The 144179-nt window shown below is 39.6% G+C and overlaps 3 protein-coding genes and 1 pseudogene across 4 annotated transcripts in view; all 4 read right to left on the bottom strand.

Annotated features, from left to right (window-relative positions):
- Nucleotides 1–3624, bottom strand: part of INSL6 (insulin like 6) — a gene marked incomplete at both ends in the record, with an annotated part of 8662 nt that extends 5038 nt beyond the window's left edge. Inside the window, 1 exon segment of the mRNA XM_084237777.1 lies at nucleotides 3345–3624. Within this exon segment, the coding sequence (XP_084093903.1) occupies nucleotides 3345–3624 (280 nt within the window).
- A 4371-nt stretch (nucleotides 3625–7995) lies between these two features.
- LOC311173677 (prorelaxin-like) lies at nucleotides 7996–11555 on the bottom strand (the record flags this gene model as incomplete). The annotated part of the gene is made up of 2 exons (XM_084237776.1): nucleotides 7996–8405; nucleotides 11342–11555. 2 exons carry the CDS (start codon nucleotides 11553–11555, stop codon nucleotides 7996–7998), a joined length of 624 nt encoding a protein of 207 aa, XP_084093902.1.
- Nucleotides 11556–26704: 15149 nt separating this feature from the next.
- On the bottom strand, nucleotides 26705–28535 carry LOC311173676 (electrogenic aspartate/glutamate antiporter SLC25A12, mitochondrial-like; annotated as a pseudogene). Its single transcript has 2 exons — nucleotides 27861–28535; nucleotides 26705–27583 (listed from the first exon to the last, which is right to left on the bottom strand). The product of its transcript is annotated as an electrogenic aspartate/glutamate antiporter SLC25A12, mitochondrial-like (transcript).
- Nucleotides 28536–81139: 52604 nt separating this feature from the next.
- Nucleotides 81140–135439, bottom strand: PLGRKT (plasminogen receptor with a C-terminal lysine; the record flags this gene model as incomplete). Its single annotated transcript, XM_084236134.1, has 4 exons — nucleotides 135296–135439; nucleotides 88490–88620; nucleotides 87812–87921; nucleotides 81140–81261 (listed from the first exon to the last, which is right to left on the bottom strand). Exons 1-4 carry the CDS (start codon nucleotides 135374–135376, stop codon nucleotides 81140–81142), a joined length of 444 nt encoding a protein of 147 aa, XP_084092260.1. The 5' UTR covers nucleotides 135377–135439.
- Nucleotides 135440–144179: the final 8740 nt, after the last annotated feature.

The following is a 144179-nucleotide window of genomic DNA, read 5'->3' as shown; positions in this document are numbered from 1 at the left end:
CAAATTAAAAGCAGAGTCCTGCCTGACCCAGTTGTGACACTAATATGTGAAAACATGAATAGAGGAATGAATACCAAGTATAGAGGATATGGCCAAAGTAATTAGAATAGGGGTTATGGATTATAAAAAGCTGGTGATGAAACATTAATAGTTTTACCTGGCAGATAGCTGGCTATTCAGTCATAATGCAGAAATATGTCAATTTCATGTGTCATATTCTGGGGTTAGTCATCAAAACAGGGCTTACACTTCAGGATCCACTAACAAGCACACAGTCTCAGATTCAAGTTATGCAAGGGTGGTTTGGTCTGGAAAAAAGTGGTTTTGAGTATTGCTGTATGAAATTATCATTTTTGTGTGTGTCAGACTCAAATAGATACACTATTCATCAGAATATTAAAACTGTTAGTAAGTGATTTGATCTAACAGAGAAATATGTCCTGCTGGTATAAGAAATAAAAGTTGATCATTTTTTTGACCACATTCATATATATAAAAGAATGGCCTAATTATATAGTCTATGTTGGAATTCTAGGTTGGAAACATACTATTATTTCTAAATTATCCACTGGAAAATCCACAGGAAATTCACAGAAATTAGATGCCATCTTCCCTTACTGATTGATAAATATTTTATAATAACAAATTATATTGATAATGAGTGTTTCCTTCTTCCACAAATTTCAAAACAACTATGGCTTTATCTCCACATATTTCCACTTCAGAAAACTGTCCTTTACATAATAATGTTTTATAGGCATGGCGATTTGAAATATTGTTGGATACATTTTTATTTCCTACAAATCTTGTTTCATTGTATGTCCCTCCTCATTGGATTAATGACATTTGTTCAGGAGAGCAAGAAAAAGACCTGAAATAGAGGGGTCATTAGTCAGCTCTGAGTTTTAAAGTTGACTTTCGTATTATTGAAAAAATAGTCTCCAGAGAAGGCATTGTTGAGAAAATGAATTTCAAGTTCTTTTACAATAAACTCAGGCTTGGATCGCTGAAGGTAAAATTTTGACAATATATAAATAGGCAGAGAGAGCACAGTAGTTGATGTAAGAGAAATGCTCACCCAACATGCAGTAGTGGCAGTTGTGGACAAAAAGAGTAAGGAGAGATGGGTTAATTACCCATAAAGCATCATCAAACCACCAGCAACCTGGGAGCTTATGGAAATTCTGTCAGGCCCCATCCCTGAGTCAGAATGTGTGCATTAACAGTATTCCCCAGTGATCCATAAATGCATGAAAATTGTGAGAATCACTGAACTAAAAACAAGTGGAAGACTTGGGGAGAGACACTCCCTCCATTGTAATAGCAGGATAAAGCAAGTTATATGTAGGTAGGTTTGATGGTAGAAAATTATCAAGATTCAGCCCGGTGGCTCCACTGTGCCTGTATTTAGATATTTCGTGCCCTTAGCATTAAGTTCTAAGTTCCAGCCATGGATTCATTTAAAAAGAAGTTAAGGAGTGCCTACACTGTACTAGGCCTGGTTTTAGTTTGTTTCAGTCATCTATGTTAGAGCCTCTTTTTTGGCATAGGCTACTCCTTTCCTTAATTTCAGAAACCTTGACTTTTGCGAAAGTTGTCCAAATCAAATCAACTAGAGTACTTTAAAAGGCATCTCAAAGAGGGCCTGCCTGGTGGCGCAGTGATTAAGCACTGGGTTGCAAAGCTGCCTGCAGCCTCTGCAGCGCTGGTTCAATCCCCGGCTACTGGAGGAGGGTCCCACATGGCGCGCAGACCTCTCCTGCCGCCTGCTGCTCCCCTCTGCAGTGTACTTTGGTCCTTCTGCCTGCTCTGCTCCCTGCTCTGGCTCTGGTGAATTCTCTCACCCTCCCGCGCTTCTGACTCTCACCCTCCAGTGCTTGTATAAATAAATAAATCTAAAAAAATTTTTTTAAAAAAGGCATTTCAAAGATACAGACAACCTATAAAACAAGCACAAATCATAGGGTAACTAACGTGTTGGTCACAAAATAAAAACATATTTGGAAGATAACCATGGAGCTGAAGCATCAATCTTCTTCCCAAAGACTGCCTAAAAGCATTAAATATAAGCACTATAGATATTAAGCACATACATTAGATAGTCCCTATCATATGGTATGATACATATACATACACTTAGATCTGGTGAATTTGGTGTAATGCTCAGTTGCTGGAAGTCTTGAAATTCTCAATAATTTTTTTTTTTAAGATTTATTTATTTTTATACAAGAACCAGGGTACAGGTCAGATGCACGGGAAGGTGAGAGGATTCACTGGAGACAGAGTGGGGAACAGAACAGGGAGACTGACGAAATACACTGCTGAGGGGAGCAGCAGGCAAGACAGGAAAGGTCTGCTTTGCCATATGAGATTCGTGCCGGGCCGCCGGGATCGAACCCGCGCTGCAGAGGCTGCGGACACCTTCACAGCTCCACTGCCTGCGCCACCAGGGAGGCCCTCTCAATAATTTTACCTTGAACCTGTAAAGTGTTAAGCAGTCTTTTAAGTGAAGCCTGACATGACAATGGACCAGGTGTTTGAGCAGAGAAAGGAAAAAATGTTTTATATTTTAGTACCTTTAGTTTCCCTTTCTTGCCTTTTGAACAGGGAGGCTGCATTTTTATTTTGCGCTGGGCCAGGCTGATCCTGTAGTCTGCCCTGATGATAGTCAAACAAGAACTATGTGTTAAATACTGTGTGTGGAGTGAGCGGCTCTGAAGGGTTAGTGATGACTTTCCAGGTAAACCATACCTAAGTTAGGCTTTGATGGACAAAATGGGGTTTGCCTCAAGGAAGGGGAAGCTAGGGGAAAAGCAGCATTTTAAAATGTGTATACCTTCATATGCACACATTTCCACAAAGTAAAAAAGAAAAGCTTCACAGAGTTTTTCAGTATCTTCAACATAGAGGTTTATGCTATTTTTAGTTTACCTGTTTATTAGGCCTAAGTCCCATTTGCTGGGGAAGCTTACCGTTGGACAGGGCAGACTTGGACACAAGAAATGTACAGAGATTGGGGCCTCCCTGTGGCGCAACGGGTTAAGACACAACCTATGAAGCTGGCCGTAGTCTCTGCAGCGCAAGTTCCATCCCTGGCCAGCCAGGGAGCAACCCTCATAGCACAGCAGACCTCTCCTGACTTGTCTGCTGCGCCCCCCAGCAGTGTACTTCAGTCAATCTGCCTGTTCTGTTCCCCACTCTGTCTCTGGTGAATCCTCTCACCCCCCCACACACACCTCTGGCCTGTACCCCAGCTCTTGTATGCATAAATAAATAAATAAATCTTTTAAAAAAGAAAGAAATGTACACAGATTAACAAACGCGCCTTTGGTTTTGATTGTTACCTGGATTTGTGCCTCTTCCCCAGGCCTGGAAAGTGGTTTGGGAGCTTTGGAACTGGTCAGGGATGAAGGCTTCAACGTTAGAGGCGTGGGAAAGTAGCCGTCTGTGAGGGGGTTCCTCCCCAAAATGGCTCCAGTTAGTATTGCCACAGAGTTTTACTATTTCTTTCAGCAGGTGCCTGCCACACAGCTTCCGGGCTTTGTCGCTGGTGCTCAGCTCAAGGGAGAACCAAAGACCCAGCAGCCCCACCCACAGAAGACTCAAGCAGAGGGGACCCCGCATCCCTGAGCTCCCCGGTCAAGGCCCTCACGCGCCCCAACTAACTGCCCCCCTACAACGTCAGCGGCGCCTGCGACCACACTCGCCCTCGAGCTGCGCCCGCCCAGGTGGTGGGCGTCCTCACGAGAACCCAAGGTGGGGCGTGTGCGGCCCGCGAACCTCGGCTTCCGGCACTCCCAGGCTTCGCGCATCACCTTAGGCTGCAGGTAGGAGGCGCTCCTTCGAATGAGTCATTTTTTTCTTGGTTGGCTTCCTTTCTGAAAGGACTCCTCAAATGAAAAGTGAGGCTCTCCATCACCGTTACAGCAACAAAAGATGTAGCTCCTGCTAGTCACATTTCCCCACTAATTGTTTTTTTGTTTGTAAAGATTTTTTTTTTATACAAGAACTGGGGTACAGGCCAGAGGCGCAGGAGGGTGAGAGGGTTCACCAGAGGCAGAGGGGGGAGCAGAACAGGCAGACTGACTGAAATACACTGCTAAGGGGAGCAGCGGGCGAGACAGGAGAGGTCTGCTGCGCCATGTGCGACTCTCCCTGGCCGGCCGGGAATCAAACCAGTGCTGCAGAGGCTGCGGACAGCTTAACAGTGTAACAGCGCTGCACTCAACCCACTGTGCCACCGGGAAAGGCCCTTCCCCACTGATTGTTGATGGGGCATGGCTTCCTCAGAGAAACCTCTTGCTTTCTTCATGGTGTTTACCTTCATAGCTTGGTTGGTTCTCACTTATTTGTGTGTTTGTCCCATAACTTCTTCCCTCAAACTCCAAGGTGTCAGAAGTCAGTGCCAATGTCTGTTCTTGCTTTTCATTAGACCTCAGGTACGCACTCGAGGTTGGAAATCAAATACTCGAAACATCTATGCCTAGAGTATGCATCTTTGAGTTTTATTTATTATTTATTTTTATTGGAGTAACATTTGTTTAAAACATTGCATATGGAGACTCTCTGGTGGCACAAGGGGTTGAGCACCACACTATGAGGCAGTCCACAGCCTCTGCAGCATGAGCTCGATCCTCAGCTGGCCAGGGAGCAACCCACATGGCGAGGCAGACCTCTCCTGTCTCGCCAGCTGCTCCCCTGGGCAGTGTATTTCAGTCGATCTGCCTGTTCTGTTCCCCACTCTGTCTCTGGTGAATCCACTCATCCCCCCGGAATCTCTGGTCTGTACCCCGGTTCTTGTATGCGTAAATAAATAAATCTTTAAAAAAAATAAAACATTGCATATGATTTAGAGGCACTGAATCACACCCTTCAGGTTTGTTGCCGCACCACACCCACCACCAAGACACCCATAGTCTTCCACCATAATCCCTTGTGCTCCCCTACCCCTGTTTTGTATTTTTCCTTCCCCCTCTGGTAACCTCAATTCTAATGTCAGATTTCCAGGGTTTATTCCTTTGTCTATATCTGACCTTTTGTTTTGTTTCTCTGTATTCCGAATGTAAGTGACTGCATCTAATATTTGTCTTTGTCCTGGGTTATTTCACTTAGCATCAGCTCCTCCAGGTCCATCCACCAATGTTATTGCAAATGGCAAGAGTTCATCTTATTTTATGTAGCTTCATAATATTCTCTTGTGTGTGTGTGTGTGTGTGTATGACATATTCCTGACCCAGTCATCTGTCTTTGGGCACTTAGGTTGTTTCTATAACTTGACTATTAAAAATAGAGTTTCAGTGAACATAGGTGTGCGATATCACTTTGAATCAGTGTTTTTGCATTCTTTGGGTAGATCTAAGGAGTGGATTGGGGGGTTCATAAGATAGATCCATTTTGAATATTTTGAGAAATCTTCATATTGTTTTCCATAGGGACTGGACCAGTGTAAATCACACCAACAGTGTACAAGTTTTCTTTTTTCTCCCCATCCTTGCCAGTACTTGTTTCTGGTCTTTTTAATATGGGCCATTCTCACTGGGGTGAGATGAGCCCACCTGGCTCATCCCAACACCTTCACAGGTATCTCTCCCCCCAGTTAGGAGTGTGCTTCTACATGAAGCAGCTCTGCCCTCTCTAGGCTGTGCTAGCACAAAAGCACAGGTGTGAAACACCAGTTCCTACCCCTAGCCATAACCTCTAAGTGTCTCTCTCCTTCTACTTTTTGTTGTACAGAGTTGAATTTCCTCAGCATCTTTTTTTAAAAAAGATTTATTTATTTATTTATAATAAATAAATACATACAAGAGCTGGGGTACAGGCCAGAGATGCAGGGGGTGGTGAAAGGATTCACCAGAGACATAGTGGGGAACAGAACAGGCAGACTGACTGAAGTACATTGCGGAGGGGAACAGCAGCGAGACAGGAGAGGTCTGCCTTGCCATGTGGGTTGCTCCTGGCCAGCCGGGGATCTAACTCGTGCTGCAGAGGCTGCGGATTGCTTCATAATGCGGTGCTGTTAAGCCCTTACACAACCAGGGAGGCTCTCCTCAGCATCTTTTCTTCTGAGGTCAGCACTGGTCTCTGATGTCCAGGAGCTGTTCTGATTTTACCCCAATTCACAGGATGGATTTATCCTAGTGCCTGTCTGGATTACTTTAGATTAACCTTCATGGAGCGAAGTAGTGAACTCTTCTGTCAGCATCTTGTATGTGAGTTTTAAAGCAAGATTCAAAGCTTCTCAGAACATTTCCATGGGAGAAATGGGTGTTAGTCTCAATCTCTAGGGTACCTGGGACGATGACCTGCCTCTTTTGGTTATAAATTGTAGCCAAACTGTGACAGGAATCCCTAAAGGTCTTGCACTCTCAAATAACAGCATTTTGCTAAATTAGGCGGGAAGGGGCAGGGAAGTGCAGTATAGTCTATACGATGGCTTTGTCATTAAATAAAATTTTATTTTATTTTATTTGTGTTGACTCGGAAGTATGAAGGATCAGCTGCAAGAGGACCATCAGGAGCCATTCAGGACTATTCAATTTCAGGATGCAAAGCTTCTGAGAGGTACTCTATGAGTTGTCAGTAACTAGATTAATTATTCTCACCTTTACCATTTTATTTTTGATTCTCCTTTCAACCTTCACACTGTCTTTTCCTCCACTTTCCACTGCCCCCAACATTGACCCGCTTCCCAGTGGCACCCATGAGAGTTGTGAAAAACCCCGGCTGGCCAGGGAGCAACCCACATGGCAAGGCAGACCTCTCCTGATTCGCCTGCTGCTTCCCTCAGCAGTGTACTTCCCTCAATCTGCCTGTTCTGTTCCCCATTCTGTCTCTGGTGAATCCTCTCACCCCTCACACCTCTGGCTTGTACCCCAGCTTTGTATGCATAAATAAATAAATCTTTAAAAAATATATAGCTTATTGTTACATGAGAGTTCTCTACAAAAAGAATCCTAGATGAAATATACTTGAATTTATATAACTCAAACTAAATAGATTAAGTGACTTATTAGTTTGCCAGCAATGAATAGTTCAAGAACACAAAAGTCTTTTAAAATCTATTAGAACAATCCACTTTGTGATTCTTTCTATATCTACTCTAACAGTTAACATCAACAACAACAACAAAATATGGCTTGATTTATATTCCTGATGTTAGATGTTGTTGAAGTTGAGTTTTTAAATTTTATTTTATTTGCTATTAACAGTTTACTTAATATTAAATCATGAAAAGGTAGTTGTGCATTCTGGCTGGAGGAAAAGCAGTGTGTGACAGAGTGGAACTTATCAAGTAGAAATCTCAAAAACAGTTATTTTTTCTTACTAATGCAAGATAGCATTTAAGCTAACTATTTTAAATATTGTCTTTTGTGTTATTTGTGTGGTTAAAATGATACAATTTTATTGTCATTTTAAGTTAACAGCATTGAAAAAGCAAAAACATAATTATCATTTTCATAAAAAAGGCAGAAGTATCTTAAGTGAGAGAATGATTATTAGCAGAAAATATAATAAAGCCAGGAAAATTTTCTTACATATTAAATAAGAAACCCAAATGCTAATATGATTTTACATATTTCCTAATATCAGTAGGATAACAGATCATCATGCATGTGTTAAGAATACATGTAGAGGGCCTCCCAGGTGGCGCAGCGGTTGAGCGCTGGGTTGCGAAGCTGCCCGCGGCCTCCGTGGCGCCGGTTCGATCCCCGGCTGCTTCCCGGCCACGGGAGGAGGGTCCCATATGGCGCGCAGACCTTCCTGCCGCCCGCTGCTCCCCTCAGCAGTGTACTTCGGTCCTTCTGCCTGCTCTGCTCCCCGCTCTGGCTCTGGTGATTCTCTCACCCTCCCGCACTTCTGACTGTACCCAGTGCATATATAAACAAAAAAACAAACAAACAAACAAATAAAAATAAATAAATAAAACATGCCTCTATTAAAAAAAAAAAAGAATACATGTAGACATTAGATGAGGAATGCATAAGTAACTTCACTTTAGCAGAATCTAGCAATCTCTCGTCTCGTACAACCTTGAATACAACACTTTTTCTTTATTTGATGAGAGTTTAGTTTCTTTTTCTGGGAATGTTTATTAAAGGCTAAGTTGTTTGATACTAAGAGATTGTCATTTTTATGGTGTTTTGCTTTACTCAGTTTCTTAAGATTGATGTTCTTAAATTCTGCGGAGTTAAGTTTTGCATCCTGTAATCCAGATCTTTTTCCAATCCGTGAAGGTTGATTCCCAGGCAGTTCTGACTTCAGATTTTCTGGCAACATAAAACCGGATTCCACCCTAATATTTAAGCCTTCTGCATTATGATTGGTGGAGGATGATGTTTCTAAGTTATAAAAAGGAATGGGGAGAGAGGAAATACTCGTGTCAGGAACATCAGTAAAACGAAAATCTGTGTAGACGAAAAAGAAAAGCATTGCCTCAACTCCGAACAGGCAGCAACAACTCTGATAGCTAAACATCCAAATCCGCTAGTGGGCAGCTGAGAGTAATCAGCACTCCTAAGTACTCTGCTTACACCCGCAGGCGCTGTCATCTTTCCTCAGTCACCTTCCTGCTTTCATCACAGCACTTAGACTTTTCCTGACTTCTCTGAAGTCATCTTGCTCATCGAAAACACTATTTTGACCATTGGTGAGTTTTTTTTTTTTTCAGTAATTTTCTTCCATTACTAAACACCTTCTGAGTTATGACAGAAATATGAAAAATTTATGAACTGTTTTGAACTCGGAACTCTCCCACGGTGACAAATTGCTGCATCAGGATAAAGTTTAAACATTAGCATTTCCAACTGCTCTGATCTATTAGACAGGGAAGAGCAGAGGCTGACATCCCTCAGACATCCATTTAGCAATTTTTCTACCTTCCTCAGAATACTTACTCCAAATTAATAGGCTTAGATAAAGAAATAGGTTAAAAGAACAGGAACCAAAATGTGACTGACTTGAAAAAGAGATTAGTATCAGTTGTGGTGCATGTGAACTAATGTACTTTGTGTGGTTTTAGTTTCATAGCAGTGGGCCAAGCGCTATGCAAGCTCTGGGTGCTCCCTAGGAAGGAAGCCTGTTCTAAACAGCATGCCAGCATGGGCAAATATGCAGGTTGTGTCCTGTGTGACATTTTTCTAAGTCTTTCAGTTCAGAGGAACATCATTGACTGCTTCCATGTCTATTTCAGTGCAATACAAGAGATATAAAGAAAAAGAAACATGCTTTTTACCTTCAAAAAACTTTCAGCCATGTAAACTCTCACAACTTCACCTATTAGTGAAGTTCACCTGTCATTAATTAGACAACCAGGGCAAATAACTGAAGTTTCTGTTTATGTTTTTTCATAGGTGTGGGGTTTTTTTGGGGTTTTTTTGTTTGTTTGTTTTTTGTTTTTAAAGATTTATTTATTTATTTATACAAGTATTGGGTACAGTCAGAAGCATGGGAGGGTGAGAGAATTCACCAGAGCCAGAGTGGGGAGCAGAGCAGGCAGAAGGACCGAAGTACTCTGCTGAGGGGAGCAGCGGGTGGCAGGAGAGGTCTGCGTGCCATGTGGGACCCTCCTCCAGTGGCCGGGGAGCAGCCGGGGATCGAACCGGCACTGCAGAGGCCGCAGGCAGCTTCGCAACCTAGCGCTCAACCGCTGCGCCACCAAGGAGTCCCCATAGATGTGTTTTTTATACCGTTTTTCCTCCTCACAATTTAAAAGCTTTTTAGCTTGAAATACTTTTCAAATTATGGAAATTTCACAAAATATGACAGAGTTCCATATATCTTATAAGAACATTCAAGGAATTTATATTCTTTTTTTTTTTTTTTTTAAATAGAGGCATTTATTTATTTATTTGTTTGTTTTGTTTATACATGCACTGTGTACAGTCAGAAGCGCGGGAGGGTGAGAGAATTCACCAGAGCCAGAGCAGGGAGCAGAGCAGGCAGAAGGACCGAAGTACACTGCTGAGGGGAGCAGCGGGCGGCAGGAGAGGTCTGCACGCCATGCGGGACCCTCCTCCGGTGGCCGGGAAGCAGCCGGGGATCGAACCGGCGCCGCAGAGGCCGCGGGCAGCTTCGCAACCCAACGCTCAACCGCTGCGCCACCGGGGAGGCCCAAGGAATTTATATTCTTAACAGAGTTTTCAGAGTCCAGCACAGCATGATTATCTATAGGAATGTCCGATTTCTAACCAATTTATCTTGTATAATTGAAAGTTGTTTAACAACTCCGCATTTCTTCCTCCTCCCAACCTCTGGTAATCACTGTTTCTTTCCTTCCTCATCAAATTTGAATATTCTAGATACTTATAAGTGCAAGCATGCAGCATCTGTCCTTCTGTGATAGGCTTTTTTCACTTAGCATACTGCTCCCCAGGGTCATCCATATGGTTAATATTTTGGGATTTCCCTTTTTTCCCCTGACTGAATAATACTCTTGAATGTGTGTGTGTGTGCATGCAAAATATTTTCTTTATCAGTGGATGGACATTTAGGCTGTTTCCACATCTTGACTATTGTGAAGACCAGTGGAGTAAGGGTGGGGTTGGCAGTATATTACAGAGACTAAATATCTTCAAGATATTATTCCAACTTTTGTGGATAAATACCCAGAGGTCAGCTTGCAGGATTACATATAATGCCATTTGATGGTTTTTTTGTTTTTGAGGTGCCTGCAAAGTTTTCCACATTGTCTATACCTGTTGTTTCCCCAGAAACAATATACAAGGGATTCAGTCTCTCTGTCTCTCTCCCTCTCCCTCTCTCTGCCCTCTTCTCCCACAAAGGAGAGTCTTTAAATCTATGGCTCTGCATATTTACTACTCAAGACCCTCTCAGGAGTTTCCAAGTTCTGCCCATGCCCATTCGTGTATGTGCATTTTTGGTAATCACTTCACGCATCACTGATTGTCTCCTGCCTCTCAAGTCCACGTGTCCTATCCGGTTGTCCCAGCAGCCAGTATGCCCACTCTCTGACCTGTGACCTTGCAGTATGCTGAGTGCACCCTGCCTCCTGTGGGTCATTGGGCAGCTTCCCTCCTCTTGCTCCCTGGTTTTCCTTGGTCCTGTCACTTTGGCTGCTATTAGGTGAAAGGTACCAGGTACATTTCAGGTGAGGCCTAGTGCGACTCCCCCAGCATTTCTTCCTTAGGCGTGAACCCTGGTGAGACCCTCACAAGAAAGGAAATTACTGAAAAGCCCAAACTCCAGAATAGCAGCAGGACAGGCTGAGTATGATGAGTCAATGAGGCCTGGAGTCAGCCCGCGCTAGCCACTTTCACATTGGTCCACAACCCTAAAGGAATCAATGGGAAGTACAGAACATGAGAAGTGAGTGATTACTCACCTGGTTGATATTTACCTGGGTGACGGTGAGGATGCTTTGACTCATTTCTGTGCCCCCTCAAATTGGCGGAGCTGCAGACCTCATTATGAAGACGTGTATATTCACGGCCACATACCTTAACAGATTTGGCCACCCTGCGACCTGGGACCTCACCGGGAAGCTGAATCAGGAGCAAACAGACTCCCAGCAGATGGTACAAGAACTGTGTCTGCATCTTGGACCTGGTGTCCCTTGCTCCACGCCACACGCTTCAGCCTTTTTCTGCAGGAAATCGCAGCTGATGTGACCAGGGGTCCTCAGCCCTGGATGCCAGGCTGCTTTACCTGCTTCCCTTAACCAGAGTTTATAGCCAGGCGTTCCACTTAGACCTTCCCCCAAAGGTGCGAGCTCCACCCTCCCCCAGTCTCCTCCCTTGTTTTTCTCTTCAGTTCTGTTTCTCCCTTTCCTCTTCCTCTTGCCTTTTTTTCTGTTCTTGGTCCTTTTCCAGTTATATTTTTCTCTCTCTTCTTATACTCAAATAATTCTGTGTACTTACAAAAGTTATTCGATCATTGAAGTCTTTCCTTTATTATAGAGGTAAGAATAACCTTCACTAATTATAGCAATAAAAATGAAATTGAAATCACCCTTATTCTCAGGACTTAGAGTTCTGCAGCATTAATACTGCTGAATGACTGTCTAATCTAGATAGTAGTACATGTTAGTGTCTGCTGATTCAATTCCAAAAACAATAATGGGTGATAGGTTGTTGATGAGAGAGACAAGTGATGATTTTTTTTAATCTATCCCAGTATAAATTATCATTTTCTATGCATCAATTTCAGCAATGTTTGAAGTTTATAAAATTTCTAAACTGAGTTTCCTTTGAGTCCTCTGGTAGAAAGTTTGTGACTGGTTCCTGAAATCAGTTTAATTTGAGATTGTATTCTATGTGTGTAGCATTCAAACACACACAAATACAAACACATACACAGAGAAACTAACCAAAAATGAAGGAAAAAAGCAGTGGAATCCCACAACTGCAGAAAAAACTTTTGGTAACACATGTTCCACAAAAATCCTACTTCTTTTACCACTGTATTCTGTTTGCCCTATTTAGTGAGAGGTAATTTTTTAATGCCTTCTATATTAGCATTTAAAACCTCAATACAGAGTGAGATTCTAAGTTCATTAAATAAACTTTTCTTGATGAATGTTAATCTTTTAAGGTCAAATAGGTTCATTTTTTCACAAATTTGTATCCTAGTATAACAGTATGTTCATAACATACTCAGGTTACCTCAGTGCCATCAGGCAAATTGGAAGAAGTTAGGGTAACTTTGAATTAAAGTGAAAATTCAGCAACTGCTTAGTTACAAAACCAGCAATATGATAAAATCATTCTAATGTCCAGATTTCTGCTAATTTCAAAAGGGTCTACTCATCATTGGTCAAATGTTAGCACTGTGGAAATACTTAATGACGAAAACACCTTCCAAAACTATGGGGGTGATCTGAGGGCATGCTTTTAGATGTGTTTTTGCTAGGGCGAGCATATTAGGAGAAACTTCATGAAGTTGAAGTTTTATGGTACTTTCGTGGGTCGACTTTCATTATAAAATAATAATTCTTATGTGAGGTTGTCCAAAGTAAATTTCTTGTTGAAAACGTGAGTTTCTAAGGACAGGTTAGTTTTTTAACTTTTGCCTGTGTGGTCTTGTATAGTCCTCATTGCCACCCAGTGAAGTGGGCATTCTTCTGCTTCACAGAGAAAGAACAAGATGTGAGTAGTCAAGTAACTTGTCCACTGCAACTTTGGTAGCACATGTGCAGATGTGACTTACCTAGTACTGCTAAGGGAACAGGCAAATCTGTACCTTTAGCTTATAGGCACACTGCAAGCATTTGATTTTCTTCAATAACAGCCTTTTCCGTTATCTGTTTATTTTTTAAAGTAACCTTTTAAAAAAGCAAAACCCAGTGTGTCATGCACATGTCAGGGAAGTGCTGGAGGTGGGATTCCTACCTATATCTATTGGATTCCAAGTCCTCTTTCTTCTCTCTCACTACATCCCTTGGATTCGGCTCCAGTTGCAATTAATCTGCATGGTGAAGGCTAATAGATAAACATTAATGTGTCTAAATGTATCTTGAGGTACAGAGCAATAAGCATGGGTGAACCTGTGCATTCACTGCCTCAGTCTCTTTTCTAGACCTTTTCTCTCCACTCTCTAGCCTATAACTTCTAGAAATTTCCTTGTCTTTGCTGTAGGGAACAGTGTCCATGCAGAACATCTCTGCCTTTATGACATAAGCACACCTATGGAGGTTTCTGGCAAAATCTTTACTTTGCTGATCCTAACACTAAGCCTTCTTCTGTCTCCTTTTCCTGCCTGAAATGTGCACTGAGCAACACGGGTGTAGCAGCCACCTAGGGACCATCATGTAGATGACACAGGAGGAAGCCTCCATGTGAGTACATCTGAGTAAAAAGGTGTGAGGAGCCTGCTGGCCTTATTCAGATGCTGAATAGGTTTGATGGTTCCTCTGCAGGCTTGTTTAAAACTACTTGTGGATTTCTATTATATACAGAGAATACAATCCTAATTGATACTGCCAGGATTCGGGAGAAAATTTAAAAGTAATCAAAGCAGCATCAGATGGGTTTGCAAGAAAAATCAAATTAATATCATGTATGTGATGGGAGTGTGTGAGTGAGAGCCATTATTGGGTCCTGCTTTCAGTGAGGAATGTGGAATTTGATTCCTAGATGAAGGGATGATATAAGGATTCTAAGGCACTGAGGAGAGAGAACAGGAACTTCATATAACAAGGAATGATTTTTTCTTTAATATGGAATAGCATAAAGTACAAAACCAAAATGCAAACAGGGAAATAGGCTTCTGTTTCAGTTAGTCTTTACAGTAACCTTTAGAATACTCAGTTGAGTCCTTTAGATCATTAACATCTTAACTTCTCTAAAAAGCCTTAAGCAAATGTCCAGCATTCCCACACTGAATTTCTTTGTTGAAGATGACTCATGAGATACCACCAGACTACCCATTCCACCCAAATGACGCCAGTGAGATATGACCTAGAGCACCCACTCCATCAGTGTGGGGTCAGCAGCGATCACTTCTTAGATTAGGGGTAGGGTGAGGCAATTAGGGGAAAGACCATCTCTGAAAATCTTGGGGTGGTCTAATTTGGGTACCTTCAGTACATGCAAGCACATGCACATATAAGCAAATATGCTAAAATTTTTATAAATCAAATAAATTAAGATTACATTTGTCAATTTCTCGTGAAAGTTTTGGGCATATTTTAGTAGCTCTGAATTATTTATTGCAAAGGTGCTTGTGTGCTTGATGCTTTACACAGATTTTATTTGTACAACTTAGAACCAGTCTTATAATAGGAAGGAGTGAATGCACATTCTAATACTTAGAGCCCAGGCTCCAAGTATTTTGTAGAGCAGAAGATGGGGGACCCTGTGCCAGGGCAGGGCCTGGGGAGCTGTTTTGTGTGTCTGGGCCAGCATCTTTGTCCGTCCGAGCTGTAAGTTTTCTGGGTACTGTCCTTGATCTTCTGGGTTGGAATCACTGTTTCATAGAACTTTTTCCCTGGTAGCAGACAATCCGCAGATCCCTCATTGAATTCCCTTGCTCAGGGCTTCTACCTGTAAAACTAACCAGTCTCTTCTGTATCCAGTTGGGGTAGGTCAATGGTTCTAAAAAGACTCACTTTTTAAAAAACATGAGACTGCTTTTTCATATTTCACCACTATTTTCTTTCCACCAGCTATATATTGGTGCAAATTGTTATTGTACTCTCTAATCTGTCAACAGCAGACAATTCTACCCAATACACATAATAATCAGTTCTGCATTGGAACTATTTTTGTTCATATATTTCTTCCAGCAACTGAAATTTGAGAGAAAATTATGGTTTTTCTGTACAGTGAAATGTTTTCCAGTGCTATTAAGAAATGAGCTACTAAGGCTTAACAGCCTGGAGGAATCTTAAAGGTATCTTACTATGTGAAAGAAGACAATTCTAAAAGACTGATGTGCTTTGTGATAAGAGTTTTAGAAAAGGCAAAACTATGGAGATAGTAAAAAGATTGATGGCTGCCAGGGATTTAGGAGGAGGGAGGATGAACATGTGCAACGTAGCGAATTTTTTAGGGCAATGAAACTGATCTAAATGATACTATAAGAATGGATACATGTCATTATACATTTTTAAAAACTCAGAATGTAAAACACCAATTGTGAGATATAATGTGATTTAGGGGCTTGGTTGAAAATGGTATGTCATGGTTGTTGTAATAGATGTACAAATGTACAAATGGTTGGGAAGGCTTGCAAGACTCAGGGTAGAGTAAGTATGCGGGAACTTTATATTTTCCACTCAAATTTACTGTAAACCTAAAATGGATCTAGAAATCAGCAAATAATTTTTTAAAATTGTGCTGTATAACACAAAGTGAATCCTAATGTACAGTATTGATCTCAGTGAATAATAATAGTATATTAATTTTAGTTCATCAATTGATGCCAATGTACCACACTGATGCAAAATGTTAAAAATAGGGGGAATTATTTTTGTGGGTGAGGGGGAAAATGGAAATCTGTACTCTATGGTACATATTATTTTAACTGAAAAATAAGGTCAAATTAATTTAAAAAATAATAAATGTTTCAGCTAAAAGACAACAAAAACACTGTTTGAATGACAGAAAATCAATGTGCCTATGCATACTGCTGGTAAGTGCTAGATCCAAATTCCTACCCTTTTCTACTGAATACCAAACACTTCTTGTCCCCATGATATCCCTGAAATTCATCCCCAGTTGGTGTTCATCTTAATGGTAAAGGATAATGAAGATTAATGTCTTTGAAGCAAACAGCAAGCATAAGCAAAGCTACAGGTTGACTGCCTCAATTTGCGTTTTAGGCCCTTCTCCTAGCCCAACTCTCTGGGCTGTAAGTGCCAGAAATAATTTCCCGTTGTCTTGTGCAGATAGCAGTGTCCATGTGACACGGTTCAGACCAGTGTGACAGAAGAACTCATGTAGAAGATTCTGACAGACTTCCCTCTTCTGATCCTGGCACTAAGCCTTCTTTCATACCTTTTTTCCCTACTGAAATATGCATTAAGACCCAGACATGCAGTGGTCATCTTGGAAACATGTGGTGGAGCGCAGGAGAAAACCTATATGCAGTCACAGTTGACTGGAAAGGTGTGGGGAGACTTCTGGTATCACTCAGATGATAAAAGCCAGATGCTTGATCTATAGGTCTCTTTGAAACCACCAATGCAGGAATATCTGTTATTTGCAGAAAACACATCTTAACTGTGAAATACAAATATTTAGTAAATGTTTTATTCCAGAAATAAGCATATAACCATCAGTTTTTCATGAGAGTTTTCGGGGTGCTTTGCTACCTTTAGAATTAGGTACATTCAAAATGTTAATTCGTGTTTATAAGTATTTGTAGCAGATGGATATATTTGAGTGTTTATAGTAGATGGATTACCACAGATTTTCTTTGTACTACTTAAAAATAGTCAGAACATAAGAAGTAGTGAATGCAGGCTGTGGGGTCAGGAGCCCTGCTTCTAGGGCTTTTGGGAAGTTGCTTATGGGGTACATGGACCAGGACAGGGTCTGGAGAGTTGCTCTCTCCTCTTTAGGCTTTAGTTCTCCTGGGTTGGAATTTCCGTTTCAAATAGCTCTCTTCCTGGCTTTGACCAGGTCTCTTGCAGCCTCTGAGTTTTGGGGTTTTTAAAAAAGAGTTTTATTTACTTATGCATACAAGAACTGGGGTGAAGGCCAGAGGTGTAGGGGTGAGAGGATTCACCAAAGACAGAGTGTGGAGCAGAACAGGCAGATCTACTGAAATACACTGCTGAGGGGAGCAGGGGTGAGACAGGAGAGGTCTGCTGCGCCATGTGGTTCACTGCCTCATTCTCTTTTCTAGGACCCTTTCTCTCCACTCTCTAGGCTGTGAATGCTAGGAATTTCCTTGTCTTTGTTGTAGGGAACCGTGTCCATGTAGAACATTTCTGCCTTTATGACATAAGCACACCTGTGGAGGTTTCTGGCAAAAATCTTTACTTTGTTGATCCAAACACTAAGCCTTCTTCTGTCTCTTTTTCCTGCCTGAAATGTGCACTGAGCACCACGGGTGCAACAGTCACCTTGGGACTGTTACGGGGCAACCCCAATATAAAACAGGTTACCTGGCTGTGGGTCCTCACCCACGCGCTTAAAAGGGACTTATTAATACTCCACTACAGGCACACACAAAAGATTAATAAAAGGTTTATTTACAAGGGAAAGGGAATTGAGGAAATGTACAACTCAGGGAGAAAATAGGGAACTAAAGTCTTTAATGCATCCTACCTGATCGGCAGATCTGGAAACCCAAAGGCACTCTCAGAGCTGGCTGAATGCTGTGAGCTGGCAGAGAGCCAAAATGGGGGAATCCCCTCCAAAGCCCACGAGTCTGGCTTTATACCAAACCTGGCTGCTTAACCCCACCCTCAGGTCCCAGCCACCTTCCTTTTGGTGGTGATGGGATTTGGAGTTCTCAGTGACTTTTGGCTTTGGTCTGGAGTGGGGGTGGAGTCCACAAAGTCTGTATGGAATTAGCTTTAGGACATCCTTTTCCCCCTAACAGGACCATCATGTAGATGACACAGGAGGAAGCCTCCATGTGAGCACACCTGAGTAGAAATGTGTGAGGAGCCTGCTGGCATCATTCAGATGCGAAACGGAGTTGATAGTTACTCTATAGGCTTGTTTAATGACACTGCTGTAGATATTCTGTTATGTATAGTGAATACTATCCTGATTGTTACTGTCAAGGCTTAAAGGTAAATTTGGAGTAACCAAAACAGTGTCAGATGCAGTAGCATGAAGAAATTAAATTAATAACATCCTCAAAGGGGAGGGTGTTTGTAACAATAATTTTCCAGATCCCACTTTTAGTCAGGAATATGAAATTTTATTCATAAACCTAGGGATGATAAAAGGGCCCCAGGTCACCATGGAGAGAGGAGGTAGACTTTATATGACAACAAGGGGATCACTTTGTCTTTAATCTGGAATGATATAAAGGGCAAAAATGAACTATATGCAAGGAAAGAGACCTTTTCCTCACTTTGTCTTTACAATAACCTTTAGAATACTCAATTAAATCCCTTAAATCATTAACATCTTAACTCCCCTAAGACATCTAAACAAACCTCCAGCATTCACCCCCAACCTTAATTTCTTTGATGATGGTGAATCATGGAATACCACCCACTACACTCATTCCTCCTCAATAGAACCAGGGAGATATGACCCAGAGTCTCCATTCCACCAGTATGGATCCAGTTTTAGAAGCAATGATCACTTCTTAGATTAGGAGAGGAAAAAAGGGTTAGGGAAAGTCAAGTGATTCTCTTTAGCAATCAAGACCTTCATTGTTTTCAGTTCAAAGTAATCTGCATGAGAGAGGAGGGCATCTTGAGGAGACTGACCCTGAAAATCTTGGGGTTGTCTAATACTCATACACAAATACACACACAGAGATTCTTTTATTAGTAGGGTAAAATTTTATATGACAAGCAAGTTGAGCATTAATTTACCAGTTTCTCATCAAAATTTTAGGCATCCTTCAGTAGCACTTGAATTAATTTCAAAAAATGAAGTAATTATTTGAGTGCTTACATTCTTGATGCTTTACCACAGATTATAATTGTACCACTTCAAAACCAGTCATATAGTAAGAATCAGTGAATTCAGACTCTGGGACAAGAAGTGCAGGCCCCAGGGATATTTTGGAGAGATGGACCAGGCATAGACTGGGGAGCTGCTTTTTGTGTTTGGGACTGCTTCTTTGTTCTGTTCAAGCCATTAGTTTCCTGTTTACTGTCCTCTTCTGGGTTGGGATATTCAGTTCACAGACTTTTATCTCAGTTAGTAGACAGCCTGCAGCTGCTTCTTGAGACCCCTTGCTCACTGCTTTTGCCTGTACCACCCTCCAGTCTCCTCTGGGTTCAAATGATTTACATGAGTAAGCCTAAGAAAATTCACTTTTTTTCAAAGCTGTGGGAATCTGTCATTTTATATTTCATCTCTATGTTCTTTCTACCAACTTTGTATCTTTGTATCTCATTGTTGTATCTGATCTGCCAATAGCAGACAACCTCTCACAACCCCTATGATAGTCAGTGCTACATTAGGTCTAGTGTTTTGTGCTTTGGGTTGTTTTTTTTTTTTTAATTTTTCCATCATTGCATTGAAACTTTCCATCACTTCATTGAAATTTCCATCAATTCTTTGGAAAGATGAGCCCTTGTATTTTTTTCAAACATCCTTATCAGAAATCATTGCTGAATCTCTAGCTCTTAGATGTTCTTGGAACCACTCTTTTGGTTACCTTTCCACTTCAGGTTTGCTTCCATGCTGCTCTGCCAGGAAGAATGAAATGAAAAGGGAAGGGAAATTGTAGTCGTCAAAATGTCCTCTTGTTAGCAAATCTTTGGAAATCTTTTAGTGAAGCTAAGAAATGATAAATAACTTCAATATTTTCTTTTCCTCAACTTTTTATTTCTGCTTCAATAATAGTATATGTGCTAAGGGAATGTTTAGAAAGATCGATGCCCCTGATGGAAACTGCTTGTGAATGGGCATCTTAGTTTTGTTCATTGTTGATCCTTGTTTGTCATGCATAAGACACTCAGAAATAGGTACCTACACAATCTAGTTTTATTCATCAACATAAAGGTTAATATATTGGGCCTAAAATTAAGACCTTGACATCTGGTGTAATTGAGAGGGAATAAATAGCTTGTCCCCAGTCTGTCCCCATGAAAAAAGTCCCCTAACCAAACTACCTTCCTATAGAGAGGAGGAGGTACTACTACTGCTAATCCTGATAAGTGCTGGGTTTCAGTTTCAGGTCAGTTCTTATTCAAATAAGCCAAATTACCCTGCCTCTCAGTCAGTAGGGTTAACTGAATCCTCTTCATTTTGTAAGACCTGACTTGCAAAACTTCTGATTGTTCAGCTCCCTTTTGGCCTTGTGTGACATGCAGTTTCCTTCCTTGGGTTGTGAGTATATGTGAATGATAAACGGCTGTCAATTTAATTTCGATGTATTTTGAAAATACAAGCACAGCAGACACTGCTCAATTTGTAAAGACACACAAACAAAAGTACATAATAAACACCCTGGAATGGTTGCCTCTGGGAGATGGAGAATGGTAGTGGACAAGGAGACACTTGAATACTAAAATGTCTAAAATACTGTGTTAAGCTCAAGAGAGCAGAAGGCTTCTCTGCCTCCTGAGTAAAACTGTTCACTTTTATATCCCAACCACCAAGAAGACTTAACATAATACACACTCAAATTTAATTGAATTTATATGGAAAGAGAGGGATCATGTCTGGCCCTGTAGTGATAATGAGATTTAAGAAAATGAATGGAGGAATGATACCAAGAATAGGGGATATGGCCAGTGCAACTGGAATGGTTGTTATGGATTGTAAAAAGATGATGATAAAAGATAAATGGTTTCACCTGAAACTGAGAACTAGGCAAATCCATATTCAGTCAGAATTCATAAATATGATGTCAGCTTTATTGTGTCATTTCTGGGCTAGGAATTGGATACAGGGCCACACCTTCAGGATCCACTAACAAGGTGTCCACAATTTCAGATGTAAGTTGTATTAGTAGCTCTGATAAAAGCCAATTTTGAGTATCACTAGTTCCAAACAGTCTTTTCCTGTGTCAGACTCATAGATCATCAGAAGAGTAACTGTTTTAAGTTTCTTGATCTAACACAGAGATGTGTCCTGCTGGTATAGTTCAGGATTGGGGAAATTTAATTACTGTTCTTCTTATACTTTCTATACCTCACCCTACTTTATATCTCTCCATACCATTCATTACAAACTGACATACTATGTATTTTAATTCTTTCTGTATTTGCTGTCTAATTCTAATACAATAAAAACTCGATGCAGGCAGGGATTTTTGTTTATATGTCTACTTTGGGTATCCCCTTGTTATTGAACAGTGCTGATTTATATAGGTTCTCAGCAATAATTTAATATTAATAATTACATTAATACTAACAACAAAGAATAAATATTAAGTATCAACATCACATAATATTTGGTAAATGAGTGAATAAATGAATAAGTGAATAAACTCACTGAGACTTAACTGCTTGTTCTTTTATATCCTGTTTCATACTTTTAAGTATAATTAGTTGCATTATACTGAATTTAAAAAGAATCATGTGATAGCTCTTCTCTGGTAGTTCTAAGATCATCCAAAGTGAAACTATTTTTGTTTCATTGTAATTATCAGTACAGTGCCTGCTAGAGTTTTCATAAATGTTTAATGAGTGAGTGAATGAATACAGTCTTAACTACTGATACTACTAGTTATTCTTATTAGCAAGATACAATGGTTTTATTTAAGTGAACAAATTATTGGAGAAATAATGATTTACTTAGAATGAATAAGATACTACTACTACTAATACATTTCTGACTTACTGTTTTCCTATCCAACCTGCCTTATTCTGTACTATTGTCATAAAATGGGAGCTGGGCAATAAATCACATTTAAGTAATTATAAAGGAAAATTCCATATATGCCAGTAAAAATATGGAATTGCTAAGAATTGTACTAGAATATTTGCTACTTATTTTAGCATTTTATGTTGATACCTTGATATGAGAATGAGCTTACCATGGCTTAATCCTCTAAAATTTTTTTTTAAAGATTTATTTATTTATACAAGCATTAGGTACAGTCAGAAGCATGGGAGGGTGAGAGAATTCACCAGAGCCAGAGTGGGAACAGAGCAGGCAGAAGGACCGAGGTATACTGCTGAGGGGAGCAGCGGGCAGCAGGAAAGGTCTGCACGTCATGTGGGACCCTCCTCCGGTGGCAGGGGAGCAGCCGGGGATTGAACCGGCGCTGCAGAGGCTGCGGGCAGCTTCACAACCCAGCGCTCAACCGCTGCGCCACTGGGGAGGCCCTAATCCTCTAAAATTTAGTTTAGCAATGAGTTGTGTGTACAATTACTTATAATAACTACAATAATTGCTTGATTAAAGTACAAGATATGTTGCCTTTTATTTCCTTTTTCATTTTATGTTGAATTTATTACCTGTCTTCCCCACAATAAACATTGGTCTTGGTGACACTTTATTCTTGATATTTACCAAGATTAACGGAATTCAATTATGCATTCTTGAATCCACACAAATAATATGCAAAGATAGGTTTTGAAGAAATGACTATAGCATGTAATCATTTGTTGAGTAACTACGAATATCAGGCATTATTGCGCATGTTGTCTTTATGTATTCTTGAATTCATACAAACAACATGTGTTCAAACATATATTTAGAAAGAAAGATAATGATAATACATCATTTATTGAGTTGTTACCTGATGTCACATATTCTCTCTCTGGAGTGCAGACTTTTCACCTCTTTTAGATAATCATAACATGTAAAAAAAAAAAAGTTATAGAAATCCAGTATCTGGTTTGGTGACAGTAACTGTATCATAATATTAAAGCAAATCTTTTGAGAACAAAATCCTGAAAGAGTTAATAACTTAAACCAGCCAAATGAAAAGCACACAAAAGCAGATGAAAACTAAGGTGATTGGCTGAGAATGGATTGAAGAATTCACTCCATTTGCTGTAAAGAAACTTAGAGGGGCCTACCCTGGTGGCGCAGCGGTTGAGCGCTGGGCTGCGAAACTGCCGAAACTGCCCGCAGCCTCTGCAGTGCGGATTTGCTCTCCGGCCACACCAGCAAGGGTCCCACTTGGCCGGCAGACCTCTACTGCCATGCCTGCTGCTCCCCTCAGCAGTATTTTGTCGGTCTGCCTGTTCTGTTCTCCACTCTGGCTCTGGTGAATTCTCTCAACCTCCCGCATTTCTGACTGTACCCAGTAATTGAATAAATAAATAATTAAATCTTTAAAAAAAAAAGAAACTTAGAGGCTGATCCCAACTACAAGACTGTGTAACTATATAAATTGCAAAAGTCTTATACTTAATATGTGTCATGAGAACATCTGGTATAAGTTAAAGGTAGACAATAATAGTACCTTCTTAAAAAGCTTTTAAAGGAATAAATGACATAAAACATTAAATGAGATGACAAATGAGAAAATACAGTGCCTGATACTTAATGGAAGTATTAAGTTCTAGTTATTTTCATCTCTGTTATATGAAAGTTAATAGTTAAAGTAATTAAAAGTAATCAACTCTCTTATTGATGTACAGGGTCTTTAATTCATAACAGAAAACTTCAGGCAGGAATGTGTGAGGAAAGAGTTTAAAAAGGAGAAAAGAACACAAGATTTAGGATGTAAGCAGAATGATTCTGAAAACAGAATAATGTTAGAAAAACAATAGGGGAAGAAAGCTTTTAGAAGAAATGAGTTATCAATGGAGTTGGTTGTCACAGAGTTGTAAAAGAGAGTTAAGGATCAAATTTTGAGATTGGAGGCCAGTGTGGAATCTAATAGGATAAATTCTAAGAGAATAGGAATCAGGTAGGGAACAGTTCTTGGTGTGTCCTAAAAGGAATGAGAGGTGAAAACTAAGAGCTAATTCTGAGAGTTTGGCAGAGGAAGGGGTTATGTATTTTTCTTTGTTTATAAAAAATATTAGCAAGAGATGAAGAGTCCCATGTAGAAGCAGAGGTTGATAGTGTAGGTCAATGTATGTAGGAAGAAATTGGCTGAAATATGACTTTTTGCCCTGTATATTTTCCATTCATGCCCTAGACCATCTCCCCACAAATTTAAACCAGTTCAGACACTTATTGTTTCCCTACCGATAGACAATTGCAGGCCGAAAATTAAAAGCTGCTTAAAGTTCCTCCCATGACCTATACATACCTGAGCAGTTAAAACTTATTCAGTGCTCCTAATGGATGAGAGAGAGAGACAGAGAGAGGAGAGAGGAAGAGAGAGAAACAAGAGAGAGCATTTAATACTACTTATTTTGGAAAGAAGTTGGAAGGCTGGAATCCTGACATGAAAGAGTACTGCTGTGCGGTGTTCAGTGTCAGCAGTACCCTGAACAGGTGAAAACCTCAGAAAGGATGGCTGTATGGTCCACATAAGAAAACAGGACCTTGAGCACAGAAACCTATGGTTAAGTTCTGCTGTCCGCAGGAAGGGAAGCAAGCCCTGAATTGAAGGAACCATGCTGACTTGTGGTAGTGGCGTCATGGTGGGAGCCATTGAAATCTATGCATCCTGGGTATTTAATACTTTGGTGTGAGAAGCTGGTTTTAAGCACATCTTTTTTTTTTTTTAAGATTTATTTATTTATTTAAAAATTTATTTATTTATTTATACAAGTACTGGGTACAGTCAGAAGCACAGGAAGGTGAGAGGATTCACCAGAGCCAGAGCAGGGAACAGAACAGGCAGACCAACGAAATACACTGCTGAGGGGAGCAGAGGGCGGCAGGAGAGGTCTGCGCGCCATGTGGGACCCTCACCCAGCGGCCGGGGATCCAACCGATATTGCAGAGGTTGCGGGCAGCTTCATAGCCCAGAGCGCTCAAACACTGCGCCACCAGGGGAGGCCCTAAAGATTTATTTATTTATGCATATAAGAACTGGGGTACAGGCCGGAGGTTTGGGGGGGATAGAGGATTCACCAGAGACAGAGTGGGGAACAGAACAGGGAGATTGACTGAAATACACTGCTGAGGGGAGCAGCGGGCGAGTCAGGAGAGGTCTGCTGCACCATATGTGTAGCTCCTTGGCCAGCTGGCCAGGAACCTAATTCATGCTGCAGTAGCTGTGGATAGCCTTATAGGTTGTGTCTTAAGCCCTTGTCCCACCAGGAGGCCCTGAAGCACATCTTAATGGGAGAGCTCCATAGGAATAATTTTTGATCTTAAATTACCAACGCAGTGACAGATTTCGATTTAGATGGATTTGTTAAAATTTAAGAAGTTGAATATTTCTTGCATACTACATACCGCCTGCAACTTCATTCCTGTTTAACATAGACACAATGTTTTAGGACTAAGAAAGCCTATGGGTCATAATTTACACAGGCAGGTACAGGGGATACATTTTGGAGGGCACTTGTTTATAAGCCTGACTTGTTTGTGCTGAAAATCTAGTCAGATGAGATGAGATCTTTTCCACTGAGGTAAACCAAGGCTTCACAGAAATTGTGCCATTTTTGAAATAAACTAATGAATAGTCTTAGTTCCCAATAAAAAAAAATATTATCTAGGTCCCTCTATTTGGTGGAAGGCCTAGTCATTATACTGGGCTTCATGTACTCATAATGTTAGGGGGAAAGGATGTCCTGAGTTAATTCTATACAGGCTTTGTGGACTCCACCCCCACTCTAGACCAAAGCCATCCAGACACTGGGAAAGACAAATCCCATCACCACTGAAGGGAAGGTTGCTGGGACCTGAGGGTTGAGTTAAGCATCCAGGTTTCGTATAAAAACCAGACACGTGGGCCTTGGGGTCTCTCTCGCTCAGGCCTCTTGGTTCACCGCTCCTGGCTCGAGGCCAGCTCTCAGGGTGCCATTTGGGATTCCAGACCGCAGGAACGAGTAGGATGCATTTAAAACTTTATCTCCCTCTTTTTCTCCCTGAGTTGTCCATTTCCTCACTTCCTCTTCCCTTGTGAATAAATCTTTTATTAACCTTTTGTGTGTGCCTGGAGTATTAAGTCCTTTTTAAGTGTGCTGTTGAGGACCCACAGTCAGGCAACCAGTTCTAAATCGAGGCTACCCTGTAACAATAATACCTGTCTATGGCTAAAGGATGTTTCCAGTCAGTGATTTTATTATTATTGTTATTTTTTAAAATTCTAATATTTATTTCTGTGATTCCTAATAAAACACTTTCAAACATTCTGTACATTTGAAGTAACTCAAAACTGCATTACAGTCTATAAATATCATTGTTGCCATGAGGTGCCAAGATGGTTCTGTACAAAGATGTACAATATGCACATGACATATTAAGTGAAGCTGGGCAAAGCAGTCTAGAACATTAGTTCATGCCAACGCTTAGAAAACATTTCAAACACATAAGACTAAAGCTTGAAACTGCCTGGTGTTTTTTTGTCACATAGTTTGACTGGTCTGCTCAGTCAGCACGATGCCGCTCAATGGATACATCATAGGGCTGCTCTCCTAACCTCTTCAGGGAGCCATTTTGCCAAAAGGCTGGGCACCCCTCTGGGAGTTTGTTCCTGAAACAGGCGCTTGTCTTGCGTAATCCGCCTGGCGCGGGCCGCCACTTCCGGGCATGTCTTGATGACGTCAGCAAGGGATGGCCTGAAAAGCGGCCTATGAGCCTGCCCTGGCTCCAGCTGTTAGGAGATGTAAACCCCCCACCCGTCCATTTTCATCAGGCAGCAGTGGTTTGCCATGAGCATAAGCAGGAAAATAGATGGCAGAGAAGGGAAGGTCTTGGAGGAAACATGCTTTGGCGCCCTCATACAGACCAAAACGGCCCAGGTCCCGCAGCACTAACCCTGGGCCCTGTGGTAATTACTCCAGCCCCCTGAAGGCGAATCTCCGGTGGCTTAGAAAAGATGACCTGAGAGCCTCCAGCACCACTTCAAGCAAGGACTTAGGAAAAAAAAAAAAGTGGAATGGAGTCATCTCTTGGTAAATTTGTCCCGGCCAAAGTCATTAACAGCTGAATGGCCTTTTCCTGAGCAACGGCTCTCAGTTGTGGTGTCACACCCTGGTGGAGTCCAAAGTAGCCCTCATAATTCACGATTTCATTAAAACAGTCAAAACTGTTTTAGTACATCGGCTCCCCACAACAGAGCTGGTATCACGCTGGTTTTGCACACAAGTCTTCACCAGATTTATGGGATATATACTTCAGTGGCTCCGTCAGCTCCAGTAATCAACCCAGGGTGAACCTGTGAGATGACTCAGCAATCTGGAGCCAGACAGGCCTGCCTAAACCGTGAGATTTCTGTCTCTGCAGGAATCTGTCTTCTGCCAAATTGTAAGGTAAGACCTCCTCAGCCAACGGGGCTGTTTTCTAAATATCTGCCAGTTAAATGCCACTATAGCATTATTTAAATCTGCAAGCTAGTATAGGGTATCAATTTCTAGTGGGATGACTTGTTCAAAGCATATGACACTCAGGGCAAATTCCTCCTTTGTCACTTCAGCATCGTTTCTTGTGCCAGTTAGAGTGCTGTATATCTTTTTTTTTTTTTTTAGATTTATTTATACAAGAACCGGGGTACAGGACAGATGTGCGGGAGGGTGAGAGGATTCACTGGAGACAGTGTGGGGAACAGAACAGGCAGAATGAGCGAAATACACTGCTGAGGGGAGCAGCGGGCGAGACAGGAGAGGTCTGCGGCTCCATGTGGGTTGCTCCGCAGCGGGTGGGGATCCAACAGGCACTGCAGAGGCTGCAGACAGCTTCACAGCTGTGCACTCAACCGCCTGAGCCACCAGGGAGGCCCTACAGTGCTGTATATCTTAATGAGTTAAAGACATTGAAGTAGGAGAAGCTAACCTGGTGTGAGATACTTCCTCCACCTACTTTAATTAAGTTCTCCTCCAGGACGGGAGTAAGCATGTTAGACCTAACGGTAACCACGATGTCCCTGAACTTAAGAAATCATGCCACTTTTGCTTTTGTCTTTCGGTGCAAAAGCTTGCTTTGCAATTCTAATTGTAACTCCTGGGGAAATGATGAAGTCTGTGTACTTAAGATGCTTCTTATGCTTCTATTATGCCCAACATGTAGTCCAATAAATTCACGGTCCCAGTTAAAAGGAATATGATGATGAGTAATAAATAACCCATCCAAAATTTCCTTGACATTTTCAAATGTCACTTCTCCATTTCTACTCTTGTCAAACAGTTGAAAAGCCACTGTAAACATGAAATATTGAGCACATAATTCAAATGCCAAACTCTTAATAGGAGCTCAACCCATCCTTGGTTTGATTGGCCACTCCTGCCAGGAGCCATACAATGTTCTGATTGCTATTTGGATCATTATACAGTCCAAGATAGTGTTAGAAAAGTCTCCTGGGGTCCTGTGGTGTGCGCCATCTACTTTAGTACTGGTATACTGCAGGAATATGTTTCTTAACTCATGAGGATTGGCTTTCTTGGTTGACTGCACCTTGACTCCCATGATGTGTTTGGAAGCCAAGAAAGAGCAAGAGCAGTCATTGTTTTAGCAGTCATCGTAAAGACAATAAACTTGGAAAGTCTCTTCAAAAATGTATTTTTAAAGCATTTTTATGGGTTGACTGACTTTAGAGAACTGTCATGTCCAATGTTATTTTACAAAGTAATTAATTATTAAAAAATAATGGATTTCCAGGTATCTCTTCATATTATGCTAAAAATCCATTCTAAGCAATGTCTTCTATTTTATATGTTTTGGGTATTAATCTTTATCTTGTTTATGATTTGGTAGTCTCAATTTTGAGTTTTTAATTCACTTTCTAAATACTGTGTTTTGATTCACAATTGTTTTAAAATTTTGGTGAAGTCTAGTATATCTATTATTTTGTTGCCTGTGTTTTTGGTGTCATATCCATGAAATCATTGCCACGTCCAATGTCATGAAGATTCTCCCTTATGTTTTGTTCTGAGAATGTCATTATTAACTCTTACATTTAGTTCTCTGATACCTTTTGTTTAAATAATTTGGTTTTGCATATTTTTTTAAAGATTTATCTTTATTTATTTGTTTGTTTATTTGTTTGTTTGTTTGTTTATTTATACAAGCACTGGGTACAGTGAGAAGCGCGGGAGGGTGAGAGAATTCACCAGAGCCAGAGCAGGGAGCAGAACAGGCAGAAGGACCGAGGTACACTGCTGAGGGGAGCAGCGGGCAGCAGGAGAGGTCTGCGCGCCATGTGGGACCCTCCTCCGGTGGCCAGGAGCAGCCGGGCATCGAACCTGCGCTGCAGAGGCTGCGGGCAGCTTCACAACCCAGCGCTCAACCGCTGCGCCACCGGGGAGGCCCTAAAGATTTATTTATTTATTTATACAAGCACTGGGTACAGTGAGAAGTGCGGGAGGGTGAGAGAATTCACCAGAGCCAGAGCGGGGAATGGAACAGGCAGACGAACGAAATACACTGCTGAGGGGAGCAGCGGGCGCGGCAGGAGAGGTCTGCGCGCCATGTGGGACCCTCGCCGGTGGCCCGGGATTGAACCGCACTGCAGCGGCTGCGCGCAGCTTGCAGCCCAGCTCTCAACTTCTGCGCCACCAGTGGAAGCCCTGGTTTTACATATTGTGTGAAGTTACATCCCAAGTCCTTCTTTTGCAGATGCCCAGTTTTCCTTCTTTTGCAGATAGATAACCAGTTTTCCCAGCATCACTTATTAACAAGATTTTCCTTTCTCTATTAAGTGGTCTTGACAAGGTTTCAAAAATCATTTGACGAAATAGACACAAGTTCTGGAATCTCTATTCTGTTCCATGCATTTATATGACTTCCTTATGCCAGTACCTCACTGTTTGATTTATAGAAAGTTTCAAAGTATGGAAGTAGAATCCTCCAACTTTGTTCTTTTTTAAAGGAAAAAAGAACTTTTTCTCTTATTTATATTTGTTCTTCTATTTCTGCAACAACAAAAAAGGCATTGTCATTTTGATAGGGATGGCATTGAACCTGTATGGCACTTTGGGTAGTATTGACCTCAGCAGCCTTTTTGATTCATGAAAACAGTTTATGTTTCCATTTATATATGCCTTTTAAAATCATTTTGTAAATGTTTTATAAGTTTATTCATGCTTTACTCTGTTTCTTTGCATTTTATTCTTTTGTAGTTTTGTAAATGGTATTGTTTTCTTCATTTCATTTATGAATACTTGATATTAATATATATAAAACACTCAATTTTTTAAGTGTTGTGTTTGTATCCTGCCACTTTACTGAAATTGTTTATTAGCCCTAAGAGGTTTTTTGTACATTCCTTAGATTTTCTATACATAAGATCATGTCTCCATCCATAGAATATTTCATATATTCTGTTCTAATTTGCATGCCACTTTTCCCCTTTATTTCTTTAATTGCTTTGGCTACTCTCTTGGATGGAAAGGGTGAAAATGGGCATCTTTGCCTTGTACGTATTCTTAGGGGATAAGCTTTTAGTTCTTCACCATTGAGAATGAGGTTAAGTGTGGGTTTTTCATAGGCAATTGATCACATTAAAGAATTCTATCCTAGTTCATTGGTTTTTTTAAATCATGAAATTGTGTCAGACTTTATCAAATTCTTTTATTATATGGTTTGCCCCATTATTCCATTGATGCGATGTATTCACGTTAATAGATTTTGTGTCTTTGCATTCTAGGGATGTCTCATTTAGTCAAGGTTTATCATCCTTTTAAAATTCTACCAAATTCAATTTGCTAGTTTTTTGTTGGGAACTTTGGCATCAACAGTCATGTGGGATATTGGTCTTAATTCCTCTCCTTTTTGGCTTTGGCATCAGGATATTATCAACCCATTGAGAAGGAGTTAGTGTTTTACCTTTATGGTTTTTTAGATGAATTTGACAAGGATTTGTTTTAATTCTCCTAGTATTTGATAAAATTCACACATAAAATCATCTTGTCTTGTACTTTCTTTGTTTCCAGGTTTTTGATTACTGATTTAATCTCCTTACCAGGAATAGAATTTTTTAGTATATGTGCTGCCGAAGCGAGCACACCAGGAATAGAATTATTTAGATTTTCTATTTATTCATAATTCATTCTTGGTAGGTAGTTTCTTTTTAGGAAGTAATCCATATGATCTATTTTTTTTAAGATTTATTTATTTATGCATATAAGAACTGAGGTACAGGCCAAAGGTGTGTGTGTGGGGGTGGTGGTGGTGAGAGGATTCACCAGAGACAGAGTGGGGAACAGAATAGGCAAATTGACTGAAATACACTGCTGAGGGGAGCAGCAGGCAAGACAGGAGAGGTCTGCTGAGCCATGTGGGTAGCTCCCTGGCCAGCTGGCCGGGGATCGAACTCATGCTGCAGAGGCTGCAGATAGCTTCACAGTGCTGTGCGTATCCCCTTGTGCCACCTGGGAGACCCATGTCTATCTATTTTGTGTACACACAATAGTTAATATTGTTCTAATAACCTTTTACTTTTTCAGTCAGTAGCGTTGTCCCCAGTTTCATTTCTGAATTTGGTTAAGTGGGAACTTCTCTCCCTCCATTAATCATCCAGCTAAATGTTTATCAAGTTTGTTCATCTATTTCTTTTTAAATTTATTTATTTTTATACAAGAGCTGGGGTACAGGCCAAAGGTGCGAGAGGATGAGAGGATTCACCAGAGACAGAGCAGGGAGCAGAACAGACAGACGACAGAAATATACTGCTGAGGGGAGCAGTGGGCACGACAGTGGGGTGTCTACCACACCATGTGGGATTCTCACTGGCCGGCCAGGATGGAACCTGCACTGCCAAGGCTATAGACAGCTTCGCAGTGCTGCGCTCAATCTGCTGCGCCACCGGGGAGGCCCAAGTTTGTTCATCTATTTAACAAAAGTGAAAATCTCCAAATTTATGATAGAGTTGTCTCTCTTTTGAATTCTGTCACTGTTTTCTTCATGTGTTTCAGAGCTCTGGAAAATGCTACATATTTGTGTATAGCTGTTATATCTTATGAATTAATAAGTCCTCTTCTTAATATATAATGTCTCTTTTGTCACAGCAGGTTTTGACTAACGTCTGTTTTATCAGATATGAATATAGAATCTCAGTCTTTTCAGTCTGTTGTTAAAAAAATTATAGATTGTGTGACATATGAAAAAAACAAACATTTCTTTCTCACAGTTCCAGAGGTTAGAAGTATGAATCAGGATGCTAGCTAGCATGGTCTGATTCTGGTGATTGGTCTTTTCTGGATTTTTGACTGTGAAATCTTCATTGTATTTATACATAATGGAAAAGATTAAGGAGCTCTGTGGTGTTTCATTTATAACAAAATTAATTCTATTCATGAGGGCTACACATCTCCTATGTAAGTCACCACACAACACCCATATTCCTTTACCATAGAACATTTCCCATTCCCCATTACCCTCCCACCCCCTGAATACACAGATCAATGGTATAAAATTGAGGGCCCAAAAATTATTCTGCCAAGGCCTGACATGTCTGCACCCCTTTAGAGTTCCTCAGTTCTGTCCCTTAGACTGTCTCACTAGTGTAGATATCTTCACATTAACTATATATCTTATTTTAAAAGGATTTCAGTGTTATTTCTACATGCTTTTGTGAAAACCAATTAGCTAACAATTTATATATATAAAGCAAATAGAAACTAACAATAGAGGTTTTAAAACTCATTGCATAATGTTGTATGTACTTCCAAAATAATTCTTAAATAGTAATTATTTCCTCTAATACTCATTTGTATACAATGTTTTGTTAGATTACTGCAAATTAATTTATAGTGAGTAGCAAGAAGAGCACATTATATTTCTGCAAATGTTAACATTACATATAATCATTTAACATTGATATTTTCATTTTCTAATTAAATTCACATATTTTCCAAATTCTTTAATATTTTTCATGTATTTATTTTTATTTTCTGTCTTTAATGTAAGCATATTATTTATTAAGAAAAAGTGAATTGATGAACAAATGCAGTGCATCTGGTCTTTTCTAATTTGTCACTTGATTCCTACACCCTGTGTTACTATTCCTATTAATATTATAAAAGAATTATGTAAAACTTACATTAAATAAAGCAATCTCTGACCAACAATGAAGAAAAGTAATGTTTTAAGTCCTATAAAGCGAAGTAAATGTACTTAGTGTATAAAATGATTTTATGTGAGGTTCATTTATATATAATGTAGGCATATGGCTTATAAAATATATTTGTAGATTGTTAAAAATTGCATGTATATTGTGCATTATATTATGAAATATAAAGCACTTAGTTATTCATAATTGAGTATGCCTTATTGAAATTCAGTAGGACTCATTATACTGATACACTAACCTATCTCTAGGAAAATTTCCATTGTTACTTAAACTTAATTTCTTTATAATTAACAATTTTTAAAAATCCATTCCAGATTTGAGGTGTGCAGCAATCTGAGGTCTGGCAGTTTAAATAGAATCCACTGCAGCTTCTAAATTCTAGAAGCAGCAAACAGGTCTTTGGTGGAGTTTTTCTGAAGATCAAACTTCCCTGACTCTTGGTCCCCTTTAGTTTCTCTAAGTGATCACGCCCTTTTCTTTCTCCCCATTTCCTTCTTTCACACATGAATTTTAAGACCCAGTTCAAAGAGGTGGGAGGCTAGTTTCTTCTCTCAATGAAGTTTACAAATAAAATTGACATTTATATAAAAGAGGAAGTTTTTGATAGCAGGGTTCACACCTACCCCTACTTGGCTTTTTTTTTTTTTTTTTTAAACAAAAGAAGAGAGTCTTTAAATCTAAGGTCCTTCAACGTTTACTGCTAGGAGTCTAGCAGAGGTCTCCGAGTTCTGCCAAATGCCTGTCTGTGTGAAACTCACTTGATAACCAGTGTACACTTCACTGCTTGCCCTAGGTAAAGTCTAAATGACCTATCCAGTTGTCCCAGAAGTCAGCTTGCCACTTATCTGGCCCTGGGAACCAATGAAGCTCCCCAAGTGCACCCAGCCTCCTGCAGGTCTTTAGGCAGCTATTCCTCATCTGAGGTTCCCCCCATTTCCTAAACCTGTCAACCTGACTGCCAGTAGGTATAGGGCACCAAATAAATTTCAGGTGAGGTTATTTGTTGTTCCTGCAGCTTTAAATTGAATTAACATTGCCTAAGTCATCTTACTGAGTCCTCTTCAGTGTCTTCTGCCATCGTCCATCAGGCCCCCTCTACATCTGCTCTGCCCTTTACCTTCCCCCCCTACCCATCTGGTAGCCTCAATTCTACATTCAGAATTTCAGGGTTTGTATTGGTTTGGATAATGTCAGGGGATAGGGAAAAATATCCCATTCCTCTGGATTCTTCTTGGACTGGTAGAGTATCCAAAACAGCATCAGATGGATTAGTAAGAAGAAATCAAGTTAATAATATATTCAGGTGGGAGTAAAATTGATTATTCAGGTCCCACTTTTATTCTGGGAGAATGGGGTTTAAATCCTAAACCAATGGATGAGGTAAGGAGGACCAAAGCCTGAAATGTGCACTGATACCCACAGAGGCAGTAACCATCTTGGGACCATCAGGTGGGGAACACAGAAGGAAACCTATATGTTAAGCACATCTGACTAGAAAGGTGTCAGGAGCCAGCTGACATCATTCAGATGTGGAATGACATTGATGCTTTCTCTACAGGCTGGTTTAGGCCACTGTTGCAGGTTGTCTGTTATTTACAGAGAACATGATTCAAAATGACTGTCAGGGCTCAGGGGAAAATTGGAGTATTCAAAACAATATCAAATAGCAAGAAGAAGTCAAGTTAATAAAATGCATGGGGGAGGCACAACGTATTCAGGCGTCAATTTTAGTTGGGCATATGGGATTTACTTCTAAAACCAAAGGATGAAGTAAGGGGTCCCTGGGCACTGAGAGGGGGAGAGAGAGATTTCACATAACAAGAAGGGGATGACTTCATCTTCAGTCTGAAAAGGAATGGAAATACCAAAACAAAATACAAACAAGGAAAGAGGCTTCTGCCTTAATTAGTCTTTACGGTAACCTATAGAAGGTAGAATTGTGCCTCTTGCACCATTAACACATTAATTACCCTAAAAGACCTAAGCAAACTTCTAATTTTCCCTTGCTGTGATTCTTTGTTGAGTATGAATCACGGAGATACCACCCATTCCACTCATAGCACCAAGGAGATATGACCGATTATCCCCCATTCTACCTAAAAGGCACCAGACAGATAAAAGCAAGACTGAAAACCTCAGCTTTTCCTCAAGCTTCCCTTATACAAACCCCACCCCAAGCCCAAAAGGAGAGATAGTTTGTCTAGTGCATGAGCCTACCATCTTCCAGATTTTCTGAAAATAACTAGCTCTCCAAACCCTTGCTCTTGAATTTTATGTTTACGGGTGGCATGGACACTCAGCATCAGAAAGATGTGTTTGTTAGATAGACAAGACATGTTTACTGATAAATTTACATTTCTATATGTGGATGATAATGGCCAAACTACTTCTAGGTCATTGTTCTAGGTCATTAAAGGGAGCAGTGATCCTCTTTGATTAGGGGTAAAGGCAAAGGTTTTAGGACCAGTGATCACTTCTTAGCTTAGGGGTAGTAGGACAGAGGGATTAGGGGAAAGGCAAGAATTTATTTTAAGACTCTAGGGCATTCCTTGTTTTCAGGTTAAAATAATCTGCATGCCATAACAGGGCATCTTGAGGAGACTTCGAATTTTGGGTGATTTAAATTAAGAAACTTCAATATAATACATACATACACATATGCACACACATCCTGAAATTTTTATATGACAAATAAATTGAGCTTACATTTATCAGTTTTTCATGAAAGGCTTAGGCATACTTGAGATGTACTTGAATTAGTTAATTTAAAGCTTGAGGTATTAGATGGGTACTTATACAAGGTGGCTTCCACAGATTGTATTTGTGCCACTTAGAAACCAGGCATACTGCAAGAAGCAGTGAGTATAGACTCTGGGACCAAGAGCCCAGTTTCCAGGACTTTGTGGAAGAGACAGTGAGGGACATAAGTAAGGGCAGGGACTAGTGAGCTGCTTTTTGTATCTGGGACTGCATATTTGTGCTCTCTAAGCTGTAAATTTCATGGGTACTGTCCTTGATTGTCTGTGTTGGAATCTCAAATTCATGGAGATTTGTTCCAGGTAACAGACAACCTGGAAAACCGTCTTTGAATTCCCTTGCTCAGGACTTCTGCTTGTACCACCCTCTAGTCTCCTTTGCTTCTAATAGGGTGAGACAATGGTTATAAGAAAACTTTTTTAAATATATGAGACTCAGGCCGCCGGGGCAGACCGACGGCACAGGGAAGCGCCTCCAAACGCGCCATATTTAAGACAGGGAGCTCTGCCTCCAGACCTCACCAGAGCTGTGTGGAACTGAGAAAGGGCCGACCCCACAGTCACAGGTGAGCTGAAAGCCCACACAAGCCAGGCCCTGTAACTGGCTGCCAGTTGGAGCCCAGAGGGGGATCCAGCCACCACCAGGGCAGTCTGAGGAAGCAGGGATGTGCCTCCCAGAGGAACCATCCTTAAGACTGGGAGCTTTAAGTCCAGACCTCACCAAAACTGTGGAACTGAGAAAGGGCTATCCCCACAGTCAGAGGTGAGCCAAAAAGGGTGCACATGCCAGGCCCCATGTCTGGCCTTGAGTTGGAACCCAGAAGGGGATCCAGCAATTAGATGCCAAGGGTTGATACAGCCACTGCCAGGGCAGTCTGAGGGACCTCATGACCCACCTCTGGTATTAAATAAATACAGAGGGAGTGGATTTCCAGGGACAGTGCCCATCAACATATCCTTAGTACCACTGCCCTACTGGAATTCTGGGTAACAGTATTGGACTTGATTGAGCCACCGGTTTCTGACATCCCAGAGGGAGCATACCAAAGAGATGTCAGCCAGTACCAGCGACACAGTATCCCAACGAACAGGACAAATTAGAAAACAAGCAGTAGGGAGAAGAAAAACTACAAGCAACCAAGCAAGTCCTCAGGGAAAAGACACACCACAAAAAGAAAATCACCCCCCAAATTGCAACAACAGTGACTTGGAAGAACTTCTGAGCCTTCCAGATAGAGAATTTAAAATTGCGATGTTAAAAAACTGACAGGGGCCTCCCCGGTGGCGCAGCGGTTGAGCGCTGGGTTGCGAAGCTGCCCGCAGCCTCTGCAGCGCCGTTTCGTTTCCCGGCTGCTCCCTGGCCACCATAGGAGAGTCCCACATGGCGCGCAGACCTCTCCTGCCGCCCGCTGCTCCCCTCAGCAGTGTACTTCGGTCCTTCTGCCTGCTCTGCTCCCCGCTCTGGCTCTGGTGAATTCTCTCACCCTCCCGCGCTTCTGACTGTACCCAGTGCATGTATAAATGAAACAAACGAACAAACAAACAAATAAATAAAACATGCCTCTATAAAAGAAAAAAAAAATTAAAAAAAAAAAAACTGACAGAAGTCATAAAGGAAAACAATGATAAGGGAAAAATAATCAATGATCAGAAGAATGAAATTGAGTCCCTAAAGAGGGAAGTGAAAGAAATGCAGGAGATGAAAGGATTAATGGAGGAGCTAAAGAACTCTGGGAAAAACAGTGAAAGCAAAATAGATGAAATGGAAGAATAAATACGTACTCTAGAAGACACAGAAATAAAGATATGAGACTCTGCTTTTTATATTTCACCACTGTGATCTTTCTACCAGTTTTTTACATTGGTGCAAATTGTGATTTATTCTCTGATTTATCAACGCAGACAACCCCACTCAACCCGTAATACTTAGTGCTTATATATTTCTCCCATCGCTTCATTGAGGTTTGGGGGAAGGAGGAGAGGTGGAAGGAGGAGTTTCTATCCCTGATAGAAACTTCACGTGAACATAGATCTTAGCTTTGTTCTTTGTTCTCTCCGCTCTCCATGTGCCTCAGGTAGGCACAGTTCTACAGTCAGGTTTCTCGGGTTTGTATTGTCTTGACTTTATTTGAGCCTTTGTTACTCTATGTACCACATACAGTTGACATCATGTGTTATTTGACTTATTTTGCTTAACGTAGTCCCCTCCAGTTTTATCCATGTTGTCACAAATGGTAAGAGTTTATCTGTCTATCTATCTATCTATCTATCTATCTATCTATCTATCTTTCTATCTATCTATATCTGACTACTATTCTATTATGTGTGTATACCAGTTTTCTGATCTTCTAGCTCCTTGTTTGCATATAGGGAGTCAGGTGGTTTTTGGATATTAATTTTGTATCTTGCTACTTTCCTGAACTGATTCATTGTTTAAATTAATTTTTAGGGGAGTTTTTTATGGTTTTCTGTATATATTATCATGTAAAGAATGATATCATCCATAAATAATGATAGCTTTACTTCTTTCCTAATTTGGGTACCTTTTATAGACTTCTCCTACCTAATTTCTCTGGCTAGGACTGCCAACCCTGTGTTGAATAGTAGTATTGAAAGTGGACAACCTTGTATTGTACCATATCTCAGTAGAAAAAGCTTTTTGTTTTTCACCATTGAGACTTATGTCAGCTGTGGGTTTGTCATATACAAGTATTGTCCCCTTTATTTCCATCTTGCTGGTAGTCCAATTTATCATCTTCCCTCCCCACAATAACATTGATTTTGGTAACACTTTATTCTTGTTATTTATGTCTAGTATATATTTTTAGTATACATGAATAATAGGTATTCAAGATAAGTTTCAAAATAATGATAATAAAAACGTACTAATTTGTTAAATGATTAACAGATGATAGTCATTATATATATTCATGTTGTCTTGAACATATATATAGTTTATATATAGAGGTATATTTGATAGAACATAGTGATAACACATAATTTGTTGAGTGATTACCTAATGTCACACATTATTCTAAGTGCTTCTACACATTATATGCCACTTAATCCTTCAGGCAATCATCATGTAGTACTGTGTTTATCCCTATTTTATGCATGATGGAGTTCAGACATTCAGAGATTATGAAACTAGTCCAAGACTAAAGAGCTAGTAAAGGGGAGAGGTCTAATAAGAATTAATCTGTCCTGGTATCAAACTCTTAATCTGTTTTAGATAACCATACTATCTCAAAAAAAAAATTATGGAACTTAAGAATCTAGTTTGGCAACACCAGTAAATAATGTAATATCAAAGCAAATCTAAATAGAATGAAACCTGAAATTAAGAGGAAATATTACTTTGGATCTCCCACACACATACGCACACACAAAAGAAAAGCATATAAAAGAAAAGAAAACTAAGCTGATTGTTTGAGAATGGGTTTAGAAATTCACTCTATTTGTTGTAAAAATTTAGAAGTTGATGCCAGCTCCACTGTAAGCTCCACCTGCTTACAGTGAAAGCAGGTTCTTGAATAACTTCTCAAGAGAGGGTCACTAAATATACCTCAGATCTCACCTATACATGATTTAGAAGATAATCAGTTGAAACTTTAGAACTGGAATTGATCTTGGAATTGGTTAAGAATTTTGGACTATTGGTATGGAGTGAATGTATTTTGCGTGTGAGTGTAACAGGGAACCTCCCCCTTTCCTGGGGACCTCTTACATGAGGACATGAATTTTGGGAGTCTAAAAGGTGGGATGTTGCAGACTCAGTTGTGTTTCCCTCAGTTGTGTTTCGTCCAGTAGGTCCTTATATAATATCGCTGGTAGACTGTAAATTGACTTTAATCAAAGTGACTTACAGTGAAAGCAGGTTCTTGAATAACTTCTCAACATCTGTCAGGATTGTTTCTTTTCTAATCAATGTTATAACAAAATGACTTTGAAGAAAATGACATTAGTCAAGGACCTGCTATACCTTAGGACATGACAATATTTGGAGATAAGCCTTGTAGGAAGTAATTATGGTTAAAATAATTTATTATAGGCCTCAATATAGGTGAGGCCCAATTGAATATGACTATTTTCCTAATAAGAAGAGAAAGAAAAGCTCAGAATGTCAATGTACAGAGGGAAGGTCATAGGAGTATATGTCAAGAGGCATCTGTCTGCAAAGGGAAGAGGCCTCAGGAGAGACCAATCCTGCTAGCACTTTTATCTTGTACTCCTAGCATCCCAAATTATAAGAAAACATGCTTCTGTTTTTTAAACCACCCAGTCTGTGTACTATTATTATTGCAGCCCTAACAGAGTAATACATGCAGGTTGGTAAAACAGAGTAGGGAATTTTGAGTCAGCCTGTTCAGTAAAAACTTAGGTTATACATGTGCAGGTGTGGGCTTACCTACTGTTAGGGGAATCTGTGCCTTTAGTTTATAGGCACACCAAAAGGCATTTCAGGTTCTTAAAGCATAACAGCAACAATATAACCCCCCTCCAAAAAAACTCCCACCTTTTTAAAAAGAAAAACCAAATGTGCCATGACACATCTGACAACTGCTAGAACTGGGATCCCTACCTATATCTACAGATTCCAAAGGCCCCTTTCTTCTGTTTTATTGTATCCCGTGGATCAAGCTCTAGCTGAAATCTGCATGGTGAAGACTAAAATAATAGATAAACATAATGTTTATATAATCGTTAGTTATATAACAGTGAACCTGAGTGAAGCTGTATGTATACTGCCTCAGTCTCCTCTCTGGACCCTTTTCTCTTGCCTACTTAAACTCTCTAGGCTGTAAGTACTGGAACTGATTTTCCCATGTCTGCTGCATATAACTGTCCATGTGACACAGTTCTGGTTAGTATGACACCTGTGGAGGTTTCTGGTAAAACTTTTGCTTTTCTGATCCAAACACTAAGCCTCTTCTGTCTCTGAGGCCCACAGATAGAACAAACTGTTTTGAGACCATCAGGTGGTAGACACAGGAGGAAGCCTCCTTATGAGTACATCTGAGTAGAAAGGTTTAAGGAGCCTGCTACCATCATTCAGATACTGACCAGGATTGGCGCTTACTCTGTAGGCTGGTTTAAAGCCACTGTTGTAGGGTTTTCTGTTATTTATGGAGATCACTATCCTAATTGATACTCTGAGAGCACAGAGGAATATTTGTAGTAATCAACACAGTGTAAGATGGCTTACCAAGAAGAGATAAAGTAAACATGCACAAACAGGGATAAAAATGATTATTCATTTCCCACATTCTGTTGGGGAGAATGGAATTTAAAACCTAAACCAAAGGATGAGATACGGGGTCCTAGGGCACACAGGAAGGAGGAGGATGACTTTACATGCCGTAGAGGGTATGACGTTATCTTTAATGTGAAAGGAAATGAAAGTACACTACCAAAATACTAACAGGGGAAAAATGTCCCTGCCTCAGCTAGCAATGAAGAGAACCTTTAGAATACTAATTTTTGTTGCTTAGATGTTTAGCACATTAACTCCCCTAAAAGGCCATAGCTAACTGCCAGTATTCACTCATGAACACACAGACCACCCATTCCACTTTAATGGTTCTGGAGAAAACAGCAGAAACCTGCCAAAATTCAGCTTTTTTCTTAGGATACCCTTGTAAAATCCCTTGTAAATTCCCCCAACCTTCATGAGGACAGATGGTTTTTCTGGGGCCTGAATTCACCATACTCTTGAAATACTGGTTTTCTATATAAACCTCACTATTCTAGCCCAATCCATTAATCCTGTGTTTGATTTGTGAGTGGCAGGCAGGTGAGCATGGATATCTGGCAACAGAAAGATGTATTTGTTAGATAGACAAGATGTGTTCACTGACAAACCTGCATGTGGATGATATCAACAAACTGCATTCTTCTAGGTCATTAAAGGGAACAGTGATTGGGCAACGGTTTCAAGAGCAGTGATCATTTCTTAGATTAGGGGTAGGACAAAGGGATTAGGGGAAAGGTAAGAGATTTTCTTTAGCAACCAGGGCATTTGTTGTTTTTAGCTCAAAGTAATCTTCATAACAGAGTAGGGAATTTTGAGGAGACTGAGAATTTTGGGTGGTCTAAATTGAGCACCTTCAAAACACACCACACCACACCACCCCCCACACACCTAGGCTAGAATTTTTATATGACAAATAAATTGAGCTTACATTTATCAGTTGCTCATGAAAGGTTTAAGCATACTTTAGAAGTACTTGAATTAGTTATTTTAAAGACTGAAGTATTATTTGAGTACGTATACAAGAAAGTTTAACAGATTATATTTAACCACTGTCCTTGAGCTTCTGGGTTGTAATCCCCATTTTATTTATTTTTGTGTGTTGCCTTTTATTTTATTTTTTTTTCATTGACACACTCTTTAAAATTTATTGATTTATTTACTTATTTATTTTTAAAAGGATTTATTTATACAAGAACCGGGGTACAGGCCAGATGCGCGGAGGATAAGAGGATTCATAGATGGCACTTATCATATTAGGATATCTTTCCAACTTCTTTCAACCTTCTATGAATTTTTTCCCTTTTATCTGATTGTCCATAGCAAGCAACCAACACTTAATCCCAATTGCCCTTAGGGCTGTTTGGGATTTTTAAAATTAATCCAAAAATTTGTAGATGCTATAAATTCACATATATGAATATAAGAAATAATGCAGTGCTCTTGCATGCTTTACCCATCTTTTCCCAATGGTAACATCTTCTGAAATTATAGTACAGTAGCACATCTGGGATGTTGATGCTGATCTAATCAAGATATAAAACCATTCCAATATACAAAGATCCTCGTAATTACAGCCACATCAAATATTTCTCCTCTTATAATCTTGTCATTTCAAGACCATTATAAAGGAAGCATAAATTATTAATCTTTTGGCTTTTTCACTTGCCCTTATTGCTTTTATTCAATGATGCGTTCTATCACAGTTTGTTGACCTATTCACTGGGTTTATGATCTACAATGACTTATCAGAAAAAGCCATATTTCCAATGAAGTCAACCTGCTATAATCTTGATTCTCTTCCTCAGCAGCAAATCTTATGTTTCATTTCAAACTATGGCTATATGACATGCCTCCCAACCTAGGCCTTCACTCTTCTCAGTATTCTCCAGTGTTACAGCACATTGGATTCCCCTGGGAGTTTTTGATAAAAATCTCAATGCTTTTGTTGTGTAAAACTAAAGAAATCAGGAAGCCATTGAAAAGGCAAAGTGCAATTATTTTGGATTCAAAAATTGCAAATCATAGAGCACATGATCAAATTAGAAACCCAAAATGTGTTTTGAGGAGGTACCCAGGTACGGGGGTTCTTAGAGTGAAGAAGTGTGAGATGATGGATCATGAGATAATAGGGCAGGTGATAGTTAAGAGAAGAGTCACAATTAAAAACCCACAGAGTAAAAGTGGATAAAGTTCTCTTTATGAGTACTTGCCAACAGGACATTCTCATCTGTGATGGCTACTTGCAAAGCTACATGTTTGTCTCTATCCAGGGTTTGGCCCTGTAAGCAGCTTTTCCTTCAGGCACTTGCTCTAACCCTATTTCTAAATAGCTACAGTCCTCTCAACATCTCACAATTGCATGCAAAAGCAATTCAGTCAGTGTGTCCCATCAGAGCCAAGCATCAGTAATTGTAATGATTTCCTCTTGTCACCTATGTGTTACAAAGTAAGGAACCACTGGCTGGGAAATGCCCAAAAAACTGTTGCAGTATTTAAGAATTAAATATTTAATTTGGTAGCTCTTGTTGCCTAGCTAGCCCTCAAGAAGTGATAAATTCATAGCATTGATAAATACAGTGAAATAGCAGAAAGGAGTAAAGGGAATCCTGCTAAGACAGCTGCTCCCACCATTTGTAAGTGCTTGGTCATCCAAAAGATTACGCAAATACTTCCACAAGGAAAAAGCCAAAGAGTATTAATGGATTGACTTTTCTTGAAGTCCTGCTTTGTGTTGTACTGTAGTGACCTTAACTTACACAGGGCATGTGGTATGTAGTGCACCTCCCTTCTTTCTTTTTCTTTTTTAGATTTATTTATTTATACAAGCACTGGGTACAGTCAGAAGCGCGGGAGGGTGAGAGAATTCACCAGAGCCAGAGCGGGGAGCAGAGCAGGCAGAGGGACCGAAGTACACTGCTGAGGGGAGCAGCAGGCGGCAGGAGAGGTCTGTGCGCCATGTGGGACCCTCCTCCGGTGGCCAGGGAGCAGCCGGGGATGGAACTGGTGCTGCAGAGGCTGCGGGCAGCTTCGCAACCCAGCTCTCAACTGCTGCGCCACCGGGGAGGCCCTGCACCTCCCTTCTTTCAGTCATATTCAATAATTAGCTATAATTCCTCTTTTCAAATACGGATATATCTGTTATATCTCTCAAATGGCCTTAACTGAAACCTCAGACTTTTGGGACCCCAGAATTCCAGAAATATCTTCTTTGATGCTTTGGTGCTACAATATAAGGTCTTAAGGCCCAGCTTCATGGAGGAGTTGTGTTAAGATAAAGTCTGTGGGTGACATGCCCACTGAATAGCAGATGTTTGATTTCTGTCCTTTTGATAATAATGAAGAATTCAGTGTTTCTTGTAAACCAGGAACTATGCTTCTGAATTTATCCCTGTTAACTAAGAGATTTTCAGGCTACTCACTTTATCAATTGATTATATATAGTGTACTAGGTGTCTTAAACATGAAAGACCCCTAATTTATTATTTTTTTTATTTTTCTTTTAAAGATTTATTTATATATTTATACAAGCACTGGTTACAGACAGAAGCACAGGAGGGTGAGAGAATTCACCAGAGCCAGAGTGGGGAACAGAACAGGCAGACTGACGAAATACACTGCTGAGAGAAGCAGCAGGTGCGGCAGGAGAGGTCTGTGCGCCTTGTGCGACCCTTGCCAGTTGCCAGGGATTGAATAGGCGCTGCAGAGGCTGCGGGCAGCTTCGCAGCCCAGCGTTCAACTGCTGCGCCATCAGGGGAGGTCCCAGACCCCTAATTTAAACAGCAACTAACATTTTGGCACAAAGATGCATATGAAATAGATTTACTGTCATGTCTGATTGTTTACAAAGAATGTTGATAAAACAAAATATGCCGCCTTTGAGTGAAGTATAAATTGTAGATTTTGTGATTGCATTGGCATATGTCTTATTGAAACTTTAAAAAAAAATTTACATTGTTTTTTCATATGGAAAGATATGTGCAATGCCCAAGTGACTTAATGTGTTAGTTAATGTATCAAATAATTTAAGTAATTTTAAAGTTAATAAGAATACAAAGAAAGTAGGCTAGTTATACTACTAATAAAAAAGACCAAAAGTTTCCTTGGTAGTGAAGGATAAGCTGTTTACATGATGTGCACTATTGAAAGACAGTTTTTAAATTGAAATGAAAATTGCACACACTCATAATGATTTTTCATGCTTTAATAATGATTTTTCATGTTTTAAGGAAGACATAATCCAGCATATTAATGAAGGTTACATAACAGCTAAATATTACCATGTCATTGATATTCTATTACGAATTTTGAGTCTACATGAATTTTGAGGCAATTGAATTAACAACATAGAAGATAAAGTCCCCCCAGAACTCCCAATCCTAATGTTTCAAGTAATAACAGAGCTCCACTTTTTCCTGAATGTTTTATCTTCCTTAAAGACTTCTTCTCAAGTGGTATTATTTCCAAGCCCTGTGGCAGATTAGACACAATTTCTTCTATCTTATTTAAGATATCTGCATCAATGTGGTTAGAAAGAGATCAGGATTTCTGTGAATGTAAAAAATGGGGAAGAAAGGTAATGTAAGCAAATATTCATGTCAAAGACAATCAAGAAAATGATTACATCCATATTGAAAATTATTGCCTCACTAATTAAACATCAAATCCATTCTGGATTTGCATTCTGCCACCTGCAGGTCTTTGGGCATCCTCACCCTATCCTCTACACCTTCATTCTGGTTGGCAGGAGGAGAAGAGCACCCTCTGCCTCTCAGATGAGGCCATTGGCAATTCCTACCGCTTAACCTGGTCTGTGATATCTCCAATAAGACCCTCTCAAGGAAAGCAAGTTTCAAGGGAAAAGTCAAATCATTTAGGCACTAGCAGCCCTGGGCTGAGTGTGGGTAGCTAGTGAAGTCTTGAGCCCCTTGTTTAGGCTGTGAGGGCCCCTGTTCTGATTGATCCACAGACCAAGGGCAAGCGGTGGGAAGTGTCAAGAGGGTGGAATCTCTCACTTGCTAGTGTTTCCTGTTTTAGTTTCCATTCCTCTGGATTGAGAGAATTCCTCTGCTGAGCGCAGACTTTATTTTTTATTATAAAGTTATTACATAGTGCCTTCTTTGCCTTTTTCCAATTTATCTTCGCCCTGCTTTCCCTGGGCAACTGGCTGAGGAGAAACCACACTCCTTGAAGGTGGTACAGGAACACGCATTGCATCATAAACCAGGCCTTTATCTGGTGATGATCTTTCTGTGGACACTGCAGCTGATGTGCCTACTGGTTGGCACCAGAGGGCCAATCCAGAAATTCAGGCTACTTTCCCTGCCTGCCTCTTCTGGGAATTTATACCTTCAGACTGTAGCCACAGCTACATCTGCTATCCACCCACCTCCAATAATTTTATTTCTCAGCTCACTCCCCATCCCAGTTCTGCTCTCAACATCCTACGTTCTTCCATTCTCTCAATGTCTTCTACTCTAAGCTTGTTTTAAAGCTTGAATTGCCTTCTGTCTTCTCCCTTTCCTCTAAAACTGCTTCATGCTTATACAAATATTTGAATTTTTCTCATCTCAAAAGCATGATATTGTCATAATACACTATTTAGGGAAAAGCAAAAAAAAAGAAATCTGAGTTGTAACCTCCCTACCTGATAATCTCAGTACTTGCTGCATAAACTTCTATTAATCCTTTGATTCTCCTCACATTTACTAATATTTTGTTGAAAGCATTGAAAGATTATGATTAGATTACTAGAATGCCTGGGATATCATTCCTTATTATCATCAAGAGCAAGTATATAAACATTTAACCAATGGAAGAAAATAGATAATGTTTGAACCAACTGATGTAACAGTATTAAAATTCCCAGTTAAATCACTTCAGGCCAAAAAATAATACTTAAAATGAACAGTGCACTTTCCTACCCAGTATTCCAGAAAATTGTAACCTAAGGTCAAAGGGAACTTCATGATTGGTACTTATATCTGTCCTCTAGAGACCATGATAAAGATCTCTAAAACACCGGAGATTATATTATTATCTCTTCCCTCTTGGGAGAAAAACTAGAACTTCTTTTTACAGTGGTGGGAAATCAGGCTTCACTTTCCACCTTTTTTTTTTTTTTTTTTTTTTTTGGGACCCTCGCTGGTGGCCGGGAATGAACTGGAGCGCAACTGCTGCGCCACCAGGGGAGGCCCTCCACCAATTCTTATATTTCCTCTACTGTTGTGGTTAATTGATTGATTGTATTAGTTTTATGAATGTTTTTATTGAGTTTGTATTGTTTATCTCCAGAGACTAGAGAAAACACAACATAAGAAAAAATAGTAAAATCTCACAATCTCAGGAAGACTATATGTTTGTTGGTAACACATATCCCTGAAAAATAATCAGTAATTTTATGTCAACTTGGGGATTCTATGTGTGCTATTTGTGTGTCATGGAAGAAATTTTTATCACTTTCATGATTTTGAAATGAGTAAACCACCTTTGTAGACAATAGAACTTTTAGATAACCATCCACTATACACTAAACTTTTAATTGTACATAGGACAACATGTTTATAGGCTTGATTTGTGTTTAATATAGTTGACTATGTTCCTTTGGGTAGATGACATAAGTTATAGTGTTTTTGAATTCAACTCATAAATGCTCTTAGTTCCATGTAAAAATTATGATCTAGTTACCTAATTCAAGGTGATTCCAGTAGTTGTTGTCAGAGGCCAGAAATCTTGTAACTCTTCAAATTTTACTGTGGTAGAGCTAGGCAATGATTACAGTCAGAGACATTAGGTGTGTTGTCACTACTGGAACCTTAGTGTGAACACTCTGAGAAATAAAAACTCCAGAACCAATTTATAGGCATCCCACACACTTTGGTGAGTTTTAGCTCAGGAGCTTATAAGGTTTTGAAAGTTAATATCAGAGAAACAATTCTCTCTTATTCCAGAAGGACAGGGGAAATATATGCCATCCCCATTGTGTTCATCTAAACAAGGCTGCACTGAAGGGAAATTATTTTTCTGGAGCCTAATTTGTTCAGGTCTTTTTCAAAATCTGACTGATTAGAGGAAGGGTAATGCCCAACACCAGCACACTGTAGCCATCCTGTGTCAGGGGTAGGGGAAAATGAGAAGCTCTCATGAAGTTCACAGCTCAGAGAAATAGGAACTTCGACAGAATGATTTAATCATACCTCTACACAATGTATTTCCTCTCCCTTTTCTTTATCTCAGTTCTTTTTACTCAGTACATCATGTCATGAAAAATTTCAATATGTCCTAAAGAAAAAAAACAGTTTGAAGAGGCAGAGCAAATATTAGAATCTATCTTTGATAGTAAAGGGATATAGGAATTATTAGACCAGGAATTAAAGACCTAAGTATGTCTTAGCATATAACTATATGCTAATGACTCTAATGAATAAACAGTATGCATGAACTAATGGGAAATGTAAGTAGAGAGATGGCAAACTAAGAATGACTGCAAAAGAAATGCTCAATCAAAAACACTGGAAAGATTGTAGAATGCCACTGGGTAGCTCAGTAGATTGGAAAGATGTGAAGAGAGTTCCTTAAGCTTGAAGACATCTCAATATATACATTCCAAACTGAGAAGTAAAAATAAGTAAACAACAGAATATACTGTCCATCAACTGTATCTATCAAGCTGTGATGTATGCATAAAGGCAATAGCAAAATCATCTAAGTCTTAAACTGATCTCCATAAAGGAAAAACTGCTGAGAAGGTATAACTGAAGGTTAGAGTTTTTATTTTTCTTGTTGTCAGTTGGTCTAAGAAATAATAATTCATTCAAAATAAATGTTACAAGGGCCTCCCCGGTGGCTCAGCGGTTGAGCACTGGGTTGCGAAGCTGCCCGCAGCCTCTGCAGCGCCGGTTTGTTCCCCAGCTGCTCCCCGGCCACTGGAGGAGGGTCCCACATGGCGCGCAGACCTCTCCTGCCGCCCGCTGCTCCCCTCAGTAGTGTACTTCGGTCCCTCTGCCTGCTCTGCTCCCCGCTCTGGCTCTGGTGAATTCTCTCACCCTCCCACACTTCTGGCTGTACCCAGTGCTGTATAAATAAACAAACAAACAAACAAATAAATAAATCTTAAAAAAAGAAAACATATTGAAAAATTTATGTGTGAAATATACACGATACACCTGTGTTTAAATGAAATGAATGACAACATAGATGGGGCATATAAGGATTATTTCTATTCAAAGGAAATTAAAAGACACTCGCACTTCCTGTTTGGTGATATTTTTATTTTTGATATAGATTAATTATAAGTGTATACTGAAGACCATCGGGCACTCCATAAAGAAAGTGAAAAAGAATTACAAATGTTATCATTAGGAAGGGAGAGCGAAAGAATCTCATAAAAGAAAAAAAAAGTCCAACTGATAGAACATAAAGGAAAGAAATTGGAATCATGCAAATGAGTCAACTAAAACCACAAAAGACAGAAAGGGAATGAAAGAAAAATAGGAACAAGAAACCAAGGCAAGAAATTTGGAAAATCTTAATCTAGTTATATTAGTAATCACCTTAAATGTCAATGAACTAATATACCAATAAAAAGCTACGGATTGTCAGAGTAGATCAAAAAACAAGATCCAACTATGAGTCACCCAGAGATATCCCAAGTATATAAAAACACTCATGTAGATTAATTCCCGCTTTTAATGACTTTATCATCTAGACAGAAAATCAGTAAGGGACAGTGTATCTAAACTCATTTTGGAATAGATGGACATAAGACACATTTACAGAATATTGTATTCAAAAGCAGATTAGCATACATGCTTCTCAAATGTACATGACTGTTCCCCTGGGTACATCACAAGACAAATAGTAATTTAACAAGACTGAAATCCTTTCAAGTATCTATTCCAACAACAATGATAAAAATGAGTAATCAACTACAAAAGACAAATCAGAAGATTCACAAATATTTGAGAAAAACAATATACTCCTGATTCACCACTGTTCAAACAAGAAATCATTAAAAATACCTTGAGACAAATGAAAACAGTAATACAAACACCAAATATAAACATACAAAAGCTATTGTAAGCAGTGAGGGCAACTCTAAGAGGGGAGTTTATTGTGATAAACACCTGCATTTTTTTTTAAAGATTTATTTATTTATTTATACAAGCACTGGGTACAGTCAGAAGCACGGGAGGGTGAGAGAATTCACCAGATCCAGAGCGGAGAACAGAACAAGCAGACTGACAAAGTACACTGCTGAGGAGAGCACGGCCAGGGATTGAAATGGGGCTGCAGAGGCTGCGGGCAGCTTCGCAACCCAGCGCTCAACCACTGCGCCACCGGGGAGGCCCTAAACACCTACATTAAGAAACAAAAAGAGAACTCCAGTAAACTAGCAAACATTAAGTCTGAAGGAAAGGAAAGAGAATAAATGAAATCAAAGTTCATAGAAGGTAGACAGCAACAAAAATCACAGTGGAAATAAATGAAATACAGACTAAAAAGAAAATACTAAAGGTCAGTGAAACTACACACTTTTTTAAAAAGTTAAACTAGTTTACCCACTGACTGGGAGAAAATTTTTGTACACAACACTAATGATAAAGGACTGATTACAAAAATCTACAAAGAGCTGATGAGACTCAACAAAAACAAAGAAAATAATCCAGTCAAAAAATGGACAGAAGAGCTAAAAAGAAACTTCTCCAAAGAGGAAATGCAAATAGCCAACAGGCATATGAAAAAATGTTCAACATCACTTGTAATCAGGGAAATGCAAATCAAAACTACAAAGAGATACCATCTTATACCAGTGAGAATGGCACATATTAAAAAAACTAGCAACAACAAATGTTGGCGAGGTTGTGGAGAAAAAGGAACTCTCCTGCACTGCTGGTGGGAGTGCAAACTGGTCCAACCACTATGGAGAGCTGTGTGGAGCTTCCTCAACCTACTAAAGATGGAGCTTCCATATGATCCAGCAACTCCACTCCTAGGTATTTACCCAAAGGACACTGAAACATTAATTCAAAAGGGCACCTGCACCCCTATGTTTATAGCAGCACTATTTACAATAGCTAAGCTATGGAAACAACCCAAATGCCAAAAGTAGATGATTGGATCAAGAAGATGTGGTACATATACACCATGGAATATTACTCAGCATTCAAAAAAAGATAAGCACATGCAGTGTGCAGCAACATGGATGGAGCTAGAAGGGATCATGCTCAGCGAAATAAGCCAGAAAGAAAAAGAAAAATACTGGATGGTCTCACTCATAGTAGGAATTTAGAAAACCTAAATAAGGGACAAGGAAAAAGACTAATTAATACAAAGTAAAAATCAAAAACAACAAGCAAAAGCAGCTATAAACCAGAGACTCACTACGGGGTGGGGAAGAGGCGAGTGGAGAGAGGAAGGATCAGGGTCAAAATAAGGGGGGTGCAATTGTATGGGAATATAACCAAAATGAAAATGCATATATTGTGCAAAAATGAAAAATGGTATAAGAATTATATAAAATAAAATATTTTAAAAAAGTTAAACTAGTTTAATCCTTATCTGGACTTACCAAGAATAAAAGAAATATCTTATATACAACTAGAAATGAAATAGGACACAATCGATACCACACATAAAAGGGTCATGAGAGATAACCATATAAACAATTGTATGCCAATAACTGGATGACCTACAAGTGGATAAATTCTTAGAAATATACAATTTACCAAGAATGAATCATGAAGAAATATAAAATCTGAACAGACCAATCACTACTATGGAGATGAGTTAGTAATCAAAAACATCCCCAACCAAAAGCAAAAAACAAAACAAAACAAAAAACCCAAGGGCCACATGACTTCACTGCTGAATTCTACTAAACATTTATTTTTTTTTATTTTTTTTTTAATAGAGGCATGTTTTTATTTATTTATTTGTTTGTTTGTTTTGTTTATACATGCACTGGGTACAGTCAGAAGCGTGGGAGGGTGAGAGAATTCACCAGAGCCAGAGCAGGGAGCGGAGCAGGCAGAAGGACCAAAGTACACTGCTGAGGGGAGCAGCGGGTGGCAGGAGAGGTCTGCGCACCATGTGGGACCCTCCTCCGGTGGCCGGGGAGCAGCCGGGGATCGAACCGGCACCGTAGAGGCCGCGGGCAGCTTCGCAACCCAGCGCTCAACCGCTGCGCCACCGGGGAGGCCCTCTACTAAACATTTAAAGAAGAATTAATATCAATTTTTCTCTCAGTGCATTCCAGTTACTTTAAGATCAAAGAGTACTTGGAATCTCATTATTCTTGATGCCAACATTACTTTGATACCAAAACCTGTCAAGTACCCTACAAACAAAGAGAATTACGGGCTAGTATCCCTGATGAACATAGATGCAGAAAATCTCAAGTAAATATTAACAAGCTGAATTCAACACTAAATTAAGAGAATCATACACCATGATCAAGTGGAATTTGTTCCATGGAAGCAAGAGTATTTTGTCATCCACAAATCAATCAATGTGGCACATCACATCAACCCAAACAAAGGACAAAATCCCAATAGATGTGAATAACTAACTAGATGTTGAAAAACCATGTGCCAAATTCAACAGCAATTCGTACATGCCTCAATACAATCAAGGTCAGATGTGTAAACTCATAACTCAGCATTTGATTACTCATAATGGTGGGTGCATGTAATCATTTCCCATTTCTGGAGCTACCATATGACCTGGCAATTGCACTTCTAGGGATCTACCCAAAGGACACAAACACATTGATTCAAAGACCACCTGTACACTTATGTTGATTGCAGCACTATTTACAATAGATAAAACCTGGAAACAACCTAAATACCCCAAAATAGATGACTGGATCAGATGTGGTATATATACACAATGGAATATTATACAGCAGTCAAAAAAGATAAACTCATGCCATTTGCAGCAACGTGGATGGAGCTAGAAGGAATTATGCTCAGTGAAATAAGCCAGAAGGAAAAAGAAAAATATTGCATGTTTTCACTTATAGCAGCAATATAAGGGGAACCAAATAAGACAAAGGTGTAAAAAAATAATAACAGTGGGCCTCCCCGGTGGCGCAGCGGTTGAGCGCTGGGTTGCGAAGCTGCCTGCGGCCTCTGTGGCGCTGGTTCAATCCCTGGCTGCTCCCCGGCCACTGGAGGAGGGTCCCACATGGCGCGCAGACCTCTCCTGCCGCCCACTGCTCCCCTCAACAGTGTGCTTCGGTCTTTCTGCCTGCTCTGCTCCCCGCTCTGGCTCTGGTGAATTCTCTCATCCTCCCGCGCTTCTGACTGTACCCAGTGCATGTATACAAACAAATAATAAATAAATAAAATAATAATAATAACAGTACAACACAACAAAGCTAAAACAGACAACTATAAATCAGAGACATACGCAGGGGAGGAGGAGGGAGAGGGATTAAAGGGAGGGAGGGAGGAACACAGAGGACTGAGGTGATGGTGCATGGGTGCATTGGTGAAGGAAACTATGGGGACTACACCTGAAGGGGTTGGGGGAAGCAAATTATGTTTAAAAATCAACAATGATGTAAAAAATTAAAAAATAAAAAAAAGAATTTCCCATTTCTACTATGTTTCCATTGGAGTTTTAAGTTTCACAATCTATACTGTGGTCTGTTTTTTGTTATTATGAAGCTAAATATTACATGCATATGTAAGACAATACTTAACAAATACACTAGTGTTTAAATTCAAAACAACATGATAGCTGTAAATGGTCATGTTTTGATATATTTTATGTTTTCCTTGTGTATCTATCACATTTTTACTTTTTTTTTTTTTGGCCCACATCATAACTTCTTCTGGAGAAGCATCTTGTTTCATCTGCAGTCAAGAAATATAATACACATAATTTTCTTTTTTATGTATATGTAGCCTATTTTTTCAATAGCTTTCACTTTCAAACTGATGTTCTGTCAGCTTTTGCAATTGAAATTACCTCAATTTTAAATTGACCTATGTAAGAAATAATTGAACAAGGCAACCAAGATTTATATGTTCAGATAATCATTTGGGTATATCATGTTATAAGAGATGCAAAGAATATGAAAAGGGTTTTTTAAATTTGAGGACTCAAAACTGTTTAGACATATCTCCTGACTTACGTGTTTTGATGCTTGAGAGTTAAATGGATTATTAATAATCTCTAAGCAGACCATGAGTTTGGAATTGAGAGGGTAAGAACATATATTTATTAAGTGCTTTGGCTTGTGAGCCCTCTACATCGGTGGTGTAAGGGCAGGAAGGACACTGATCAGGTTTTCTGATCCCATGCAGACCAGGTAAAGGAGAAGTCAGAGTCCTCCGTGGTTTTTGCAGGTCTTTTACTGGGATTTACCCAGTACACAGCAGGCAAGGGTGCTGGGGGGCTGGGAGGCTGGCAGTCCTCCCAGCCCCCAGCAAATCTTCACTCTCTCTGGGCTCTCTGGCCTTCTCTCAGCTTCTGCTTCTCGCTTCTCTCTCAGCTTCTCTTTTGGCTTCTCTTTCGGCTTCTACTGGCGTCCCTGAGACACCGCCCTTAAAAAAGCACAGTCTTAGCCCAGGTGAATCCCATCTACCTATGCCCACACCCTACTCCAGGTGCCCGCCATCAGGCATGCACTCAGGACCACAAGGATCCGTCATCTATCCTGATGGCAGGGAGGCAGAAAAGCCTGATTTTTTACCTTACCCTACAGGTGGTCTCAGGGAATCCTTACCACTGTCCACTGATTTAGTCATTTCCCATTTACAAAGATAGAACTGAGAGACGTAAACTCACTTGTCCACTCGAACTTTGATTTACACAAGTACCATATGTGAGTTTACCCCACAGTTAAGGGTCACTGAGAAACTGAAGATCATGGCTTTGTGAGGACACAATTAAAGTGCTTTGCATGAACTTAAAATGGAATAAAGAAATTTATTTAAGTAGAAAAAATAGATATGCCAACATATAGCTGTGAGGCTACACATGGGATTGCTACACACATCTGCTGGGTTCCTACATTCCTGTTTTATTTTTGTCACTATCTCTCTCTCTTTTTTTTTAGTTTTTTTCTTTTTTTAATTTTTAATTAAAAAATTTTTTTTAACAATATTTGCTTCCCCCACCCCCTTAGGTTGAGTCCCCATAGAATTTCCTTCCCCAGAGCACCCATGCACCATCACCACAGTCTCCTGTTCTACCTCCCTCCCTCTAATCCCTCTCCCTCCTCCTCCTCTGCAGTATGTCTCTGATTTGTAATTGTCTGTTTTTGCTTTGTGTTTTGTACTGTTATTATTTTTTTACATTGATGTCTTATTTGGCTCCCCTATGTTCCTGTTATAAGTGAAACCTTGTGATATTTTTCTTTTTCCTTCTGGTTTATTTCACTGAGCATAATTCCTTCTAGCTCCATCCACATTGCTGCGAATGGCATGAGTTTATCTTTTTTGATTGCTGCATAATATTCCATTGTGTATGTATACCACATCTTCTTGATCCAGTCATCTATGTTTAAGCATTTGGGTTATTTCCAGGTTTTACCTATTGTAAATAGTGCTGCAATAAACAAGGTGTACAGGTGCTCTTTTGAATCACTGTTTTTGTGTCCTTTGGGTAGATCCCTAGTAGTGGAATTGCCAGGTCATATGGTAGCTCCATTTTTAGTAGACTGAGGAACCTCCAGACAGCTTTCCACAGTGGTTGGACCAGTTTGCACTCCCACCAGTAATGTAGGAGAGTTCCTTTTTCTCCACATCCTCGCCAATATTTGTTGTTGCTTGTTTTTTTGATATGTGCCATTCTTACTGGTGTAAGGCGATATTCAGTGTGGTTTTGATTTGCATTTCCCTGATTATAAGGCATGTTGAACATTTTTTCATATGCCTGTTGGCCATTTGCATTTCCTCTTTGGAGAAATGTCTTTTGAGTTCTTCTTCCCATTTCTTGACTGGATTGTTTATTTTGTTTTTGTTGAGCCCTGTGAGTTCTTTGTATATCATTGTGATCAGTCCCTTATCAGTTGAATGGAGCGCAAAGATTTTTTTCTCAGTCAGTGGTGTGTCTCTGTATTTTGGTTAATGTCTCTTTGGCTGTACAGAAGCTTTTCAGTTTGATGTAATCCCAGGTGTTTATCTTTGCCTTCACTACCACTGCTTTGGGTGATGAGTCTTTAAAGATGTTTCTGAGATGTGTGTCTTGTAGTGTTTTGCCTATATTTTCTTCTATATATTTTATGGTTTCAGGTCTTATGTCCAGTTCTTTTATCCATTTTGAGTTGATTTTTGTGCACGGGGAGAGGTAGTAGTCTAGTTTCATTTTTTTGCATGTGGAGGTCCAGTTTTCCCAGCACCATTTATTGAGCAAACTGTCCTTGTTCCATTGCATGTTCTTTGCTCCTTTGTCAAAGATTAGTTGTTCATATAAGTTTGGTTTTATTTCTGGGCTCTCTGTTCAGTTCCATTGGTCTGTGTGTCTGTTTTTGTTCCAATACCAAACTGTTTTAATTATTATGTCTTTGTAGTATAGCTTGAAGTTTGCAAGTGTGATACCTCCTTTCTCCTTTTTTTTCATCAGTAGGGCTTTGGCTATTCGTGGTTTTTTGTGGTTCTATATGAATTTTATCAGTATTTGTTCTATTTCTTTGAAGAATGTCATTGGAATTTTTATTGGAATAGAACTGAATCTGTATATTGCTTTTGGGAGGATGGCCATTTTAATAATGTTGATTCTTCCAATCCATGAGCAGGGGATGTCTTCCCATTTCTTTGTGTCTTCTTCAATTTCTTTTAACAGTGTTTTATAATTTTCTTCGTATAGGTCTTTCACCTCTTTTGTTAGGTTTATTCCCAAGTATTTGGTTTTTTTTGGTTTCAGTTATAAAAGGGATGATTTTCTTGATTTCTTCTTCTTCCGATTGATTGATTGTGAATAGGAAGGCTACTGATTTTTGTGTGTTGATTTCGTATCCTGCTACTTTACTGAACTGGTTGATTATTTTGAATAGTTTTTTTCTGTGGAGTTTTTAGGGTTCTCTATGTATATTATCATATAATCTGCAAATAGTGATAGTTTTACTTCTTCTTTCTCTATTCGGATTCCTTCTATGTCTTTCTCTTGTCTTATTGCCCTGGCTAGGACCTCCAGTATTATTTTGAAGAGCAGTGGTGAGAGAGGACATCCTTGTCTTGTTCCTGATATTAAAGGAAAGGCCTTCAGCTTTTTGCCGTTGAGAATAATGTTGGCACTGGGTTTGTCGTATATGGCCTTTATCATGTTAAGGTATGTTCCTTCTATCCCAAGAATTTCAAGGGCCTTCATCATAAATGGATGTTGGACTTTGTCGAATGCTTTCTCAGCATCTATTGATATGATCATATTTTTCTCTTTGTTGATGTGTTGGATTGCACTTATCAATTTTTGTATGTTGAACCATCCTTGTGCCCCTGGGATGAATCCCACTTGATTGTGTTGTACTATCTCTTCGATGCATTGTTGGATTCTGTTGGCAAGGATTTTTTTGAGGATTGTTGCATCAGTGTTTATTGGGGATATTAGCCTGTAATTTCCTTTTTTTGTGCTGTCTTTGTTTGGAGACGTCTGAAGTTAACCTGATCGGTTTTCCCTTGTAAGTTATCTCTTTCTTTCCCCTTGCCAGTTTATTATTTTTTCCTTGTCTTGGATTCTTGCAAGCTTTACTATTAGGTGTCTTGCTGTAGTTTTCTTTTCTTTTTTTTTTTTAAATAGAGGCATGTTTTATTTATTTATTTATTTGTTTGTTATGTTTATACACGTACTGGGTACAGTCAGAAGCACGGGAGGGTGAGAGAATTCACCAGAGCCAGAAGGGGGAACAGAACAGGCAGAAGGACGGAAGGACACTGCTGAGGGGAGCAGCGGGCGGCAGGAGAGGTCTGCGTGCCATGTGGGACCCTCCTCTGGTGGCCGGGGAGCAGCCGGGGATCGAACCGGCCCCGCAGAGGCCGCGGGCAGCTTCGCAACCCAGCGCTCAACCGCTGCGCCACCGGGGAGGCCCTGTAGTTTTCTTTTCATTGTGGTAATTGGGTGTTCTTCTCGCTTCTTGAATGTCTATATTCGTCTCCTTTTTCATGCTTGGGAAGTTTTCTTCAATTATCTCCTTGAATAATTTTTCAGTTCCTTTGTCTCTCTCCTCACCTTCTGGAATGCCTATAACTCTTACATTTCCTCTCTTTTTTTTTTTTTTTTTTTTTTTTTTTTTAAGATTTATTTATTTATTTATACAAGCACTGGGCACAGTCAGAAGGGCGGGAGGGTGAGAGAATTCACCAGAGCCAGAGCGGGGAGCAGAGCAGGCAGAAGGACCGAAGTACACCGCTGAGGGGAGCAGCAGGCGGCAGGAGAGGTCCGCGCGCCATGTGGGACCCTCCTCCGGTGGCCGGGGAGCAGCCGGGGATCGAACCGGCGCCGCAGAGGCCGCGGGCAGCTTCGCAACCCAGCGCTCAACCGCTGCGCCACCGGGGAGGCCCTGTAGTTTTCTTTTCATTGTGGTAATTGGGTGTTCTTCTCGCTTCTTGAATGTCTATATTCGTCTCCTTTTTCATGCTTGGGAAGTTTTCTTCAATTATCTCCTTGAATAATTTTTCAGTTCCTTTGTCTCTCTCCTCACCTTCTGGAATGCCTATAACTCTTACATTTCCTCTCTTCATAGAGTCTGATAATTGTCTAAGAGTAACCTTATACTTCTTCATTTGCACTTCTCTCTCCTTTTCTCTTTTGGCTCTTTTTATTTCTGTATCTTTGATAGTACTGATTTGTTCTTCCATTTCATCGATTCTGTTTTCATTGCTTTTCCCAGAGTTCTTTATCTCCTATAGTAATCTTTTAATCTCCTGCATTTCTTTTCTTTCCCTTCCTAAGGTCTCAGTTTCATTCTTCAGTTCAGTGATTATTTGTCTCAAATCATTTTTTTTTCCTTTTTGTTTTCCTTCTGCTTTTTAATCATGATGATCATTAATTCTCTATCTGAAAGGCCGAGAAGTTCTTTCATGTCATTGTTGAGCTCTGGTGACTGTATTTCTTTTTGTGGTGTGTCCTCCTGCAGGCTTGCTTGGTTATTTATATTTTTTCTTCTCCCTGTTGTTTGCTTTGTAATTAATTCTATGTGTTGGGACATTTTGCCACTGGTGTTGGCGGGCATCTCTTTGGAGTGCTCATTTAGGGGTATCAGAAACTATTTACCAGACTGAGACCAGCACTAGTAGGCCAAAACTCCACCAGGGTGTTGATGCTGTGTTGCTGGGCACTGTCCCTTACAGTTCCCTCCCTCCGTATTTACTCAGTTCCAATAGGGAATCAGCTTGTTGGTGATTTTGTTCTGGTCACAAACAAGGTAGTGCCAGAGACCCGTACTTGCTGACCTGTACTTTTTCCCAGTGGTTCTCTGAGAAACAGATGGGGGCAGAGAGGAGCACCTCAACACAGGGGATCTTATTCAAGCTGGGTGCTGTGTCTGCCCCGTGTTCACCCGGTGCTGTGCCTGCAGCTGTATGGATCCGGTGCCCTGAATTCTGCACTCTAGGTCTCAGTTCCAGGGCTATTGGATCCAAAATGCTGGCTGTCACTCTGTACAGTGCCCGCTGCTATGGTGCATCCTACACCCTGGATCCTGCACCTGGCTTTCAGTTCCAGAATGGGTTCTTGCTCCACACCTTATTTCCTTTCTTACTTTTGTGCGGCCCACCCTCTCTCAGAGCCTGAGGGTGTTTTTGGGATCCCTGGTTTCCAACTATCAGGGTGTCGGTGATTTTGTTCTGGTCGCTAGGTTTCACCAGAGATCTTCCTAGTGTCCTTCCAGAACTGTTCACCCCCCATTCCACCCCCCTTCCCCCGTGGGTCGGGGGGATGAGAGTGCGGGTGGCGTGGAGCGCCTCAATGGCATGGGGATGCTGTGTCTGCCCTGTGCCCCGCCATCATGGGGATCCCACTCCCCGAATTTTGTGCCCCAGGTCTCAGTTCTGAAGCCCTCAGATGTAGGACGCAAGCTGTAGCCCAGTTCAGTGTCCACAGAAATGGCGCTTTTTGCACCCTGCTCCCATGTCTGGGCACCTGGTTTTTGATTACTCAGTGAAGGATATTCACCTCAGTGACAGCTCCCGCACCTCTCCCCACAAACCTAGGTTGTGGGTGCTGGGAGTTGGGCAGCCCTGATCTGCATATGCTTTTCGAGCTCACTGCTTTTCTACACGGCTGGCCTTGGGCTATTTGTAGGTCTCCTTGGAGTCCTTATCTTCCTCTAATGGTGCCTGGAGCTGTTCACTCACCTCCGTGGTGATTCCTGCATGGTTCTCCACAACTCCCATTCGCAGGGTGTGGTGCCTGAAATAGTTCTTTTCTACTCAGTGTCCCACTTGATCTGCAATTTGTTCTTGTTGGTTTTGTTCCCCTCCTTTCTGTCGATCAGAGAGTGCCGTCTTTGTGGGTGGGAGATGGTAGCAGAGTTCTGAGCTTTCCTCTCCTCCTCCTCTTTTATGGCAACTTTCCTTTTTAGGCAGTTTGCCAGAGTCACCCATTTATCTTCTGTGTCCCAGTTCTTGCAGGGACCTGCTGCTTTTCTTCTGTATTAACTTTTTCTTTTGTGGGAGGACTTACTCGCAGCATTTCCCCGCCGCCATGTTGATCCCAACTTCCCTCACTGTATCTCTTGCATCACTAGTTGGAGTTAACCAAATTGGTCAAGGTGAATAGACACAGATTAACATCTTTGAATGAGTTGTTGTTGGCATAAGACCATAAAGCAGAGCCAAAATATTGGGTTGACTGACCTAGTTGCCCTTTTCATTTCCTGCCTTGCTTACCTTAACACTTGAGGATGCCAGTACTAGAGATAATTTACATAATTTCTTGCAATGTTGTGTACTTGAGTTCCGCCAAAATTCATTTGTTGGAGGCTTACCCTGACTCCTTTGGATGTGACTATTTTGGATATGTAGTCTGTCAGGAGATAACGAAGTTCGAATGGAGTCATGAAGGTGGTCCCTTAATCCAGTATAAGTCGTTCCCACAGAGAAATGGACACATGTGGATATATGAGGACAAAACTGTTGGCAAATTGAGGAGAGATGCCCTAACAGAAGTTTTCCCTGTAGGCATTTTTCACAGACTTAGGACTGAAAAAATAGATCACAAATGTTCAAGCCACCCACACTGTGCTACTTTATTAGCAAACTAATACAGGTTTTGGTAGAGAGAAGTGAGGTGTTAGTGCAACAGGAACCTAAGAATGTGCAAGACATTTTGGAACTGAATATGTTTGAGACTGGAGGGGATTTGAGAGCATGCTAAAAGCAGCCTAGATAACCCCAAGGAGATTACTAGTTGTAAAATAAGTGATAATGGTGTTTGTGCATGAGATCTCAGGCAGAAATGATGAACATGTTATTGAATCCCTAGGGAAGGTGATCTGTGTTATGAAGTGGCCAAGAACTTGTCTAAATTGTGTTTTGTGTTGATGGCAGTAGGAGTTAACAGTGATGACTGTGGTTATTAAGTTGAGATTTCTAAGTGAAGTGTTGAGCTGTAGTCTGTTTCTCCTTACTGCTTATAGTACAATGCTAGAGGAGGGGGATAAATTGAGAGAATTGTTAAGGGACCAGAACTTGAAGATTTGGAAGATCCTCAGCTATTCATATTGTAGAAAATGAAAAGTGCTCTTTGGAGAGGACACCATGAATGTGGCTGTACAATCACTCCCCAATGAGAATAACCAAGAATCTAAACAGCTATTTTAGTAGAAGCCAGGAATAAGGATTGATTCTACCAGAAGAAACTCATACAATTGGACTAAAAAGACAAATGGGGAAAAAGTGAAGGAAGACTAGGTTTTCTGGGACTCTGCAGAATGGGACAATAGATTTCTTCATCTGTGTTTTATATTATTCTTCAAAAATTAGAACAATCCAATGGATGATTTATAGATTGGAGGACTACCCCTGTGCCACTGGTCCAGAGGTCACATCTTTCTCCTTCTTAGTTTCCCAAGGTAAGGCTACTGACTTTGCATCATGGAGATGCTGCTCTCCAGCACTATAGGATGTTGACTGTCCAAGGAAGAGCCCTGGTGGAGCCAAAAGACCAGTCATTCAGCCCAAAAAGATAACATTCACTCAATCAAAACTCAGAAATTTGCCTTGCCATATTATAACCTTACTTGTGACTCAACATCTTTACTTGCCCTTCCTGCTTTTAAAAATGGGGCCCTGCATATCTATCTTGTACTGGGCCAGACTGATCTATAGCTGGTCCTAATAATAGTCAAACAGAACTGGGCCTCCCCTGGTGGCGCAGCAGTTGAGCTCTGGATTGCAAGGCTGCTCGCAGCCTCTGCAGCGCCAATTCCATCCCCGGCCACCAGCGAGGGTCCCGCACACACACACAAAAAAATAGTCAAACAGAACTAAGTGTTAGATACTGTAGTAGAATACAGAATGGAGTGAGTGGCTATAGAAAATCAGTGATGACTTCACAGGAAAAATGACACCTATTTTAGGCATTGAAGGACCAAATTGAGTTTGCCAGGTGATGGGATACTTTAGGAAGGGAAAAAACAGCATTCTTAAATGTGTAGACTTATATGTATAAATTTACCCCACTAAGTAAAGAAGAAAAGCTTCATAGAATTTTTGTATATCCTCTACGGACTAGTTTATGAAATTTTTACTTACTGTGTTTTAGGCACAAATCTCTTTTGCTAGGGCAGCTCATTATCTGGCAGAACAGACTTGGGTATAAGAAAAGTACAGAGATGAACAAACATGCCTTTGGTTTAGATTTTTACCTGAGTTTGTGCCTCTTCCCCAGACCCGGAAAGTGATTTGGGAGCTTTAGAACAGGTTGTGAATAAAGGCTTCAACTTCCATGGCCTCAGAATGCAGCTGTGCATGAGGGGTTTCCTTGAAATGACTCTAGTTAGTACCCCCAGAGTTTACTACTTCTTTTAGCACCTGCTTACTGCACAGCTTCTGGGTTCTGCTGATGGCGCCCAGATCAAGGGAGAACCAAATCCACAGGAGCCTGAGCCACAGAAGACACAGGAGACCCTGCATCCCTGGGTCCCTCAGCCAGATCCAGCCCACACCCTAACTGTTGTCCACTAGACATCTACCCTGCACCTGAACCTCTACTCAAGAATGTGGCTGTGTAACCACCCTGCATCTGTACCCATACTCCACTGATTTGGGTGTGCATATTTATCAGTCTTCTGAGCACATAAGCATCTGGTGAGAACGCCTCCGTGTGGGACAAGGCACCAGCTCAGACTGTGCTTCTTGTGCTTCTACAGACCTCTGAGAGTATAGTGGGTAGCAGGCACCTTTTAAAATGGTAAGTCTTTTTTTTTTTTTTTTTTTTTTGCCTTCCTCACTGGGGAGACTAATTCCATGAAATTTGGGGCTAGTTCACAGATAAGATTTGGCTCCTTCTAGTGGAATGCATTTCTTGCCCTTTTGCTTGGTTGTTGAAACTACAGTTTTCTCAAAAAAACCACTCATTTCCTTTAAGGTATTTAGCTCTATAAGTTTATTCACATTTATTTGTGCCCCGCATCCTCAAGCTACACAAAGGCAGTGTCTGTGTCTGTTCAGTGCTTCAGAGGCTGAAGTGTTGCTGGAAAAAAACATGTCAAAAATATGTATGCCCTGAGTGTGTATATGTATGTAAATTTAAAACCCAGAACATGTTTATAGATTCTAACAAGGAGCCTCAATCTCTGAAGAAAGAGTTACCTGGGCTGGTGTGTGGTTCTTTTGGTTATAGATTATAGAGGATTGTTTACTGCTAGATTATAACTTTCTTATACCAGGACTCTCTGAAGTATTTGCCCTCTAAAATAACAACATTTTGCTAAATAAGAAGAGAAAGGTTAGGGAATGCAGATGGTGGATCAGGCAGTTTTGTCAGTCAAATAAAATTGTATTACCACTGAGTCAGAAGTATGAATGACCAGCCACAAGGGGGCAGTCAGGGCTCACGGAGGAGTAGTCAACTTCAGGATGCCTCAATGATGGACTGGATCATTTCTTTGTTTTTGTTGAGTTGTGTGAGTTCTTTGTGTATCTTTGTGATCAGTCTCTTATCAGTCATATGGAGTGCAAAAATTTTTTCCCAATCAGTGGGGTGTCTCTTTGTTTTGGTCAATAACTCTTTTGCTGAACAGAAGCTTTTCATTTTTCTGTAATCTCAGGTGTTTATCTTTTCCTTCATTTTCTTTGCTTTGGGGCATGAGTTTTAAAAATGTTACTGAGATATATGTCTTGTAATGTTTTACCTATATTTTCATCTCTCTATATTTTTAAATATTTATTTATTTATTTATACAAGCACTGGGTACTGTCAGGAGCGTGGGAGGATGAGAGAATTCAACAGAGCCAGAGCAGAGAGCAGAACAGGCAGACTGACGAAGTACACTGCTGAGGGGAGCAACAGGTGGCAGGAGAGGTCTGTGTGCCATGTGGGACCCTCGCCCACCTCACCCTTCGGCCAGGGAACAAACCAGCATTGCAGAGGCTGCCGGCAGTTTCACAATCCAGTGCTCAACCACTGTACCACCTGGGAGGCCCTCATCTATTTATTTTATGGTTTCAGGTCTTGTGTTCAGATCTTTTACTCATTTTCAGTTGATTTTTGTGCATGGTGTGAGGTAGTGGTCTAGTTTCATACTTTTGCTTATGCTGGTCCAGTTTTCCCAGCACCATTTGAGAGTAATTCTGATTTCAGATTGCTGCTGATTTCAGAGGGTCTGCTCATCATTGTCAAATGATAGCATGTGTAGTTCTATTAAAACAAGTTGTTAAACTGACTATGGAAAAATCCTAAAGCACAGATTGATAGGGAAAATCTATAGGCCCAGGTGAGTGGTGGAAAATCTATAGGCCCAGGTCAGTTCTTGGGTAACATGAAACTGAGTTGTCTATTCTCCTCTCTATGTGGTTAACTTTAGAGAATCATAGATAATAGAACTAAATGAAGAACTCCAGTTTGAATATACTTGAGTTCATGTGGCTCCAACTAAATTAACTTGATTCAATGTCCCATTTGATTGTTCACAATTAATATTATTTCAATAAGAAAAAATCTTTTAAGATAAATCAGAATTCCATTTGATGGTTATTTCTATATCTGCTTTAACAGTTAATATCAACAAAAATATTTTGGTCTAATTAATGTACCTAGCGTTAAATACTGTGTATGTTATTTTTACTTATTTCATTTGCTACTAAAATAGTTTTCTTAATATTGAGCCATGAAATGATTTTGGGAATTTAGGCTGGAGGAAAAAGAGTGGGGGAATATTTTAATTTATCAAATACAGATTTCAATAATAGAGTTTTTCATTCTCACTACCACAAGAATAGCATTTTGCTAGGCATACCTATTTTTAAATTTTTTCTTGAGTTGTTGTGTATGATTAAAATGATATTTTATTGTGACTTTAAGTTAGCAGCACTGATAACAATAACATAATTATAATTTTAATGAAAAAGGCAGAAGTCCCTTCAGTATGAAAAGCCCTTTTAGCAGAAAGTACAGTAATGCCAGGAATATTTTCTTGCACAAGTAAAAAGCCCAAATGCCAATATAATTTTTCATATCCTAATCATCAATGGGGTGACAGATGGTCATGAACGTGTCATTGAGAGTACATGTGAACATTACATGAGTAATGCACAATTACCTTCATCTCAGCAGTATCTAATAACCTGTAGTCTGGCACAACCGTCTCTACAACACCTTGTACGCACTCCCACAGGAACTAACCAGGATGTATAGACCACTTTATCAAAGACCGAGTTGTTTAATTCTGGGAGACTATTGTTTTTTTTTTTGTCTTCTCCTTCATTTAGTATGGTTGTGAGATTTTTCTTAGGTTCTTCAGAATTAAGACTTGCATCCTTTAATGCAGATTGTTGTAGCTCCCTCAGTGATGATTGACTCTCAGGCAGGGTGGACTCCATCTCCTCTAGCAAAATAGGATCAGATTCCAATATCCTGTTTAAGGTTCCTTCATCTTGGTGGATGGAGGATGGCATGATTTTCAAGTTTAAAGAAAGGGACAGAGGAAGAAAGAATATTTATGTCAAGGAACATCAGGAAAACAATAACATTCTGCATAGCCAAAAAGGAAAAGCATTGCCTCAACATCCAATCAGAGCAGGCAAGAATTCTGATCGCTGAACAGCCAGCTTACTTAGTTGGGCAGCTGAGATTACTAAGCACTGCTATGGTTCTGCTTACACCCTCAGACTCCAATGTCTTTCCTCAGTCACCTTCCTGTTTCATCACAGCACTTTGATTTTCCCTGACTTCTCTGAAATCATCTTGCTCATGGAAAACACTTGTCTGACCGCTGATGAATTTTTCTTAGCCAGTAATTTTTTTCCATTACTAAACAAGCTCTGTGTTATGACAGCAAGTTTTGCAAAGTATATGGGTTATTTTTAATTCTGAAATGTTCTATAGTGGCAAATTATGCTTCAGAATAAAGTTTAAAATTTTGAGTTTCTGACTGATATGATCTAATAGATAGGAAATAGAGAAGACGACACCCCTCATGCATCCATTTCTCTGTTTTCCTCAGGGTATTTAGTCCATATTACTAGTGTTAAATAAAGAAATGGGTTAAAAGAACAGGAACCAAAATGTCACTGACTTGAAGAAGCGATTAGTATCAGTTGTGCTGCATGTGAACTGACTAATGTACTTTGTATGGTTTTAGTTCCATAGCAGTGGGCCAAGCGCTATGCAAGCTCTGGGTGCTCCCTAGGAAGGAAGCCTGTTCTAAACAGCATGCCAGCATGGGCAAATATGCAGGTTGTGTCCTGTGCTGAGAACCTGCAGGAACCCGCTGACATTTTCCTTAAGTTCTTCAGGTCAGTGACATCGTTGACTGCTTCCATATCTCTTGTAGTGTGGTCTAAGGGATATAAATAAATTGACCTATGTTCCTTAACCTCAAGAAACTTTCAGGGGCCTCCTTGGTGGCACAAGAGGTTAAGTCAGCGCTATGAAGCTATAGGCAGCCCTTGTAGCTCCTGGCCAGGAAGCTGACCCACGTGGCTCAGCAGACCATTCCTGTCTCACTCACTGCTCCCCTCAGCAGTGTATTTCAGTAGGTCTGCCTGTTCTGCTCCCCATTCTGTCTCTGGTGAATCCTCTTACATCTTACACCCCTGGGGTGGATCCTACACCCTGGCTCTTATATGCATAAATAAATAAATCTTAAAAAAAAAAAAAAGAAAACTTTCAGTCATGTAAACTCTCTCCTTAACTTCACGTATAATCCTTATGCAATTTTAAGTTTTAGTACCAAAAAAGACTCCAAACATGAATGTTATTTAATATAAAACACTTATTTTTTCACAATTGTGTTTCCCTTATTAAAATTTAATTCTGACCTAGTACACACACATTAGCCTGTGTGTTGGCATTCCTACCTATGTCTGTTGGATTCCGAGTCCTCTTCTGTCCCACTGTATCCCTTAACTCTGCCTTTCCCTACTTTGAATCATTAAATTTCTAGACCCTGTGGTGCTCTTGAATTCATCTTATAAAAATTGTGTATATCTTGCATAAATCAATGGCTGACCAACAAGTAAAGTAAATCACAATCATGTTTGAGACCCACGAAGGGGAAGTAAATGCTTGTGATGTGCACAATGACTTTATATGAGGTTACAGTCACTTGATACATACATCATTCACATATAGCCTATATTATATAGTTGTGGTTGATCATAATTGATATATGCAATTAAACACAGAACACTTAATATTCACAATTGTGTTTCCCTTATCAAAATTTAATTGTGACCCACTGCATTTTACATTTGCCTAACTGTGAAAGTTCCCCTTGCTACTTAATTTCTTTATAACTGCTTTACATCTATTTTTCAAAAGCATTCCAGATTTGAGGAATCATTCTCAAATCTGAAATCATCATTCTGAAATCTGACTTTTTAAGAAAATCCATTGCAGCTTCCAAAGGTTTTAAGTGTCAGTCATATTATCAGTGGAATTTTTCTAAAAGGCAAACTTACCTTGACTCCCTTCTAGTTCTCTGGTATGTATTCAGGCCCTTTTCTTTCTCCTCAAGCCCCTCTCACACAAATGAACTCCAAGACCCAATTCAAAGAGTGGGAAGCTAGGCCCTCTCCTCTGGGGAAGTACACAAATAAATTAAAATTAAGGTAAAGGCGGAAGCATTTTTTGGAGTACAGGAAAGCCAGACTTCCCTCCTCCCTTCCTCCTCCTCCAAGGAGTCTTTAAATCTAAGACTCTTCCAGTTTACCACACAGTTACCTAGCAGAGGTTTCTGAATTCTGCCTCATGTCCTTCTGTGCAAACACACTTGATAAAGACTCACTCCTCCTTGCTGCCTCCTCAAGTAGAAATGCCCTATCTAGTTGTCCTACCATCCAGCATCCCTGCTGTCTGGCCCACAGACCTTGAGGCATTCAGAGAGTTTCCTACCTCCACCTGGTTTTTGGCAGCCTTCATTCCTCTGTTTGTCCCCACCAAGCGACACTTAACACCCCCTACACACTTTTTCCCCAGTTCTGTCTGTCTGGCTGCAGATATTGAAGAGCACCCTGTGAATTTTAGGTGTAGCTATTTGGTGTTCAGTCAGCTTTCTCTTCTTTGTGTGAGACCGCTGGTGAGGACCTTATTGGAAAGCAAATTATGAGGGAAAAACCCATATTCTTCTGTCACAGCAGCTCTTGTTGAATATAGTCAGCCAGGGAACCCTGGAGCCATACCTGGGTGTCACAATTCTGACTGGGTGCAGTCAGACCACAACCAGTGAAAAGTGAAGAGTAATGGAAACTAGATTTCTCAACTGCAGAGGGTCCCAATTTCTTTCCAGGATTTAATTCTCTCTCCTTCCTCTTCTGTTGTGCAGCGGCACAAGCTTTCATTACAAAACGGATATAATTGTGTCCCCATACATTTTCAGGATAGTACCAGTATCCTGGAGCCTCACTGGGATTCTGGATCAGTATCTGCCAGATTCTAGCAGGTGGTATAAGGACTGAGCCTGCATCTTGGACCAGGTGTCTCTTGTCCAGGCGTTTCAGCTTTTCTCTGGAGATTAGAGCTGTGTGACCTAGGGTCCCCAGCCTGTTTACCAGTCCTGGGCTTCAGGCTGCTTTCCCTGTCTGCCTCTACAAGCTTTTATAGGCTTGTGCTCCCATTTAGAACTTCATTCAATGGTCCAAGCTCCACCCTTTCCAAACCCTCTTGGAGTCACCACCTCTATCCCCTGCCACCCTAAACCACCTGCCCCCCAGCCAGTGTCATCCTTTCTGCTTTTCCTACACTTGACTATCTACTGTTCCTTATCCTTTTACATTTGCAAATTACTCTCCAAATACTCAAGCAAGATTGTCCTCCAAGGCAACTACTTTTTTGCCATATAAATTTCCAACAGGAGGTTTGCTTTTCTCTTTGCCTAGGTGATCTTATACAGGTGGTATATCTGTCCAGTGAAGTGGGTGTTCTTGTCCTCTACAGAGAAATAAAGCAAATTAGTTCAATTAACTTGTCTAGTAAATGTTGGAAAGCACATGTGCAGATGTGGCTTACCACTGTTAAGGGCATAGGCAAGTCTGTGCCTTTAGTTTATTGGCAAATCAAAAGGCATTCATGCAAATGAGAAAGGGAGGGGGCGGAGCAACATGGCGGCGAGGAGACGCTGGGAGTAAGATCTCCCATTAAAAAAAGTTAATAGGGAGGAAAAGCGGCAGGTCCCAGTGAGAACTGGGACACGGAAGATAAACGGGTGACTCCAGCAAACTACCCGAAGAAGAAAGTGGCCATAAAAGAGGACCAGAAGGGAGGGAAGCGCAGAACCCTGCTCCCCTCCCCCGCCCACAGAGGCGGCACTCTCCGACCGGCAGAGAGGAGGGAAACAACAAACCAAAACGGCCAACAAGAACAAACGACGCAGCAAGCGGGACTGTGAGTGGAAAGGAACTATTGCAGCCACCACACCCCGTGAACGGGAGCTGAGGCGAACCCTGCAGGATTCGCCGCGGCGGTGAGCGAACTGCTCCGGGCGCCATTAGAGAAGAACAAAGACCCCGGGAGACGCGCACACAGCCCGGGCTGCCGGTAAGCTGGCGCGGAAAAGCAGCACGCTTGGCGCGCTTGAAAAGCAAATGCAGACCTGGATCGCGGCTGCCCAGGTCCCCGCGCCTGCGACCTAGGCTTGCGGGGAGACGCGCGGAGGCCCTCACGGGGGTGAAAGTCCCTCACTGAGTGAGCAGGAACCAAGCGCCCAGGCACGGGAGCGGTGCAAAAGGCGCCATTCCCGCGCCACTGAACCGGGCTACAGCCCGCGTCCTGGAACTGAGGGCTTTGAACTGAGACCCGGGGCACGAAAATTCGGGGCGTGGGTTCTCCACGACGGTGGGGCACAAGGCAGACACAGCACCCCAAAGCTGTTAAGGTTTACCCTACCATTCCCGCTCTGTTTCCTGTCCCACGGGGTGGGGGGAGGCGAAAAACAGCCCCCCAAGGACAATAGGAGAGATCTCTGGCGCCACCTAGCGACCAGAAAAAAAAGTCACTAACACCCCATAGAACAGGAAATTTCTTTCTTTTTTTTTTTAATTAATAAATTTTATTTTTATATTCCCCATACAATTGCAATCCCCCCATTCTGACCCCAATCCCTCCCCTCCCGCCCCCCACCCCCCAAAAAGTGTCTCTGGTTCATAGTTTTTGTTGATTTTGATTTTCACTTTCTTATAGTTATTCATTTTCCTGGTCCCTTATTTAAGTTTTCTAGATCCCTGCTATGAGTGAGACCATCCGGTATTTTTCTTTTTCTTTTTGGAACAGGAAATTTCTTAAGACTGCTTGAAAAGGGCAGAAGGCTTCTGGAGGACCCAGTGGCCAGCCGGGAAGTTAGCCCACGCCAGGCCCCTTCCGACCAGCAGTCTGAGCCCACAGAGGGAGCAGGCACCCACGTCTGGGGCAGACCGGGTGCGCAGAAGAGTGTGCCTGAAACCGGAGGCGCAGGGACTGCATCCCGCTTCGCCATTTTAGAACAGGGACATTTCTTCAGTAAAAACTGCCTAAAACCAGCAGAAAGCTCCCCCAGAAGCCAGAGATGGCTCCTGGAGGAGCCAGAGGGGAGCGGAGAAGTTCACCCAAGATGCCAACCAGTCCAAGCAACACAGTGTCCCAACGCATACGACAAATTAGAAAACAGACAGTAGGGAGTAGAAGAACCACACGCAACCTAACAACTCCTCAGGAAAGAAGCACACCACAAAAAGAAAACCACTCCCCAGATTGCAACGACAGCAACTTGGAAGAACTTCTGAGCCTTTCAGAAAGAGAATTTAAAATTGCCATGATTAAAAAAGTGATAGATCAGAAGAAGGAAATTGAGTCCCTAAAGAGGGAAAACAATGGTCAGAAGAATGAAATTGAGTCCCTAAAGAGGGAAGTAAAAGAAATGCAGGAGATCAAAGAATTAATGGAGGAACTAAAGAACTCTGGGAAAAGGCATTCATGTTCCTAAACAACAATAATATAACAAGGAAGCTTTTTTAAAGAGAAAAACCAAATGTGCCATGCACACACATTGGCAGGTGCTGGAGTTGGCATTCCTACCTATGTCTGTTGGATTCCAAGGCCTCTTCTGTCCCACTATATCCCTCGGATCCTTTCCCTTGTCTCTCTTCATTCTCTAGGCTGTAAGCACTAGCAACATTTCCCATGTCTTTTGTAAGTAGCAGTATCTGTTTCATAGTTCTGGCCAGTGTGACATAAGCATACTTGTGGAGATTTCTGGCAAACCTTTGCTTTTCTTAGAAGTTTATTCAGCAAATATTTATGTTGTAAAACTCTGGGTTGTGGGAACAAGGGTGATCACAACTTTATTTTGATTGCTATAATTTAGTGTAATGAACATGTCTACCTTTACAATAAAAACTTAAGCTCTTGCTAACTTGTAAGTATACAATGGCTTGAGTATTTTTCCTGCCTGAAATGTACACTGGGAATAGGTGATAGGATCATAGGAGGAAGCCTCTATGCTAAACACAACTGATTAGTAAGGTAGGTGGAAGCTGCAGCCACCATTAAGGTGATAAGCAGGGCTTACTGGTATGCAGAGAGAACACAATCCTAACTGAGAACTCTATCAACAGGGTACATGTTTTATTTGAGAAGTCAGTTAAGCATAGAATTATCAGTTTCTCATGAAAGTTTTAGGGTGTCTTTACTAGCATGAGGATTAAGTATCTTAAAGATGTTAACTGATTATGAGTGTATTAACAGTAGGTGGATAACTGCAGATTGTCTTGTACCACTTTAAAAGTTACCAGATCATCAGAGGTAGTGAATGCAGTTTCCTGGGCCAGGAGCCTTGTCTCCGGGACCTTTGTGGAGGAGGTGATGGAGGACGTGGACAAGGGTAGGTTCTGGGGAGTTGCTTTTTGTGTCCAGGGGTGCCTCTCTGTCCTGTCAGGGCCATGAGTTTCCTGGTCACAGCCCTAGTTCTGATGGTGCTTAGAGTAGAAAATTTAGTATGGAAGCTTCACAAGGCCAAAAACTAAAGGTGGAGGTAGAAATGATTAACAAGTCTTTCAAATGCCAATGGAAAATCTTTAGACACAGATTGATAAGGAAATCTGTAGGCCCGGATCAAAATCTATAGGCGGGTTTATGGATAATTGTCCATCATTACAAAGAAACACCAGTCCTTACAGATTAACCCAAAGAGATCTTGGAAGTGATAGAGTTCACAATAGATTTTCACAGAAGAATGAATCCCCCCACCCCCCATAGAACATAATTGAAGGACTCCTACCGTGGAAAGAGGCTGGCTTTTCCCAAGACTGACCACCTGTGTCTGTCCTGTCTCCTCTTCTTTAACCTTTTCCTAATATACTTGACCTTATAAAATGCAACCTTTGCCTGTTTGTGTCTATGCGAACATCTTTTTCCTTAGCTACTTGCAGAGTGCCACTGAATGGAAGACTCTCTGAATCCATTCTCAGAGAGAACCCAAGGACCCCATTCACTCATTGAACCCCAACATCCAAACCCCATTAGCTCTCCTGGTTTGGAATTTCCATATCAAATAGCTCTCTTCCTGGTTTTAACTAAGGTCTCTTATGGCCTCTGAGGTATTGCAGCCATGGAAGAAGATGGCCTTTGGTAAGGAATAAATAAACCTTAGTTGCCTGGTAATGATTTACCATATCTGGGAGTCTGAAATATGGCAGTTACTGACTTATTCCATTAAATATTGTTTCCTGGCATTTAATGGAGATTAATGTTCTCTTGAAGTGCATTTTTCTAGAAATGCTGCCTAAAACTGTATGTATTTTAAGTCAAAGGAATTGTAAGTCAAAGGAATTGACTACTAAAATGAAAACCATCTTAGGGCCCTCCCTTGGTGGAGCAGGCGATTGAGCGCCGCACTGTGAAGCTGTCCGCAGCCTCTGCAGCGTGGGTTTGATCCCGGCCAGCTGGTGAGAATCCCACTTGGCTCAGCAGACCTCTCCTGTCTTGCCCACTGCTCCCCTCAGCAGTGTTTTCAGTCATTCTGCCTGTTCTGCTCCCCGCTCTGTCTCTGGTGAGTTCTCTTGCCCTCCCGCACCTCTGGCCTGTGCCCCAGTTCTTGTATGCATGAATAAATAAAGCTTTAAAAAAAAAAACAGCTTTAAAAACCAATAAAAATAAACTGAAAACCATCTTAGCTTCCTATTCTACAAGCTTTCATATCATTTTACATATATTGTCTATAGATTGCTTTCAGATCTAAAACAGTACAAATGAAGTAGGTTCTCTTGCTAAACCAATTCTTGGTCATATGACATTGAGTTGTCTGTTCTCTCTATGTGGTTATTCATTTGCCTCTTAAACACTTCATTAACTTTAGAGTATTTTAGAATACTCTAGTAAACTAAGTGTAGAACTCCACTTTGAAATATACTTGAGTTTATATGGCTCCAACTAAATTAACTAGATTTAATGTCCCATTTGATTGCTTGCAATTAATATTATTTCAATAAGAAAAAATCTTTTAAGATCAATTAAAAGTCCATTTGGTGATTCTTTCTATATCTGCTCTTGTAAATGGATTTTCCCCCTCAGTATGAAAAGTTTTATTAGCAGAAAATACAGTAATGCCAAAAATATTTTTTGCACAAGTGAAAAACCCAAATGCTAATATGATTTTTCATATCCTAATCATCAGTGGGGTGACATCATCATGAATATATGTGAATGTGTCATTGAGAATACATGTGAACATTAGATGAGAAATGCACAATTAGCTTTATCTCAGCAGCATCTAGTAATCTTTCATCTGGTACAACCATAAATACAACACTTCGAACAGATTGTACCATGGAACTGCCTCCTTTTTCCGGAATGTTTATGGCACACCCAGTTGCTTATTTCTAAAAGACTATCATTTTTTCATTGTCCTCTGCCGCATTTGGTCTGGTAAGAAGATTTAAATTCTTCAAAATTAAGAATTTCATCCTTTAATATAGATGGTTGTAGCTCCCTCAGTAATAGTTGAATCTCAGACAAAGTTCACTCCAGCTTCATGGCAAACTACTGAAAAGAATCAGATCTAATTTGAAGTTTCTGCATCTTGGTGGGTGGAGGATGGCATGATTTTCAAGTTTAAAGAAAGGGACAGAGGAAGAAAGAATATTTATGTCAAGGAACATCAGGTGAACAATAACATTCTGCATAGCCAAAAAGGAAAAGCATTACCTCAACATTCAATCAAAGTAAGCAAGAATTTTGGTAAACAGCCAGCTTACTTAGTTGGGCAGCTGAGATTACTCAGTACTGCTGTGGTTCTGCTTACACCCTCAGACTCCATTGTCTTTCCCCAATCACCTTCCTGCTTTCATCACAGCACTTTGACTTTCCCTGACTTCTCTGAAGTCATCTTGCTCATGGAAAACACTTGTCTGACCTCTGATGAATCTTTCTTTTTTTTTTTTTTTAAAGATTTATTTAGTTTTATACAAGAGCTGGGGTACAGGCCAGAGGCTCAGGAGGGTGAGAGAGTCCACCAGAGACAGAGCAGGGAGCAGAACAGGTAAAAGGACCAAAATACACTGCTGAGAGGAGCAGTGGGCACAACAGGAGAGGTCTGCCGTGCCAGGTGGGACCCTCGCCAACCGGCCAGGATTGAACTGGCGCTGCAGAGGCTGCGGACAGCTTCACAGCTCTGCGCTCAACCCACTGCACCACCGGGAGGCCCTAATGAATTTTTTTTAGGCAGTATTTTCTTCCATTACTAAACAACTTCTGTTATGATAGCAATCTTTGCAAAGTTATAAATTATTTTAACTCTGAAATATTGCATGATGGGAAATTACTGTTTCAAGATAAAGTTTAAAATTTAGAATTTCTCACTGATCTGATAGGGAAGAAATAGCAGAGAATGACATCCTTCATATATCCATTTAACAATTTCTCTACTTTCCTCAGAGTATTTACTCCATATTAATAGTATTAAATAAAGAAATGGATTAAAAGAACAGGAACCAAAATGTCACTGACTTGAAGAAGAGATTAGTAACAGTTGTGCTGCATGTGAACTGACTAATGTATTGTATGGTTTTAGTTCCATAGTAGTGGGCCAAGCGCTATGCAAGCTCTAGGTGCTCCCTAGGAAGGAAGCCTGTTCTAAACAGCATGCCAGCATGGGCAAATATGCAGGTTGTGTCCTGTACTGAGAACCTGCAGGAACCTGCTGACATTTTCCTTAAGTCCTTCAGGTCAGTGGAACATCATTGGCTACTTCCATGTCTCTTGTAGTGTAGTCTAAGAAATAAAATAAATTGACCTGTTTCTTAATATCAAGAAAACTTTCAGTCATGTAATCTCTTTCCTAACTTCATCTGAACTAGTCATGCAATTTTGAGTTTTAGCACCCTTCCAAAAAAATTCCAAAACCAAATGATGTTTATTTGTTTTTTATACAAGAAAAAGACTCAAAAGATTTAATAACAACATGGAGAGACCCAGTAAAATGGTGTAACTCAAACTCAGCTGAGTTTAAATTATATTGTAAATCTAGATTATCTCTTCTTCATGGATAGCAAACCTGTTGCTTTCACTTATTAATAAGATGTCACTCTTGGATTGAGAAAGCAATGAGGCTATGAACTATCAGTCTAAGTGTGGAAGTGGATCACAGGGTAAGCACTGATGCATACTGATCAGTGAAAAACAGGCCCCCTTATGCTGGCAGGAATGGCCTCAGGCTGTCACACTTCCTGTGACTTCTGTACCAAGTCTCAGTTTTTCCCCTTTCAGTCAACAGCAGTCTTCAACAAAAACAATACTGTAGCATTTTGTATTTCCTCCTAATGCTGTCTCTCATTCAAGTTCTAAAGTGGCAGTGATACATGGGAATTTATACCATTTATTAGTATCCAGAGCTTTGCATTTTTCCTGTGAGAGACAGCCTAAGTTTAATGCAATCTCTCATGAGAAATACTGTCCTAGCTCTAACTTATGTTTCCTCATTGGGGCCTTACTGAGTTCAAAGCAAACTTGATAGTACCTTTTTATATATTTAAAGCCAGTTAATGAACCAGAGCAAATAACTGTAGTTTCTATTACATTTTTTCATTGGTGTGCCGGAAGCCAGCTCCAGCTAAATGTCATGTCAGGGTCCCTGCAGGAAGAGAAGGCATAGGTGAAATGGAGGGTTGAGGGGATGAGGGAATGAGGAGACACAGACATTCGGTTGAGGTGCAAATATCTCTTGCTGAGGGTCTCAGCGGGTCTTTTTTTATACATTTCAAGCAAACCGTGGGAGTACATAAGCGTGTACTTTCAAGTAAAAGACTAATCAATCATGGCATTTTTTCAAGAACAGCCTGGGGTCTTATGATCTCTTGCTGAGGTGATAATAATCACTTCACTTTGTTCTAAAAGTAAATACAGTTACCGCACAAAACGTCCTCATAACAATCTTTTATTTTCCACAACCCAGTAAATATTCTGTTAATATTAAAACCAGCAAACAACAAAACTTATATGACTAAAGGCTAACTTCCTTATAAACTCTAAATGACTAATTAATCAAAATTTTTATGAAAATTCCAAATCTTAAACATCAAAAAACATAATTACCGCAAAAATCAAAAATTTTCTATTCCCATAACTAATCTATCACATAATTCTAATTTAATACAAATAGCTAATCATTAAAAAAATAAAAAAACACAACTAACTGCTTGTCAACTAACTGCTATCTCTAACTTCAAAGCAAAAGAATTTCCCTCTCCATATGGCCCTTGCCTTAAAAGACCACAAATCTCTATCAAAGACTTGGCTGGGAATGTTTACAGCCTTTAGTTCCCAGAAGTTTTTAGGTGTGACATATCACTTGTTATTGTAAAACCAAAATTTGAATCACTGCCTCCAAGCAGAGAAATACCAATTGTTTCAAAATGTACTGTTTGTGTCAAAGTGCCGTTGTCCTCAAATAGCTATTTAGTATTTGGTCACATAGCACTAGCAGTTTTACTTTTTAAATGCATATATTAACAATTGTCACATACAGAAGAATCAGCCATCAACAAACAAGAAGAATCTAGCAGGAGTCAGCTGTTGAGGTTCGGTCCTGACCTTTCAGGAATCTTCCCCATGCCTGGGCTTTTGTCAGACAGCATGAGTTGCATGACTTGCGCCATAGGTGTTTTTTGCACTTTTTTTTTCTGGTGATAATTTTAAAAGCTTTTTATTTGGAAATACTGTTGAGGTTACTGAAATTTCACAAAATATAATCAAGTTGTCTTCTTTGTTTTTGTTAAGAGCACTTAAAGATTTGTCTTAAAATATTTTTAAGTGTCCAATGCAGCATGATTATTTGTGTAAGTACAATATTATACATTCAATTTCTAACCAATTCATGTGGCATAATTGAAGTTTATACATGTTGATTAGCAACTCCTCATTTCTCCCTCTGGTCTTTGGCAGCCACTATTCTATTATTTACTTCTATAAGATTGACTCTTTTGGCTACTTATAAATGGAATCATGCAATATTTGTCCTTCTGTGACAGACTTTTTTCACTTAGCTTAAGCTCCTTCAGCTTCACCCATGTGGTGACATAGTAGAGGATTCCCTTTTTTTCAAGCTTAGTAATATTCCATGTATGTATATACCTTATTTTCTTTATACATTCCTCTGTGGATAGATATTTAAGCTGTTTCCATCTCTTGACCATTGTGAATAACAATCAGTGTGGGATTAATAATGTCTCTTCAAGACCCTGAGATTGTTTTGCATTAATACTTGGAACTGAAATTGCTGGCTCATATGAGATGATTCCTTTTTTTCTTTTTTACTTACCTCCCTACTGTTTTCTACAGTAATGGTATTATAGGGTAAATGGTTTTCAGGCTTTTCTGCCCTCCTACCATTAGGATTGCCCTGCCTGATGGGGTACCTGTAGTTGTTACATTGTTGCAAGCTGTCGTGTGTAGGTCAGTGGGCCATGGGAAGAGTATCGAGATAGTTACCCAGAGAGGTCCAAGCAAAAGACAAGTAAGAGAGAAAGGGGCAGGAGAGCGAAGGCCAGAAAGGAGGCCAGAGAAGCCCAGAGTAAAGGCTTGCTTGGGGCTTGGAGGCTTACCGGCCTCTTGGCCCCTGGGCACCCCTGTGTGCCATGTATCTAGTTGCTGCAATGCATGTAAAGCTCAATAAAAGCAAAAGCCACTGAGATCTCCAGGACTCCTCCTTTACCCGCCTGTCTGCTCGGATCCTAGAAAACCTGCTCTGTGACCATCCTGGCATGACGGGTATCATTTTGTTTCCCAACAATGGTATACAGGGTTTCAAGTTCTCCAGATTTTCAGTGACACCAGTCCTTTAAAAAAGAAATAATATTGAAGATACATTGCTTTATGACATCATAAATATTTCATGTGTGCAACATTGTAAATCAAAATCTATATTGTTTTTTGAATAAGAACCATCCTGACAGCGTGAAGTGATACCTGATTGTGATTTTGATTTGCATTTCCTAAATGATTAGTGCTTTGGAGCATCTTTTCTTTTTTTTTTTAAAGATTTTTTTATTTATTTATACAAGAACTGGGGGTATAGGTCAGAGGCGCAGGAGGATCAGAGAATTCACCAGTGACAGAGCAGGGAGCAGACGGATGGAAGACACTGCTGAGGGGAGCAGCGGGCAAGGCAGGAGAGGTCTGCCACGCCATGTGGGAATCTCCCTGGCAGGCCAGGAATCGAACACGCGCTGCAGAGGCTGTGGACAGCTTCACAGAGCTACGCTCAACCCGCTGTGCCACCAGGGAGGCCCCTGGAGCAGTTTTTCTTAAACATACTGGCCATTTGTTTGTTTTCAGAAAATATATATTCAAGTAGCTGACCCACTTTTGAATTGGGATAGTGGGGGAATTTTTTTGTCTGTTGAGTTGTACAAGTCCATTATATTTTGAAAATTAATCCCCCTCATTGATAATATGATTTGCAAATATTTTCTCCCATCCATTGGTTGCCTTTTTCACTGTTGATTACTTCAAATGTGGCGCACAATCTTTTTAGTTTGATGTAGTCCCACTTGTCTAATTTTGTTTTTGTTACCTGTGTGCACCCTTTCATTAAAATTATTTTTTAAATTTGTTTGGAAACATTGTGGAACCCACAAAAACTTTAGCTTCAGGATTCTAAAGAATAAATAATAGCCTAAATGACCTGAATACATACAGACACCAACTAATCACTGACCTCTGGACTAGGATCTCACTTCTATAGACATCTTCTAATTAAATAGGTATGTTATTTTTGAAAGGAGTGCAGTATTATTTCTGCACATATTGTTCAGGAAAACATTTAGCTAACAATTTATTAATTAAAAAAATAGAAACTAACAATAAAGGTTTTAAAACTCACTGAACAAATTATTGACTTGTTCTTACAAAATGATTCTTATTTGGTAGTAACCTCTTCTCATATCTCCTGGAAACTCTGAGCCACTTATTTAGCCAGTACTTGCTCATGAGCTTCTGATGCAACAACTTGTCTTTCTAGGTCCTGCACTTTAATAGAATACCAGTTGCTGGCCACTTAATGGCTTCTTCCAGAAAGAGTCTCTCATATACTCTGAGCCTGTGACCTTCTAAACCCAGCTGCCCATTAGGCCAATAGGTAGCACCCTACAAGCTCAAATGACTACCAAGTCCTATTTGTTACAGGATGGAAGCAAACCTGCACCTGAAGGCCAAATTGTTCTTCCTTGTCCTCAGATTCTTGCCAGTTTCCATGATGCTAGAGTAGGTCAAACTCTTCCATATCCTTTGTCTACCTGGACAGTCCCTTAGGGTCAACTAAGTAAACAATAATGGGAGTTTATATGCTTTATGGATGACAATATCATCATATACATGATAGAGCAACATTCAGTGGATTGTTGATGCTTTCCACCCTTTAACTGATAAAAGACTAAACTCAGCTATCAGCAAAGCTGGCCAAGCTTCAGGTAGTCTTCTTAACACTGGATGCCCTAGCCAATAAGTGACTCCATCTGCACATTTTAAAAAACACTTGGGAAATTATGTAGGAGTTGCCCCAGGACATTTCTCATCCCTACTCCCCATAATCTATACTCTTTTCTCAGTAGGATAGTGTGGCAGAGAAATAAGAGTATTAGGACATTTGTTTCCATGAATTAAAAATAATATAGTTTATTAATTTTACAATTTCATTTTTAGGTATTTGTAATGCACACGTAAGCAGGAAATTTGAAAATTATTAAAAGTATCTCCATGATTTTGTATTAAATGTTATAAATTTTATTTTATAATTAATAAAAACTCATACTTTAATATCTTAAAATTCATTATATAAAATTCTTGAACATTTAAAAAATTGTAAAAACCATAATTCAAGTCAGCAGTTCTGTGTTTTGAGATTTGGTGGGTAAACATGATTTCATTTATCTATGAAGAATTTACTCTGTTTCCTCCTGGTTTCTTCAAGGCTTTCAAATGTGATCATTCCTCCTGGTAGCTGTAGCTTTCTCTTTTCTGTTTCCAGTATGTCCTCAGCTTCACCTTAAATAAAGTATAGAAATATAGAAGGTAAAAAAGGGCCATCCATGTTTTGTAAGAAGGTCTAATTTTTATGTTCCAGGGACAAGCTGTAAAACTATGTGGAGGCATGCCCCTTAATTTCAAGGTTAAGTATTTTACCCATTGCCCTTAGGAGAGGTGACTTCTGAAAGGAAACACAGTACAGAATCCTGAAGACTCAGAGGGAAAAATCAGATGTTAAAGGTTTTGATAGATAAACATCATTTTAATAAGTAGAAGAGAAAGACCCAGTAATACTTTTTTTTTTCCTTGTAGAAAAGTCAGTATAAGTACTGGCTGTGTTTGAAGGTGTTCAGGGTAGAGAAACCAGATACTTCTCCCTGTTGCCTCTTAATATATCATGTGGCATAAGAGAAAGTAAACTTTACTAAAACTTGTAGTATTTTAGGAAAGCTAATATTTGACCTGAAAGCACTTGTAAATACTATGGAGAGCTGTGTGGAGATTTCTGGACCTACTAAACATAGAACTTCCATATGATCCAGCAATTCCACTCCTAGGTATTTACCCAAAGGACACAGAAACATCAATTCCAAAGAACACCTGCACCCCTATGTTTATAGCAGCACTATTTACAATAGCTAAGCTTTGGAAACAACCCAAATGCCCAAAAATAGATGACTGGATCAAGAAGATGTGGTACATATATACCATGGAATATTACTCAGCATTCTAAAAAGATAAACACATGCAATTTGCAGCAACATGGATGGCGCTGGAAGGGATCATGCTCAGCGAAATAAGCCAGAAAGAAAAAGAAAAATACCGGATGGTCTCACTCATAGCAGGAATCTAGAAAACTTAAATGAGGGACCAGGAAAATGAATAACTATAAGAAAGTGAAAATCAAAATCAACAAAAAACTATGAACCAGAGATACTCTATGGGGGGTAGGGGGCGGGAGGGGAGGGATTGGGGTCAAAATAAGGGGGTTGCAATTGTATGGGGAATATAAAAATAAAAATAAATAAATAAATAAATAAAAATAAAAGGTTAAACATGTTTAAAAAATAGTGTTTTTTTAGTCATTACATATACAAGCACATATATACACATTTTTATACACAATTCTGCTTTCAGTAACAACTAGTAATTTCTTGGACCCAGAGGCATTTCTCAAATTTTATTATTGACAGCTAAAAGCAAAAATTTAAATATTATAGTATGCATTGTTGACATTCCATAAACTTTCGTTGGAAATGAACATAAATTTTTTTTTAAGCACGCCTTTTTTTCAGCTATACAAATAGTTTACACTCCAAGCCCAACATGGCAGGCTACAGTTTTCAAATTGCAATAGTATTTCAACCATCTGCAACTATCTTTTCTTCCCCCACCCCCTTAGTCTTAAATAGCAAGTAAAAAGCATTATAAAAGTGTAAAATTAGGCAGACTATTGATGTTCCCAGGGACTAGATGTTTCCATGGGAGTGCTTTGCATATGGCAAATTCTCATTGTGTTTCCAGAATGGATGATGATAAATTCAATCAAGTAAGGATTGTATTTCTTGAGATTCTCATAACTTAACAGGTTATTTGTTATAACCTAAATTTCTAATATGGTAAGTTTCCTGGTGGATTCTGAAGTGTATTTTTTTACTGGAAATCCCCACACCATGCTTTGAAAGTTTAAAATTTTATATTCTGTAGACTATGATGAACCTGAAACAGGATTATTTCAAATATATACTGTCAAAATGTTCCTATAAAACATTTCTCCAAAGAGGAAATGCAAATGGCCAACAGGCAGATGAAAAAATATTCAACATCCCTTATAATAAGGGAAATGCAAATCAAAACCATACTGAGATATCATCTTACCCCAGTAAGATTGGCACATATCAAAAAAACAAAGAACAACAAATGTTGGTGAGGATGTGGTGAAAAAGGAATTCTCCTACATTGCTGATGGGAGTGCAAACTGGTCCAACAACTGTGGAAAGCTGTCTGGAGGTTCCTCAGTCTACTAAAAATGGAGTTTCCATACATCCAGCCATTCCATTACTAGGGATCTACCCAAAGGACACAAAAACAGTTATTCAAAAGAGCACCTGTACACCTATGATTATTGTAGCACTATTTACAAAAGGTAAAACCTGGAAACAACCCAAATGCCCAAACATAGATGACTGGATCAAGAAGATGTGGTATATATACACAATGGAATATTATTCAGCAATCAAAAAAGATAAACTCGGGCCTCCCCTGGTGGCGCAGCGGTTGAGCGCTGGGCTGCGAAGCTGCCTGCAGCCTCTGCAGCACCGGTTTGACCCCCAGCCGCCAGCGAGAGTCCCACGTGGCGCGCAGCTGCCCACTGCTCCCCTCAGCAGTGTATTTTGTCCATCTGCCTGTTCTATTCCCCACTCTGGCTCTGGTGAATTCTCTCACCCTCCCATGTTTCTGACTGTACCCAGTGCTTGTATAAACAAACAAACAAATAAATAAATCTTTAAAAAAAAAAGATAAACTCATGCCATTCACAGCAACACGGATGGAGCTATAAAGAATTATGCTCAGTGAGCTAAAAAGAAACTTCTCTGAAGAGGAAATGCAAATGGCCAACAGGCATATGAAAAAATGTTCAACATCACTTGCCATCAGGGAAATGCAAATCAAAACTACCATGAGATACCATTTCACACCAGTGAGAATGGCGCATATTAAAAAAACTAGCAACAACAAATGCTGGCGAGGGTGTGGAGAAAAAGGAACTCTTCTGCACTGTTGGTGGGAGTGCAAACTGGTCCAACCACTGTGGAGAGCTGTGTGGAGATTTCTGGACCTACTAAACATAGAGCTTCCATCTGATCCAGCAATTCCACTCCTAGGTATTTACCCAAAGGACACAGAAACATCAATTCCAAAGAACACCTGCACCCCTATGTTTATAGCAGCACTGTTTACAATAGCTAAGCTTTGGAAACAACCCAAATGCCCAAAAATAGATGACTGGATCAAGAAGATGTGGTACATATATACCATGGAATATTACTCAGCATTCAAAAAAGATAAACACATGCAATTTGCAGCAACATGGATGGCGCTGGAAGGGATCATGCTCAGCGAAATAACCCAAAAAGAAAAAGAAAAATACCAGATGGTCTCACTCATAGCAGGAATCTAGAAAACTTAAATAAGGGACCAGGAAAATGAATAACTATAAGAAAGCAAAAATCAAAAACAACAAAAAACTATGAACCAGAGACACTTTTAGGGGGGCGGGGGCGGGAGGGGAGGGATTGGGGTCAGAATGGGGGGGCTGCAATTGTATGGGGAATATAACAATAAAATTTATAAAAAAAAAAAAGAATTATGCTCAGTGAAATAGCCAGAAGGAAAAAGAAAAATATCTGATGGTTTCACTTATAACAGGAATATAGGGGAACCAAATAAGACATCAGTGTAAAAAAAAAAAAATTACAGTGCAAAATGCAACAAAGCAAAAACAGACAATTATAAACCAGAGACATACTGCAGGGGAGGAGGAGGGAGAGGAGTAAGAGGGAAAGAGGGAGGAGCACAGGGTACTGTGGTGATGGTGCATGGGTGCCTTGGGGAAGGAAATTCTATGGGGACTCAATCTGAGGGGGTGGGGGGAAGCAAATATTGTCTAAAAATGTAAAAAATTATAAATGTTAAAAAAACTTGGAAAAAAAAGTGACTCATCAAAAAAAAAAAACCCACAAAAAAAAACAACAAAATGTTCCTATCAAAACTTGTTCTTGGGCCTTGCCTGGTGGCGCAGCGGTTGAGTGCTGGACTGTGAAGCTGCCCGCAGCCTCTGCAGCACTGGTTCGATCCGGGCTGCCATTGAGGGTCCCACGTGGTGCGCAGACCTCTCCTGCCTCGCCCGCTGCTCCCCTCAGCAGTGTGTTTCGTCAGTCTGCCTGTTCTGTTCCCCGCTCTGGCTCTGGTGAGTTCTTTCACCCTCCCGTGCTTCTGACTATACCCAGTGCTTGTATAAATAAATAAATAAATCTTTTTAAAAAAAAAAAAGCACAAAAAACTTGTTCTCCACTAGTAATATGTTCCAGTGAATGTTGTGTTACAGAGTTGGCATCTCTCAGTACTATTTATTAATTTTTATGTGGTACTGAGAATTCTAATGTCCACATAAGTAATGATACATAGATAATGATACATAGATAATGATACATAGTGATAATGATACAGAGATGAGTAAAGTGAAACTAAGGTTATGGAAATGAATTTTAACATTAGTAAATCAGTTGTGTAGTTTCCAACTTAAAATGGATTTTACTATAAATGGTAAAGTATATTTTCTCATAATAGTAATGCTATAAATCAATTTCTAAATCATCAGCAAAAAAACCACCATAGAGCTGGACTATGATACCAGAAGTGCCAACCCCAAAGGACATTATAACAGTTTCTATGTAGAAAATGTATTTCCATTTTCAAATGGAAAATTTTAGAATTACAATCTTCTCTACTCCCAATACCTGCAAAGGAGTCTGTGCTTCTTTTCCCATACAGAACCAGTCTCCACAAAGCTTAAAGGATGGTTTGATAAGCCGATAGTCCAGGAGAGAAAAGATGGCAAAATAAAGGCTTAGGATAGAGGTTTCTAATATATTCTGAGTAAAAGGCTCAAGAAGTGGGGACACAAGGATCCTAAGGAGAATGTAGCTCCCAGCTAGTTGATGGGAATTTGGAAGACATGGATGTCCTATGTTACACGGCAATTTTATTTTCCTGGATTAGGAATGGTTTCTGTGGCAACAGTGCTATTTTCTAGGGCAGTAAAAGTCAAGATTTTGTGACAGATGCTGGTGAATATTTAAGAACCAGCTCTCCAAAGGGTGTGAGGGAAAATACATTTTTATGTATATGTGTGTGTATGTATATATATATATGTTTATTAGATTTGTAAGCTTATTATAAATCTTACTTATAAGACATATATGAAGCACACAATTGGTACATAATAAAATGTGCAATACACTTTATCATAAATTGTGCACCAATTTGACTCACAAAATGTTTTCATGACTTTTGCTGAACTCTTTTTTTTAAAAAAGATTTATTTATTTATGCATACAAGAGCTGGGGTACAGGCCAGAGGTGTGGGGGTTGAGAGGATTCACCAGAGACAGATTGGGAAACAGAACAGGCAGACTGACTGAAATACACTGCTGAGGGGAGCAGTGGGCGAGCCAGGAGAGGTCTACTCCACCATGTGGGTTGCTCCCTGGCCTGCCAGGGATCGAACTCGTGATGCAGAGGCTGCGGATTGCTTCATAGTATGGTGCTTAACTCTTGTGCCACCAGGGAGGCTCTGCTGAACTCTAATGTTCACAGCAAGCCTATGGTTGCAGCTGGTAAGAGAATATACTTCCAACCTGAGCAATGCCTGGTGCTTTCATTTATATTTGATGAGTAGGACAAAAGTGAAACAATGACATGTTGGACATGTACTAGTTGAGAATGATGTGACCAACTCTGCTAAATCAGACAGATAGAGGGAGGGGGGTCAAAGGGGAGAAAGCATAATGGCCTGTGGTGAAGGACTATGGGTGATTTGGTGGTGGGAGAGCTATGATGACTGTACCTGAGGGGTAAATCCTATACTTTCCAAACACTAACATGGATGTAAAACTATGGTACATCAAAAAAATTAACAGCAGCAGTAGCAACAACAACAAAAATCATGGAACAGTTTTTAAATACTGAGAAAGCATTTCTTTAAATTTTTATGCTATTCACAATGTAATGGCTAGGGATACAATAAAATTTTTAAGCATAATCTGCATTATTAACTTTTTCTTCATCACTTTCTTAAGTCTCAACCATGAGTTGACAAACTTCCTTATATTGCCAGGCAGTAAATATTTAGACTTGTGGGGCCTTACGACCCTGTTGCAATGACTGGACTCTCTTAGTCTTGGAAAGCAGCCATAGACAATTAATATATGAATGGGCAAGTCTGTGTTCCAGTAAAACTAGCCTGCAGGCAAAAGTTTCCCAAACCTACTAAAAACAGTTAACAAAATAATAAGTTAAGCCTTTATTTGGCATTTGTAGATTTCCATGGTGTAAACATTCTCACTATGACCAAGTTCAAGCTGCCAATGGACTGTCATTGCTGTATCTGTCAGAGTTGTATCTGTATTTTATTATGTCACCATACAGATACAATAGATATTCATAACTTTAAGAGTATAGATATATATAACTTAGTATGATTACTTATTACCATTGTTTTTAATATAATTTATTTTTGTAATTTATTTAATTGTAAGTTTATATAATTTAATTTTTAACAATGATTGTATTTCACAATAAGCTCACAAAAATTCCTGAAAATTTGACAGTTGGTTCTTGTAAACTGGTATGAGCTCAAAAAGCATACAACTTTTTGAGAGGAAATAGAAATTTTGATCATTGGGAGTTTGGGGGGATCTTCATAAATCAAGGGATCATAAAGAGGAGATCTTTGAACCAGAAAATGAATCAGGAAATAGAGACTGTGGCTTAATCAAAGACTTACCTTTCATTCTTTGTAGAATGGTTCCATAGCCCATGTCATACTGGTAAGTGAGGATGAAGCTTAATGGAACAATAGGGAAGAGGAAGACTGGCTTCTTCTTTTTTATTGCTCTGTTTCAAGAACAAAAATGAATGAATATCAAGGAGTAACCTTCAAATACATATCCATATACTCAGTTTTAAAAGCATACCTGGTTTTTGGAAGAAAGTTCTCCATTTCAGAAGTTATTTAATTCATTTGAATCTTTTATGGAAATAGGATTTCCTTATCCATAACTATTCATGAGATTCTGCAGTTTGTAAGGCAGGGTCTCTGATTTGTTCTTCATCTTTATTTGACATTGAGGCTCAGTTAACTCATTTAAAAATAGTTAAGTATTCATATTTACCATCAAGGGATTATGGAGATAAATTTTTAGGAGATTGCTTCTATCTTAGTGTCAAGTCATCCTCTTTCTAACTTAGAAAATGGGGAAAAGGTCAGGAGAAACCTAAGAAATTAAAGGCAGAATTTTCTGTTACTAATCTGGTTTTACCCCAAGGACTAAACTATTTGTGGTTCCTTTGTTTATGTGCACTAGTTGGACCAATGTCCTATCTTGGACACCTTAATAATAATATAATTACAAACACACAAATAAATTATTTAGGGAAATTTAAAAGTAAATGGCAAACATACCCGGTTGTTAAAGAGATGACTGCAATGCCATAAAAGCTTCCAAAATATTTGAGGAATTCCCGAGACCAAGCAATCTGCATGGCCATTTGTCTTTCTCTCATTTCATTCTGCATCGTTAGCTGCCTTTCCAGCTGAGACAAAATAAAAGACAAAAGGAGTTACTCATCTTTTGAATCTGAGCATGAAGTTAATAATCTGTTTTTCTGATAGATTTTCATTCTTCAATTGCTTTGATTTTTTTTTTCTTAGTATCAGTAGCCTTTGACTAAAACATCTTGGCAACTACCCCTAACCATCACCATGGCAATGAAATCTTCCCGAAAATAATCTGGATAGATACTATTTTTCTGTGTCAGGAGGTCTTGCCTGCATGAATTCTGAGATTCTATTCAAGTCTCAAAAATATGTTCAGCTTATTATATCACATGTAAGGAAAGCTCTATATGTTTGTGAATGCACATACATCTTATTGGACTTTACTACAACTTGCACTGAAGTAATTTTGCCTTCCATATTTACTTAACTCCAAATATAGATCTGTTATAGGGCAGCCCCAATATAAAACGGGTTGCCTGGCTGTGGGTCTTCACCCACGCGTTTAAAAGGACTTATTAATACACCACTGCAGACACACACAAAAGGTTAATAAAAGGTTTATTTACAAGGGAAAGGGAATTGAGGAAATGTACAACTCAGGGAGAAAATAGGGAAAGAAAGTCTTAAATGCGTCCTACCCATTCTGCTGACCTGTAAACCCAATGGCAGGCTGAGAGCTGGCTGAGAGCTGAGAGCTGGCGGATAGCCAAGAGGAGCCCCCCAAGGCCCATGTGTCTGGTTTTATACCAAACCTGGCTGCTTAACTCCACCCTCAGGTCCCAGCTACCTCCCATTGGTGGTGATGGGATTTGTCTTTCCCAATGTCCTGATGGTTTTGGTCTGGAGTGAGGGCGGAGTCCACAAAGCCTGTATGGAATTAGCTTAGGACATCCTTTTCCCCCTAACAGATCCATTTGCAGTAACAGGTCCATATCATATATTATGGCAGAAAGATATTATTTGGAGACATCAATAGAGATTTTTCTTTGCCCCATTTTCATTTTTGCCTCAAGTCCTTCACCATTTAGTATTAACTTTCACTGCTTTGGAGTTGAAAGCAGATATAATCCAGAACACAAAAAGATTGAATTTCTTTCTTTTTTTCTTTCATTAATTAATTAATGTTTTACATTGTTATACATATTTTTACAGTATTTGATTTCTCCCCTCAGGTGTAGTTCCATAAAATTCCCACCAGCAGTTCACCTGTGAACCATCACCATGGTCCTTGTGCTCTTCCCAACCCTGTTTTGATCCCTTTTCCCTCCCCCTCCCCTGCTTTAAGCCTCAAATCTATAGGTGCCTACAGGTTTTGGCTTTTACTTTTCATTTACCCTATGTTTTTAGTTACCCTATATTCCTCCTATAAATATTATCATCTGATATTTTTCTTTTTTCCTCTGACTTATTTCACTGAGCATAATCCCTTCCAGCTCCATCCATGTTGCTACAAATGGCATGAGTTTATCTTTTTGGATTGCTTAATAGTATTCCATTGTGTGTATACAGCACTACTTCTTGATCCAGTCATCTATTTTTGAGCATGTGAGTTGTTTTCAAGTTTTACCTATTATAAATAGTGCTGCAATAAACATAGGGGTACAGGTGTTGTTTTCAATCAGTGTGTTTGTGTCCTTTGGGTAGAGCCCTAGGAGTGGAATTGGTGGGTCATATGGTAGCTCCATTTTTAGTAGTCTGAGGAACCTCCACACAGCTTTCCATAGTGGTTGGACCAGTTTGCACTCCCACCAGCAATGTTCCTTTTTCACCACATCCTTGCCAACATTTGTTGTTGCTAGTTTTTTTGGTATGTGCCATTCTTACTGGTGTAAGGTGGTTTTGATTTGCATTTCCCTGATTATGAGGGATTTGCATTTCCTGATTATGAGGGATGTTGAACATTTTTTCATATGCATGTTAGCCATTTGCATTTCCTCTTTGGAAAAGTATCTTTTAAGTTCTGCCCATTTATTGACTGTATTGTTTACTTGGTTTTTATTGAGTTGTGAGTTCTCTGTGTATCTTTGTGATCAATCCCTTATCAGTCGTATAGAGTGCAAAATTTTTTTCCCAATCACGGGGGTGTCTCTTTGTTTTGGTTAATATCTCTTTTGCTAGACAGAAGCTTTTCAGTTTGCTATAATCCCAGGTGTTTATCTTTTCCTTCATTTTCTTTGCTTTGGTGGATGAGTTTTAAAAATGTTACTGAGAGATATGTCTTGTAATGTTTTACCTATATTTTCATCTATATATTTTATGGTTTCAGGTCTTGTGTTCAGATCTCTTATCCATTTTTAGTTGATTTTTGTGCATGGTGTGAGGTAGTGGTCTAGTTTCATACTTTTGCTGGTCCAGTTTTCCCAACACCATTTGAGAGTAATTCTGATTTCTAGATTGTTGTTGATTTCAGAGGGTCTGCTCATCATTGTCAAATGATAGCAGTGTGTAGTTCTATTAAAACAAGGTGTTAAACCGACTATGGAAAAATCCTAAGGCACAGATTGATAGGGAAAATCTATAGGCCCAGGTCAGTGGTAGAAAATCTATAGGCCCAGGTCAGTTCTTGGGTAACATGAAACTGAGTTGTCTATTCTCCTCTCTATGTGGCTAACTTTAGAGAATCATAGATAGTAGAACTAAATGAAGAACTCCAGTTTGAACATGCTTGAGTTCATGTGGCTCCAACTAAATTTACTAGATTCAATGTCCCATTTGATTGGGACATTTATCCTTTTTTTTGTTTTGTTTTTTATTTAAATTTCATTTTTATATTCCCCATACAATTACAACCCCCTTATTTTGACCCCAATCTCTCCTTTCCCTGCCCCCACCCCCCATAGAGTGTCTCTGGTTCATAGTTGTTTGTTGATTTTGATATTTTCCTTCTTATAGTTATTCTTTTTCCTGGTCCCTTATTTAAGTTTTCTAGATTCCTGCTATGAGTGAGACCATCCGGTATTTTTTTTTTTTTCTTTCTGGCTTATTTCGCTGAGCATGACCCCTTCCAGCTCCATCCATGTTGCTGCAAATTGCATGTGTTTATCCTTTTCTTGATAAACTTGCCCTTCAAAATGCAATGTTTGCCTGTTTGTGTCTATGCAAAGCATCTTTTTCCTTAGCCACTTGTGGTGTGCTACTGAATGTAAAACTCTTCAAAACCATTCTTAGAGGGAAAACTAAAATAGTTTTCTTAAAAAAAAAAAAAAAGGATAAAGGAAAAAGAGGAGACTGGACAGACATAGTCGGTCAGTCTTGGGGAAAGTCTGCATTTTTCCAGGGCGGGAGTTCTTCAACAGTGTTCTTTGGGGGATTCAATCCTTAGTGAAAATCTGTTTATTGTGAAATCTATCACTTCTAAGATCTCTTTGGGTTAATATGTGAGGACTGAACCCCAACATCTAAACCCCATCAGCTCTCCTGATTTGGAATTTCCATATCAAATAGCTCTCTTTCCAGCTTTGACCAGGATCTCTTATGACCTCTGAGGTTTTGCAGCCATTGATGAAGGTGGCCTTTGGTAAGGAGTAGTGATTAATGATTAAGGAGTGGTGGCCTACTAATGATTAAGCACGTTAGGGAATTTGAAATATGGGAATTACTTAATCCTTTAAATATCTTAAAAGAAAAAATCTTTTAAGATCAATCAAAATTCCATTTGATGATTATTTCTATATCTGTTCTAACAGTTAATATCAACAAAAATATTTTGGACTAATTAATGTACCTAGTGTTAGATATACTGTGTATGTTATTTTTATTTATTTCATTTACTACTAAAATAGTTTTCTTTATATTGAGCCATGAAATGATTTTGGGAATTGAGGCTGGAGGAAAAAGAGTGGGGGAATATTTTAATTTATCAAATACAGATTTCATTAATAGAGTTGTTCTTTCTCACTACCACAAGAATAGCATTTTGCTAGGCATACCTATTTTTAAATTTTTTCTTGAGTTTTTGTGTATGATTAAAATGATATTTTATTGTGACTTTAACAGCACTGACAACAATAACATAATTATAATTTTAATGAAAAAGGCAGAGTCCCTCCAGTATGAAAAGTATTTTTAGCAGAAAGTACAGTAATGCCAGGAATATTTTCTTGCACAAGTAAAAAGCCCAAATGCCAATATAATTTTTCATATCCTAATCATCAGTGGGGTGACAGATCATCATGAACATGTCATTGAGAATACATGTGAACATTAGATGAGTAATGCACAATTAGCTTCATCTCAGCAGAATCTAGCAACCTCTCGTCTGGTACAACCTACATTACAACACTTTGAACTCAATGAAATAGGAGCCTGCCTTTTTTTACGGGACTGTTTATCAAAGACCGAGTTGTTTAATTCTGAGAGACTATTGTTTTCGCCTTCATTTAGTACGGTTGTAAGATTTTTCTTAGGTTCTTCAGAATTAAGACTTGCATCCTTTAATGCAGATTGTTGTGATGATTGACTCTCAGGCAGGGCTGACTCCATATCCTCTAGCAAACTAGGATCAGATTCCAATATCGTGTTTAAACTTCCTTCATCTTGGTGGACGGAGGATGGCATGATTTTCAAGTTTAAAGAAAGGGACAGAGGAAGAAAGAATATTTATGTCAAGGAACATCAGGAAAACAATAACATTCTGCATAGCCAAAAAGGAAAAGCATTGCCTCAACATCCAATCAGAGCAGGCAAGAATTCTGATCGCTGAATAGCCAGCTTACTTAATTGGGCAGCTGAGATTACTAAGCACTGCTATGGTTCTGCTTACACCCTCAGACTCCAATGTCTTTCCTCAGTCACCTTCCTGTTTCATCACAGCACTTTGATTTTCCCTGACTTCTCTGAAATCATCTTGCTCGTGGAAAACACTTGTCTGACCCCTGATGAATTTTTCTTAGCCAGTAATTTTTTTCCATTACTAAACAAGCTCTGTGTTATGACAGCAATTTTTGGAAAGTATATGGGTTATTTTTAATTCTGAAATGTTCTATAGTGGCAAATTATGCTTCAGAATAAAGTTTTAAAATTTTGAGTTTCTGACTGATATGATCTAATAGATAGGAAATAGAGAAGACGACATCCCTCATGCATCCATTTCTCTGTTTTCCTCAGGGTATTTAGTCCATATTACTAGTGTTAAATAAAGAAATGGGTTAAAAGAACAGGAACCAAAATGTCACTGACTTGAAGAAGCGATTAGTATCAGTTGTGCTGCATGTGAACTGACTAATGTACTTTGTATGGTTTTAGTTCCATAGCAGTGGGCCAAGCGCTATGCAAGCTCTGGGTGCTCCCTAGGAAGGAAGCCTGTTCTAAACAGCATGCCAGCATGGGCAAATATGCAGGTTGTGTCCTGTGCTGAGAACCTGCAGGAACCCACTGACATTTTCCTTAAGTTCTTCAGGTCAGTGACATCGTTGACTGCTTCCATATCTCTTGTAGTGTGGTCTAAGGGATATAAATAAATTGACCTATGTTCCTTAACCTCAAGAAAACTTTCAGGGGCCTCCCTGGTGGCACAAGAGGTTAAGTCAGCGCTATGAAGCTATAGGCAGCCCTTGTAGCTCCTGGCCAGGAAGCTGACCCACGTGGCTCAGCAGACCATTCCTGTCTCACTCACTGCTCCCCTCAGCAGTGTATTTCAGTAGGTCTGCCTGTTCTGCTCCCCATTCTGTCTCTGGTGAATCCTCTTACATCTTACACCCCTGGGGTGGATCCTACACCCTGGCTCTTATATGCATAAATAAATAAATCTTAAAAAAAAAAAAAGAAAACTTTCAGTCATGTAAACTCTCTCCTTAACTTCACGTATAATCCTTATGCAATTTTAAGTTTTAGTACCAAAAAAGACTCCAAACATGAATGTTATTTAATATAAAACACTTATTTTTCACAATTGTGTTTCCCTTATTAAAATTTAATTCTGACCTAGTACACACACATTAGCCTGTGTGTTGGCATTCCTACCTATGTCTGTTGGATTCCGAGTCCTCTTCTGTCCCACTGTATCCCTTAACTCTGCCTTTCCCTACTTTGAATCATTAAATTTCTAGACCCTGTGGTGCTCTTGAATTCATCTTATAAAAATTGTGTATATCTTGCATAAATCAATGGCTGACCAACAATGTAAGAAAGTAAAGTAAATCACAATCATGTTTGAGACCCACGAAGGGGAAGTAAATGCTTGTGATGTGCACAATGACTTTATATGAGGTTACAGTCACTTGATACATACATCATTCACATATAGCCTATATTATATAGTTGTGGTTGATCATAATTGATATATGCAATTAAACACAGAACACTTAATATTCACAATTGTGTTTCCCTTATCAAAATTTAATTGTGACCCACTGCATTTTACATTTGCCTAACTGTGAAAGTTCCCCTTGCTACTTAATTTCTTTATAACTGCTTTACATCTATTTTTCAAAAGCATTCCAGATTTGAGGAATCATTCTCAAATCTGAAATCATCATTCTGAAATCTGACTTTTTAAGAAAATCCATTGCAGCTTCCAAAGGTTTTAAGTGTCAGTCATATTATCAGTGGAATTTTTCTAAAAGGCAAACTTACCTTGACTCCCTTCTAGTTCTCTGGTATGTATTCAGGCCCTTTTCTTTCTCCTCAAGCCCCTCTCACACAAATGAACTCCAAGACCCAATTCAAAGAGTGGGAAGCTAGGCCCTCTCCTCTGGGGAAGTACACAAATAAATTAAAATTAAGGTAAAGGCGGAAGCATTTTTTGGAGTACAGGAAAGCCAGACTTCCCTCCTCCCTTCCTCCTCCTCCAAGGAGTCTTTAAATCTAAGACTCTTCCAGTTTACCACACAGTTACTTAGCAGAGGTTTCTGAATTCTGCCTCATGTCCTTCTGTGCAAACACACTTGATAAAGACTCACTCCTCCTTGCTGCCTCCTCAAGTAGAAATGCCCTATCTAGTTGTCCTACCATCCAGCATCCCTGCTGTCTGGCCCACAGACCTTGAGGCATTCAGAGATTTTCCTACCTCCACCTGGTTTTTGGCAGCCTTCATTCCTCTGTTTGTCCCCACCAAGCGACACTTAACACCCCCTACACACATTTTCCCCGGTTCTGTCTCTCTGGCTGCAGATATTGAAGAGCACCCTGTGAATTTTAGGTGTAGCTATTTGGTGTTCAGTCAGCTTTCTCTTCTTTGTGTGAGACCGCTGGTGAGGACCTTATTGGAAAGCAAATTATGAGGAAAAAGCCCATATTCTTCTGTCACAGCAGCTCTTGTTGAATATAGTCAGCCAGGGAACTCTGGAGCCATACCTGGGTGTCACAATTCTGACTGGGTGCAGTCAGACCAAAACCAGTGAAAAGTGGTTCTAATCTAAATATGAAGAGTTATGGAGACTAGAGTTCTCACCTGCGAAGGGTCCAGATGGGATTGCAAGATGTTGTGCTCTCTTAGCCCCTTTCCAGTTTGAATTGCCACAAACTTCCAGTACAAAGCGGACATAATCGCGTCCGCATACCTTAACAACTTCGTCCGGTTGTCCTGGAATCCCTCTGGGAAGTTGGATCAGTATCAGCCCGATTCCTAGCAGGTGGTATAAGGACTGAGCCTGCATCTTGGACCAGGTGTCTCTTGTCCAAGCGTTTCAGCTTTTCTCTGGAGATTAGAGCTGTGTGACCTAGGGTCCCCAGCTTGTTTGCTAGTCCTGGACTTCAGGCTGCTTTCCCTGTCTGCCTCTACAAGCTTTTATAGGCTTAGGCTCCCATTTAGAACTTCATTCAATGGTCCAAGCTCCACCCTTTCCAAACCCTCTTGGAGTTACCACCTCTATCCCCTGCCACCCTAAACCACCTGCCCCCCAGCCAGTAAGTGTCATCCTTTCTGCTTTTCCTACACTTGACTATCTACTGTTCCTCATCCTTTTACATTTGCAAATTACTCTCGAAATACTCAAACCATTGTATACTTACAAAAGTTAGCAAGAGTGTAAGTCTTTATTGTAAAGGTAGACATGTTCATTACACTAAATTATAGCAATCAAAATAAAGTTGTGATCACCCTTGTTCCCACAACCCAGAGTTTTGCAACATAAATATCTCCTGAATAAACTTCTAATCTAAATATGATTATATTTTAATTAATTAGTGTCTGCAATGTGAATTCATGAAAGTGTAATAGATTGTTGACAAGGTATACAGCTCACATTTTTATCTGCATTCTGTAGGTAAACATTAAAAATTTTAATTCATTCATTTAGACATATACATTATGTCTGAAGTTGGCAGCTCACTTTTCTGACTTTCCTTTGAGTATTTCAGGAGATAGATTGATTGATTGCAATCTGTTACTTGAATAAATAATTTGAGATTGAATTCTCTATGTCTAGGGTTCAGCTACATGCACAGACACACACACACACACGTATGCGTGCACCAATACACACATATTCAGAAAAACCAAAATGTTAAAGGAGAAAGCAGTAGAATCTCACAATTGTGAAGGAGTATTTTGTTAACATAAAGACAGCACAAAAAATAATGTTTTTTTCTCTTTAGTGTGTTTAATTTGTGCATTTGGCTCTCATTTTTACTGCCTTCTATTTTAGCATTTAAAAATTCAACACAGTCTGTAATGATAATATGCTCAATAAATATCCTTTCTAGATAGATGATAAAGTTTTAAATTCAAATAAGTTCATTTTCAAGTAATTGATTGGCCTGTGTTCATAACAGACTCACATTACCTGAGTTTCATGTGGTGAATTGGAGGGTTAGTGTAACTTAGAATTAAGAAGTAATTCAACAATCACTCAGTTCAAATATAGCTTTGAGAATATAGCTTTGAGACAATCAAGATTGTCTGATTTTAAGAGGGTCTACTCATTATTGTCAAATTATAACAGTGTGGAAATCCATTAAAGCAAAAGCAAATGAAACATTTACCAAAGCTATGGAAGAGTCAGAGGGAGTGCTTTCAAATGTTTTTTTTTCTAGTATAACCAGTTAGATGCTTCATAAAACTCAGGTTTGAAGGTATTTTTGTGGGTTCACGGTCACTGCAAAAAGAGAATCCACAAGCAAGATTGTCCTCCAAAGCAACTATGTTTTTGCCATATAAATTTCCAACAGGAGGTTAGCTTTTCTCTTTGCCTAGGTGATCTTATACAGGTGGTATATCTGTCCAGTGAAGTGGGTGCTCTTATCCTCTACAGAGAAATAAAGCAAATTAGTTCAATTAACTTGTCTAGTAAATGTTGGAAAGCACATGTGCAGATGTGGCTTACCACTATTAAGGGCATAGGCGAGTCTGTGCCTTTAGTTTATTGGCAAATCAAAAGGCATTCATGTTCCTAAACAACAATAATATAACAAGGAAGCTTTTTTAAAGAGAAAAACCAAATGTGCCATGCACACACATTGGCAGGTGCTGGAGTTGGCATTCCTACCTATGTCTGTTGGATTCCAAGGCCTCTTCTGTCCCACTATATCCCTCGGATCCTTTCCCTTGCCTCTCTTCATTCTCTAGGCTGTAAGCACTAGCAACATTTCCCATGTCTTTTGTAAGTAGCAGTATCTGTTTCATAGTTCTGGCCAGTGTGACATAAGCATACTTGTGGAGATTTCTGGCAAACCTTTGCTTTTCTTAGAAGTTTATTCAGCAAATATTTATGTTGTAAAACTCTGGGTTGTGGGAACAAGGGTGATCACAACTTTATTTTGATTGCTATAATTTAGTGTAATGAACATGTCTATCTACCTTTACAGTAAAGACTTAAGCTCTTGCTAACTTTTGTAAGTATACAATGGCTTGAGTATTTTTCCTGCCTGAAATGTACACTGGGAATAGGTGATAGGATCACAGGAGGAAGCCTATATGCTAAACACAACTGATTAGGAAGGTAGGTGGAAGCTGCAGCCACCATTAAGGTGATAAGCAGGGTTTCATTGAAGCCACTATTGTAGGGCTTACTGGTATTCAGAGAGAACACAATCCTAACTGAGAACTCTATCAACAGGGTACATGTTTTATTTGAGAAGTCAGTTAAGCATAGAATTATCAGTTTCTCATGAAAGTTTTAGGGTGTCTTTACTAGAATGAGGATTAAGTATCTTAAAGATGTTAACTGATTATGAGTGTATTAACAGTAGGTGGATAACTGCAGATTGTCTTGTACCACTTTAAACGTTACCAGATCATCAGAGGTAGTGAATGCAGTTTCCTGGGCCAGGAGCCTTGTCTCCGGGGCCTTTGTGGAGGAGGTGATGGAGGACGTGGACAAGGGTAGGTTCTGGGGAGTTGCTTTTTGTGTCCAGGGGTGCCTCTCTGTCCTGTCAGGGCCATGAGTTTCCTGGTCACAGCCCTAGTTCTAATGGTGCTTAGAGTAGAAAATTTAGTATGGAAGCTTCATAAGGCCAAAAACTAAAGGTGGAGGTAGAAATGATTAACAAGTCTTTCAAATGCCAATGGAAAATCTTTAGGCACAGATTGATAATGAAATCTATAGGCCCAGATCAAAATCTATAGGTGGGATTATGGATAATTGTCCATCATTACAAAGAAACACCAGTCCTTACAGAACAGATTAACCCAAAGAGATCTTGGAAGTGATAGAGTTCACAATAGATTTTCACAGAAGAATGAATCCCCCCCACCCACCATAGAACATAATTGAAGGACTCCTACCGTAGAAAGAGGCAGGCTTTTCCCAAGACTGACCACCTGTGTCTGTCCTGTCTCCTCTTCTTTAACCTTTTCCTAATATACTTGACCTTATAAAATGCAACCTTTGCCTGTTTGTGTCTGTGCAAACATCTTTTTCCTTAGCTACTTGCAGAGTGCCACTGAATGGAAGACTCTCTGAATCCATTCTCAGAGAGAACCCAAGGACCCCATTCACTCATTAAACCCCAACATCTAAGCCCCATTAGCTCTCCTGGTTTGGAATTTCCATAACAATAATGCTCTTCCTGGCTTTAACTAAGGTCTCTTATGGCCTCTGAGGTATTGCAGCCATGGAAGAAGGTGGCCTTTGGTAAGGAGTAAATAAACCTTAGTGGCCTGGTAATGATTAACCACATCTGGGAGTTTGAAATATGTCTTTTAAATTCTGCCCATTTCTTGACTGGATTGTTTACTTTGTTTTTGTTGAGTTGTGTGAGTTCTTTGTGTATATTTGTGATCAGTCCCTTATCAGTTGGATGGAGTACATAATCCCTTCTGGCTCCATCCATGTTACTGCAAATGGCATGAGTTTGTGTTTTTTGATTGCTGAGTAGTATTCCATTGTGTATATACACCATATCTGTTTTTGCACATTTAGGTGTTCTCATATCTTAGATATTGTAAACTGTGCCACAGTGAACATAGGAGTGCAGGTTTCCTTTTGAATTAATGTTTTTGTGTCCTTTGGGTAGATCCTAGGAGTGGAATTACTCTATCATATGGAAGATCCATTTTTAGTAATTTGAGGGTCCTCCACACAGCTTTCCATGGTGGTTCATCAGTTTGCATTCCCCCCAGCAATGTAAAAGTGTTCCTTTTTCTCCACATCCTCGCCAACATTTGTTGTTGTTAGTTTTTTTTAATGTGGGCCATTCTTACTGGTGTGAAGTGATATTTCATTGTAGTTTTGATTTGCATTTTCCTCATTATAAGTGATGCTGAGCATTTTTTCATGTGTCTGTTGGAGTAATGTATTTTTAGCTTTTCTGCCTACTTTTTTTACTGGATTCTTTATTTTGTTTTTGTTGAGCTGTGTAAGCTCTTTGTAGATCTTTGATATCAGTCCGTTACCAGTTGTGTGGCATGCAAGTATTTTTTCTCAGTTTGTAGGATGTCTCTTCATCTTGGTTATTGTCTCTTGCTGTATAGAAGCTTTTTAGTTTGTTGTAGTCCCAGCTGTTTGAAGAGACTGAATTTCTGAATGGGGTTTTACAAAACCCAAGAAGCAGCCATCTGAAAGGCCACGTCCATTATTATGAGAGAGTCAAGATTATTGAGCAAGAAAAAATATTTTATTCTCAAATTTTGTGTATTTGGCATTTGACTTAGCAATACCTAGAAGACAGCAAGCACAGAATTCACTATGTAAACCACAGTGAGGGAGGAATAAGAAATAATCTGACTTAGTTTTTCCCTCCATGCCTTCTTTTTCTTTTGGGACAGTAATGGGAGAGGAGAATGAGATTTTAGATATAAAGGTGGGGCTTGGATGCTTGGCCTCTTTTAGGGATTGAAGACCCAAGGGATGTGGTGGAAACCCCAGGGAAATTTTGGGATTCCCAGAGAGCATGGTGGTCCTCCCTCCTTTTAAGTATTCTGGGGAGGGGAAACTAAAGTAGAATAGAATTGATTGCATGGCCTATGTAAGCTTAGAATAGACCTGAGAGAAGCCACACTGCTAAGGGGTATGGAGAAAGTCTGCAAGGATCCTGTCAAACTGGAAAGGGCACAGAAAGTAGCAAAGAATTGAAAGCAGGTGACCTACCAGGAAGTCATTAAAGCTGAGGGCCAGGGACCCCATAACAGATACTTCACTAGAGATAATAGTGCAAGGAAGGACTGGAGAGAAAGGGGCAAAGTGGCTGTATTTCAGTTGATCTGCTACACTGCAGAGCACAGAGATGATGGCCAAGTCAGCCTTCTACATGGTCAGATGCCCTCAAAGTAAGTTACCTGGCACTTCTAAGATCACATAGAAAAGACTCCTGCAACCAGATGTGCCTTTCCACAATGCGTGCTATCTGAGATTACCTGGACCAAAACTTTTTTGTTTAGGGAAACAATGGACAGAGAAGGGTAGAAGGCCAAGGTGAATGTGATGCTTTATCTACAGAGAGCTGAATTTTAAACCAAAAGTAATTAAGTCACTTTGACCTGTCAAAGTTAAATTTTCCCTCACCAGTAGAAATAGAAGTTCATTTACAGTTCAGTTAGAGAGTACACAGAGTGGTTTTGCATACATGATCATTTAGCATGTGAAATTCATCCTTGGTACATTACTTATTATAATAACTACACCCAAAGTAATGTAGATTTGTGTTGTTTATCAAAAAGCAATTGAATCCAGGCCTTCCCTGGTGGTGCAAGGGATTAAGTCTCAGCACCATCAAGCTATAGCAGCCATTGCAGCATGAGTTTGATCCCAGGCCAGGGAGCTAACCTCTCCTGTCTTGCCTGCTGCTCTGAAAAATGGTATTTTGACTGGAAATTTTAAAACTAAGACCAAAGTAACTATACATGAACATTATACTCTAGTTGGTAAAGGAATTTCACAGTGTATGGGTTAACAATTCTGAAATTTCTTTACCCGTATACTGGAGGTAACAAACAAATAAATTGATGGCAGATGGTAGAAGCCAGATTTCTTATTAGAGAGAGTATACAAAAAAAGCAAAAAAATGAGAATGAACCATGAGGTATTGGATTACAGTCAGTGACATTATTATGAAACAAGTCTTGCTTATATAATATATACAGATGGACAAAGATAAAATTATAGATATATATGTATACAAGAATGAGAGTAAGTACATATATTTCCAAGCTCTGTCCACTGAGAAGGGATAGGGACAATGAAACTCTTGTAGCCATGAGTACGTCCATTATCAGATCTTGGTTTATACCTTTCATTAAAAGAAACCAGTCTCCTTGGAAAAATGGCTGACTTAGGGCTAGTTTATGAAATCTATAAGATGGGCCTAGAGCATCTTGTAGTACCAAAAAGTAAAGAAATGCTAAAAAAAATAAAATAAAAATTATGGGGTATGTCAAAGGAACACAGGACTCAACCTAAAAGAGCTCCACAGCTTCAGCAGCAAAATATATAACATAGTATTGGATAACTATAAAAGTATAATCTAAATATCCCTGAATCCATACTGACACAAATAGAGAACACAAATATCCTAAATAGAAGAATTCCAAACCATTTGTGTTCACCTCACCCCCTTCAAGGACAAGTAATTAATTCCCATTTACTTAGTTTATTTGCTTCCAAGAAGTACAGTAGCAAAGAGCAGGGGGAGGGAAGGGGAAACATCACTACAGTGGAGAAACATGGTAAAAACTACCTTAATGAAGCGATCAAGATTTATATCATCTGTGATGAAATGTATTGATGCTTTGAGTAATATGATGGGATGAGCACAACACATCTCTTTTAAAAGAATATAAGACCTTTTTATAATGATAATTTTCCTATGCGTGCCACTTTTGATTTCTTCATAGGACAATATATAATTTAAACATTATTGATGGTATGGACCTCCCTGGTAGCCTAGGGGTTAAGTCTCAGCACTATCACCATTATGGCCTGAGTAGGGTGCTAACCCATATATGGCGCAGCAGACCTCTCCTGTCTGGCCTGCTCCCCTCAGCAGTGAATTTCAATAAATCTGCCTGTTCAGCTCTCCACTCTATCTCTGGTGAATCCTCTCACCCCCCACATCTCTGGCCTACATCCCAATTCCCCTATGCAAAAATTAAGAAAAAAATTCTTGATTATAACTTCAAACTGACGATTTTCCATGCTTATCTAATGCTGGTTTAACAATTATAGAATTATAATTAATTTTAAAGAAAAAAATGGAGCTAACTTTAAAAAAGTTATTGTACATTGCAGAAGAAACCACATTCTCACAGCATTCATAAAACTGTTACATCTACTCTTTCCTGTTTATTTTATTTTATTTTTTAAAGATTTATTTATTTATTTATTTATACAAGCACTGGGTACAGTGCGGGAGGGTGAGAGGATTCACCAGAGCCAGAGTGGGGAGCAGAACAGGCAGAGTGACGAAGTACACTGCTGAGGGGAGCAGCAGGCGCTGCAGGAGAGGTCTGCCGCGCCATGTGGGACCCTCACCGGGGGCCGGGGATTGAACAGGAGCTGCAGAGGCTGCGGCAGCTTCACAGCCCAGCGCTCAACCACTGCGCCACCAGGGGAGGCCCTCCTGTTTATTTTAATTCTTCCATTTCTTTGTTTAAAAAATGTTAAAGCTAGCCCCCAAATTACTGATCTCAGTGATTTGGCAGTCTCTTGAGTTTCAGGAGAGGTGATTTTGTAAAGACCCACAGATCACTTCATGCAAGTTTTCCCTTACTACAACAATAAAAGTTCACTCAGTCACATAAAACAATTTCAACTCAGCTAATACATGGACCGAAGATCTGAATAGACAATTTATCAAAGAGAATATCCAAAAGGCCAACAAAAATACAGAAAAATGTACATCATCTCTTTTAGTAAGGGAGATGCAGGTGAAAACCACAGTAAGATATCATTTCCTGCCTTACAGGCATGTAAGGTATGTATGGTGTGTATTAAAAAAAGACTCCCAACAAGTGCTAGAAAGGATGCCAGAAGAGGAACCCTACTGCACTACTGGTGGGAATGTAAACTGGTATAGCCATTTTTTTTTTTAATTTTAAATAATAAATTTTATTTTTATATTCCCCATACAATTGCAACCCCCCCATTCTGACCCCAATCCCTTCCCTCCCGCCCCCACCCCCCAAAAAGTGTCTCTGGTTCATAGTTTTTTTGTTTGTTTGTTTGTTTTAAAGATTTATTTATTTATTTATACAAGCACTGGGTACAGTCAGAAGCGCAGGAGGGTGAGAGAGTTCACCAGAGCCAGAGCAGGGAGCAGAGCAGGCAGAAGGACCAAAGTACACTTCTGAGGGGAGCAGGGGGTGGCAGGAGAGGTCTGCGCGCCATGCGGGACCCTCCTCCAGTGGCCGGGGAGCAGCCGGGGATCGAACCGGCGCTGCAGGGCTGCGGGCAGCTTCGCAACCCCGCGCTCAACCGCTGCGCCACCAGGGAGGCCCCATAGTTTTTTGTTGATTTTGATTTTCACTTTCTTATAGTTATTCATTTTCCTGGTCCCTCATTTAAGTTTTCTAGATTCCTGCCATGAGTGAGACCATCCGGTATTTTTCTTTTTCTTTCTGGCTTATTTCGCTGAGCGTGATCCCTTCCAGTGCCATCCATGTTGCTGCAAATTGCATGTGTTTATCTTTTTTGAAAGCTGAGTAATATTCCATGGTATATATGTACCACATCTTCTTGATCCAGTCATCTATTTTTGGGCATTTGGGTTGTTTCCAAAGCTTAGCTACTGTAAATAGTGCTGCTATAAACATAGGGGTGCAGGTGCTCTTTGGAATTGATGTTTCTGTGTCCTTTGGGTAAATACCTAGGAGTGGAATTGCTGGATCATATGGAAGTTCTATGTTTAGTAGGTCCAGAAATCTCCACACAGCTCTCCACAGTGGTTGGACCAGTTTGCACTCCCACCAACAGTGCAGAAGAGTTCCTTTTTCTCCACACCCTCGCCAACATTTGTTGTTGCTAGTTTTTTTAATATGTGCCATTCTCACTGGTGTAAGATGGTATCTCATGGTAGTTTTGATTTGCATTTCCCTGATTACAAGTGATGTTGAACATTTTTTCATATGCCTGTTGGCCATTTGCATTTCTTCTTCAGAGAAGTTTCTTTTTAGCTCTTCTGCCCATTTTTTCACTGGATTATTTTCTTTGTTGTTGTTGAGTCTCATCAGCTCTTTGCAGATTTTTGTGATCAGTCCTTTATCATTAGTGTTGTGTGCAAAAATGTTCTCCCAGTTGGTGGGGTTTCTCTTTGTTTTTGTTATTGTCTCTTTTGCTGTGCAGAAGCTCTTTAATTTGATGTAGTCCCAGCTGTTTATCTTTGCCTTCACTACCACTGCTTTGGGTGATGTGTCTGTAAAGATGTCTTTGATGTGCATATCACATAGTGCATAGTGTTTCGCCTGTATTTCCTTCTATGTATTTTATGGTTTCAGGTCTTATGTCTAGTTCTTTAATCCATTTTGAGTTGATTTTTGTGTATGGTGTGAGGTAGTGGTCAAGCTTCATTCTTTTGCATGTAGCGACCCAGTTTTCCCAGCACCATTTATTGAACAAACTTTCTTTGCTCCAATGCATAGTCTTTGCTCCTTTGTCAAAGATTAGTTGACCATAAATCTATGGGTTTATTTCTGGATTTTCTATTCGATTCCATTGGTCTGTATATCTGTTCTTGTTCCAATACCATGCACTTTTGATGATTATGGCTTTGTAGTATAGTTTGAAGTCTGGGAGTGTGATGCCTCCATTCCCTTCTTTTTTTTTTCAGGAGAGCTTTGGCTATTTGGGTTTTTTTGTGATTCCATATGAATTTCATCAATAATTGTTCTATTTCTTTGAAGAATGAATTGAAATTTTGATTGGAATAGCATTGAATCTGTATATTGCTTTTGGTAGGATGGCCATTTTAATAATGTTTATTCTTCCAATCCATGAGCAGGGGATGTCTTTCCATTTCTTTGTGTCTTCTTCTATTTCTTTTAACAGTGTTTTATAGTTTTCTTTGTATAGGTCCTGGTATAGCAATTTTGGAATGCAATCTAGATTTACCTTAAAAAACTAAAAATGGAAATACCCTATGACTCAATAGTCCCATTCTTAGGCATCTATCTAGAGAAGATTAGACTATCACCTTAAAAAATTATAAGCTCTACAATGTTTATTATAGCATAATTTACAGTAGCTAGGATATGGAAAAAACCGAGGTGCCCATGATAAAGGATTGGATTCAGAAGCTGTGGTATAACCACAGAATGGAATATTCAGCTATTAGGGAAAATGAAATGTTACATTTATAATAAAACGGAAGTCTGAGAGAATTATTTCGTAGTAAAGCAAGTCAAAATGACAAAGACAAATATTGGACATTTACATAGATGATTTGAAAAAGTAAAATTCTTAGGGCCTCCCTGGTGGCGCAAGGGGTTAAGCACCACACTATGAAGCAGTCCTCAGCCTCTGCAGCCAGAGTTTGATCCCCGGCCAGCCAGGGAGCAACCCACATGGCGAAGCAGACCTCTCCTGACTCGCCCGCTCCTCCCCTCAGCAGTGTACTTCGGTCAATCTACCTGTTGTTTCCCACTCTGTCTCTGGTGAATCCTCTCACCCCCTGCATCTCTGGCCTGTACCCCAGCTCTTGTATGCATAAATAAATAATTTAAAAAATCTTTAAAAAGTAATATTCTTAGAGAAACTAGTAAATGAAGTAGAAACTAGTAAATGAAGTGGAGCTTCTGAGGATAAGGTGGGAGGGGGAGAAAATGTCAAAGGAGGATAAGGGTTGGTGGTGGGGAAAATATTCCCACCCCCCCTTTTTTTTTAAAGATTTATTTATTTTTATACAAGAATTGGGATATAGGGCAGAGGCACTGGAGGGTGAGAGAATTCACCAGAGACAGAGTGGGGAGCAGAACAGGCAGATGGACTGAAATACATTGCTGAGGGGAGCAGTGGGCGAGACAGGAGAGGTCTGCTGCGCCATGTGGGTATCTCCCTGGTCAGTCGGGAATCAAACCCATGCTGCAGAGGCTGCGGACAGCTTCACAGCGCTACACTCAACCCACTGCGCCACCAGGGAGGCCCTTCCCAGGCCCTTAAAGAATCATCAGTCTATAAGTTTTGCCCGAATTAACAACTAAAGAATGACAAACTTTTATGATTTGCTTTTTCCTTTTTGGTAGGGAAGAAAATATTGGCATATTCTTTTTGATAGACACTGGGACCAAACTTTAGAAAACAATTAAACGCACAGGTTTGAAGCTCAGAAAAGAATTTGTATGGCCTGGAGGGGAAGTTCAGTACCATGTAAATGTCATGGATTTGGTTTCTGGAATCATACCCTGGCACTTACAAAGTTAGGTTGCATCCTAAACTATATGAACAGTGCAGCCAGAATGAATGTTCAACTGAGCTTGTCCTAGGGGTAACTTATATTTGTTGCCTCCTGCTACAGATGCTCAATAGCAAATACTGAAACTTCACTTCCACATACCCAAAATACCAGTCACCACCTCTAGAATGATCATGAGAAGCTCTGATGTGTTCTCAATGTTTTACATTACCCATATCACCTCCCAAATCTTCAGATGTGCCTACTTGGTAGGACCAGATCAGATTTGTGAAACCCAGCTGCAAGGGAGTCTGGGAAATCTGTGTTGGGCTTCCCAACCTCTATTATAAAGACAAGCATGTTATAATGGAACTAGAATGGAACAGAAGTTGAGCAATCAGTATTACTTAACTACAGAAGTATTATCTCAGTTTACAGTTGAGGAAACAAAATCAGTGTTTGACTGCTTTCCCCTGTGGCCTAATTTATTAAATGGTAGATCTGGGATTCAAACACAAACCTGCTTGTCCCAGAGTTCAAACTTGCAACCTACTATAAGTACATTTGCAATAATCAAGTCAATATGGAAAATAGGATAAAGTGAACAGATAAAGTGATTTCCATCTCCAAACCTTTAGCTTTCTATGTAATTTACACATGAATTTTATAAAGACACTGAAAAATGAGCTCTAAATTGACCTGTGGGACAGAATGACCTATTTTTTTCTGTTTAAATCTTTTTGAAAGAACCTCCACACTCACCATCTTCAATTTCTCATCAGCATTTCATGACCCTATCTCTGTACTGATTTCAGGGACCACCACTCTCCTTAGGGCCCTGTGACCTCCTCCTCTTTGCCATACTTGATTCCTTAGAGAACTAAGAGCCACCACAACATCCAAATAATGACCATGACCTGAAGACTTCACTTTCTAAACATTTCTTGGCCTCCCCTACTCTGTTGTATAAGTGTGGGCTTGTGTACAAGTGTGTGCCAAGGTCCCTAGGAGAGAACAAGGCCAGCCTGTGGCTCCATAAGCATCTGTACTCAAGATGCACGTAGAGAAGAAACTAATGAAGTTCTGAAAAGTCAGAACCTGCCACCCTTCTATAAGGGGAAAAGGTAACTCTTAAGAATGAATGTACACTAACGCCTCTTCCAGTGAAGGCCCTTCAAATCCTCTATTTCCCTCACAGAATTTCCTTCTCGGTCATGTTCTCTTGGTCTTCTCAGTTCCTTCCAGAGTCTAACTATTTCACTTGGAGAAGACTTTTGAATTCTAAATCTCTATCATGGAATTATTTCAGTGGTAGTTCATATTTCCACTGGGAGTTAGATAGCCAAGTCTTACCAAAATGTGTCTATCTCTTGACCCAGTCTCCTTTCTGCTGTCCCTATTCAAGCTTAGATCATCATTACGCATCAACAAAAGCACTATATAAACACCAGTGGTAATACAATTGTCCCTAGTGTCTTCTGCCTCCAATTCATTTTTCATTTACTGACTTGAGATTTATACTTACAGTTCCTATCTCAAAAGTGATATCCTGTTACTTTCCCGCTTAAAAATACATATTTTTTTAACTCCTAGATACAACATAGCCTTTCAAAATCCTATTTTCTTTAGGCTTAGAGTTCATGTCCTGCCAGTCATCTCCTAGACCTCAGCCACTAATCCTCACCCAGGTCAGGCATGTTCCCATTCCCTACCTTTTTGCTTTGGAAAGACACAGATTTTGGAGTACATAAGATGGATTCAAATTCTAGTTCTGGCACTTGCTTCTATATGATTGTAGGTAAACCATCTAAATATCTTGATTTTAATTTATCTCTGGTAGCAATGTAGTACCTTGCAGATTGATTTGCTAAATAAGATGGCCTTTTTGCAAGGAACTAAATCACTGTAGGCTTTGGTATGTGCTATCCCCTTTGTCTTGCTTTTGCCTCTTCTTTCCTGTCCCCAGTATTTACCTTGATTAAGGAACTTTCTTCCCTTTCTCTTTCTTGGAGAGTTCACCTGTGTTCCAGACTTCAAAGTTTCCCTCTGCTGAAGATCCCCAATCTAACAGAAGCCCTATCTCACAATGAGCAATGCTGCCTGCTACACCTCTGCTCCTGGCACCTTCCTGGATTCAGCAAACCACACCTTGTAGTTGTTTCCTCTACACCAGCTCTCCTTCACTTCTTGTGTTCCTCAAAGGCTCCATGATTATCTCAGAGGAATGAAAACTTTGGTTTCATCTTCAATTTACTCCTCTTCTTAACTCCCCAAGTATCTCATTCAGCAATTACAGTTTTTCTTTTGAAATCCCCCATTTTGTCCATTTCTGCTGCCTCCTGTGAAATCCATGTCCTTATTATTACTTCAGACCTTGGCTACTGCAATAGTCCTATGCTTTCCTTATGTGTCCAGCCTATGGTATATGTCTATTAAGAAAGTTACTGTGACCTAAAAGTGAGTACTGTGGATGCTGGGGTCAGACTGCCTGCACTGGAAGCCTGATTCAAGCTGGGTGGCTGGGCAAGTTATTATATTACCTGTGTAGTTTTTTTTTTTTCCTCATCTGTAAACTGGGGCAAATGACTATCATAAAGGGCTGCTGTAAGGATCACATAAGCAAACATCTGCAAAGATCTTAGAGTAGAATTTTAACAGAGGTTCAATAAAAGTTAGTTTCCATTATTTTTCTAGAAAATAGCTTAAAAATTGTAAGATTGATTATTTATAATATCAATTCTGCTGGTCTCTTCTTTGCTCAAAACTTTCAATGCTTCTGTTTCCTGCCATGGCATGTGTAAATCCTCTGTTCATCTTCCAGGTCCTCAGGACCATATCTGTGCCCCAGAACAGTGTCATTTCTTCTTTGGCCCCACTATCTATGGTTTGCCTGGACTCCCACAATTTTCCAGATGTAGCTCCATCTATAAATGAACACATTATTCCTAAAAGTTAATGGTCATTTACTCCCTGTAACAGTCAGCTTAGCAGGTGTTACTCATATCTCCATTTTTCCATATGAGGAAAATGATGGTAAGAATGACAGGTAACTTGCCAGTATCTGTAGTTCTAGTATATACTGGCTGTTTCTTTATCTCTTATATGAAGAAATTATAGCCCAAAAAAGTCAAGAACATGCAAGTTTGTAGAATGAGTTGTTGGTAAGACTATACCTCCCACTTCCTCCTCTAGACTGTTAATCCAATGTTCTTTCAACAAAACCCACCTTCCCTAATATTTATTTTCAGATAAAAAAGTCTTGTTGTTCCTTTAGTAATAGTAAAATATGTTTTATATGACTGTAATTCATGAGATGTTTGCTTTGTTACAAATGTAACATCCCAACAAAATCAGTTAACTTACTCACAGAATGTACTTTAAATATTGTCATGCTTGGTTACAAATGGAGCTGCCATTACTAAAAATGTTAGTATATCATCTTAAATTTTGGCAGTTGATGAGAAAAGGCCAAAAAGAAGGAAAAGAAATACAGAAATGCTACATTTTCAGCAATCTTGAGAAATAAGCTGTTAATTTTAAGTACATTTCTAGAGAGCTGAAATAAATTCCTTTAGGCAAGAATGCTTAATAATGTGAAGTATTAAGAGCCGCAGTGGCTCAGTATTGGCCTTCAGAGGGGAGCCACAGAAAAAAAACAACATGGTGGAAAAGGAAAAAGTACACTTTCATGAATGAAATTGGCACCACTGACTCTGGAAGTAGATAGTTAGCATTTCCTATCTCAAATTAAATAGAAAATTAATTTCACATGAGTCAAAGCGCTAAATCTAACAAATAAAATTATATATTTGAACACTGTATAAGTGGTTTCAATGAAGACAGGAAACATGAAGGAAAAGATTAATGGATTTTATATATGAACATTTTACTACTTTACATCCATTAGAATGGGTATTATTTTAAAAAAAGAAAACAAGTGTTGACAAGAAGCAAGGATGTGGAGAAATTGGAACCCTTGTGTACTGCTGAGGAAAATGTATTGATAGAAAGATGCAGCTGTTGTGGAAAATGTTATGGTGATTCCTCTGAAGGTTAAATATAGAACTACAGCAATACCACTTCTTGGTATATACCCCAAAACAATAAAAGCAGGGACTTTAACAGATATATGTACACCCATATTCATATATGTACACCCATATTCTTTATTAACAGTAGCCAGAAGGTGAGAGCAACCTAAATAAATGTTCATTAATAATGAATAAATAAGGTGCCTCCCCGGTGGCACCACACTGCGAGGCTGTCTGTAGCCTCTGCAGGGCAGGTTCGATTCCTGGCCGGCCAGGAAGAGACCCACGTGGTGTGGCAGACCTCTCCTGCCTCACCCACTGCTCCCCTCAGCAGTGTCTTCAGTTCGTCTGCCTGTTCTGCTCCCCGCTCTGTCTCTGGTGAATTCTCTCACCCTCCCACGCCTCTGACTGTACCCCAGTTCTTGTATAAATAAATAAGTCTTTTAAAAAAATGAATAAATAAAAGGTGGACTAATAGTCATACAGTGGACTAATAGTCATCTTTAAAATGAAATGAAATTCTAACATATGCTACAATATGAGTGAAACTTGAGGACACTGCTAAGTGAAATAAGCCAATGATAAGTGAATGAATATTATATAATTCAGCTTGTATGAGCTAACTATAGTAGTCAAATTCATAGAGATAGAAAGTAGACCAGCGGTTGCCATGGGCTGTGGGGAGAGGAGAGTGGAGAGTTAGTGTTTAATGAGTACAGAGTATACCAGTTGGGGAAGAAGAAAATGTTGTAGGGATGAATGCTGGTGAAAATTGTACAAGAGAAAGACACAGTAAAGTTGAATTAGAAATGTCTGTTAAGGGCCTCCCCGGGGGCGCAGCGGTTGAGCGCTGGGTTGCGAAGCTGCCCGCGGCCTCTGCACCGCAGGTTCAATCCCCGGCTGCTCCCCGGCCACCGGAGGAGGGTCCCACATGGCGCACAGACCTCTCCTGCCACCCGCTGCTCCCCTCAGCAGTGTACTTCGGTCCTTCTGCCTGCTCTGCTCTCCGCTCTGGCTCTGGTGAATTCTCCCACCCTCCCGTGCTTCTGACTGTACCCAGTGCATGTATAAACAAAACAAACAAACAAATAAATAAATAAAAGCATGCCTCTATAAAAAATAAATAAATAAATAAATAAAAAAATACAGAAAAAAAAAGAAATGTCTGTTAAAATTCAAAATGTTCCTGCTTCAGTTTTATGTATAGTATGAGATAGTGTTCTAGTTTTATTCTTTCACGTGTGCCTGTCCAATTTTCCCAAGCACCTATTTATTGAATAACTTCATTTTCCCCATTTTAAATGTAAAATAGTCAGGAGGGTTGGTGGAGTGTGGCTAGAAACAATAGGAAGTTTTCTTTGGGGTCAGATATTCATTGAGGAAACCCAGTGGAATCAGAGACACCAAGACAGACTGTCTAGAAAGTTCTGAAACCCTGGTGCCAGTTTTTATCTGTCTCAAGCAAGGAGGATGTTTTTGTTTAGAATCCTAGCAAACACCAACTCTGTACCTCCTTAAGTCCTTTTTTATAATTTATTTGCCTTTCCATGCAAAAATTAGACCTTTTTTGCTTTCCCTGATAAGTGATGAACATTTTTCATGTGCCTATTGGATATTTGCGTTTCTTCTCTGGAGAACTTTCTTTTTAGCTCTCCTGTCCAATTTTTTATTGGTTTGTTTGCTTTTTTTGGTCATTGAGTTGTGTAAGTTCTTTGTAAATCTTCTATATCAGTACCTTACCAGATGTATGGTGTGCAAATATTTTTTCCCCCTTCAGTAGGATGTTTCTTCATCTTGCACTTATGTTTATTGCAGCACTATTTACAATAGATATGAAAACAATCCAAATACCCCAAACAGATAAATGGATCAAGAAGTTGTAATATATAAACACAATGGAATACTACTCAGTTATCAAGAAAAGATAAACTAGGGCCTCCCTGGTGGTGCAAGGTGTTAAGCACTGCACTATGAAGCAATCCGCAGCCTCTGCAGCACGAGTTTGATCCCCGGCCAGCCAGGGAGCAACCCACTTGGCAAAGCAGACCTCTTCTGACTGTCTGCTGCTCCCCTCAGCAGTGTATTTGTCAGTCTGACTGTTCTGTTCCCCACTCTGTCTCTGGTGAATCCTCTCATACACCCCCGCCACTCTGGCCTGTACCCCAGCTCTTGTATGCATAAATAAATAAATCTTTAAAAAAAAAATCAGCTCGTTTGAAATAAAAAAAAGATAAACTAATGCCATTTGCAGCAACATGGATGGAGCTGAACAGGATTATACTAAACTGAAAAAAGTCAGGAGAGAAAAGATATCGGATGGTTTCATTTATATGCAGAATAGAGAGAACCCAAACAAAGCGTAAGGGAAAAAAAAAGACAAAACTTGCAAGTTGACCATAGACTTAAGGCATACAGCAGGGCAGAGAGAAGAAGAGGGGTCAAAATAGGAGAGAGAAGAGCACAAGGGACTATGGTGATGGTGTATGGGTGCTATGGTAGGATAACTGTGGGGGCCACACTAGAGGAAAGAAGTCAAATACTATCCAAAAATTAACAAAGACGTAAGAAAATAAATAATACATTTTTTTAAAAAGATTTATTTATTATTTATTTATACAAGCACTGGGTACAGTCAGAAGTGCCGGAGGGTGAGAAAATTCACCAGAGCCAGAGCAGGGAATAGAACAAGCAGAGTGATGAAGTACACTGCTGAGGGGAGCAGCGGGTGGCAGAGAGGTCTGCACGAGATGTGGGACCCTCGCCCGGTGGCCAGGAATCGAACCGGCGCTGTGGAGGCTGTGGGCAGCTTCGCAGCCCAGCACTCAACCGCACCACCGGAGAGGCCCAATAAATAATACATTTTTAAAAATAAAAATTAGCCGTACAAAACCACAGGACTGGGGGGGGGGGAGGGGAGAAAGAGGGCTTTAATATGTTAAAAATATTAATCAAGGTGGCCTGATACTGAACTAGTTTCAGAATCTAACAGATCAGCAGAGAAACCAAACAGAGTGGCCTCAGGCAGAGGATCAAAGAGATTTACTGCAGGAACTGGAGATCTTTCCTGCCTGGATTATATCCTCACAGGGCCCAAGGAAAGATTGTGAATACTGTTCACCCTTCTCACCTTTCAAACTCCACAATAATTCACCAAAACAAGTTGGGGTTTGTGGCTTGGGAGTCAGAGACTCCGATTTTGAACTCAGGCTCCTTCTGGTATTAGTTGTCGGGTTTCAAATATGAAATTCTATACTATGTTTCCTCAACCTATAAAATGTAGTCAGTAACACGTACCTTGCAAGGCTTCTATGAGACTTAGAGGTAATATTTGTGAACAAAGGATGGTGAAGGCAAGGCAAATTTAATCTGTTCTACCTTTCATATCTCATGATAAGGGGAAACATTTAAGAGGAGGACTTTTATAAATGTCTTTGAAATAATAAAACGACTAAATCATTTTTAAAAAGTTCATTGACTAATAAAGTACTCAACTGTCAGAAAATTGTAGCCAAGAGGACATTTGTCCTTTTGCACTTCTGGGTTTCCCTATCTGAAAGATCAAGTGGTAATCGCTTCTCGGCCTTTTGGCTAAGATCAAGTGAAAGATCAAGTGGTAGGATTTTCTAAGAGCAATTGTAGGATATATAGCATACACCCCAATAGCCATAAAAATCCTTTGCCAAGTTGATGTTGGCCACAAAAAACTTTAAAAGTTCACTCTAATACATAAATACTTGTATGTACTTAACAGCTAGTTAAGTTTATGTAAAATCACTAATTTGAGACAACTTTGGATGATGCAATATGGTTTTGATTTGTACTAAATCAAAATAAGATCACTTAACTTTGAAGCAATTGCAGGTTTATGACATTTGGGATGGAGTAGAGAACAGCCATGATGTCCAAAAATATTGCCTGGGGGTGTGGTGGGAGGCTAAGATAACAGAAAAAAGTCGTATCTGACTACAATGCTAACTTTATCTAGATTATCACAGTATTTCTCGTGAGAGTAGCATGTTTTGGTTTCATGTCAGAAAATTCCGGTTTGTCACATGTAGTAAGCTGTACTGTTGAGTACAAAGATGATGCCACATTGGCCATTTCTTAGTGCAGCATCATTATAAAGAGACTTTTCCTTGTCATGTTTATTTTCCCTGTTAGTGGGTGGAGGAAGCAGGAGGGAATGAAAAATATCCTTTATTTTCTTCCTATCATCTACCCAATAACAAGAATACCTGGTTTGAAGCATGAACATTTAATAATAATGTGAAATACATTTTAAAAATTACTATATATTTCTTATACCTCCTCCTGATTTTTAGATAGGTACTCTGAAAACCGTGGGTTTAAAGAAATAGCTTTAGCGACTAAATGTTGCTGTAAAATCTCAGTAAGGCAAGGATAATAATTTTATGAAACATTACTTTTTCATACCCATATCTCCAAAATAGTTTCTTCCATAATTTAAGATGGTCTCTCAAAATTACTCTGACTTTTTACTTTCGTGACACATGATATCTGCTTCTCAAAGGGAATTTTAGATTAACAACCCTGATTTTTTTAACCTATTATTTTCTTTTGGTTCCAGATATTCTGCCACTAGTTTGTAATTATTTATTCATAGGTTTTTTTTTTTTTTTTAATAGAGGCATGCTTTATTTATTGTTTGCTGGTTTGTTTGTTTGTTTTGTTTATACATGCACTGGGTACAGTCAGAAGTGCGGGAGGGTGAGAGAATTCACCAGAGCCAGAGCGGGGAGCAGAGCAGGCAGAAGGACCGAAATACACTGCTGAGGGGAGCAGCGGGCGGCAGGAGAGGTCTGCGCGCCATGTGGGACCCTCCTCCAGTGGCCGGGGAGCAGCCGGGGATCGAACCGGCGCCGCAGAGGCCGCGCGCAGTTTCGCAACCCAGCGCTCAACCGCTGCGCCACTGGGGAGGCCCTATTCATAGGTTTTTATTGTTCTTAACAAATTTATAATAAGGACCAGAAAACTCAAGGAATCAAGTAATTTCCTTTTAATAATATTTACCCATTTATTGATTTAAAGTAAAACTAGTTCTTTCTAGATTCCAAATTTTAAATATTTCTCAGATTGGTAATACAAAAGCTAAGCTAATCAGCCTGTGCCTCATTGTAATGAACACCAAAAAAACTGAATTGTGATAACTGTATAGATAACTGATGATTTGGGATAGAATTCTTCAATTGGTGAATCTATAGAAATGACCATCTCCCTAGCCCAGCAGTCTATCTGATATTACTATTTTTATTATTTTTTAAAGATTTATTTATTTATACAAGAACTGGGGTACAGACCAGATGCGCAAGAGGGTGAGAGGATTCACCAGAGACAGAGCGGGGAGCAGAACAGGCAGACTGACTGAAATACATTTTTGAGGGGAGCAGTGGGTGAGATAGGAGAGGTCTGCTCGCCATGTGGGTTGCTCCGAGGCCGGTGGGGATCGAACCGGCACTACAGAGGTTGCAGACAGCTTCACAGCGCTGCGCTCAACTGCCTGTGCCACCAGGGAGGCCCGAGATAAGCTTTTCTTAAAGTTAAATTTTTTTTTAAGATTTATTTATTTATTTATTTAACGCATACAAGAACTGGGGTATAGGCCAGAGATGTGTGGGGGTGAGAGGATTCATCTGAGACAGAACAGGGAACAGAACAGGCAGACTGACTGAGATACACTGCTGAGGGGAGCAGCGGGCGTGACAGGAGAGGACTACCGCGCCATGTGGGATCCTCGCTGGCGGGCTGGGATGGAACCGGCGCTGCAGAGGCTGAGGACAGCTTCAAAGCGCAGTGCTCAACCACCTGCTCCCCCAGGGGAGGCCCATGATATTATTATTTTTATAATTAACACCAGGTTTCATATATATTCCCTTTGTAAGGAACTGTGAACACCTTAATGGTAATTTACCTTTGTTAAGTGAATTTTTTTCCCCTAAAGATTTATTTATTTATTTATACAAGCACTGGGTACAGTCAGAAGCGCGGGAGGGTGACAGAATTCACCAGAGCCAGAGCGGGGAGCAGAACAGGCATACTGACAAAGTACACTGCTGAGGGGAGCAGCAGGCAGGGCAGGAGAGGTCTGCGCCCCATGTGGGACCCTCACCAACAGCCGGGGATCAAACTGGCGCTGCAGAGGCTGCTGGCAGCTTCTCAGCCCAGCGCTCAACCGTTGCGCCACCAGGGAGGCCCTGTTAAGTGAATTTTTAAAAAAAATTCAAATGCTTAATGGTCTAGACTTTTTGATGTCATGACTGAGGTGTTTTTCAATTCCTGGGAAGTAAGAATATGCAGCCAATATTAAATGATGATCAACTAGGAGTGAGGGGAGAAGGTAGAGGAGGTAATACATATTTGCTAGTTTTTCAAACATATTCACTGAAATTAAAAAAAAAAAGAATGGCCTTGGTTTAGGGAAATAAAAAATAAATGGAAAATTACCGAAAGTAATATAACTGAATGAAATGTCTCAAATAAGAACTCTTTCATAAGAACATTTTTTAAATTTTTTTTTTAATTTTTTTTTTTTTTTTAGAGGCATGTTTTTATTTATTTATTTATTTACTTGTTCATTTGTTTTGTTTATACATGCACTGGGTACAGTCAGAAGCGCAGGAGGGTGAGAGAATTCACCAGAGCCACAGCGGGGAGCAGAGCAGGCAGAATGACCGAAGGACACTGCTGAGGGGAGCAGCGGGCGGCAGGAGAGGTCTGCGCACCATGCGGGACCCTCCTCCTGTGGCCTGGGAGCAGCCGGGGATCGAACCGGCGCCACAGAGGTCGCGGGCAGCCTCGCAACCCAGCGCTCAACCGCTGCGCCACCAGGGAGGCCCCATAAGAACATTTTTTAAGTAACTTTTCCTTTAGAAAAAGAACCGAATATTGGAAGGTGTAAATAAAATTCACCACCAGTTCCCTCTAGCACTGACTTAAACCTTTCTTTCATCAACCCTCTTTTTGCCTGAGAATAGACCCTGAGTTGAACCATTTCCTAAAAGCCTGAAATATTGAAAATATTTGAAAATCTGAAATATTGCTGGATGCAACAGACACCTCAGTGAAGGTAACAGTTCAAAGGGCAGAGTCGGGGCAGAGGCAACTCCATTCTGCATACTCTGCAAGGCTTTTGCAGCAATGACAGTGTTAGAGATGTTTTGTTTTAGAAATTATTTTATTAATAAGTCTTTTTTACAACAAAACATTACATTCAAAATGTTACCATTAGATTTTCCCAGCTGTGAAAAGATTTTGCTAAAAAGAAGCCCTAAAGAAAGATTATCTTCAAATAGTTGTTGTATATAAAAGTTGGGGGTTTTATGTTTTGTCAATTCTTGAGAAGTATTCAAGAATTAATGGTAGTTTAAGTACATGCACATAGATATTAAGCAGAAAGACTTTCATTAAGGGTTGTTACTTATATAAGATTTAGAAATATGGAACTGAAAAATGAATTTTTTCTTCACTGTGTGATCATTACTCTGAGGTATGATATTTATTTATAGTAACTGACAATAAAACAGTCCAGTCGACTACTTAATTCAGAAGTCACTGAAAGCCTCATCGGTAGTTCTGACCATCTCTCTGTGTATATGGCTTCACAGAATCATGGAACAATTTCATTATAAAATAAGAGGAAAAACAATTAGGAAATAAAGTATGGACTTACAGAGCAGGAAAAAATGAAAGAGAAGGTGAAAAGGAAATATTAAATGTAACAACATCTTTAGAACAGTGTTCATAACTTCAAGTTGCATTGTCTTTTGTCCTGATAATTGTATGAAGACCTTATAATTTACAAGCCTGTCTCTTAGAACAGGCAATTAAGGACTAAATTTGAAAAGTCCTGATTTGCATAATTCCCATTTTCCAAAATATTCTTCATGTACACATTACACCCAAAGAGGAATTTTTAAAAATCTGTCATTTCTATGAAGAAATGCATTCGGGTGGCATTCTCTAACATAATACTTTAAACCATACTTCACAATTGTAAGTGAATCTATGGGGAGAAGGCAAGGGGAAAGTGGCACTAACAGGAAAACAAAAAAAGTATTGAAACATTTTCACATATGAAAGGCTATATTTACTATTACATCTAATCATTATACCTAGGGGTACATAAAATAAAGAACTTTTTAGGAAGGTCAAAAACCTAAGGAAAAAATATTTTTGCACTCTGGATAATTTGTCCTTGGTAAGTCATATAGAAATAAATGCTTTTTATTGCATTTATATCATCATTTGTCTCAGTGTAACAGACAGCAAATACCTTGCTTGGACAAGACTAATGCTACAACAAAGATTGAAAAATTTTCTCACCAATGTCAGGTACTTTGTTTTACTTTGTTAAGGGATCAGAGAATGGTTCTCATTCTTAAAGTTGTAAATTTCAAAGTGATTTATTCTTCATAGCAAGAATAAAGACAAAAATAGGAATATCCTTTAAAGTAGAATTTTAAGAATCACAGTTCTAACCAAAAGTTTACAATTTATATCTTGGGCCTCCCTGGTGGTGCAGGCGATTAAGTACTGTGCTGTGAAGCTGTCTGCAGCCTCTGTAGTGTGGGTTTGATCCTGACCGGCAGGCAAGAAACCCACATGGTGTGACAGACCTCTTCTATCTCGCCCGCTGCTCCCCTCAGCAGTGTATTTCGGTCAGTCTGCCAGTTCTGTTCCCTGCTCTGTCTCAGATGAATCCTCTCACCCTCCTGCACGTATGGCCTGTACCCCGGTTCTTGTATAAAAATAAATAAACCTTGAAAAATAAATAAATAAAATTTATATCTTTTTGTGGATACCAGATGCTGGTTGGTCCTCTTAAATCATTTTTGAGGTTTTTGCTTTTACCTATAAATTGAACTGGATCCCGAATTTTTGTAATATCTCGTTATGACTTCTAAACTCACCTTTCTAATGTCTCTCCCCATCTTTTTGGCTGAAAACTAAAACTGCTGTTTTCTGAACCTAGGAAAATTGTGAATGTGGAAGAAAGTACTGAATTAAAAAATGTATGCCAGATCAGCTTTTGTGGTGGTATTGACTTTTACAATAATATGTGTAAAATTCAATTCACCAAAAACCTGGAAACAAATTAACCTGTGAACAGATTAGGTATGAGGTTTATAGATGCAACTCATACTGTGTTGTTTGTGTACATTAAAAAAGATACCATATAATTGCAAAAAGATTTTTTCAAGAGTAGAAAATCAACCATAATCCACACTGCAATATAATTGTTTAAACTTTGAAGTCTTCATGTTCAACATTAACTTAAAACAAGGATGGCTTCAAATTAATATTTTTCTTTAGGGGTACATAACTAAAAAGAATTATTGTATTCTATAATTTGGCATTCAAACCAAGGACGGTATGCCCAAATATAATAAAAATTCCAATCCTAAATGATATATTTATATTACCATATGAAATAAACTCCTAACATAATGGCCTACATATTTCTAATTTATCTTCTGTGAATCTATTTGAACCTATAAAGCTAACATCATTAACTTACCAAAAAGATTCAGAAAGAACATGTTTCCTTACCACACATGATTCAAACATTTCTTCTTCCAAGAAAAGCACCATATGAAATAATGAGTTATTTCAGAATCTATAAATATCATAAAACTACTCAACTGTGTGTTTCCATCTTTATATCTTTATTGATTAACACAGGGCCTGGCACACTGTCAGTGCTTGTAAGCATTGAGCAAATAAATCAATATTAGAGTGTTCTCTTTAGGGTTCAATCATTAATACAAATATTCAGAAGAAAAAACAAAAGAAAAAAATGCCACATGTTCAATTGCATTGCTAGGCAGAAGTATAATGTAATTCTAATATATTTTTTCAGATACATTCTGAGGTACTGTTTTGTAAACTCATGCCTAAGTTTAGGGACAAATATAGGAGAAGTACATGGCCTCCCTGGTGGCGCATCCAGTTAAGACACAACCTATGAAGCTGTCCGCACCCTCTGCAGCACGAGTTCGATCCCCAGTCGGCCAGGGAGCAACTCACATGACACAGCAAGACCTCTCCTGACTCTCTTGCTGCCCCCCTCAGCAGTGTACTTTGGTCAATCTGCCTGTTCTGCTCCCCACTCTGTCTCTGGTGAATCCTCTCACCCCCCATACCCCTGGCCTGTACCCCAGCTCTTGTATGCATAAATAAATAAATCTTTAAAAAAATATATAGGAGAAGTTAGAGAGATTTTACCATCAAACCTTTAGACACCATTTAAGTAAGACAATAAAACAATTGACTTAAAATAATGAAGAAATATTTTGAATTTAAAACTTTTTTTTAAGTCATATGACTGGAGAATCTCAGTATTTGAAAGCCATTTGTCATATGACTGAAGAATCTCAGTATTTGAAAACCAGTATTTTGTTTAACATTACTCCGATATGTATGTAAGTTGTAGTGTTGTTTTTTGGTGGTTTTTTTTGTTACTTCTCTGTACTTTAAGAGTTGTGTCTGAAAGAGAACATCGGTTTTATTAAAGAAGCGGCCATTATAAATTCCATCTCCATGTTCGAGTTCTAAGTCTTTTCTCTTGGGTCAGCATATTTACTTCATTTGATGTACACAGCCGAGGTGGGGATTGTAAAAGGATTGTCATCTGGTCAGAGAGCTCAATTGAGTGCCAATTTATAGGCCGTACCAAAATTTCAATTTGTAATTTTATCATGTATCTCATACAGTTTGGGGAATATTACATTTTATCTATAATTTCCAGAAGCATTGGTGCAGTTTACTGCATATTGACTAAAAAGTGTCTGTTTTTAGTGTTCATGGTAAATGCATCTTTTAAATTTTAGATAGTCATAACAGAAACATGAACATAACCATTAGTTTGTTGGTGTGGCATTGACAAAGAGAGCACACTCCTTCAAGAGTTTAACTGAGAAGAATTTAATGAAGGGAATCTGCAGGCTGTGGGCAGGTTTAAGGTACAGTGGAACAGTGAGGGAGAGCGAGGCAACCAGCAATTGGCAGCAGCTGGAAGTCCTCACTCCCTGGTTAGGAGAAAGGGTTAAGTCACAACATTAACCTGAGCCCAGTGAGAGATGCCATTATGGAAAGGATAGCCCTGAAACAAGCTCTGGGTGTAGGAACCCCCTGCTTCCTGCAGGACCACGTACCTAGATTCACTATCTTCTCAAACTCCAGGCTCCTGCTCATGCCTCTTGGAATCCAGCTGGAAGCCGGAGGGTAAGGGAGCCTGGGCTATAGGTCCACAGGACACAGGACACAGGTCACAGAACAAGAAAGGACAGAGAATGGATCTCTGTGGGAGCAGAAAGGGGGAGAGGAATCAAACAGAATAACTGACAACAATAGTGATCTGATGCATATGAAATAATTATTTGATTATGTGTGAAAGAATGTCTTCAGAGTTCTGATTTGAAACAGATCCAAAAGTCTTAGACATTATGAAAGATGGGCAACAAATTTTTAAATGATTTTTTTATTTCAATAAGAAATTGTCGTTATAATGAATCATTTTTGTAACGTAAAAGCTAAGTGCTAGATAAAACCTCTTGACAAGAAAAACTGGGAATAGGAAATATTTTTATTCAGTGATGATAATAAAAACATACAGTAAATTGCTATTATTGTCAGTCAAATTTAAATGCATGATTCTTAAGAAAGCACTATTTTCTTTCTAATTTCTCTGGATCTCTGAACAATGTCTACTCACTACTTTCCTAAATTTGTGCCAATACCTTTGCAGTACTCCACATACATCACTAATAAAATATGTATATGTAAACTCTTTTTAAACAGAAATTTTTGTTGTTGTAGTTGTTATGAAATTTCCACGGAGTTAGAAAAAGCATAAGAACCCTGAAACATCCTAAGTACAAAAGGAAAGGAATGAACAGTATGCAATTCCTAAGCACAAAGGGATACTTCTACATCCCCAGGGTTAGGTCACAGGAACATTTTAAATGACTTAAGTTCTGCCATGGCTGTGTGGAGACACTTGCAAATGTCTTAGTGTCTCAGGACTAAGGATGCCTATGAGAGCCTGTGGGCTCATACACTAATTAGTCCCCTAGCCCCAGTGTCAAGATTGAGTTTTAAAAATACTAAACATGTGCCTCCCTAGTGGCACAAGGTGTTAAGCACCGCACTATGAAGAAATCTGAAGCCTCTGCAGCACAAGTTCGATCCCCGGCCCACCAGGGAGCAACCCACATGGTTAAGTAGACCTCTCCTGTCTCGCCCACTGCTCCCCTCAGCAGTGTATTTCAGTTAGTCTGCCTGTTCTGTTCCCCACTCTGTCTCTGGTGAATCCTCTCACCCCGCCCCCCCAGCTCTTGTATGCATAAATAAATAAATCTTTAAAAAAAAAATACTAAACATACCGCAAGGCAGAGGGAAAAGGGAACTAGAAAAGCATGTGCCTGACCACAGAATTGAAGCTATAGAGATGGGGAAGGATAAAAAATTAATAAAATTACAGACAGAAGAAAGAACGAAACAGTTGCTATAAGCAAGTAAGAAAGGAATATAGATACATGGGAAAGAAGGGAGCTTTTTACTGAGACTCTATTCTGCCACATGATCTAGTACTTAAGTATCCTTCATTCCCATCTTGGCAATGAAGCTAAGGTGTAGAGATCCTAAGACATTTAGCCAAGGTCATACTACTAATAAATGATGGCCCTACTTGTGTCTCAATTCCAGTGCTGGTGAACTTCATATTACATGTTAAGAGTGGATCCACAGCCCTTAGTAGCCATATCCAGGCCTTAAATCCAGCAGGCAGCAGTCTGGGCCCAAGTTTTCCCTTCTTGATTTTTCACTGTGCCTTCGCAACATGCCTGGGAAGTTCTGTCATTCTTTTCCTTCCTACTCTCTCACAAAGTAAGAATGCCCCTGCATCATATGCAATGCTAACACAGTTCTTTGCAAGAAAGGCGAGGAATTCTACTGTAGAGACATTTTTATATCATTTACAGGCTGTTCCCTTTTTGAAATTTAACTTTAAAGTTTCATTTCTTCACAATTAATTTATAAGCTCCAATTAAAATTTAAGCCCCATAATATACATGGGAAAACATCTCCTGTTCTTGGCTAGGGTGACTCAAGAGTTTTTCCTAAATGAATTTATAAAGGTATGCAATCTCAATTAAAAAGTCAATAAGTTATTTTATAGAGTGGACTCATTGATACTAAAGTTTCAGTGGAAAAACAAACATGTAATAATGGCCAAGAAAACATTGAAAAAGAAATACTATGATGGCATACCAGTTTAACCTGGCATTAAAAATATACTATAAACATCTATAACCTTTATAATAATATGGTACTGATAAATGAATAGACAAACAAGCCACTGGGACAGAATGTCCAGAGACAGACTCAAGTATATACAGGAACCAAGTAAAAGTGACATCTCAGATCATTGGGAATAAAGATGGGCCTTTAACAAATGATATTGGTGATGCACAGTTGAAACATATAATGTTATAGATGCAATGTTAATTAAAAAATAAAGTAGAATTTTCAAAGGTTTAAAAAAAAACAGATAAAATAGATAATGTTGATCCCACTAAGTAACCATTTGGGAAAAGATAAAATTAGAGCAAAATCTCAGGCCATATATGAGAATAGACTCCAAGTGGATTTGGAATCTAGCTATAAATAAATGAGACTATATGAGTAACATAAGGAAACATGAATGACCACCTCTTTTACTTTGGTATAGAAAAAGGGTTCGGGCCTCCCTGGAGGTGCAGGCGGTTGAGTGCAACGCTGTGAAGCTGTCAGCAGCCTCTGCAGTGCCAGTTCAATCCCCACCGGCCGCGGAGCAACCCACATGGCATGGCAAACCTCTCGTCTCGCCTGCTGCTCCCCTCAGCAGTGTATTTTGGTACACTGAAATACAGCAGAACAGTCTGCCTGTTCTGTTCCCCGCTCTGTCTCTGGTGAATCCTCTCACCCTTCTGCACATCCAGCCTGTACCTCAGGTCTTGTATAAATAAATAAAAAAAAAAATCTTTAAAAAAAGAAAAAGGTTTCTAAATAAAAACTCAAATGCACAGGCAATAAAGGGTTGATAATTTTAGTATATAAAATTAAAAAATATTCACAGAAAAAAAAACCAGAACCCCACTATACGCAAAGCCCAAAGTCAAATGACAATCTGGAAGAAAATATTTGTGACATATTTCAAATAAGAGATCAAGATACCTAGTGTATAAAAAATTCATAAAAATCAAGGAACAAAGGGATAAGGGACAAAAACCCAATGAACAAACAATTGACAAAAATAAGATATACTGATGACCCTCAAACATGTGAGAAAATGATCAAATTCACTCATAATTAAAACAAGCCCAGATGCCATCTTTTGCTGGAGACCACATGTAAGATTGGCAAAATTTAAAAAGCAGGACAATATACTCTGTTGGTGAAATTTGGGGATAACAAGTCACTTTTAAATTGGTTCACCCTTCTAAGAGAAATACCAAACAGTATACGAAACAGAATTACATAGGCCCGTCTTTGATCCAGCAAACCCACTTCTAGAAATGTACCCGGAAGATACATCTCCCACAGTACAAAAATATGAAAGCACAAGGTTATTCATCACAGTACTATTTATAATAGCAAAATATTGGAAAGTACTTGTAGCATAGAATAATGGCCTCCTAAAGAAGTCCACATCTGAACCCCCAGGACCTGTGACTATGTTACCTAATGTGGTGAAAAAAAAGAGACTTTGCAGATGAATTAAGTTAAGGATTTTGGGATAGAGAGATTACCCCAGACTATTAAGGCAGGCACAATGTAAACACAAGGGTCCTCACGTTATATAAAAGATGGAGGCAGGACAAAGTTAGAGAGAAATGAAGTTGCTACACTGCTATATTAAAGAGGGAGAAAGGGAACATGAATCATGGAATTTAGGCACCTCTAGAAACCAAAAAAGGCCAGGAAAGGAATTTTCTCTTAGATCCTGTAAAAGGAATACAACTCTACAGATGCCTTGATTTTTACCCAGTAAAATCCATTTCAAACTTCTGAGCTCCATAATTGTAAGATAACTAATTTGTGTGTTATTCTAACTCACAAGTTTGTGATAATCTGTCATAGTAACAGGAAACTGATACAGTGCCCATATATTATTTGAATAAAATTATGATTTATCCACACAATGAAATAATATGCAACTGTTAAAAAAAAATCAGGAGTATCTCTATAAAGTGATTTGTAGTGATTTCCAGGATACACTAATAAATGAAAAAAGCAAGGTTACAATGGGTATCAATGGTAGGCTGCTCTTAATGTAAGAAAGAAAGGGACAAGAAAATATATGTATACTTGTTCTCTATTCAAAAGAAATGCAGTAAGAGTAAGCCACTCAATAAATGTTTCACTGAATTAATAAGTAAAGTGATACCCCTTGCTCAAGTAATGAACAAAAATGAATTTAAGTTCACCATGATCATATTTATGAAAACAGAATTATTGTTAAGGGTGGCAAAGAAAGGCTTTCTGGGGCCTCCCCAGTGGCACAGCGGGTTGAGCACAGCGATGTGAAGCTGTCCGCAGCCTCTGCAGCACGGGTTCAATTCCCAGCCAGCCAGGGAGATACCCACGTGGCGCAGTAGACCTCTCCTGTCTCACCTGCTGCTCCTCTCAGCAGTGTATTTCATCTGCCTGTTCTGTTCCCCACTCTATCTCTGGTGAATCCTCTCACCCTCCTGCATCTCTGACCTGTATCCCAGTTCTTGTATAAAAATAAATAAATCTTTAAAAAAAAAAAAAGAAATGCTTTCTGATAGTCTATAATTGGATTCATTTGTCTCATCAAATTCTGAGTACAAACCTAAAACTAGTGTATCCCCTTTACAAAACTGAGTGCAAGAAGGACCCTGGACCCAGTGTCTGCATGGAAGGACTAGACAGTAAAGGATAAATTTGGTTTGTGACTTATCTTTGTCATTTGTTTACCTTGTAGAAGCAAGTTATTATAGAACAAATGACCTTTATTCACTATTTTACTTTCATATCCTTCCACTCTTGAACATACACAACATAGAAGAATTTTTTTTTTTTAATTTAAAGATTTTTATTTATTTTTATGTAAGAGCTGGGGTACAGGCCAGAGCACAGGAGGGTGAGAGGATTCACCAGAGACAAAGCAGGAAGCAGAACAGGCAGAGCACCGAAATACACTGCTGAGGGGAGCAGCGGGCGAGACAGGAGAGGTCTGCCACGCCATGTGGGAATCTCCCTGGCCAACCAGGAACTGAACCTGTGCTTCGGAGGCTGCGGACAACTTCACAGCACTGCACTCAACCCGCTGCGCCACCGGAGAGGCCCAACATAGAAGAAATCTTAAGAGTGTTTTTAACTCCTCTAAGTGTTTGAGACATATTACTATCTTGACCCAAATTTAAAGAGACTTACTGAACATTTTTAGAAATCTCTTTAAAAGCCAAGTAATTTATTATGTTCTTTACATTTAGACCCAATGCCTCAATAAACTAATAAATTAATTGATTGTATTCTCAATTTTGGTAGAGAAAGAAACCAGTAGGTTGCCACCCTCTTGAATTTAGACACAAAGTACTAACAGGTCAAGATGCCCTTTTCAGAAGCCCTGAATTCTTCTTCTGAGTTACTTTACAGACTGAGTGTGCGAGCCCTAATCTTTACTGTGCAGTGTCTAACTCGTTTATGTTCATAAAGAAAGAAACTTCTGCTGAGATAGATACTCACATGCAAAAGAATAAAGTTGGTTTCTTCACATCATACACAAAAATTAATTCAAAGTGGATCTGAAACCTAAATGTAAGATTGAAAATATAAAACCCGGGCCTCCCCGGTGGCGCAGCGGTTGAGCGCTGGGTTGCGAAGCTGCCCGCGGCCTCTGCGGCACCGGTTCAATCCCCGGCTGCTCCCCGGCCACCGGAGGAGGGTCCCACATAGCACGCAGACCTCTCCTGCTGCCCGCTGCTCCCCTCAGCAGTGTACTTAGGTCCTTCTGCCTGCTTTGCTCCCCGCTGTGGCTCTGGTGAATTCTCTCACCCTCCCACGCTTCTGACTGTACTCAGTGCATGTATAAACAAAACAAACAAACAAACAAATAAATAAATAAAACATGCCTCTATAAAAAAAAAAAAAAGAAAGAAAATATAAAACCCATAGAAGAAAACATAGGGGCAAATTTTTGTGACCTTGGATTTGCCAATGGTTTCTTAAATATGACACAAAAAGTCCAAGCAGTAACAAAAAATTAACTGAACTTCATAAAAACTAAAAATTTGTATGCATTAATGAGACTATCAAGAGATTAAAAATAAAATTCACAGAATAGGAGAAAATACTTGGCTAATCTGTATCTGAGAAGTATCTAACGTTCATAATATAAAAGAAACTTATAACTCAATAATGAAAAGACAATCCAATTTTAAAATGTGCAAGGGCTAGAATAGACATTTCTCCAAAGACTATAGAAAAATGGCTAACATTAATAAGAAAAAATGTTTAATGTTATTGTTGGTAGGAAAATTCAATCAAAATCACAATGAGATGCTACTTCAAATCCACTAGAACGGCTACAAATTTTTTTTAAAGAAAGTAACAGTGGGGCCTCCTGTTGGCATAGGGGTTTAAGACAGCGCTATCAAGCTATTGCCAGCCACTGCAGCACGAGTTTGATCCCCAGCCTGCCAGGGAGCTAACCCACCTGGGGAAGCAGACCTCTCCTGCCTCTCCCACTGCTCCCCTCAGCAATGTGTTTCAGTAGATCTGCCTGTTCTGCTCCCCACTCTGTCTCTGGTGAATCCTCTCACCACCCCCCTGCACTTCTGGCCTTCATCCCAGTTCTTGTATGCATAAAATAAATAAATATTTAAAAAAAAAAGAAAGTAACATGTATTGGTGAAGATGTGGAGAAATTGTAACCATCATACATTGTAGGTCCAGTGTGAAATGGCAGTCACTGTGGGGAATATTTGGTGAATCCTCAATAAATTAAACATATAATAATCTTATAATGTAACAATTCCACTCTTAGGTATACACTCAAAAGAACTGAAAACCAAGTTTTCAAATAAAATCTTGTATAAGAATTTCCATAGTAACACTAGTTACAATAACCATAAGATGGAAACAATATTTTTTAAAGATTTATTTATTCATGCATACAAGAACCAGGGTACAGGCCAGATGCGCAGGAGGGTGAGAGGATTCACCAGAGACAGAGCGGGGAGCAGAACAGGCAGATGGACCGAAAGACACTGCTAGGAGGAGCAGCGGGTGAGACAGGAGATGTCTGCTGCGCCATGTGGGATTCTCGCCTGCTGGCTGGGATCAAACCAGAAGGCTGCAGACAGCTTCACAGCGCTGCGCTCAACTGTCTGCACCACCAGGGGAGGTTTTTTTTTTAATGTACCTTCTTATTTTAAGATATTGGTATAGCTTTAACCTAAAACAACAACAACAAAAAAAAAAAACCCCAAAAAACCAACAACCCATGAACAAACAGATGGCAGGGCACAGAATAACAGATGTTGGAAGTTGTAAGGGTTTAAATAATCTCAAAAAGTTCTCTTAATAGTCATCTGCTGTTGTAATTTTTATATATTTGAAAAAGCATGTTGAGTACACACTATATTTTATATTGTAAAAACAGTCATATCACATGTTGCTAAACAATCATGCATTGCTTTATGTTTTGGTCAACAACAGACCACATATACCATGGTGGTCCCAACAGATCATACCATATCAACTAGGTGTATTATAGGATATACCATCTAGCTTTGTTAAATTACACTCTATGATATTCACACAACCACAGACTCTCTGATGACATATATCTCAAAATATATCCCTATCCTTAGGTGAGGCAATACTGTACGAATTATTATAAATCAAAGGCTTAACAAAACACAAATTATTATCTTATAATTCTACACATCAGAAGATTGATATAGTTCTGAGTGAGCTAAAAATCAAGGTGTTTGTAGAGCTGCATTCCTTTCTGGAAGTTCTAGGGGAAAATCTGTTTCCAGCTTCCAGAGATCACCCAAATTCCTTGGCTAGTGGGCGCTTTCCTCCAACTTCAAAGCCAACAGTATCGCATCTCTCTGACCCTTCTGTATTTCCCATTTACTTTTAAGAAGTCATGTTTTTAGATTAGGCCTACATGGATCATCAGGGATAATTCCCCATATCAAGGTCTGCTCCCTTAATCATATCTACAAAGTCCATTTTGCTTACAAGTAACATATTCACAGATTCCAGGAATTAGGGTGTGTACATTTTTAGGGGGCCATTGGTTACCTACCACATACATACAAACACATCTGGCTATTTGCAGCATACCTCTCCTGTGTCCCCACCTTAGGAACTTTAGATAAAAAGTTTCTTGAATATAGAGCCCATGGCTTATGCATTTCTGAATTCTGCTTAACATGGAGCACATTTTATATATATATTAAATGATTATATTTTGGTTTAAAACTATAACTTATTTTTCTTAACATCAAACTCTAATAATAAGCTGGCCCTATATGTAATTTTTTAAATCTTTATTTTGTTGCCTATACATTAACCTTTAATCCGAGCATAACAGCTTTGCCTCCAAGCACTATAGCACAGCAATGAATTCTGTGGAATTCTTTAATTTATTAAAGTATTATTCCAAATTATTCATATGGAATTCTTTAATTTATTCTGTTTTATGCTGCCAGTTTCATCCTATTTTATAACATCAAAATGCCTTTCTGGTCACTCAGGTGACATAAAATTAGTGTAGGTGTGCCATCTAGTGGCATTTTAAGAAAGTATTCATTTTTACCTGAGTTGATAGTTTACTGAGTATTGCCATTTATCAAACATCATCCTCAGTAACAGGAAGCTAGAAAAAACAGTGGGAAACTGAAGTTTGCTGATGATCTGAAAACATCATTATAACTAATAATGCAAATCTTCCCCACAATAGCTTTAACCAAAGTTGTTAATAAAAAAAAGAAAGCTTTATGATTTGAGGCCTTTTATAATAACATTACTCAGATTCTAGTGAGTGACTTAACTTCATGATTAACTTAAATTGAAAACTTATTTGTTTCTATCTCCAATGTAGACTCTATTAAATCACTGCTAATTACCAATTACAATTTTGTAGCATCATAGAAAAAGAAGGAAAGGGCAAAACTTTCTAACCCAGGGTATGCATTATAATCCCCCAGAGAGCTTAAAACAACATGCCAGCCAGAAAGAAATCTGACTGGTTTGGGGTGGGATCTAAACATTGAAAAGTAAAATCATCCCTGGGTGAGTCTCTGGGGAAAGAGCCCTGAAACAGAGGCCTCCTTGGTGGTACAAGGGGTTAAGACGAAACCTACAGAAGGGCCTCCCTGGTGGAGGGGCAGGTGGGGTGGGGGTGGGGGGGCGTTGAGACGCAACCTATGAAGCTATCCATAGCCAGTACAGCACAAGTTCTATCCCCAGCCAGGTAGACACCCGCATGTGCAGCAAACCTCTCCTTGCCGCAGACCAGCACAGCAGTAGACGAGGCCGTCTCAGGGTTGAGAGAAACGTGCAGGGTGGTCAGGGCGTCGGCGAAAGAAATGACAAACAGACACACTTCAAGAGAGAGTGTAAATCTGAGTGTAATTTTCTTTGAGTTTGTGACCAGTATATATATGTTTTCTAAAAGCATAGGAATAATGAATATCAACGAAATCAGCTTGCTCATGGGTTTAGCTTATCACTGACAGAGCAGTGATTTACATCTGGACCTAGCCTCATTCCTAAGTAGATAGACCATTAGTTTTGTTTTTAAACTATATAATCGCATTTTTTGTTTTACTAACTTCTTTTTTACCTAAAAATTATTACAGGGTTTAGTAATGTTTCATTTGAGTCAGCCTTGTTTAAGGATTTCATATGATTTTTTAATTAACAACCAATGACCTTTATAGAAGAAAAAAGGAAGTTTAGAAAGACAATAAGGGAATAAAGTTTGTAGTTCTAGAAAGAGGAGATAAGGTTTTTTAGCATTCTTGTAGTGGTTCCTGGTGGTCGTTATCTTTTGATAAGCATCTGTCTTATCTATGTTTTCAGGGAACTTTGCTGTACTCCCCTGCGCTCTGGTTCCTTGTCCAGCTGGACCTAGGGACCTTGGCGAAAGCCATTAGCCCTAAAGGTCACTGCAGGGGGAGGTGCAGCATCTCCTGTCTCGCCCTCAGCTCCCCTCAGCAGTGTACTTCAGTCAATCTGCCTGTTGGTTCCCCACTCTGTCTCTGGTGAATCTTCTCACCCCCTGCACCTCTGGCCTATACCCCAGTTCTTGTATGCATGAATAGAGAAAATCTTTAAAAAAAATAATTAATATTTTAAAATGTATATATTTAGAAATAAATCTCAGGAGGATTTAAAAAAAAAAAATAAAAAGACACAACCTATGGAACCTTCCGCATCCACTGCAGCACGAGTTTGAAAAAAGCCCTGAAACAGTAACAGGATAATTTGTTATTTGGTATAGCCAGAGCTGAGAACCTCGTCAATGGTATAAGATGTAGCTGCATCTTTATTCTGGTCCTCTTCCTAGAAAGAAAGTGATAATATTGTGAATTACTGAGTTATGAGTTATCTTTTTTTAAAAAAAATTTATTTAAAATAATTTTTTAAAATTTATTTTAAAATTATTTTAAATTTTTAAAAAGTTTAAATAAATTTTAAATAATTTAAAATAAATAATCTTATTTAAAATAAATAATTTTTTAAATAAATTATTTTTAAAAAATAATTTATTTTAAATAAATACTCTCTTGCTGGCCAGAGATCAAACTCATGCTGCAGTACCTGCAGATTGCTTCATAGTGCTGATGCTTAACCCCTTGTGCCACCAGGCCCTGATTTATCTTTTTTAACTTAAAAAAAAAAAAAAACTGGTAAAAGGATTCCAGTTGTTAAACTTTATTTTGCTTTATTCTATTTATCCTTTTCATTGAGGTGTTGTTAAATAGGAAAAGTACCAAAAGACATGTCATTACAGGCTAAACTTATCAGTAGGGATGGTGTTTCAATTGGGATTATTTTTGAAACCTTTCCTCTGAAAAACTAAGCTAAGCTGAAAACTGATGATGCTGGTAGTGTTCCTGATGTTTGACCTGAGTGACAGCTAGAGTGGGCACTGGGATCAGTGGACAAAAGCCAAGGCTATTCTCAAAGTTCTGGTCTATCTGGTTGAGGAGCAGTTTGTTGGGAGGGGCAGTTTGACATGGGCCTAGATGTTCCTACATATTCTTACTGGATAGGCCAAAAATACATGGCTCAGACTGTCCTTTATTTGGACAGTTTCTCTGGGTTCTGTCTACAGCAAACAACTTTGAAGAATGAGGCAGATTCCCAAACCCAGTGTTCCTCTAGTGTGCTACAAACCACAGAGTGCACAGAGTCCATCTTTGTCACCTCTGTGAGACTTAAAAGAAATGGGGAATTGACACCAACCTCATGCTCATGCTACTTACTTTGCTGTAACTAACAAAGTCCTGTCTCTGACGAAGATGCCTCCTGTATTTGGCTAGCATCCATGAAATAGTGGCAGGTTAATTTGCTAGCTTGCAAGTAGGGTAAGATCCTAGACCCGTCGCAGATTCTTACTTTATATGGACTGATGTGAAAGACATATTTTCCAGAGTTTCTAGATAAGGATTTTCTTGAGTATGGTTATACCTGGCTGCTTCATATGCCTAATATTTGGTCTCCCCTTGGACACTGTTCTGTTATAGTAATTCAGTTGTCTATTTTTTTCAGTTGTTCCACTCACCCAAAAGAAATCATTATCCTGCACAAAACACTCTCGTCACTATAGCAGTAATAATAATAGCAGCAACAACTAATACTTATAGTGTGAAACACATTATCTAAAGACCTGAAGCATTGTTCTACACATTCTCTGTACACTCTCTTCTTTACTTCTCAAAATGACCCTCCGAAAGAGAAACATTCACTTCCAATTTATAAATTAGGACACTAAAGCACAAGTCATGCAGTTAGTCCAGGTGGGACATGGGATTCCAATCCAAGCAGTCTGACTTTAGTCCTCACTTATAACCACTCACTATGCTGTCTTACAGAAAGATTTCCACTCCCAGGGCCAAAATGAACCATTGAGGCTGAGACCTTTGTTGCAAATCTTAGGAAAATAATTGGTCAAACTTTGATTATGCAATTTTGACATACAAAATTTTAAAATATTTTTTGACAAGCTGTATTAGGCAGTTAACAATCTTCTACTTTGACTACTTTGATCCTTTCTTGAGCATTTTCTCACTCTGCAATACCTTTCTATTGCTACCATACCAAATTATCAAATTATCTCACAATTCTGGAAGTGAGAAGTTCAAAATGGACTAGAAGGACTGCATTCCCTCAGTTCTAGGGGAGAATCCATTTCCTTTTCTTTTCCAGCTTCTAAAAGTCACCTGAATTCCTTGGCTCACAGCCCTTTATTCCATCTTCAAAGCCAGTAGCACAGCACCATAATCTCCTTCTCTTTTTTCCTCTCCGAGTCTAAGTCTCTTGCCTCCCTCTTTCCCTTATAAAGACCAGTATGATGACACTGGGCCCATCCACCAACTTGCCCATCTCCTTAGTCACTTTGCAAAGTCACTTTTGCTATGTAAGGTAACATTGTCAAAGGGGATTAGAATGCAGATATCTTTGGGGGATAAAGAGCCATTACTCTGTCTGTTATACACAATAAAGTTATTTATTGCAATATGTAAAGTTTTACACAAATATCTAGATCAGAGATTTAAAGCAAACCCATTCACCAGATAATAGCAAAGCAGTTCACCTTGGCTTTGAGGATAAAGATTTTGGGGGTCAAAGAGAACACACTGCTAGAACACACATCACAGAAATCTTAACCACTCTAACAACATACATGCTTAAGAAATTGAAAATGTACCTGAAGTCGAGCATTCATAAGCATGAACTCCTGTTGGGCTTTCATGTTCTCATTCATAGATTTTGAAAGTATAAACCCCATTTTGACCTAAAATGTAAAAAAGCAAAGAGTATTACAACAATGTATTCTACATGCATCTTCAAATGCTCTACTTCAGGCTACCATGAATTTATGACAAAGTTAGGAAAAGAAAAATTTCTTTTTTTTTTTTTAAGATTTATTTATTTTATGCATACAAGAACTGGGGTACAGGCCAGAGGTGTGGAGGGTGAGAGGATTCACCAGAGACAGACTGGGAAACAGAACAGGCAGACTGACTGAAATACACTGCGGAGGGGAGCAGCGGGCGAGTCAAGAAAGGTCTGCCACGCCATGTGGGCAGCTCCCTGGCGGGGATCAAACTGGTGCTGCAGAGGCTGCGGATAGCTTCATAGGTTGCGTCTTAACCCCTTGCGCCACCAGGGAGGCCCGGAAAAAGAAAAATTTCTAACCTGGAAACACATTGTGGATTCTAGTCCTGGCCTCTAACTTGTATGTGACTGTGGCAACATAACCATTCTGGCCTATCGTTTACTCATCTAAGAACAGCTGATTGAACTAGCTGATTTCAAGAATCTTCTGCTCTGTTAAGTAAATGAATGACTCCATGTTTCCTGACTTTTTTCCCCACTGTAAATATTAAAGAACTGAATATCAAAAACAAACAAACCCTCTCATTTTTGTGAAGGGCAATGTTGATGCCATTCATCCTCTTTCCTTCTGTATAGTTCTAGTGTATGTTGTGCTGAAGCAAGCACATTCCTTCTGTACAGTTGAATGGCAGATCCTTTGTTTCTAAGGAGGGGTAATTTAGATGCATTGTGAACCCTGAGGACAGATTTCTCTGTGCTCCTTTGCATTTGTGTTTTAAGAAGTTTTATGTGTCTTAAGGTCAGTATATCAGTATTCTTCCTGTAATCCCTGCCCCCTAATACACACCTCCTATCTCCATTCACCTACTACTGATAGTCCTTAGTCATCCTTCCCTAGCTTTACCTTTGTCCTCATCAAGCTACTACTGAAGTGCTCAATAAGGGAGGGAGAGGTGGGGATGAGGATATTCAAATATACTGGGAAATAATTTAAAATCAAGTATGTAATACTGTCTACCTTACTTATCTTACTTAAGAAGTTCTTAAATTGGCTGTCAACACTAGGTAGGCAAGAGCTCAAATTTTTGTTCTTAAGCTAACTGAGTGGGTACAAAAAGACCCTCAGTGAGTTGTTGGTTTTACTTTCAGAAGACTGCAAAACTCAGGGAAGTTAGAACTGCTCTACTCTCTTCAATACGATGATTGCTGATTTTTTTTGTTACACTGTTGAGCAGGGTGGTGAACCTCAGGTCAGTGTGACCACTCAATGCTTCCTACCTAATAGTCACAGTATTCTGTAGGAAGCCCAACAGAGGTTGTTTCCTCTATAAGAAATCCTAGGTTCTGGCTAACTAGGGATCTGAAGGGGGAGAGAGGGATGGCATTTCATATCAGGCAGAATGGTACCCCAGATGAGTGGGAACTGCAAGCTAGACTTCAGTGGATTCCATGTAATATGACCAAAGATGCTTCTCAAGTGACAGGGATCTCTGAGCCAGAGTCAGCCTCAGTGCTGGGCATGAGACCAAGCCATTTACAGGGAGCAGAGGCACTGCCCTAAGCAGGGCTGGGAGGTCATGAGGTTTCCCTCCCTCTCTGCCACTGCCACATTCCATCATGTGACCAGAGTTAAGCGCATCTATTTTGGATGCTACCATGTAATATGACCAAAGATGCTTCTCAAGTGACAGGGATCTCTGAGCCAGAGTCAGCCTCAGTGCTGGGCATGAGACCAAGCCATTTACAGGGAGCAGAGGCACTGCCCTAAACAGGGCTGGGAGGTCATGAGGTTTCCCTCCCTCTCTGCCACTGCCACATTCCATCATGTGACCAGAGTTAAGAGGTCACCCACCGAGAGTGAGGAGATCTAGCAGAGGTTGTCTCCTTTCTCCAAATATTTGCAGCTCATGTCAGTTGCCTCCAATAGCAGACCATAATGTTTGCAGAGTGTATGAATGATATAAGAGAAACCAAAGCTCAAGCCACTGGCTATTCCTTATTTTTCTTCTGCACATAGGAGTGGATGACTGAATTCTTCAATATGCTGTAAAAGTATACAATGAAAATAACTACCTTCTAAACCCATTCCTCTACATACACACAACCCTAAGTCACAGAGCTGTTTCCTTAGCATGTTCCCATATATAAAGTGGAGAGACAGACCTTTTGTCAGTCATCAGGGAAGAGAAATGATCTGGAAAGTTAGGATTTAGGCTTACCTCTTTCTGTGCCTTGCTTCCTGGGATATAGGTTGTAGTTTGGATGTGTCATGGGATGCTCCCAAGGCTTAATGGGAGAAACTAAGCAGGGAGAAGAGCTTCCTTTGTGGGAGCCCGCTTGGGAGAATGAGTGTATCATATCTTGTCCACTTCACCAGAATTCAGAATTTTCAATCTTCCTCTCCTTTCTTACTCCTAACAAGCCCATGTCCCAGGCTGGGAGTTTCATTAGGGTGTCTAGAGTACCCAACTTGCTTTCTTCCACTCACAAACTATTTGTCAGAAAATAAGCAAGAATGACTTTGCAATAGGATTATCTTTGAATTCACTCAATTTTTTAAGACTTCAAAACTCCCAACACTTCATCACTGGTGACAAATGTCTTGCTACTTACAACTTACCAGTTGTTTCGGTGGGTTGAGAATGCTGATTAGGTCCCTTCTGCTTCATTTTTCTTTTGATTACTACTAGACATTAGAAGGGTCTCTCTTTAATGTTCTAGCCTTGCCTCCATTACAATGGAATGTGCTATTTCTTTTTTATTTTATTTTATATATTTTTTACATCATTTTTCATTTTTGTACAATGTATGCATTTTCATCTTGGTTATATTCCCCATACAATTCCCACCCCCCTTATTTTGACCCTAATCCCTCTCCCCCACCCCTTGTGTCTCTGGTTTATAGTTGCTTGTTGATTTTGATTTTTACTTTATTATAATTAGTCTTTTTTCCTGGTCTCTTATTTAGGTTTTCTAAATTCCTGCTATGAGTGAGGACATCCGTTTTTTTTCTTTTTCTTTCTGGTTTATTTTGCTGAGCATGATCCCTTCCAGCTCCATCCATGTCGCTACAAATTGCATGAGTTTATCTTTTTTGATTGCTGAGTAATATCCCATTGTGTATATATACCACATCTTCTTGATCCAGTCATCTATTTTTGGGCATTTGGGTTGCTTCCAAAGCTTAGCTATTGTAAATAGTGCTGCTATAAACATAGGGGTGCAGGTGCCCTTTTGAATACATGTTTCTGTGTCCTTTGGGTAAATACCTAGGATTGGAGTTGCTGGATCATATGGAAGCTCCATCTTTAGCAGGTTGAGGAATCTCCACACAGCTTTCCATAGTGGTTGTGTTATAGAGCAGCCCCAATATTAAACGGGTTCCTGGCTGTGGGTCCTCACCCACGCGCTTTAAAGGACTTATGAATACTCTACTACAGACACACACAAAAGGTTAATAAAAGGTTTATTTACAAGAGAAAAGGAAATAAGGAAAATGTACAACTCAGGGAGAAAATAGGGAAATAAAGTCTTTAATGCGTCCTACCCGATCCAACGACCTGGAAACCCAAAGTCACTCTCAGAGCTGGCCGGCTGCGAGCTGGCGGAGAGCCAAAAATGGGGGAATCCTCCAAAGCCCACGTGTCTGCCTTTTATATCCACCTGGCTGCTTAACCCCACCCTCAGGTCCCAGCCACCTTCCCTTCGGTGGTGATGGGATTTGGAGTTCCCAGTGTCTTTGACTTTGACCTAGGGTGGGGGTGGAGTCCACAAAGCCTATATGGAATTAGCTTTGGGACATCCTTTTCCCCCTAACAGTTGGACCAGTTTGCACTCCCACCAGCAGTGCAGGAGAATTCCTTTTTCTTCACATGGGATGTGCTATTTCTGAGGAGTGAAGATTCCAGACAACTTAACTCTGGTCACCCCTGGAAACCTGGATTTGATTTTACATATTCAAAACAAAACTGAGTAATTCCATAACCCATCTCGTCTGTCATCCAGATTTTCTCACTGACTCATTTCCTGACCAAATGATGCATTAACTGCATTTATGACTGGTTGCATAATTACCATCATTTTCTAAGTCTTTCTTTTCCATTTAAACTAAGTCATTTCATGCAAATTCCACCCCGGAACCTACAGCTTCCGGAAGGTTTTCCCCGATTCAACTCCACCTTCGCTCTCTGGACCCAATTACAGTAACTTGGGTATTTCCTGCAGTGGTATGTTGGTTTCCGTTGATAATGTTCTTCCTGCTTTCACCAACTCGATCATAGCTATACTGGATAAGCCATGGGTCCTTGCAACAGCGTTTTGGAATGTGAGCTGGCAATACCGGTCAACATTAGGGGCAGGTTGAGACCCAAAGGCCAGACCCAGCACCGCCGGGCAAGCCCGGATCCCAAAACTCGGTTCCGGTAGACTGGGCCATGTGACCAACGCTTCCCCACGCGCCGGCGGCCACCCCAGCCCCGCCGGCGTCTACTCACGCGGCTGTGGGCGGAGTTCCAGTGGTCGCAGCTGGCACCTCCGGGTCTGGGAACCCCTGAGACCTGCACAAAGACCGGGCTTCGCTCCGCAGAGCCTCGGGATTGGCTGATCAAGAATGTGGCGTCCCAGCCTCAGCCAATCCAGGCCAGCCTCGTTCTCTTAAAGCGCTCGCTGGCGCGACAGAGTCCCAGCGAGTTCTAGGCGTGGCAGCCTAGTGGGGGCGCAGATCAAAGAGGCAAATTCAAACTCGAAAACAAGTTAACTGTCAGAAGAAGGGAATGAGGAAGCCGAATGGAAACTTCTCTTGAAGTCTCCACTGAGGTCTGTCAGTTACCCAAGTATACACGCTCCTGCGCCGAGCTAAGCCTCACTAGAGTTTAATGAGCCAATTCAAGTGTTGTTCTCCAGAATTGTATCAGCCACCGCTGTTGGGTTTCTTTTCTATAAGAGAATGTATCTCGTGAGAGAGCGTCACTTAAACATACAGCCCACGGTTATAAACATGTCTAAGAGCTTTTCCACTTAGATAATAGGTTTAAGGTGGAGGGTTGCCTTTTTTTCTTTTTCCTTTGAAGTTCAACGCAGACACAGCCCAATCTGTTAAATTACCATCATTAAAGTAACAAAAGGTTAAGACATAATGTGCAGGCTTGAACAGAGTTACTAATTATTCTTTTTTGCACAAAACCATCTTTCTCCCCTGCTACTCTGAGAAGTGTCCTTTCCTCCCCATTCCCAACAGCAGTTGCTATTATGAGTAAATCAGGTCTTTTTTCCAGCCTCACTGAGAGAATACTTGAGTTGTTGGCACTCTGTTCTTTGCTATTAAATGGGAGAATAGCATGAACTTCACCAGGAATTAAGGGACATATTAGTAAAAACATTAAACACATTTTATAGGACGTAAAATCTTTTTACCTTTTTTGAAAATGTTTTTAAACTTAAGTTCAAGATTTTCTTAGTAGTATTTTCTTTTAACATAGGTGTTTTCACAAATATTGTGAATTTCTCTGTTAATCTAGGAACCAGATTTAGCCAAGAACCTCAGTCTGTGAAGGATGGCAAGTAGCAAGTATACATTGTGGGGCTGAGGTTAGAAGCGCTTCAATATTAAGCTGTTCTGGAATGGTGTTACCCATTCTTTGAAAAACACAGTTTGAATTTTAATCTTACACTTCAGTCATGGGGCATAACTATAGCCTGGGCACAATCTGAACTAGCAGAGCAGCTTTGTGTAGCCTTGTTTGGACTTTGGTCATTTCTCAACAGTAACACTATGTGGCAGTATAATATAATGGCAGCTGCAGATTCATCAGATTCTGTTCTCTCCCTACCTAGAGATTTCAAAATGAAGATATAATTTATATACTATAATTTATATACTGAATATATAATTTATATACTATAAATTCACCATTTTAAAGTGTACAACTTAGTGACTTTATACCTTCAAAGGGTTGTGCAACTATCATACATATCTAATTCCATAACATTTTTATAGCCCCCAAAAGAAACCATGTATCATTAGGAGTCACAACCCATCCTCCCCCTTTTCTATCCACTGGCAATCCTTACCTATCTGCTATCTCAACAGATTTATAGCTGAATAGTATTGCAGTATATGGATATATCACATTTGGTTTCCATTCAAAAATTGATGGACACTTAGATTGTTCCCAGCATTTTGCTATCATGAATAATGTTGCTATGAATATTTACATACAAACTTTTGTACATGTTTTTAGTTCTTCGAAAAATACACTTAGGAATGAAAAAAAGCAATATTATTTGTCGAGCCTTGCCATTAAAGTGGAGTAGTTAGAGATAACAATAACTTAAGGGGCCAGCAAATCAAGGAAAGTTTTCTTGAGCAGGCCAAGATCATATTTCAGAGTGTAACCTTAATAAAATAAGCTTCACATGGTTCAATCCAAGCATAGAATAGCATTCTCAGAGAACATAAACTGACTGCTGAAGCACTGAAGAATAATACTTAAGTTTTATTAAGGAGTCCCTGCAAATGCTTTGCACAGTATATTGAATAGGTAATGCCTCAAATCTTCTCTAGATCTTTTGCTTTCCAAATTTCTCACTCACACTGGCTGCTTATATTTCTCCTATTTCTTGACATGGTATCTCCGTGCCATTAGTTCATCCCCTATTAACTTCCTTCTGCTATAGCCCATGAGACTCCTAAGACCCTATTCTCAACTTATGACTCAGCCTGCTGCACCCCTGAGAAATTCAACCTGGCTCCTACATAAAATTTTTTTTAATTGAAAACAGTCTCTGAATTCTGATTAATAAATGATGTATCTCATTTTTGTATTCCCTCTCCCTAATAGCCTTTACAAGAAGTATACAATTTGGGTCATCCAGGAAGAAAAAACAATCATATCCAGATCTCAGTCTTTATTTCTTTTCTCCTCCTTCTATATATAGTAAATATACTGGAAGTATTGCATAGCTTGATCTGATAACGTCCAATAAATTTCTTCCAAGCGAACCTGGAAATAACCATATAGTGTGCAACCATCCCAGGTCGGGCAGCTTCATTGTCAATTCTCTCAGGTGAAAAGAGAATTTGGAGCTTTCAGTGGATTTTGCAGTTCTTTTCATGCTGAAACGGAGAGTATACACTGGCAGGCAGAGAGAGCAAAAGAGACTCCAACTCTGAGAAAGGCAAAACAACTCCTGTGCCTAGCAAATGCAAGAACAATCTATTGTTTGCTAGAGGTCTGAATGGGGGAAACAGCATTTAAAGGTCTAGGCCTCTGATCTTAACTCATTTTCCTTACACCATGTCAGTGTTAGTACTTATTCTTGGAGGGCATCTTCCTCTTGCCTTTTAATAATATACGAATAAAGAATGAAGTAACTGGATTAATCTGATTGTGGTAACAGCTACAGTGGTAATGTTAGAACATTCATCAGGTCACTCCCCTGCTTTAAATCATGCAGTGGCTTTCCATTGCAATTAGAATCTAACCTTCTTCCCTTGTTCTTGAAGGCCTTTCATGTATGGTATGATCTAGCAACCCTCACTTCACTCTACACTCCAGACACAATGTCCATCTTCCCCTACTTAGAATCTGACAAGTGTATTCCTTCCTATGGGCTTTGCATCTTTGACCCATCTACCAGAAATGCTTTTCTTGCAGATCTTCTAATAGTTGCCTTCATAATTTATTTCTCAACATCATCTCTTAGAATAACCTCCCCAGGACATCATAAGTGAAAGTCCTATATCTAGTAATTTCCCTGTTTTCTTTCTTTCCTTTTTTATTAATAAGATTTTTCAGTATCTGAAATTTCTGTTTGTTAATTTATGTGTGGAATCTCGTGGAACAGAAGGGGACTTTTCAAGAAAAAGTGGGGTAATGGAAAATTATGAGTGTATGCCATGACTTGTAGATTTAAGGGGTTGTTGATATAGTTAACCTAAATGTGAGTATAAATGAGTATAAAATAATGCTTCTGGTGGCAATTCCACAAGAGACATTCGAATTAAATATATATTTAAACTGAATGAAATGATTCAAAAGGAACTGTTTCATTTGTATAATAAAACAGTTTGAATTTGTACAATTCAGTTAATTTAAATCTAGGATATTAAATCGTAACATATTTTCTAGTATCCTCTGAAAGGGTACTTCCCAATTGTAAGATCTATTTTTGTGACTTTTGGTTCATTTAGTAAGATTTCTTGGAATTAAATAATCTACCATAGAGTGTCCCCAAATTCCCACAACATTTATCTGAGTCATAATTATGTATGTCTGGGTTAGTGAATTCCATGAGGACAGGGCAAATTGTTAAAGGCCTCACCTTTGTTTAAAAGTACCCACAGCATAGGAGTCCTTTGCAGACCAGAAGTCTTCACCCAGAGATCTCTTTTCCAGTCAGGACAGGAAAGAAGAGGACAAATAGAGTGTGAAAGAAACATCTGAGTGTTGATGTCAAGTGCTGCCCCAGGGCTATCCACACATGTTAATTACCCCTATAGTTTGAACACGTATATTGCATAATCAGATCAAAGTGTTCTGTTCCATGAAGTCTGTTTGGCATAAACCTATGGAGGCATGAGTATATGGCAAAGGTGGAGGTAACAAAAGAGGAGTTGGCAGGAGGTAGGCACAGAAAGAAATTGGCATAACAGAGAGCAGTGGTTTAAATCCTGTACAATCAAAAATAAAACATGCATATTCTTTGTTCCTTTGTCAAAGATTACTTGACCATAAATCCGTGGGTTTATTTCT

This window comes from Talpa europaea (genome assembly GCF_964194135.1).
Source record: "Talpa europaea genome assembly, chromosome: 7".
Taxonomy (NCBI): Eukaryota; Metazoa; Chordata; class Mammalia; order Eulipotyphla; family Talpidae; genus Talpa; species Talpa europaea.
The sequence above is the reverse complement of the archived record's forward strand: the minus strand, read 5'-3'. Positions and strand labels throughout refer to the sequence as shown.